We start from the raw sequence: 144,179 nt of genomic DNA, 5'->3' as shown, positions 1-144,179 counted from the left end.
CAGGCCACAGGCACTGGGGAATGTTTGCAGAGGAGACATCAGGTCGTGCCCCCTACTGGGGGCTGGAGATCTATGTCATCACAGCATATGTAAAAACGACATTTCCAACTCTGGGCCAGATCAGTGGCTCCTGCGTTATTGACCCAGACAGTGTCCCCAGGGAAAATTCTACAGCTTTTACAACTGTTCCCTCTGCTATCTTCCCCTAGAACGCCCATGGCTGGCTGCTTCTCCTCATTTAATTCTCAGCCTAAATGTGACTTCCTTAGGAGCCTTGTCTAGCCATCCCATCAGAAGGGGCTCCACCTGCTCCACCCAAGGCACTGTTCATCTCAGCATCGTTCTTTATTTTTTCTTGGTACTCCTCACTGTTTGAAGTTATTTCTTTGTTTATTGTCGACTATGATGTAAGCTCCATGAGAGCAGGACCTAGGCTGTCTTGGTCACTGAGGCATCCCCAGTGCCTGGCATACAGTAGGAACTCGATAGTTACTTGTTTAATGGGTAACTGAAGCAAACTTAAGATCCTAGTGTCCAGTGTATTCATTTTGCAGAAGAGAAAACTGAGGCCTAGAAGAGTTAAGGTGCCCCATGTCACTTTGCTTGTGTAACACACTCTGCTGCCATGAGCTCTTCCCCTAGTAGCTTCTTCTTCCTCAATTCTCAAGGGTCTCTGGAACCACCATATGGTAATGGTTTGCCTTTCTGTTTAGGAAGAAGGACGATTTCCTGTTTCTAAAGAGTTATAGTACCAAAAATATTCAATGTGCATCCTATTAAGCTAAAGGACAGTTTTCTCACTTGGGCTGAAAATGGAAAACACATAGATGTGCATTTAAACATACAGAAGTACATGTTAAAACGGGCTAACGTGTAAGAAACAATTATATAAAATGATATCATCCTGCTGGTGTCAGCTATCCAGGAAAACACCATAACTGGGTTGTTTTTATTACTGTCAGAGGAGATATTTCTCCTCTAGACCTGAAGGAAGAATAAGGGGGCTCATAAAGAATCACTGTGGGGTAGCGGGCTGGATATCTTCCTCACAGAGCGATGTGAGATTAACTCTGAAGAGGCATATAAAGGGTCTAGCACAATACCTGCTCCATCAAGGACAGTTCTGTTATCATCTCTAAAGATGGATTGTTCTAGCTGAGGACTCACTTGTTTCCATGTTTCACTGACTCCCACCGGTTTCTCATATTTATCTCAGGAGATGACAGCAGATGACTCATACCAAGTAGCAAAAGGAGCCAGTGTGCTAGCTCTGGTAAAAGGCTCTGTAGAGTGGTAAGAGGCTAATGATAATTATAATAGCCACTATGTCGTTTATGTTACCTGCTCTCCCTCCCAGGCAATGTGCTAAGGGCTTAGGCGTATGCCTCATGTAATTGGATAAAATTGGAACTTTTTTGTCTTTGCTTAACATGTAAGGAAAGGACCACTCGATCCTATGAGGAAGGAAGTATTTTTATTTGTATTTTAAAAATGAAAAAAAAATAAAAGAAACTTGGAAAGGTCAAGTGTCTTGCCCAAGGTTATGTAGCTGGTAAAAGGACACAGCCAGAATTCTAGCTGTGGCACACGGTCTGAGTGCAAAAGCGACATAAAGTATACAAAGCGATACAGTGATATAGGAGGCTGGAAGTGATGGCTAAGGTAAATTCGAGGCGGTAGGGTTTTGATGACCGGCAGTTGCCCACATCGTCTCTGGCCCCTTGCTTTTGGTAATTGACCATAACACATGTATACTAAGAATCCACGAAGTGTATTATACATTAAGGGAAGTCGTTTTGAGAGAAGATATCTGGAGCAGCATAAATGACTGTCATAATCATGACCATCCAGTGAAATGAAGTTCTAAGTACCAAACATTCTGTGCCCTCAGCACACAATGGCCTTGCACCTAAAAACAGGAATTACATTTTATTTGTCTTTGATCAGAAGACAAAAATGTATGTCATAGCACCAGCTCAGACCTTGCCCATTGCCGGGCACAAAGTAGGCACTAGATTACAAGATACTCCATTTTTACCTTTATTTATCCCAATGCCTATCATAGTGCTTGGCTCAAAGTAGGTGCCTAATGTATATTAGCTATTTGCTATTTTTTGACTAGTAAACACTTATTACTTAATAAAAAACTAACATTTATTGAGGCTCCATACTAAGCATTCCAGGCACTATTACTTCTGACCCTTATACTCATCTAGAAAGGTAAGTATATTTAACACCACCACTTAATAATAGAATTTCCAGAGGTTACATACTTTGTCCAAGGACACAGAACTGTCAACTGGTAAGTGGCAGAGTCAGAAGTTGGAATGAATGGGTTTTCAGAATTGACCAAAGAAGATGAATGTCTGTCACTCTCCAAGTGATCTGCGGGCCACAGTTAGAAGCTTGGCATTCCTCAGAAATCTTATTTCTTAAAAAAATCCATACCTTCTGCTTTCTAGCATGCCCATGGTTAAATCAATCTAAATTAATATTTTAAACTGTTGACCAATTTCATTATTTACCTCACCCTTTCCCCCAAACTTTAGGTTATCTGATGCTTCAGAAAGATGTATAATATTTGTTTTGTGACTTCTCATTTTCCTGGCAGATTATATTGTGTCTCAGGGGTATACATGCTCCAGGTTGAGAAGGAAGCTGGACAAATCTGGTAAGCTTCCTAGAAGGAGTGAGTTGTGAACTGGAATTTAATTGACTGGCAAAGAGAAACCTGGGAACTAAATTTTACAGCTCTTCTTCCCCCATCCCCTATCCCTAAATCCTTTCTTACTTTGACTCTGGTAGAGCAGAGTGGAGACCCAATGCAGAGTTCAGAATATATAATAGGTCCAAAGTGGCAAATAAATTAGTGAGTGACTGGGTGGATGGGTGAAGTCTGGTCAGCGATGGGCATCAGCACCTCCTTGTAAAAGCCAATGGCCTGAGAGAAGCTAAGGGGGACTTTTAGATTCTAAAGGGGCTCCCTTGAGAAGGAAGATACAGCTGCCAAAGTCATGACAGCCTTACCACCTCTATGAATTCTTTCTAGATCTTAGGCTATTATTGATGCTGCTATGATCCCTAAATGTCAGTCAGCATCCTTTGCTACTAGCGCTGAATACTCATGATCAATTGGGAAGATAACTTAGAGGATCCTGGAGGTCTTCTCATCCATTCTTCCAATTTTACAGAAAAGGAAACTGAGGCATAGAGAGGGAAAAATGAATGACCCAAGTTTACATGGTTCAGTGGAACTGTTCATTGCCTGTTCAACAGCCATTTCCTGCTCCTTGTTTCTTTCTAGCAAAACCTCAGTTTTATTTGATATCAGGCAACCATGGTTTCAAAAAAGACCTTATCTACACTCCTCTGTCCCCAGAGAATGAATCTTGATTAGCTTGAGCTAATCTTAATAATTCTATTTTCTCTTCTAGTGACTGATTTGGGAATGGGTATGTGATATAACTCTAACCAATAAAACATGAAGGGAAGCCTGTTGATGGGGCCTTTTGTAAAAGTTTTCTTCCATCTTAAAGAGCAATGATAGTAAAGGCTACAATCGTAGTCTCTATGGCTTTGGAGTTTGTCGAGTGAGGACAGGATGCTTGGAGTCATTGCGATCAAGAACAGTTATGTGGAGGACAAATGCCAACACACTGTGGATGGCTAAGTGTAATGAAATACACTTAGGGAGCAACTAGTAGTGATTGGTAGAAGCTTCTAGAGATGGCCTCCCATGGATAATTTTGAGGGTTCAGTGGGAAAGATTACTGGGATTGATTAATACGTTTGTTTTAGTTGTTCAAAAAATGGATGCTCCTGGGACAAGAATTTGTTATCTGAGCTGTGGTTTCTCTTCCCTTAAAGGTTCAGAAAAAAGCCATCTTCTTGGTCTTTTCCATAATGTCTGGCACTCAAATGTGACAGCCTTCTTACAAGCTGGATGAACCTCCTACCACACTGCAGCCATCTGGGAAGGGAGTGGACAGTGGTGTGATTTCTCACATATCAGAAGCTCAAGGCCATCCATCATCCTGTGCCCAGACTGAAACAGGCCACCGAAGCAGGCCATCTGACCCTGTCTTGCATCAGAAAGATAATTCTTATCATCGTTCCACAAACTGAGCTTGTAAATATAGACAGGATTAGATTGTGATCAGTGCCCTGGACTTGCCAAGGCAATGAGGTTCTAGTGACAGCTCTTTCCCAGGCCAGGCATTGAATATATCTTCCCCACAGTGACAAGAACAGTGTCAGGGAGCACACTGGCAACATGATCCTTCCCAGTGACAAGGGGAGAAACCTCAACTGCTCCACTTCTCAGAGTCTATTCTTGAACCAGGCTCAGGCCCAGACTGAGAATAGAATCCCTGCGTCCTGAACAACTGCCCTATTTGTGGTCTCCAGATAGAACACCATGTGTCACGTACTGACAGGCAAGTGGGGAGCGTGGAGGAGGTAGCAGGACTCCCAGGAATCTCTTGAGAGAATTCTTTGTGTCAGGGAGGGTGTACCTTCTACTTGCCTCCTGGACTGTGGGAAAAGGAGGAATTAGCAGTGGTAGCAGGGAGCAAAGAGACCTCTAGATCCCAGGTGATCAGACAGATTATAAGCCCAGGATACATGTCAATGGTTGTTCACACAAGAACACTAACATAAAACATTGTCAACTAATGATTCCAGAGCAGCTCTTGCTGTCTCTGGCTTCTGGCATTATGCCCTCCCTGAGCAAGGCATGCTTGGGATTCCAAAGTGCGTCTTCAGCCTAATATGCAGCTGGGATGGTCAAGTGTTTAGAGCATTAGACTTAGACTCTGACAGGGTCTCCTCACGCCTATTTGAATCTTACTCATCGTGACAGTTTTAGTCAGCTGCCTGCCATTTCTCCCCTCTCTCCATATACCATGATTTTGTCTAGCTCTTCTGATTAGTGATTGAATTGTGATTAGTCAAAGTCATTCACTGTAATTTTATGCACCAGATACTTACATTTCCAGCATCCCTTACAGTGATGGCTGGTTATGTAGCTATTTTGGCCAGTGCAATCTAAGCAAAAGTCAGCTGAGCGACTTCTTGGAAAGATTTTGCATTTCAAATAACATAATCAGATATGGCTGGCACCACTCTACCTCCTCTTTTTGTCTTAAACATAGATAAAAGATCTAAAGCTGTGGCTGCTGTCTTGAGACACGTGGTACACAAAATTGAAAAGCTATGATGCTGAAGATCTGGATTAGAAAGAGGGAAACACACAGGGACTTTGATGCCATTGTTGAATAGCTGGAGACTGTCTACCCACAGGCTTTTTGTTACAGAGAAAAATAATTCTACTTTTTCAAAAGGTACTGCTTGCTGTGTTTTCTGCTATTTGCAGCTGAGAGCCTTCCTGACGCATTGCCTGCTTTTCCCTAAGCTCTGTACGTGTAGGGACTCTGTCAAACATACTTCCTTTTGATTCACCAGTGCCAAGAACCATGCCTAGAACACAGAAGGGACTTGATGCACAAATAAAACAAATTAATGAGTATCTCGGAGCTTCTCTAAAAGAGCTTTAGCCTTTGGGGGACATCTCTCTCCTGATCCCCAGATAATCCCCATGTTTCTGGCTCAGCAGAGGTGGGAGTTCCCTGAATAGGCAGATGGGTTCATGATACCTAAGCCACTGCAGAAACATGTCTGCTATATAATGTCTTTTAGCTCACAGTTTCATTACTGGGAAAAATAAGACATCGAATCACTCTATAAAAGCTGAAAAAAAAATTTATTTTCATCTTTTTCTAACAGTCTTGGTTAGGGGCGAGTGGACTAGTCTTATGTCAAACTCTGCTCATCAACAAATAGTGATCTAGCAGGAGAGAGACCAGGGAAAATCTCCCACTTGGTGATAGCCAAATCAGGGAATGTTGCTTGATATATTATCCAGACGGAAGAATAATATCTCCTGGAAAGTGAAGTAGTTCTTTAGTGAAGTGGGGAGAAAATATTTTAAGAGTCTCATTAACTATTGACGTAAGAAGAGATTGAACTAAAAAGAAAAAAAGCATCCTGGTTTATTGAATATAATTGGACTCTCGTAGATAATTCAAGCTATGTACGGGTGCAAAACAAAGTATGAATTAGCCTATAATCATCAGGATTTGATAAATATAACTGGAACCAGTAGTATCTTATTTTTCTAGTGTGGTATAGTAGAAGGAAGAATTTTTGGAGTTCACAAACCTAATTGGAATCCAGCTTTCAATGTTTACTAATTTTGGATCAGTTACTCTGTGCCAGTACTCTGTTTCTCTGAGCCCTGATTTCTTTCTTCATAATACTACCAACCTCAAAGCGTTGTTATGAAGATCTAAATAAAATCATACAGGCAAAATATCTGGTGCATATTATTACTACTGCTACTTCCAATACTACTACTACTACTACTACTACTACTACTACTACTACTACCACCATCACTGCTATTACCAGCATCACTACTAACTCCACTATCACTACCATTACTACCACTTACTACCACCACCGCCACCACCATCGTTAGTTATAATAGAAAAGACAAAGCAGACTTCCCTTCACTGTTAGTTCTCTTCTGTTTCCAATGGAGTGTTTTGTTTTTTATTTATTTTTATTTTTAAAAATTAAACAAAAAATTTTTTTAATTTAAGTATAGTTGGTATATAATCTTATATTGGTTATATTAATTTCAGGTGTACAGTATAGTGATTTAACATTTTTATGCTTTAACAATGTGATCACCCACTAATTCTAGTAATCATCTATCACCGTGCAAATTTATCACAATATTATTGACTATATTCCTCTTCTGCTTTTCAGCCATCCCCCACTCCCTCCCTTCTGGTAACCACCCCTTTGGTCTCTGTCTCCATGAGTCTGTTTTTGTTTTGTTTTGTTTTCCTATTTTTTTTTTTTTAGATTCTACATATAAGTGAACCCATATGGTATTTGTCTTCCTCTGCTTGAATTCCTTCACTTAGCATAACATCCTAGATCCATTTGTGTTATCACAAATGGCAAGATTTCATTTTTATTGCTGCATAATATTTCATTGTGAGCATATATGTATATGTTTATGTATACATATGTGTATATATTTATACATATATATCACATCTTTATTCATTCATCTATCAGTGGACACCTAGGTTGCTTCCATATAGATGGAGGTATTATAAATGAAGAAGACAAACCTACCTTTCAATGAACTTGGAGGGAAAAATCATAGAATCAAATTTCTTTTCCTTCTTGAAAACAAATCACCTGCCTTTTAGTTTTAGAAAGACCATCTGGCAGGTGAATTGGCCTCACTGCTTTTAGCCCAAGGAGACAGGAGAAATACTGTCTGCATGTTCTCCCTGCCTGGCTTTGGAGTAGTGCTTTGAATTTCATGGCTTTGCAGGAGGCACGCCACCTCCCTCTGCTGCCTTCCTGTTTACAGGGCTGTGAGTTTTGTTTCTGTCCTACAGGAAAAATTTATGATTTCCTCTCTAGTTTCCCTTCTCCTCTGAGTCCCTAAATGCATGAGGTAGCTCACTTCACACTCTGTAGATGCTGCACGGGTATCATTTAAAGTCTGCTCACATCCACTACTCGTGGTGAGTGTGAGGACAGCATTGTGGCCAATGTGGGACACTGTCCTTTGGGTCCTCTCTCTGCCAGCCAGAGGGGGCTTTCTCCACTGATGAGTACAATGATGATAAAAAAACAGTGCTTCAAGTTCATAAGGAATGCTTTGCCTTTCTTAAAAAATACTTTTTCCTTTTTAAAATTATGATACCCCTGCACGATGGAAAATACAGATAAGCAAAATGAGGAATATAAAACTACTTATAATCAGAATGTACCGGTATTCACAATGTGTATGCTTTCGGTCTTTTTCCTAAGCATATTGATACACTTTGTTTTCAAACTGAAATGTAATCACACTCCATACTATAGTTTTCAGTATATTTTTATTAATCAGTGAGAAATCACCAACAGCCTGTCACATCTTTCAATACTTGTTTTCAGCATTGTTTGTTTCCATGGCCTATAACATTCTGTTACGGAGGTATCACCACTTACTATTTATTATTACTGATTATTATTTAACCAGTTCCTTGTTTGGGGGGCATTTGGGCTGTTTGTAATTTTTTTTCGTTATTACTAACAATGCTGTGGTGATTAACAGCTTTTTCACTTATTCATGATTTTCTCCTCAGGGTCTCTGCCTAGCAGACAATGTGCTGGGAGGGATGTGTATATTTTAAAGGTCTTAAATTTTTATATCACCAAATGGCCTTTCCCAAAAGGCTTTGTCAGTCTGCAGTGTGTGTGGCAGCACCTCAGACTTTCAAGATGCTTTCTCGGCAGATCCTCGTGATAGCCCCGTGTGAGAGGCAGGACAGATATGATTATTCATATTTTAGAAGCTGAGAGAACTCAACTGAAAGAAGTATCCCTAGGTAAGCAAATGAAGTGAATTGCCATAAAGAGACTTGCATGCAATAAAACAATTAAATGCTGAGGGACAGTTAACAAAACAAAACAACTATGGTAGCTTTTGTAGTAATTAGATCTTGGGAACACTTTTCTGTTAAGTGTTTGGCAATAAAACCAATTAGTCAGCATATGGGAGAGAGCTTACCTTTCTGTTTTCTGTCCTCAGAGGAAGATACCAACTCATCCAAGAGTGGTTAAGCGACTTGGCCAAGGTCATACAGTGTATTAGTGGCCAAGTCAGAGCTGGAAGCCAGTTCTTTCGACTTCTGGCCCAGTGCTCTCTGTGACAATGTGCTTTTTCCCAAATAGCTCTCACCATTGACCAAGTCACTCAAACTTTTACAGTTTTCTAGATTAATAATGTGGGGATTTTGTTAAAATGCATGTTCTGATCCAGTTGGTCTGGGGTAGAGCCTGAGTTTCCACATTTCTACCAAGTCCCAGTTGATGCCTCTGGGTCCAGACCATTCTTTGGGTAGAAAGCAACTAGACAATGGCTCAAAGACAAAGTAAATAATCTAGATCAAGATAGGGCTTTTGGAAAATAGTACAGCATTTTAAATGCTAATAACTAGGAAGGGTATTCCAGGTTGTTATGAAAGTCTAAAAATAAAGGTCTTATCCTTCTTCTGACAGAAACACCATGACGTGAGACCAAGTCCACAGGCCAAAGGCAGGCCTAGGGCCCTAGTGGCGAAGTGATGTTCCAGACACACCCATCAACAGCACAATAAGCCTCTTCATTGAGGGGAAGCAACAGCAGGGCCAGTAGCAGCAAGGCGACCAGAATAAAAGCCACTTTGTTTAGCATTCCAGAGGCATTCCCAGTGTCTCCCAGAGTCCTCATTAAGTACCTGGAAAATTACCAAGGGTTTCTCAGATGAGATGAGAGCCTCCTTCCACTGCAATTTGCCAACCATATGACACTTGGATGACAAAAACCCTGCACTTGATGAGGAGAGAAGAGGAAATGGAGCCTGGGCACAGAAACAGAAGGCCCTTGACTTGTGAGATTTCTAAATCACAGGCGTGGCTTGCTCTCTTGCATGTAGAGATGAAAGATGTCAGCGTTGCTGGCAGTTTTGGGAACTGAGCTTTGGGATTGCAATAATGGTTTTCATGGAATAAGAAGTAGGTGAGGGAGGCCTGTTTGGTGCATGGAAGAGTAAAGGGACCAGGGCCAGGCTGGGCCAGGCACTGCGCCAGGGAAGGATTGAGTGCAGGCCGTTTCTTTAGATATGGAACCAGGAAGTGCTGGCATTAAAGCAAGAATAACAGAATCACAGGAAAGGATTAGAGGTTATAGGATCCTGGTATTTTAAAGTCATGTCCCCTGGAGCTATAAAGAAGTCATTTTCAGGGACTGCTATTTGCTGTGAGGTATAAGGAGATGTAGGGCTGGTCCTTCATCCCCATTTCAGCATCACTTGGTGTTAATTTTATACATTGGAATTCTGAACATGATTTATCTCTATAAAGGATTTTATATTTGAAACTCGTTCTTTTCAAACCTCTTCTTTTTACAGCTCAGAAAAGAAAGGTGACTTTTTGAGACTTACAGCTGGCTCCTGACATAACACTGGTGTTCACACCCTCCCATCCCAGGTGTGGTGGCACTCCGGTACTGTAGGTCAACAGGACTTGAAATACCAGGCTGGATTCTTTTCCCTTTGAGCAGCCCATTATTCCCATTATTTTGCTTCATTTCTTTAGTACCAACCTCACCAAAACCCAAAGTAGTGCCCAGATTTACAATATTCCATTTACACCGTGGTCTGGAAAGTGGACTGGCCTAGGCTATGGTGAACAAGGTGACCTGTGTTGTGTGATATGTGTGGGTTTCAGCCAGCCCCCAATAACTTTCCATCTAATTGGAATTCCCAACATGGGTTAAGCCAGAAGTTTTCAAATGAACTCAGGTCCCAGGGCATCTGTGGAACACCATGAATTATTGACTTACTTAATTCCATCATACAAATGAGAAGCAACTTTACCAGCAGAAAAGCTAGCTGTATTATAAGCATACAGTATAATACTGTAATTGCATACCCTGTGTTAGTCGTTAAGACTAGTCACATGTATTCTAGTTCTTCCAGACACATAATGAACATACACTTCTCCATTTCCTTTCATAGACTTGGCCAAATAACATGCTTTAATCAGAGAAATGTGAGTGGAAGCTGTTTAAGTCAATGTATGATTCTCCTCATTCCCCTCCCTGTGCTGCAGTCTTGTACAAATCCACACTGAGATGGAGCCTCTGCTTGCCAGAGTCCTGGGGTTGCTGTTATGAGCTGAGCTCCTCTCCAACCTACATCAAATGTGGTGTGAACAAAAAGTACATCTTTGTTGTTTAAGCCATTCATATTATGGAGTTTTGTCATCATAGCGAAACCTCTCCTATCCTGACTGACACAGACGCTTATCAAAAATAAACCAATAAGCCGTTAAATGGACAATTGCTGATTTGGTCATAACTTTTATGTTAATTTAGGAGTTTATCTCTAACTTTGGAGGTCTAGTACCAAATAGCCACATGATCGGAGAATTCATATTTGAAGAATTTAGAACTGTATGAGGAAAATGATACTAAATTGACAATAATTGCAGATGAGCTTATGAAAACTTACATTCATTAAAGTAGACCATAAAGATAGCACAAATGACAAAGTCATGATATATGAAATTTAATGATATTAAATACCAAAATCAATGATATTTAATGCATGTTAAATTAGTGTCAGTGGCATGTGAACCATTGATTTCCGTTTATCACATTTGTTCAAGAGGACCTCTTCAGGATTACTCTTCTTAACACTAAGATGTTTCTTTCTGAGTCTAGCCCTCTCTTTCAGACTCCATGCCTTTCTAATTTAATGACAAGAAGTGGTTGACATCCATCTCCCTTAGACGTGCCATGGTAACAGAGAACTCAAATAATTTGTATTTTTGAGATTGAAATTATTTTGTACAATCCATATTTAATTTCCCTCTCAAGCTCTCTGGTAGGTACATACTCCTCAGCTCTGCTCATGCTAATGTCATACCAGCTTTTATGTGGCTTTCAAGTAACTTGGTGCCAATTTTGGTTCCAATTTCACATAACTGTATAACTCTAAATAAACGACCCAGCCTCTAAGCCTAATTTCTTACTTGACAAAGAGAGATCTGATTGGCCAACTTGAGTCAGATGTTTACTCTCGATCCAATTAATTGTAGTTGGGAGAGAGTCACATAGCACATAGGGCTGCCTTTTCCTAGCTGTGAGGAATATAAAATCCCAAAGAGAAAGATAAAGTCCACTAAGGGCTTCTTTAGCACAGAGAAACTTCTATACTTAGCAGGAAATGTTCATGGTTACCAAAAAAACTTACAGAAGTAAACTACATATTCTTGAATCCCATGTGAGGATTGGAAGAGGTTATTGTTTCATTTTCTATTTGTTTATTTTATTGACTACTAGCATTACTAGTGAAAAGCAGCAGTGGATGCCAAAAGCATAAGAAAAATTTACTGGAGAACTTGAAATTCAGTAAAATTTTATCTATTGGTTTAATTTTTGTAAATTAGGAATTTTATCTATTGGTTTAATTTTTGTAAATTAGGAAAAGTTTTTTTAAAATATATTTTAGTGACCTAATACTTTAGGTTGGCTTGAGAATATCATAGAAGCATTGATTATAATAAGCAAGAACACTATCTTCCTAAGCCCCAAGTTGTCCTTAATGTAGAAATAAAGCAGAGCTTCTCATTCTTTTCTGTCCATTAGAATCATTAGGGGAACTTAAAACAATGTAATACTCTCACACACTCGCTAGAATAACTGCACAATAAAATTGATGATGCCAAGTGTGGGTGAAGATATGGAACAATTGAAACTCTCAAACAGTTCAGGTGGTATAAATTGGTATGATTCCTTTAGACAATTCTTTCACAGTATCTACTAAAGCTGAAGATAAGCATACTCAATGACACAACAATTCCATTCTTAAATATACACCAAAACGAAATGCATACATATGTTCACCAAAAGATATGTGTTAGAATGTACAGTATTTATAATATCCCCAGACTAGAAACTACCCAGATGTGATGTGTTGATGTGATAGATGCACCAACAGCACGATAGATCATAAACTGTGGTATATTCACACAACAAAATACTAGACTGCAGTGAGAATGAATAAACTATAACCATAGCAAACATTACGGATGAATCTTATAAGCATAATTCTGAGTAAAAGCAATTGGACATAAAAAAGAACATTTTATATATTTCAGTTATAGAAAGTAATCTATGTGCTGGAAATCAGAGTACTGATTACCTTTGGGGAGAGTTTTAGTGCTGGAGACCTGTTTCTTGGTCTGGGTTCATGGGTTTTTGTGAAAATTCATTAACATGTACATTTATAGTTTATTCACTTTTCAGTATGTGTTATACTTTGATAAAAATCTTTAAAAAGATTAGTGATTCCTAGACCTGACTCCAGATAAATTAAACCTTACTCTCTGGGTGTGGAGCCCAAGTATAATACTGTACAAAGCCCTCTAGGAGATTTTTATTTACAGTCAGGGGTGTGAACTACTGGTCAGTGGAATGAACCCTGGCCCAAGAACTGGGGCACCTGGATTTAGATTCTGGCCTTGGGTAAATCATTGCTTTGGGCCTTCATTACCAACTGATTTAGCAGGTGATTCTAAGGTTCTTTTCAACTCTATGCTCCTAGAGTATTAGCATGGCTCTGCTAATCCATTGGATTAGTTGATATAATAGGTCCTGAGGGGGGATATGATGAAAAACAGATTTGGAGTGGAGGTGTGTGCCAGAATTATGCTCCAGCTGTTTACTGGCCCTACACAGTTGTGTGTCTGAGGGTGGGAGGTGTCAGATGAGGGAATTGCAGAAGACATGGGAAGCTACCTTAGTGTCTTTCACAATTTTACTTGTAAGTAGAACTAAGTGGAAATTGATTTTGTTTTTTCAGTTTGACATCATCGTCCCTTTGAAATAGGCTATGAATAAGTCAGGAAATAAAATTTTGAAAAATACTATCACTTGATGAAATCCTGTAGGTCACCTGGTTCAATGGTTTGCAACCATTTAAAAATAAGCTCTCCCTCACTTTTTTTTTCAGATTAAATTTATGCAGAATCAAAATTTATACCCAAATAACAAAAATAAATAGCTTCCTAGGAAGTTAAAGTGTTCATTTTTTTGTGAACAATATTTTATTTTTTGAGAAGTTATATAAGAACAATTTATATAATTTCGCTATGTAATTTTTTAAGCTGGGCAAATTGACGCTCAAAGAAGAGACATGTCTCATCCTAAATCACACATTAATTAATGACAAAGCCAGAGCAATCCTAGTCTCCTGACTCAGTAATTCTTCTTTTCATTCACCAAGCATCTGCTGAGCACGTACAAGTAAGAGCCAAAAACTGTGCCAGGCTTGAGAGATCCAGTGGTGACCAGGTCACAGTGAGTATGGGTTTACTGGACCTTGATCTTGGCCTTGTCACTGGGGTCTAAACTGGAGTCCATCACCTTCGTCTCTGATAATTCCACGGTCAGACAGACTCTGGCTTTCCACAGCCACCCTTGGGATGGCTTCCATGGCACGTGGCACAACCGAACTCTGAAGAGGCTTTCCTCTCTGAAGATGCTTTGAGAGTGGTTCAAATCGAGCTGGCTGCAGGAGGTGTTAATGTGTGGAGTGGCACCACTTCAGTTTGCCCATCACTGAAGGGTGTTACGCAGGCTGGGAACCAATGCCAAGAAATGGCTGAGACTTGAAACGCTGGGCATCAGCTAACCCTCATGGGAGAACTCACATGGACATAGGCAAATGGCTCAGTGGATCTGGCACTGATTCCCTCCAAGCTGCTCATCTTTCTTTAGTTTAAATATTGAGATTCTGAGTAGGATTTTATTCTAATAAAGATTTCTGTGACTAAAACTGTTTGACAACCAAATTCTACTCAAACCTTTCCTGATGACCAGTGAGAATCAGTCTTATTATAATTATTATTTTGTTTCCATGGAAAGCAATTTCACAACCTTTCTAGATAATCTGTGTTAGAAGAGTCTGCCTTATATTAAAATTAAATTCCAATGTGGCAGTTTAATTTGAAATAGCTCTATAATCTTTTAAATGGAAAATGGGGACTAGCCGATGGCCAGACTAGGCCCTGGTCACAGGCAAAGCATATTTTCCATTGCATTAGCTTTCATGCCCCTTTCTGCTGTCCCGACATTGCTCCTTATCCTAGGATCCCACCTTATGCACCCTTTGTGATCCAGGCCCCTTCCTCTCGAGCTCCTCCCTGTTCCTGCCATATTGCAACTTACCAGTCACCTGCCTTATTGCTGCCAAATGTTGCTGGGAGATGTCATTCTCATTTCTGGAAAACCGTAACCACATCATTAGGTTGGGATATAAATATGATCACATCTCAATCTCTTTTTTACAGTTAGTTGCTCTAGCTCCTCTGCTTTTAGCATTAGAAAGTCAGATAGCCTCATTTGAAGTGTATCTCCTTCACAATTAGCCAAAAATTGCGAGTAGCTATCAATACCATTTCCAAACTAGGCCAAGACAGAACTGGAATGCTCTATCATTATAATAGTGTCACAGTTTTGATTATACCAGTCCACCTCTCAACTGTCCATGGATATTTGTCCAATGATGCAGGGAACTCTGAGTGATCACAGCGGGGCAGCACTCTCAGACTCAAGGTCATAGTTCTCAGTTCTCTTATGTGCTCAGCAGATGCTTCCAAAGCATGGTACTGGTCAGGGTGGCTGGAGTCCAAGGGACCCTGTGTCCTGTGGCCTCACCCTGTGATATGCCAACTGCCTTAGCCTTGTATTAAACCCAGGACATGAGCCCAATGCCCCCTTTTTATTGTGGCAATTGCTTCCTGGGGTTTTGATGTTCTTTGCTGCTAAGGGGGCCGTAGTCGGGGCTACTTACTTCTTTGTGTTCCTGTGGGAAGAGAGGTGTGGCTGTGGCCCCTTCCCGCCCAGCAGGCCTCCTTTGCAAATTGCTTCTCATCCTCTGCTGCCCCACTGCCTCAGGGCGCTACACACAAAGTGGAGGGAAGAGGGCAACCTTGGCTAGAACACAGGAAAAACTCCCTGTTTCTTTCTTTCCCAGAAAAAGGTCTCTCAAGTGATTTTTTTTTCTCGTAAATATAAAAGTCTGCTTCAAGGTGACTTGCTGTCTCTACTTCTGGACACAGAAGGGGCTGGCATTGCTTAATTCCACCTCACCAGCCACCGCTTTACAAATGCGCATTAACTCCAGCAGAGACTACAGGCCAGCAGTGACTCAATATGTCACACCCTGGGGCATTCATGTCCTAGTTAAACAACTTGCTATTTCTTAAACATACTCAGAGCTTTCTTGTTTTCAGGCCTGTGCTCTACCTCCTTCATTCTCTCTCTTGTAGAAATGCTTTCTCTTCAATCTTTACCTATAAATGCTGCCCATTCAGAAACCCATTCTTCCACTCGGCCTTTCCTGGATACCTAAATTCTCTTTTCGAGAGACCACTGCCTCTGCTTCTCTCTCTTTCTCACTGCACTTTTGTGGCCTCCCTGGTTTGTGAGTCAGTGACACAGCACAGTGCAGCTACTTGGTCTGAATCCTGGCTCTCTGTGTTTTGCCTATATGGTCTCAGGAAATGTACTTAACCTTCCCGAATCTTATCTGTAAAATGAAGATGATAATTGTTATTGCCTCATGAAGTTATCGTGAAGCTTGAGTTGGATAAATCATGCCTGGTACATAGAAAGTTAGCTATTCATTCAATAAATATTTATTGTGGGCCTGAGGATGTCATGGTAAACAGACCGAGTCCTTGACTTCATGGAGCTTCCATTTTATTGGGGAAGAAACACAATTAACAAACAAATAAATAATAACAACAGTAGCTATCACATGTTAAGCATTTTCTATGTGCTGGTCACTGCTGGAAGTATTTTCGTTATTCTCTTTTGTCCTCCAAAAACCTTCTGTGCTACATAACAATTGTCTGTTGACAGATAGGAAACTGCAACTCAGGGAGTTACTAATTTGCTCAAAATCACACAGCTAAAAAATGGTGAAGCCAGTGGGGGAACCCTGACAATAGGACTTTAAAGCATGCACTTAAGTGTTAGGAAAAAAAATTAAGCCAGGAATGGGGAAAGGCATGAGGGGGACAAGAGAGCATAGGAGGCAAAGGAGATTGGGAAAGAACTCTGAGAAAGTGACATGAGCTGGAGAAGGTCAGGACAAGCAGAGGGAAGGGCAAATACAGAGACTCTGAGGCAGGAATGAGCTAGACTTGTATGGACCAGCAAGAAGACCGGTCCAGTCTGACCTAGTGACTGAGGGGAGGAGGATGCAAGATGAGACTGAGAACCTGTTCATTTTAATTGTTTTAAATGCTATTAGTTTTCAGCCATTATAAATATAGGTCTTGTGTCTCCCATTAGCCCAAGAAGCAGGAACTGTGTTGTTCATGCTGGTATGTGACCACAGGGCCCAGCTCTAGACCTTATTAAATATTAGGCATTTAATATTTTTTTGTTATTGTTGAATTAGAAGTTGAGTCTAATTGAGAAAATCACAAGCTCTGCCAAAAAAGATTGCTGGCTTTGCATCTTGACCTGGCCTCTTACTAACATCTGTGGGCAGCGCTCGCTCTCTCTCTCTCTCTCTCTCTCTCTCTCTCTCTCTCTCTCTCTCTCAATCTGTTCCCTTATTTGTCAAATGCAGAGAGATCAGGTTTCCTTTACAGCATTTCGTTTTTCAGGATTAAGAGAGATAATGTGTACAAAACAGCCAGCGCATAGTAAATATTCAATAATGATTATTTCTTAACCTTTCCCCTTCTACTACTTTGATCTCTTAACCTTAAAATCATCCATCGATCACCCTACCCCTCCAAGAAATTTTTAATTCTCTAAATGCCTTAGAAAGCTGGCCTATCCCCTACCCTAGATAATGTCTTTGGGCAAAAATGACTTCTTCCTCTTGTCAAGACTCCATGGTAGCTTGAGGCATAACCCTGAATCAACATGTCTGGCCAATCCTTGCTCCAGGGGTTCTTTGTTGAGATCAACTTGACAATAAACTAAGATTTCAGAACTGTGCATTGCCTGGAAGCTCTCACAGGCAAGGCCTTACTCTTAGCTTACCAGTTCCGGCTAATTCAGGACCACGATTACATCTGTGGAACCCACCACTGAGAGCCAGGCTGCAGCCAGGACTGAAGTGTACAGTGCAATTGCCTTCTTCCTGCCAAATGGCCCCTTATCAGTGACTCTGTGGTCCCTCCAGGACACAGACAATTCTTACTTTAGCTCTTGGCCAGTTCCTGGATGATAACATTACCTGGGACACCCTCAGATGGGAGGCTACTCCTTTTACTGTTAGTCACTTCAGCACCCAAGGAACTGAGTCCTTCTCCTTCTCTTGCTTGTGACCTAAGAATTAAGACTTGACCTCTTATTCTTCTTTCTCCCTTAAACTTGTTTTGTGGTGAATCATCTGGAGCATATGACCCTTTCAGAGCTAAATCTGACTCCTCTGTGAGAAATTTCAGGGCATATGTAAAATGTAGGCAGGCAATTTACAGGAACACTCCAATGTCTCAGAGACCGGCTTGGCCAGGCTGTATGCATTCCACTCACGCCCAGTCTGGTCAGTGCATTTGCTCAGTGCCAGCTCTTGGTGAAACTGGTCCTTTCTGGCTGGCCAACGATTCTCACTCTTCTGTAGTTACTAGGATCCTTCTCCTGGATTCTACACCCACTGGGAAACCTGTAAGGTTTCTTCCACCTGGGCCCCAGAGCCTGGGGAAATTTATTATCAATGTCTAGCCTCTCACTTTAAACAGCTCCTCCAGAACATTTTTTTCCTTTTGTTTCTCCTTTACTTAAAGAGGAATTTATATTTACAAAACGACTCTCTATTTATTAGGATTATTGTTAAACTCAGCAAAAACAGGGAAGACCCAAATGTTCATTGAATCAGGCCATATGGCAATTGCTATAGAAACATTTGTGGGGTCGAATTAGGTTTTTGAAGAATACACAGGTTACATCCTGTTCAGAAATCCAACTCAGTCCTGAGTGTGTAGGTCTCACAAATAGGATGGTAGATCCTTTTTCACAGTCCTTTCAAATGGAGCAGGTGCTGACAGGCTGGGGGCAGAAAGAGGTAATGATCAAGGGAAGGCGGAAGCTGGGCTGCAGTTTGATAGAAGCTGCAACTTTATTCATCATCCACCAGATTAATTGTAGTAGAGTGAGCAGGACTTCCGATATTACATCTGTGGGTGAAGGGCTTTGGCAACTATCAAACTGACCAACACAGGCCAATACAAAATCCAGTTGCTTGGTAGGTTCTGGAGGTAGATACTGTGGCCCACTTAATTTTGTATCTCCAGTGCCTGGGCCTGGTACATAGTTAACACTCAATAAATGAATAAATCAAGATATGGGCTATATATAAACATGATAGGAATTTTAGAAGAGTGACATTGTTTTAGACTTTCTTAGGATCTTAAAGGATGAGACATGAGATAGCTGTGTAATATGTTACCAAGTAAGGAACGATCTAAAAAAACAACTTAGAGTGGGAAGCTGCCAGCATGCCTCTGAGAAATGGACACAGCTGGTCACCTTGATTCATGAAGAGTCATTCAAAGGGTATCTTTTAGTTAAGCAAATATAAGCAGACGCCTATCGGCCTGGGAGAAATGTGTATAAGGGACTTGTTTTCTTTTGTGGCTTAATGATAGCTGCTTCTCCCCTTGGTTTGCAGCACTCTAAAAAGGTTGGGTCAATTCTCATTATTCGAGGTCCAAGATTCTTCAGGTGGGAAAGGACAGGAGCATAAACTCATTTCGTAGAGTGTGGAACTGAGGGGAATCTGATGGAGGTGACCTGGGGTGGCCACCACCTTTGACTGACTGACAGAAAATCATTCTAAGGTGTCCAAAAGGGGACTTACTGCAAGAGAAAGGGGAGTCTGACTCTATGACTTGGGCTGAAGAGAGGACATGAAGATGGCTCTGGAAGCCATTAGAATCATGCTCTGGGGACATGGTTCAGCAGGTAAGTGTGATTATAGGAATTATAACCTGCAATATAGGGCAAGGGGATAACTCTGGGCAGACAAATACTTTAAAATGGTCTAGGGCAATTCTTCACTTGTGTAGGCAAAAGTGAACAGATTAGATTTTCTATTTGTTTCACTTGTACTTACACAGCCCTTGGAATTCTTGTACAGATTTTAGGGGAAGGTAGAGGGAAATACGACCCTAATAAGAACATATAGGACCTCCTGGGGGTTAATTGAAAAAAAAAAAAGTAGTGACTATATTTGTATTCTAAGCTAATGAAGTAGGTCATGCAAGTTACAGGTTGAGAAGCAAAGGAAGTTTGTCAGGTGGGAGGGACCAAATCAGCAAAGGTGTGGAGGGTGTGGAGATGCAAACAAGTCTGCTGTGTGTTTTGTGATGTGATGAGAAATCTTGTCCTCACAGTAAGAAGGGTCACGTTGTCTAGTGGCCATATACGAGCCAGTGTGGATAAATGAAATTGAATTATGAATGGGTTACTACAGTGACAGGGCAGAAGTATGCACATTATTGCCAGGAGGCCATGACTTTTGGAGAAGGTAAGCCCAATAAGTCATTCTGATGGTGACCTGAGGGATGGGTAGGAGGGACAAAAACCTGGAGCAGGAAGGCCTTTGGTCCAGGGGAAGGCTATCTGATGTCTTGAGAGCAGGAATTGTATTTTTTTCACCTCGGATCCTCAGAAAGTGTTCAATAAAGTTTTGTTGCATTGAATAACAGGTGTTCAATAAAGTTTTACTAGGTGTTCAATAAAGTTTTGTTGCATTGAATAACAGGAATGCTAGTACATGGTGGGAAGTAATCTTACTTCCTGATTGGACGAGCTCACCCACAGTGGAGAGAGTGATCTGCTTTACTCAGTCTACCAATTCAGATATGAATCTCACCCACAAACAACCTCACAGAAACAACAAGAATAATGTTTGACCAAATGTCAGGGCTACCAGAACACATACCAGAAACCTGTGGGAAAATTTCTCCTCGTGAAAAAATAGTCTCTTCCATGTACCAGGTCTGGACGTGAAGCCTGGCACCGCCTTCTCACAATTTGCCTGAAGAGGAAGCCAACCATGAGGATGCCAGAGTAGAAAAACATTAGGAAACATCTCCAAAGCCTGTCCCACCTCACCGAACGTGTTTTGTGAAGTATCACCATTCTTATCATTTATTCCAGCTTTGAGTCAGAGCTTTTGTCACTTGCACCTGTATCTTACCTGGTATAATCATAAAATAAGATTGGGGCTTGGCTTAAACTAAGTTAAGGATTTCTTTATTCCAGGACTTCTCAGTGCAACAGCATTTATTATGTGGATATGCATTACAAATACCCCAAAGTAGGATATGACATGCAGCATTTCCCAGACATGCGCAGCCACGCAAACCTTTGTAGAGAAGAACCCTGTGGGACTGATGTTCCATAGAAATGCTACTCTAGGCAGTGAGAATTTAGAGCAGGTAGATGATAGCCGTAGTGCTTAAACTCTACCCTTTCCTCCTTTAGCCACATTAAGAATTTCGTCTCCTGTAATTATAAAATTTAAGGAAACTCAGAAATAGCTCCCCAGAAAAAGATTGCAAGCCCTGACTTACTCTACCGATTTCTTAGTCTTCTTCCACTTCTCAAATTCTGTGGAGTTTGTATAATTTGGTATGTTTACCTTTGAGCATTGAACAAAATTTCCCTTCTTTTTTTTAGTCACTTGCCAACATCTGCAAATGAAGTTGAGAGATATATCTATATCTGTATCTATATCTATATCTGTATCTATATCTATATCTATATCTATATCTATATCTATATCTATATCTATATCTATATCTATATCTATCTACATATCTATATATCTATATAGACATAGATATATTACATTGCTCAACCATTCTTATTCTGGAATGAATTATTTAAAATAACCAACTGAGTAAATCTCTACTCAGTGGGTCACTGACTATCATTCAAGCTCTGACTACATTTTCTTTCTTTCTTTCTTTCTTTCTTTCTTTCTTTCTTTCTTTCTTTCTTTCTTTCTTTCTTTCTTTCTTTCTTTCTTTCTTTCTTTCTTTCTCTTACTCTCTTTCTTTCTTTTCCTTCCTTCCTTCCTTCCTTCCTTCCTTCCTTCCTTCCTTCCTTCCTTCCTTCCTTCTTTCCTTCCTTCCTTCCGCTCTCTCTGTCTCTCTGTCTCTCTGTCTCTCTCTTTCTTTTCCATCAAGGAAATGGCTTGAGACCACAAAGGGCGGTGTTACAATGTTTTCTCTGCAGTTAGTGATGTGGTAGACAAATGGCATAAAACAGAGGCATCTGTTTCTTCCCAGATGGGAAAAATTGCTTCTGTGGCTTTTCTTGATCTATGTTAAATTCATTATGATTTTCAGACTAAAACTACTTTGGCCTTAAAAAGCAAAAGGGAAAAAGAAGAGAAAAATATGTGGCAGATCTTTGTATTAAGTGACTGTCCCCTTTGAAGACATAAAGAAGTATGTAACCTCAGGCAGACTAATTATTCTCAGTTTCCTCCCCCACACCATGGGCTGCTAACCATGACCCTTGATGTGAACTAAGGATGTAGCGAACAACCAATCTCCTGTGAGGATGAGATAATACATCGCTGTTGTTTTCTGCCCTCAAGTCGTGCTGTGGTGGAGTCACCGCTGAGAACGACCTGGGCTCCAGGACTCTAGGGTGTCTTGTGGTAGGTGGTAATTATCATGAATTGGGGGTCACGGAGAAAAACATTTTTTTCTGTCACAGTCTTTCCTTTGTTAGAAGAAAGGTCTCATGCCTACCCAAAAGCCCAAACCTCAAAGTCCTCTCCTGGGAATTCCTCTTTAATCCTTAGAGGACCACATTGCTCAGTTTGAGTCTCATGTTGATCCAGATTGTCCAACTCAGAAGAAATCCCTTGCTTTTCTAACTGTTTACTGAGGCCAAAACAATATGGGAACTGCTTTAAAAAGCCCAGCGTGGGCCAGACGGGTGGACTTTCATTTCAGGGCAATGATTGTATGTTTTTTTCTGACCAGATAATTATTGGTAACAGGACAGAGAAGAAGCTTGATCATAAATCAACAAAGTGAAATTAAAAATTAACATGTTCCTGTTTGCTCAGCTGTAATCTTTGAATTAGTCAATATCCAGAGACTGTGCCGGTAACCTGTTTTGAGGGTGGCCACAGATTCTGCTTAGAGACCAGCCCAAGTCAACAGTTAAGGCTGAGACCAGTTGGACAAGACTGGGATTAAATACATCTGGGAGATGGATACTCACAAAGTTCTTGGAGATTTCTGGCAGGGGGCTGGCATTTGTGGTGCTGGGGAGTGGTGGGTTTGAGAGTCCTGATCTTTCCATGTGGCATTAATTCCATTTCCATTCTAAGGAGAGCCAAGGTCATCAGGAAACACCTTTTCCCTCTTATCTCTTCTGCCCCATTCTCTCTTCCTAGCCCAAAATGGCTGCCAGTCTGATGGAGGTGTATGGGCAGGAGGCAGGGAGATGGCTGGTCAGTGCTGGCGGGAGATAGAGGCGCAACTGTGAATCTGGGGATGACTCATCCCATTTCCTCTCTTCATCTTTGGGGCTGAAGATACCTGTGAAGAAGAGGATGATGATAGAAAATTTAATTATAGTTTAGTATTCTAAATATATCTGTTCCTAGCACGTAGTAAGCAATCAGTTCCTTTTTGGTGAATGAAGAAAAGGATGAATGAGTGGAGTTGGACTACAGAAGACTGGAAATCAGGAACAGGGATTTTAATTTATATGGGAGAGATAGAGAGATTTTGGAAAAATTTCCACTTATTAAGTTTAACCATTCATGTGTTGTTGAGGTTTTTTAAATAGCACGAGTGTACTACATTTGTAATTAGATGAATTAGTAACACAGAGAAATATTTATGGTACACTTAGTATATCTCACGAACCATCTAGACCCTGGGGATAGAGAGATGAGTAAGTAGTAGATGCTGCACTTAAGGGGCCCACAGTTCAACAAAGGAAGATCAGACAAGCACTCATTTAGCAAGGTAGAAAGGACTCAGGGTTTGCTGAAATATTACCTCCCCTGCTGCCCTGACTTCATTCTTTTAAGTTAAGATGAAAAAGTGCTTGGTGTCACTAAGTATAATTACTGTGCAGCATGGTTCCAAAGCATAGGGAGAGCCCTTCCTTCCTGAAGAGGCAGTGGTGAGGCTTTGTCCTGGCCTAGGAAACCCTGGCCTGGTTCTGTCCTCTAAGATGGCCTCTCTGCCAGCCTGTCTGGTTAAACTCAGCCCCTCCCCTGGCCTTACTAGCTTACTCTCAGTGACCCTCAGCCTTGAGGCTGCAAGGACAGAGTCCCAGGGGAAGAGAGGTGTGAGAGGGAGCTCCTAGCACAGAGGGAGAAGCAAGGCTCACTGATCAAACCCAGTGTTTGTGCTGGAAGGGCCTTAGGAACATCATTGTTAACACCCCTGTTTTATGAAAGATGAAACAGAGGCTCAGAGAGGGTAAAGGCTTGCTCAAGGTCACACAGTGAGTCAATGTCAGGCCTGGAGCTGGAACCTAGATTTCTGGAATCCCTAGGCTTGGGGGTCTGCCCTATTCCAGGACTCCCTTGCTTCTTACTGGGCTGGCTAATTTCCTCTTTCCCCTTCAATCATCATAGCAACCTCCAAATGTGTTTTCCTGGCCCTGAGCTTGGTCAGTGTTCCCAGGCTAAAGATTTTACCTCTGACTTGAAAACCCATATCCTAAAAGATATTTGCACACCGATGTTCATAGCAGCATTATTCACAGTGGCCGGGATATGGAAGCAACCGAAGTGTCCTACGATAGATGATTGGCTAAAGAAGCTGTGGTACATACATACAATGGAATATTACTCAGCCATAAGAAGAGATGAAATACTGCCATTTGCAACAACATAGATGGACCTCAAGATAATCATGCTAAACGAAATAAGCCAGACAGAAAAAGTTGAAAATCACATGATTATCACTTATATGTGGGATATAAACCTAAAAGCAACCGATGAATAGGACAAACAAACAGAGACTCATGGACATGGACAATAGATGGGTGGTTACCAGATGGGAGTGAGTAGGGGGAGGTAGATGGGGTAAAGGGGATCAAATATGTGGTGACAGAAAGGTATCTATGGGATGTGAACACACAGCATAAATATATATATGCCTTGCTGTTAAAGTATACAGCCAAAACTTATTGGATTTTGTTAACCAATTTCACCAATAAATAAATAAATTTATTAATTTTTTAAAAAATTATCTACAAAAAAAAAAAAAAGATTTTACCCCTGGAAGTCTAGGTAGGGGCTGGGGAGATTCAAGAGCAGCCTGTTCAGTGCTGAGCACGGGCCAGGTGGAATGCCTTTAACCACCTATAAGAGTCAAGCCAGTAAGGTCTGGAAGGTGGTTTCGAGGGGAAACCACACAGCGGTAACCTCATGTTTGGCAGGCTGGGGTCAGGCTAGCATGAATAGCCTTGGGAATAGGGTGGTGTAGTATGTATATGTGTTTGGGTGTGTGTAATTATATACACATCTGTGTTAGCATAAGTAGATGTGGATTAAGTATGTGTGTGTGCATGCAGCCATTAAAAAGAATTAGACCCATATGTACTGAGATGAAGGCGTGGCCTAAAAATAGTGTTAAAGATACAAGTTGCAGAAAAATCAAGTTTAGTAATGATCCCATTTTTAGATCTAAAAATCCTCGATGTTTATGTTAGTGTCAGCTCAGAAAAAGATACAGAAAGATACACTCTACATTACTAACATTTATTACATCGAGGGATTGAGATATTACTTTAAAGGATTCTCTGTAGTATTTGCCTTATTACATAAAGTCTGTTACCTTTGTAATTATAAAAATCTTGCATAATACAGAAAAGAAGATAGTGTGTGTCCTTATGTGTGCATGTAAATATGTTCATGTGCATACACATGTACGTATGTGTCTGAATGTTTAGGGTGTGGGAAAGCAAGCCTCAATTTTCTCTTTTGATGAAAATTCCAGATACTGGTCATGTCCCTCAACCCTTGTACTTTGGAAAGAACCCTCAAGGACGTGCACCTTACTTGAAAGTTTTGAAATAAGCAGCACCTGCATTGCAGGTGTGGGCCGTTTCAGGGCTCTCAGCTTAACCAAATGGCTTTGGATAACTTACAAATGGGAGAGGCTGGAGCAGAGGCTGCTACCTTGCAGCCAAGACCATTGGTGGTTTAGAGGCTTCTCTGGGGAAATCACATCCCTTTTTGCACAGTATTTGTGGGGCAACTCGGGTCTGCAAAGAGTCGTGTGCAATAGAAAATAGTTTTTCTGGGAGCACAGCTGCACAAAGGAGAAGGCTTAAAAATCTCAGCCTGTATTGGTCAAATGCCTTCTAAAGCGAGAATCATTTCTCTCTTTCTCCTGAGATCTAGGATTGCCTGGGCGCCAGAATTTATAGAGTTCAATTAAATGGTTACAGCTGGTTTCCGTAATGACCTAGAGTTTTAAATCCCTATCTAGAGCTACAAGAGTCCATTCCTCCTGACTGGAAGTTAGAATGTTGTGGGCAGGTTTACAGTGTGTGTATGTGTGTGCCCATACTTGCACAAACACATATGTAAGGAGAGGCAACCCTAGGAGACATATCAAGACTGATAGAGGGATGTGCTGGCTGTACCTGGCCACCGACCTCTGAGCCAGTGGGACCAACAGCTCCTCAAGGCAAGAGCCTTGTCATGCCCCTGTATCCTCCTCAATAATCAGCACAGGCCTGTCAGATAGCACATCCTCAATAAATACTTGTTGGATGAACAAAAAAACAAAAACAAAACACCTTGGTTGATCCTGCCAGTAGCATGTTTGTCTCAAAGATTAAGCCACGCATGTCTAAGTACTCATGGCTGCTACAATGAAACTGTGAATGGCTCATTAAATCAGTTATGTTTCCACTGGTTGCTCACTCGTGTCCTACTTAGATAACTGGTAATTCTAGAGCTACTACAAGCACCAACATCCCTTGTTGTGGGTACCCATGGCATGTATTTATCAGATCATAACCACTTGGTCCCTATCCAATAGAAGCCAGTTGTCCTAGTGAGCTGATGTCCTTCATGTCCTGAATGCCATTCCATCCCCTCTCCTCCCAAGCTGGTTGGTAGTAGCTTGAGGAGTTTCGAGAGGAAGAGGGACTTTCTGTGTCATTGGACTCTGTCCTTTGAATAGGTTTCTGGGGATGAGGCAGTTGGAGCCAGGCTGTTGGGAGCAGTAGGCAAAGGTGTTTTGATGTCTTCCTGATATTGTCTGTGCTCAGTGAAAGGGTGAGTTTGTCCTCCAAGAATTGGAGGTACGTTGGGTGGGAACTGTGGCTATTTTTTCCCTAGAAGCCAGCAAGAAGAGGAGGAGGAAAAGAGGAGGGCAAGAGGAGAGAGGAAGAGAAAGGGGAAGGGGAGGGTGGGGGTTGGTGGTAAGGATGATGAGACAGAGGAGAGGAGGGAGGGGAAATGAACATTCCCTTAGAAGGATTTACAAAAATCCAGGAGAGATGTTGACAAGCCATTTTCTAACCACCCCAGGGCATATATGTGAGGTTTAATGCAGACGGGTAGTAGCTGTGTGTGTCCTCAAGCCTGCACAAGGGGAAATGCAGGTTTCCTAGCTGGAAAGCCCTAGATCCAGGCCTCTTGATCTCTATCTCCATTAGCTTTGCCTAAACCTGGAGCTCTGGCATTTCTGCTTTCCTCTGAGCTTCTCCAATCTGCCCATCTTCTTAGTTCCAGCTGACTTTCTCTCTTTCAGCCTTCAAAATCGAGGCCTCCGTTTTTTTGTTTGTTTGTTTGTTTGTTTTGGGGGGGAGGGGCAAGGGGATATCTTACTGATTCTCTTTGTTTCCAGTTCCCCCTGTGTACCTCACCAGGACCTTGGCCACACCACTGTCCAAGAGCCTGCATCAGCTGCCTGTAGCAGGCAGGCTGGCCTCTTTCAATTCAAACACCTCACTCTGCTCTCCATCTCTTTTCAGCATCCTCCCACCTGGCCTCATCCTACTTACCGGCCAGGTTTCCTGCTCCTCTCCCATGGAAGCCCTCAGTTGGCGTCCCTGGTGAGCCCTGAACATACAGACTTCATCTCTGCCTCTGTACCTTGCTTTGCTGCAAGTTTTCCCTCCCTCCTGCATTAGTCTACAGCCCATTCATCTCTCAAGTCCTAGTTCAAGTCCTGTTCCCAGTAAGCCTCCTCAGTCATTTCAGCCTACACTGACACCCTGTTCCCCGATTCCCTGATTCCCTGGATATGCTGTTCAGAGCACCCACAGTTTTGCTTCTACTTGTTTTTGTTCCCAGCTACTTGCAGGCCCCTCGAGGACCATGCCTTTTACTTTCTTCTTTCTCTGTCCCAAACCAAGACTGGGATTATTAATGTATTAAAATGTGAAAAGTATGGCCAAAGAAGTTTGGAGGAGGAAGAGTGCTTGAATAGTCTAGGATCTTCCTCCAAGGTCTTCATTAGCCAAATGTCACTCTCTGTGGCTATGCTCACATGCATGGTCATGCTGGGTTTTGCCGACACTGTGGCCAACACTTGGATGTTCAGTTGTATGGAGTCATTTCTGTTTTCTCTGTCTCGCATGGACATAGCTCAAGTGTCTATTCAGAGTGAGTAAACTTCAGAGTGAAAACAGATTTGGGAGCCATCTCTCCTGCTTATTCTGTGGTGTAAGAATCCATTACTGAACTGCCAACCAATTTTAGGGACCAGAAGTTCTGTGCTTCTTAAGGCCATCCATTGAACCTCCAATACTTCTAAATGTGGAACCATGTACCCTTATTTGGGGTGCAAACCTGTCTATGATGGGCGAATCTGCTGTCGTCCTACCGCTGGCATTTGGAATTTTCCCCTATACTGCTCCATGATGTTGTGGTCTCGCTTTCCATAGGATAAAAGGTCAAGAAGTTGAATTTGAATGTGATTATCAGTAAGGTTCCTTACAATTTAGATTTCTGTTCCAATTGTGATACATATTTTTATTACCTTTGTAATGAGTCAGGAATCTCTGGTCACAGTGACAAAAACTCTACAGATGTCTTCACATGTCCATGTGTTTCTAGTAAGTATATCTATCAATCAAGTATTAATATATCTGATAGACGATCTTCTCATTTCACACAGCCATTCCACTCATCTTCCCCACTGACAAATCCCCGATGTGAGCTGCTCCAGGTGATGGATTTAAGATTGTGGTGGCACTCTGTGTTAGGGGTCCCAAGACCACCCCAAGATCCAGTGATTTGCTAGGAAGACTCATAGGACTCAGCATATGATTGTTACTCATGACTAAGATATATTACAGTGAAAACCTACAAAGTTACATCAGCAAAGAGAAATTGTGCATGGAGCAAAGTCCAGTGGAGTCACAGAGGACATGTTTAATTCTTCCAATGAGTTGTGATAAATATATGTGACATTATCTATCAGTGAAGCTCTTTAGAAACTCAGTGCCCAGACTTTTTATTGGGGGCTGGTCACATAGGCATTCTTTGCCTAGCACACAACAGAATTCCAGGCTCCCAAAAGGAAAGCAGGTCTTCAGTATAAACCATATTATTTGCATACATAGTTTCAGCTGCTCTCATAAGTTACAGTTAGCTACTTTTATAAGTACTGGAAATTGTGGGAACCCTCTCAAAATCCAAGTTCCCAGATGCCAGCCAAGGGCCAATCTTATCGATAGGATGTCCTAAAAATAGCAGTTTCAGGCCTGCAAAGTTAACTCTTTTCTGCATACTATCCATTCTTCTTTGACACGTGTTTTGTCAGCCTCCCCTGCAGCTATGAACAGCCACATGACTCAATTCTGGCCAGTAAATTGTAAGAGGAAAGTGTTTTGATAATATTCGGACCTGTGGTAGCCATCTTGTGACAAGTACAAGGACAAAACCCCCATACATCAAAAGTAGCATAGGTACTGGTGAAAGGAAACCAGGTTTTCTGTAATATCTTTAAGCCAATATACCATTCTGGGAACAAAATTTTTCCACACTTCTTTTCTATGAAATAATAAAATACCTTTATTTCTTTAGTAATTGTGAGTTGGATTAAATTGAGTGCAGGTTAAATGTATTCGTGGGTAATGTAACATATATTCTTCTCTGTTATGGGATGAATTGTGTCCCCCCACCCCCCACCCCAATTCATTGATCTCCTAACTTCCAGAGCCCTAGAATGTGCCTGTATTTGGAGATGGGGCCTTTAAAGAGCTGATTAAGTTAAGAATAGTCCATTAAGGTGGGCTCTAATCCAATACAATTGGTGTGTTTGTAAGAAGAGAAAATTTGGGCATGGACATGTATAGAGAGAAGATGACGTGAGGATACATTGAAAAGGAGGATGTTAGCAAACTGAAGAGAGAGGTCTCGAAGAAACCAAGCCTGCTGAGAGCTTGATCTTAGACTGTTAGCCTCCAGAACTATGAGAAAATAAATTTCTGTTAAGATACCCAGTCTGTGGCATTTTGTTATGAGAGCCCTAGCAAACTAATACACTTTACTCATGTGGACGTGCAAACTGTAACTGACAAAAGGAGGAACTTAGAAGTAGATCTGGTGGTCACACAATTCTCAGGCAAGAAAATGATCCACAGGTGACGGGAGATTAACAGAATGCCTTCAGAGGAGAGATGGCTACACTCATTCAATCTCATCTTCCAGAGACTAAAGTTTCGGTATAACTGTGCTAATTATAATGAGATAATAATGAGACATAATAGGTAAATGATTAAAAGAAGTAGGACATCTGGTGACTAGAGGTTGATGGACAAAGGAGAGGAGAGGGGAGGCCCCCATGGGGAGTTCCTGAAGAAGGAACAGAGGCAGAGAGAAGAGAAAGACCCTGTCCTGAGCTATAGATAAGCCAGATTCCTCTTTGTGTCACTAGGTCTTGGACGGACCACAGCAGGTTATGAGTTTTCTCCAGAGACAAGAGCTCTCAGGTCAGAATCAAGGGAAAGTTGTTACTGTTGTATGGCCTATGACTTATTTCCAGGGATTGTGGTCAAACTCATGTGTGATGCGTGGGTTATGTACTTCTAGTAAATATTCCTTTGGTCCTATTGATTTTGGGGCTTTTTGAGAATACTGTGTGGCCCAATTATGAGTGAGTCAAACCCAACTCAGGTTAATTTAAGCAAAAAAGAAGAAGAAGGAGGGGAAGGGGAAGAGGAAGGAAAGAGGAAAAGGGTGAGGAAAGAGAAGGGGAAGGGGAGGGAAAAAATGTATTGGCTTATGTAACTAGAAGATCCAGAGCTGCTGGTGGCTTCAGGTACACTGTATGAAGGGGCTCATCAGGGGCGTTTTTCTTTCTTTACCTCTCTGCTCACCTTGTCTCTCACCTTGTCTCTTCATTCCTCTGACTGGCTCTTCCTACCTGACTGTCAAGAAAGCTGTCAGTTACTCCTGCCAAAAGTTAATTCAATCAAGAGAAAGCAATCGGACAAACTTAATTCAAGAACATTCTACAAAACAACGGGCCTATATTTTAAAAAAATTGCCAATATTATGAAAGACAAAGAAAGGCTAAGGAGCTCTTCATATTAAATGAAATAAAGAGTCTCGTTTTCAATTGAAAACTAAATGCAATGTGCCAACCTGGGTCCTAAACTAGATCTTGGATGGGAAAAAAACTGTTATAAAGAAATGTACGGTATAGAATGATAATAGTATTGTTACCATGCTATACAATGTCAAAATTCCTGAATTTTTTTATATTGTTGTTATGCAGAACAATGTCCTTGTTCTTAAGAGATAAATGCAAAGTATATAGGGATAAAGGATCCGTATGTCTGCAACTTACTCTCAAATACAGTGATATTTATAAGAACAATAATAAAAATACTATAATATCACAGAATAGAACAGAATATGCAAAGAAGGGGAAGACAAAATGTTAATCTAGGTGAGGGGCATATTAAGTTCATTGTACTATTCTTGCTACTTTTCCATAAGTTTAAATATTTTTGAAAATTTACATTTAAAAATTAACAAAAATATGTTGATGGGCAAGCTCGATCTCTCAATGTCCATGTAGCAATCTTATGGAAGAGTCTAACTGATTAGCCTGGTTCACAGGCTCATTTCATTGAGATCAGGAACAGGCACTGTGATTGACAGCCTTACCAGGGACTTTATGAAATAGGGAGGGTTTCCAAGAATCCACGGGAAAGAGCATGCGAGAGTGTGCTGGACATACAGAAATGAAAACCAACACATCTGTGACAACCCTTTCTCAGTCTTCTCTCTTCTCACAGCTCCTCAGTCTTTCGGATCTTCTGCTGGTCTCCCAATGTCCACATGCAGCCTGGCTCCACCTTCCCGAGCCATTCCTCCCTCCAAATGGCCCCAGATAGAGACAAATCCCTCTCAACCAAGAGCTCCACATTTGGGACTTCTGGGGTTCCTCTCTCTTCTCATCATATTGATATGAAATCCATTCTTCTTGGTTCTACTTTCTCTTAGTTCATCGATGAAGAAATCTGTGTTCACGCACCAGTGATACCAAGGGCTGTACACATGTTATCTTACCCTCGGTTTATAGATTCACATTTTGACTGTGCCTTAATCCAGGCAGGATTTTCAAGTGCAAGAGCAGTCCAGGGAGGTAAGTAATTTTGAGTAGGTGGGCCTCTTGCTTCTTTTGCACCCCACTATGTTGGTGGCCTTTGCTTTTATCTCAGGCCAGGGTTTCTGACAGGGGGCTGACTGCTGTCCCTCTCAGTTGGAGGAAGCCAGGGCAGCCCAAAGGAACCAGGCCTACATCACTTCATTTTCCAACAGGCAATTTCGACAATTGATTTGTTCCTAAGCAGTAAAGCAGCGTTAGCAAAAAGTTTGCTGGAACTCAATCAGTGCAGTCTTGGCACGGATACTTCTGCATTCAGCCTTCTTGAGATCAAGGCAGGATTCAGGCAACCCATCTGCTGAAGGCAACACTAGTTCATTCATTCATTTTCCATGTATTTTTTTCACTTATTCATCAGTGAAAAGCTGAGTAGCATAGTGGTTAAGGTAGGGTCACCTGAACATTCTTGAAAGTCAGGCCGTGTTCTGTACAACTCCAGGGGGTGCTATTCACAGGGACCAGGTTAGGGGTATTGCGCTGGGATTGCATCGCCTGGTTTCAAATCTCCAGCCACCTCCACCTGTGTGAACTTGGACTAGATTCTTCATGTCTAAATTCTACATTCTTCATATTTAAGGGTTCGTAGACTATTTGTGGGATGCCATCTGGGTCTGGGGCTTTTCTGTATATGTTTTTTCTTCCTGGATATTTGAAAGACAAATACCAGACACAGTAAATTATTTCACTCATAAATATCTCAGGATATGCCTGGAATAGAAAAGAAGTAAAACCAAAAACCCCAGAAAACAAAAACAACCCACCCATATACAATGCCATTATCACATAAATATAATTAATCTCTAAAGGTCACTGATATCAAGTTTGTATTCAAATTTCTCTATCTCAATTCCTTTTTTTTTTTTTTCTTTGTATCCAAAATGTGTTTGTTAAGATGTTTTCCCATTCATCTTGTTGCAGGGGGCTTATAGGGCTGCTTCTGTCTGAGGGGGCATCCTTTTGTAAGCTTTTCCTCCTGTGGGCTGGTGCAGACAGTGGAGCAGCCAACACACAAAACCACTCTTTGTGAATAGCTACAGGTGTGATGGATAGCATCTAGGCATTTCACTCCCATCATGTAGGAATCTAGGCTCTGCATGAGGCACCTTTTCTGGAGAGGGATGAAGGGTTGGAGAGCCTTTGTGAGAGGTACGTTCTTGTAGGGAATTTATCACTGCCGGAAAGCTCAATTGCTTTTCATGGGTGGTTTTCAAATCAAAATCCTAAGTCCTCAAATAGTATTTGTTTAATATTCTACCTGACCTGTGGTATCTGATTGCAGATGCCTCAAACCCCCTTCCCACACACTATGGAAAATTCTGGTATCCTGTGCCTTTCTCTGGATAATACTCATGGTCACTTCTTGTTTCAATTTCCTCTTTTTCTAACGTCACAACATCCGCTTCTTAAGGCTACTAGCTTTTCTTCTTAAGTGCCCACCCACACATGGAACACAGCCCATATCCCTTATTTCCTCAAAATGCTACTTGCACGTAGCATTCAGGGGATTCAGAGGAAATTGGAAGCAGAGGTGGTATGGATGGAGAACTCGTTAAACTGTAGCACCACAGCACAAAAACCACATGCTGGTTCTTAAATGTCCCTCTATTACCCATCACTTGAGACTTCTCACTGGTCTTTCCTTTTCCCAGAATCCTGGCCTCTTGACATTTGCTGGGCCCCCTCGCCACTCCCATTGCAGTAATCTCTCCCAATTCCTGTGCTTCCTCGGCCCTTTTCTTGAGGTTGTTTATGGAGACCTCAACTTCTTACATTGTTAGGCCAGGAACCTAGTTCTCTTGGTCTAACTCCCCTGCTTCTGGACCACCTCTTACTACAATGCAAAGGGCCATCAGAGTGTCTTGTTAAAGTCAGAATTCCTCACTTCCCAACCCCTATTTCTATATCCTCTACGACCTCTAGCACTATACTAGTTTGGGTCAGCACAATTGTTCTCCTCGACTATCACAGTAGCCTTTTTCCTAGCCTATCTAACATTGTTCTTGGCCCTCTCCAACTCATACTTTATATTAAAGCCAGAGTGATTTTTCCAAGGCACTAATATATGATAGCCTTGCTGCCCTTTTAAAAATACACCAGTGGTGTTCCATTATGCTTCAGACAACATCCAAAATCCTCAACGTGCTCACAGGCTCTACCTGAGTCCATTCTTGCCCACGCCTCACCCTTACCTCATGCTGTCTCCATCCACTGGTTTTCCTTCAGTTACTCAAACACCTCCAGTTCTCCCTAGTGGCCAGACCTTGGTCATGCATTTTCCTCTACCAGCTCTGCTCTCCTCCCTTCTTTCATCTGGCTACATCCTACTCATCCATTGAGTGTCCTCTTAGAGAGAACTTTTCTGGCCTCTGCTTGCACCCTGCACTTTCCTCTTTCTTTGTAGTACCTATTACTCTTACAATCGTTTGTCTAATGTCTGCTGTCCTTGCTAGCGTGTGGGTCATGTAAAGGCAAGGACCACGACTGCCTTGTTCATTACTCCATCTTCAACTCCTGATGTAGTGTCTCACACAAATACTCAATGAATATTTATAAGCGCAATCGAACATCTAAGAGGATGCTACCGGTGCATGGACACAGGTAATAATGAAAAAAATCCCAGTAACTCAGAAGTGAAATCATGACTCTTTTAAGGAAATTAACAATGCTATATTACACTCACCTCCAGGTGCCAGGATTCTGACATTTCAAAGGGGGAAAAATCAGGCGGTGGTGGGGGGAAGGGGAAAGTGCATCTAAAACCCAGCTGGTGCTTACAGAAACACTGCTTTGCAATATTCTTTCTTCACCCAAGAGGGAATTTTTTTCAAGCTACATTTCTAGAATTATACAGTTGCATGTGTAATGCCTCAGCTCCTGCTGATAAAGTGATTTATGCAGAGAACTGGCTGCCTTCCAAGAGGAAGAGTGGGCTCCTGAGATGCCTCTGAAAAAGATGAAAGAATTTCCAAAATAGCAGCTTAATGTTATACCACATACAGAATTTTCAAATTCACAGCTGCTTAGATAACCATTTCCGGCTTCAAGCCATTCGACTTACTGTCTGTGGCTTCAAGCACCCAGAGCTTTATTTATCTCCTGGTTACCAAGGGGTTTCTCTGCATTTTCCAGCCCCCAGTCACTCCTTCCTGTTAAGTATTTTCAGTTGTGTGATACTAGCATTTGACTAAGTAGAAGCTTCATGGAGGTGGTACCACATCTGTGCTTTGTCCCTTTGATCCTGCAAATAGCTGAATCTTAATATGTATCGTTGAATAAATGAGTCCCCAATCAAAAAGTTGAACACCAGTCAAAAAAGCAATAGGAGATCACCTGTAGATATAAAAGACAATATTTATACCAACTTAAACCCTCATCTTAAATGTGCTCACTCATGCCCATAGTTTATACCCTCTCCCTATTCCAGTTACTATTGCTGCATAACAAACTACCCCAAAATGCAGTGGCTCAGAACAACAGCTGTTTTTATTTTGCTCATAGATTCTCTGGGTCAGAATTTTAGACAGGGCACAGAGGAGATACCTTGTCTCTGCTCCATGAGATCTGGACTTTAGCTGAAAAGACTCAAAGGCTGGGGTGACTTGACAGGTAGGGGTTGTAATACTCCGGAGGCTACCTTCACTCACTTGTCCGGAGCCTTGGCTGCTATGACTTGAAGACCAGGACTGCTAACCAGAGGACTACATATGCCTCTCCACGTGGCTTGGGCTTCCTCAAAGCATGGCAGTATCAGGGTAGCTGGATTTCTGACATGGCCATGAATATTAGAGTGAGCATGGACCTCAGAAGTTGCATCACTTTTTATAACTCAGCTCTAGAAGTCACAGTGTTACTTCCTGCCATACTCTATTGGTCAAAGCAGTCACGAGGCCACTGAAATTCAAGGGAAAGGAAAATCAACTCCGTCTCCTGATAGGGGTGTAGCAATGTTGAATTATAAGAGAGAGAATGTGGGACAGAAGTTATTTTTGCAGCCATCTTTGAAAAATACCATTTGGCATACTCCTTCAAGGCATCCAATTCCAGGCATCAGGTATTGAAAGAAGAATCTGAAGCCAAGGTAATTTCATGTTTATATGAATCTTTCTTGGAGTTTTTTTGTTTTTTTTTTCAAGAAGAGGTCCTTGCTTTTTATCTTCTTAATCATAATTGATTTTTGGCTTAAGAAATTATTATTTTAGATGCAAATAGACAGGCAAGATGGAACCAGCATATACCACCTACGTTATTTATCAAGACATTAATAAGTGTTTTTTGGGGAAAAGGACATAACATTTGAGAAAAGTTTTGTAAATAATTTTCCTCTTAGAAACTAATGTGCATTATTATAATCAAGACCGACACGTTCTACAATAAAGACAATTTTTAAAGTTTATTTAATTTTGGCACCTGTTAACTGGTCAACAAAATGTTAGAATTCTGTTCCCAGCTCCATACTGACCATCTCATGACCCTGAGTGAATTGCTTCCCTTTTTTGGGCCTCAACTTCTTTAATTTGGAAAACGAGAGAATAGAGAAGATTATCCCCTTTCCAGATCACTGACCCAAAGCAACAACAATATAGGATAATTAGAGCAACTGCTAAAGATCCATTTACTCTTAAATTGCTGGGACATCCTTGCCCCACTGATCTCATGGGATTATTGTGAGAATTGAGTATGACAGCGTGTGGCAAATGCTGGAAAGACATTATTTACTATTGTGTTACTATAACAGCTCAGAGGCAAGATCAAAGTCCAATGTGACTGGTCTGTAGAGCAACTGAATTGAGTGGGTGGACTATTAATGAAACTATTGATTACTTGGAGTTGAACTTGTAAATAGTCTATCAGGAAGAAAGTTTCAGACAAACAGTTTTGAAGTCATGGGATGGAGGTGAGGCTAACAGGTAGGGTGTTGAAATCAGTTGAGCAAACAGAAATTTCTGTAAAGCCCATCTGACATTGGCAGAATGGTCTCTTGATGAAAGGACTCATCAGAAGCCAATGGTTGTATCTACTCTCTGAGGTCCCCAAGAGACCCTCACCCATGCCCCCTCCTCTAATAGGCCATTTGGGTTTGGGGCCAGTGAGTGACATGTACCAAGTGGCCCAGGCTGAATGAGCCCATAAGCTGTGATAGCAGCCCTGATTATTAAGTGCTAGGCCCTGAACTAATTTTCTTCTAAGCTAGTTTCATTTAGTTCTACCAACAGCCCTCTGAATTGGGTCCTATTTTCATTCCCATTTTATAGGTAAGGACACTGAAGTTCAGGAAGGCACATACTTTGTCAGCATTCAAACCCAGTTTTTCTGACTCCACAGCCCATGTCCTAAACTCTACTGTAGGCCTTGGCCTCAGAGAACTTACACTGTTTCCTCCTCCACAGAAATAAAAATAATGCCTATTAAGCGTCCACAAGGGGGCAAACACCAAATACATGATCTTTAATAAGTCTTCAATAGTTCTGTGAGGTGGGTATTATCCCCATGTTGCTGTAGAGACCAGGGTCAGAGATGTTAACATGTAAAAGTCACACAGCAGGAAGTGGAAGATTTACACCTACTCTGCCTGACCCAAGAGTCCTCACTCATCATTGTCGCTGATCTACTCTCTTGGAAATTATCTTTCCCTTCTTGGGATTCTGCGGCTCTTTGATAATTCTTTCCTATAGCACACGGTACCACGGACACTGGGGGCCTCGTACACATGGATCCCATCTCTCTGCCAGGTGAAGAGCTTTGCCAGGGTGGGGTTGGGGTCTTATTTCATCTCTGTGTTTTCTGTGCCCACATGCCAGAGGAGCAGATAAGGCAGCCCAGAGCTGGACTCTAGAGAAACTTGGGTGTAGAGTCCTTGGGTAGTGTTGGGGGCTGAGACTAGCAGGAAGGATCCTGAGATCTTATAGGTGGAGGGTAGTGAACTGAAACAAAGGTCTCATTAGTGGAAAGTAGAGTGAAGATCTTAGTGCTTTGGGGATTAACTGCCTAGACAAGGATTCAGGGAGGACCAGGGAGGTTAGCGAGGGGACTAAGAGGTATAAGAGGCTCTGATAGCTGATGACAACCAATAATCAAGTCTCATACTTTACAGACACCCATCACTCCGACATTCTTGTTTGAATTACCCTTTCAGAGATATGAGAAAGATGACCGTGTTGCCTCCCAACCCCTGCCTTGTCACTCCCCCTCTCTGACCACACAGTTTCCTCAGTGCTGTGCAGTAGCTCGGTTAGAGGCATCAGGCACAGAGAGCAGAGGCAGAAGGGGAATCTCCATCCCCATCACGTGCCTCAACTCTGGGCCACCCGGCTCTGAGGTGCCAAACTCTTTCAAAGCTGTCGAGGGATAGTCATGAGGCAACCACATGACTTGCTGCAAGTTGACATGCCTGTCAGAGATCCAAAAATTTTTGAGAAGAGGAAGAGTGGCTTGATAAATGCCCAGCTGCCTGGGGATCCAGTGCAGAGCACTGCGTGTGCCTGCCAGGTGTGTGACAGTGTAGGACAGTTGGTCTCCTCCTCCCCCTGGGTTCCTCCAGCAGCTGTGCCCTGAGGGCGCTGGTTTGGATGGGTGCCTGTTTCTACTTAAGAGTGTTGGAATTTCTGAGGTTCTGCAAAGAGGCCTTGCTGGAATTGCAAGACAGAGGCCAAGTGGTCAGAGCCCTGTATCCATCACACCAAAGCAGCAGCTTCTTTCTTAGCTGATTTCTGTACTTGGCTGCAAGGCTTCTTCCTCCCCGTGCTGTCTAGGTCTCTGCAGCAAGGGGAGAAACGCTCTTTTAAACTCCCTTCCCTCTGCTGATGAGCCCATGTGTGTGTGCGTACAAATGTGCATGCATGCACACACACATGTACTTATGCATGCACACACACATGCATGCACGAGACTGGGGAGCGTCCTCTTAGCTGTTGACTGCACCTTCACAGCAATGTCTTAAAAGTTCAGACAATAGAAGGGCATGAAGAGGTGGGTACACAGCCTCTTCTCATTCTTCCTCTCATCCTCCTCCTTGCCTTTCTACTCTCCTCCACCTCCTCCCCTGCTCTTGGCTTCTACCCTGGCCCCTGGCCCATTTTAGCTCCATCCGTAGCTCACTCCCCTACACAGGGAAATCTTTAAGCCTTAGTAAGGGAAGGGAGATGTTGGGATGAGTCGCTCCACTCCGGGGTGTGGAGGAGGGAGGAAGATTGCCAAGGTGGTTGGGCCCCTGGGATCGCCTGCCTTTTCTTGCTTCCTAGCACACCCTGTGTACTGAAACTGAAAATCTGATGCGCAAAAGCAGACACTCTCCTGAGATGACTCCCAGAGCTCTGGGGGCCCTAACATCTTTCATCTGCTTTGTGATCTTGCATACAAAGCCTCTGGTGGTATGATTGTGTTTTTTCATTGGTGGTCTCTGCGTTCTGACCCAGCTTAGAAGGTTTCTCATTCTGTTGGCTGTGTCCTCCTTTGCAGCCAGGCTATAATATTGGCCATAGTTAAAGAGGCGAGAAGGAAGAAGGCTTTGAACAAATCAATCTTTAGTGGTGCAAAAATCACTTCACCATTGTCCCCAAGCATTTGAACATAGGAACTCAGAAAGAACAAAATGCCTGCTTTGGAAGGCAGAGCTTCCCGAGATCTGATCTCGGATCCGTCCTACAGTCCTGCCATGCCAAATAGGATTCTCAGTTGTGGACCTGGGCCTGGGGAACTCTCTACTTATCAAACACAGGCTTATATGTAGTGTGTGTCAAGGTGGGGTGGGGAGCGGCACCTTTCCTAAAGCCCTCTCTGTGCTCTTGGGTGGGTTAGGACCACCTCTCTGGCACAGAGAACAGCAGATTATCTTCTGCTACTGGTGAGTCCTTGAAAGTTGGGACTACTGGGGCATGGACCTACAGTAGAGGTCTGTGGCCTGTTAGGTAGGGGCCGCACAGCAGGAGGTGAGTGGTGGACAAACGAAGGAAAGCTTCACGTGTATTTGTAGCTGCTCCCATGCACTAGCATCACCGCCTCAGCTCTACCTCAGATCATCAGACATTAGATTCTCATAGGAGCACTGGTCCCCGGTGCCAGAAAGGTTGGGGAGCACTGCTCTAGATGGCTCTGGAGGAGATGCTTCAGTTGTCAAAGAATGCTGATTTGGGGTAGATGCTCCGGTTCTGACTCATTTCACCCAGAGAACAAAGCATGTCTTTCCAGCTTTCCAGGGAATGGAGCAGTGCAGTGGCTGGATCCACATGGTATGGCACTGGGAGGTGAGGTCCTTGGAGCTGAAGCTCGGTGACTTCCAGGGGTCGGGCTTTGCTTACAGGGGGTGACACCCTGGAGGTGTCACACAGAAGCAGCTCTGCCCTGCACATCGATTCTGTGTGTCCACATTATCCTCAAGGACATGCCCTGCCTGGTTGGGAGAAGGTGTGGTGGCCTCACCAACACCAGGAAAGAGTTTGGTGAGAAAACGCCAGACAGCAGCATTTCCAGGCTGGTTACCAGCTGCGCTGCCTTTATGCCTAGACTCCTGCTCCCTGGTGAGCCCTGGAGAAAATGCTGCTGTATCCTGGGGCCTCCTGTCCCGACCTTCTGGGTAGGTCTTAGGCTTTTCTGCATGTGACTCTGCCAGTTCACCTGATGCTTGGTAGGTGATGTAAACACTCCCAGTGATTTTTGGAAGCTGTTCCAGTTTGTCTGCACTGATATTCTCATTGGCCGGAACAATTTTGGGGTCCACGAGTCATATCAGGTTTAGTTCACTGCAGAGAATGGCCTGGTTGTGCAACCACATTTAAGGCCAAAGGCTACCTAAGAAATCTGCAAGACCGCAGAGCTAACGCAGGTGGTGCTGCTTTGCATCAGGAAAAGCCCAGCGCCTCCACCCCCAAACCTTCGATCCATTTGTGACACTTGTATCTCTGTACTAACTGGGTGACAAATGCTCCCAGTTACTCCCTGTGGTCACTAGTGCCCCAGCCCAAGGTAAAGTGGGACAGGAGCGAAGCCATTACTGCACACCTTGGCTCTGCCAGCTCTCCGGAGCCCAGATTGGAACCGCAGGAATGACTGCATTTAATAGTTGACCAGGGGTGATCAAGTGGCAAGAACATGGCTCAGGAGTTTCACAGACCTGGCTTGAGTCGCAGTGCTGCCGCTTATCAGCTAGTGAGGTAGCACTGGGCCCCAGGGGGTTTGCTTCCAGTGACCTCAGGGTCCTTCCCCTCGAGGAAGCTCTAGGATTCTGCTCTGAAAACGGGAACTGGCCTATTTTCCCTGGGTGTACTGAGTGTTGTCCAAAGAAAATAAACCCTAGTTACTAATTACCTGACCTACATTTCTTGTGATTGCACTGGCAGGGGGCAGATCTAAGATTTCTGAGAAGAAATGGGAAAGGAGGGCATAGGAAGTCCTCAGAGGTGACCTCTAAGAATCACACTGGGCAGAATCCTGAAGTTTTGGTTGATGCTATTCTCCAGATAAAGCTATATTTTGGAAGAGCCCCTTAGTCTTTAAACACAAGGAAGTATGTCCTATTTTTTATGGTTATAAATATGAGTTTATTATATATCATTATATATAATACTTAATATATAATATATAAAATATAACATAGTATAATTATATATGATATATAATATGTAAAATGATAATTATATGTAAAATATATAACATGTATATGTACAATCAAACATCACAGAAATTATGATTTAGAAAGTGAGAATCTAGAATCCTGTTGCTACCTCCTCCCTGCTGCCTGCAGTTGCCAGGAAAACACTGTTAATAGTTTACTTTATATTCCTGTGGGTATTTTCTGTGTAGGAACAAACAAATCTATCTTTTTTATGGAAATGGGATCACACTAAACATGCTGCTCTGAAGGTTGCTTTGCATACTTAACCATGTATTTTGGACATCTGTCCATGTCAGCACATGGCCATCTATTTCATGCATTTCAACAAGAAGTCTTCATGCATTGGGAAAACTAGAAGAGGGAGGAAAGCATGAAGTCTACGAGTTTGTTTTCTTTGATTTTCAATATCATTTCTGCTGTATTTAGGAAGAAAAAAATCTAAAATTAGTTTTCATGTACTTCAGATACAAATTTTTAAAAAAATCACAGGTGTGATAGTTGGGTTGTTGTGGGAAATCAGTGAATAAATGGAAAAGACTCACTGCCATCTTGACCGTTCCTTATTATTATGCCCATCTTGTCTTCATTAAACTGTCTGAACAAGTGGAAAACTGTGGTAGGCAGAATAGTGGCCCCAAATATGTCCATGTCTTAATCCTGGGAACCTGTGAATACGTTACCTTACATGGCAAGAGGGATTTTGCAGATGCGATTAAATTAAGGATCTCGAAATGGGCAGATTATCCTGGATTATCTAGATGAGCCTGGTGTAATCACAGGGGCTCTTATAAATGCAAGAGGGAGGAAGGCAGAGTGAAATTAGATGCTGCAGCCCTGACTTTGAAGATTAAGGAAATGGATCATGAGCCAAGAAATATGGGCAGCATCTAGAAGCTAGAAAAGGCAAGGAAGCAGATTCTCCGGTAGAGCCTCCATAAGGAATGCAGCCGATCTGATGCCTTGATTTTAGTTTAGTAAGATCCATTTCACACTTGTGACCTCCATAACTATAAGATAACAAATTAGTATTCTTTTAAGCCTCTTAAGTTTGTGGTCATTTGTCACAGTAGCAATAAACAGTACACCGTCATTCATATGTCTTGCTTGCATACTGAGATGCTATTTGGTCTCCTTGGATCCAAACACAGTGTCTAAAATTATGACACATCTATGGCTCCAGATGTATAGGAGCTAACCCAGTATTCCATATAACGTGGCCCTTGGGTAAGCCAGATTCAGCTTGTGGAAGTCATTTGAGGTTATCAAAATCAAAAAGAAAAATGACGGAGGAGAGCCTATTGGCCTCCAGGAGGATATGCATAGGCCATGAAGGTCCACAGACCCAAGGTTTAGAAGGCTACCAGAGAGGTAGATGGACTTGACATTTTCATCCCATTTAATGGTTGCATCACAGAGTATCTGTGAGGTCATTTGCCCACGGTCACAGAATGGGCTAGGACCTGAGCAAGGCTGAGATAAGTCTCTTACCCTTGGTTCCGTGATGGCTCCTCTATTCCTTAAAGGGAACATCAGGTTTTGGGCACCACCAAGGGGCAGCAGGAGAGGGAGGGTGGGCCCAGATTTTTTCCATCCAGCCAGGTTTGTGACCCTCTTGCCCCTCACCCACCTCAGTGGGCAGTCTGCCATGTTCCCTGCTCAGGGAGGGGGGATGGTACCCAATCCTGGTTCCCTGTGGTTCCAGGAGCTAAGCCAAGCAGCCTCCCTAGCTAGTCAGGACTTGTGTTTGGTTTGAATTTCCCAATGCTTTCCAGAGGAGAGATTGGTGGCTGTGTCTTTAGCTGTGACGTGCACAGAGAGTTTCCCAACTTTTCTTTTGACCACTGGAACCTCGGAAGTGACAGTCGAAAGAGAAAAGTAGGTCACTTGCTAAAAAGTGAGGGATTCTTTTCTAGGTCTCTGGAAATTTCTGTCTTGGACCTGGAAAATGATTATAGATCCTCAGCACCTCAGAGGTCAAGGCTGATGGGCCCATGTGTAAACAAGGGCAGTTGTGTAACTCTCCCTTTTACTCTGGGCACTGATGAGCTGGGATCCTGTTGGGGATTGTTCATGCTCTCCAAGTAGCCTGATTCAGCAGTAAAAGCTTGAGACACAAGCCACATTGTCTAGGCATCTCCCGTCCAGGCATCGATCGACATTATTGCTAGGGTGAGGTGCCTGTGCCCATCAGGCTGCTCCCGTCAGGGTTCTAGAAGATGGGAGAAAACACACGTGGCTAAATGGAGATCAGACCATCTGCTATGCCCTATAACTCGCAAGCACAGGCTCCTTTGTAAAATCGGTTTGGAGAATACTGTTAGCTGTCACCACACTCTTCTTTAACCCTCTTCTTAGGCACAGAGCTGGACTACATTTTTCAGATTCCCTTACAGTTAGGTGTGGTCAGGTGTGGTAGACCTGTAGGTGTGCCTCCAGACCCCCCTTCAAGGAAGGTTTTGCTGCCCAAGGGCAGCAGGAAGTGCAGTCAGTAGACAGTTTCTGGCTGTCAGCTCCTTCAGGATTGTCCTCGGTTGCAAAAAGCTGCCCCACCCAGTGTCACACCCTTCCAGGTATGACTGCCTTCCATCTGACTGCCTGAGGCAGGACAGAGAAGGCTGGCTGTTTTGACCAAATAGAGGAAGACCGACAGGCAATATTTGCTCCACTGGGTTGGCCATTGCTCTGTCAGAACTGTGGTACAGCTTGACTTCTCCCTCGCCAGATTCTGTTTCCTCTGTCTTTCTTTCCACAGATAATGATTCCTAATAAATTTCATGTACCGTCAAACTTTATGTCAGCCTCTACTCCCTGAGAATCCAATCTGCGACTCTGCGACTGAATTCTCTCCAATGTAGTGTGAGCAGAAGCAGTATGTACTGTTTTCAAGCCTGGCCGGTGAAAACCTTCTGGGTAATTCATCATTCTTTCTCCTTCAGCCTGCTGGATACAGATGACAGTGATGCCCTAGGGGATGGAGGACCCATAAGATGGAAGGAGCTCAGGTATCATGATGGGGAGAGCTGCCCTGCTGAATGAACATCCTACCAGAACTGTTAAGTGAGTTAGAAATGAACTTCTATTATACAAAGCCACTGAGTTTGGGGCATCTATTTTTTACTTCAGTTTAGTCTTTGCTGACTTATCTCCCTTCTGCACTTACTTCTCTAGAGACAAATGGAAGAGCTAGAGAATAGTGGGTCTTTGCGGGAATGGCCATTGACCAGGGGGAACCAGTGCTCATGTGCTCACTATGCCTAGACTCAAGCAGAGATTCCTAGAGACCTAGAGAGAAGAACAAGGTCTGGGGGAGCTTCTCTGTGCATAGATGTATACTTCAGTGAAACATGGCTTGATGCTACCAGTCAAAAAGCAGCTGCCTTCCCTTGAGGGCAGCAGTAAGAGAGGGGAGGGAGAGCAAGTTCTCATTCTAACACTCCCTGAGTGGAGAGGTGAATCAAGGGCCTTTTATTGTGGGTCAAGGTTGGTATATAGGAAGAAGAGAATGATTCCTCCAACAAATGGAGTCATTCAGTTGTTTCAGCAATTCATAGATAGCTAGCTAGGTGGGTAGATAGATGATAGGTGGATAGGTAAGCAGGTAGGTGACATACTGAAGTCTTGACAGCCAGAGTGCAAGCAGGTTTGTGTGAGTTAGGACAATAGGCTACTAATTAACCATGAAACTAATTACCCATGTAGTCTCTTGTCTACTCCACTGATTTGATGAGTGTTTCACCTGCCCAGTCAAATCAACAAGTCAGGTAGGAATTTATCTGAATTCACTGACCTAGTACTGTGATAGGTGCTAGGTGGGGAGATAGGAAATGCCTCTGTTCTCAAGCTGTTGATATGTACGCATTGAACCACACACAAGACTGAAAATACTAAATGCCACCTGAGAAAAGAAGACAGGTGAATGGGTGTGAAAAAGAGGGAGCTTTGCCTTACAGCTAGTTTTTTGTTTTTTGTTTTGTCTGGAGGTGGGTGGTGATAATTTGGGGCAAGGTTAGGCTGGGGAGATAAAATTCTGGTCTAGGGAGGTTGTGGAGGGCAGGGAACCTGAGCTGGATTGGGATAGAGCTGAGGAAGGAGTTGGGTCATTGATGAGAAGCAAGGGGTACCCTTTTAGAGGCACTATGCTAAGCGGGGTGGGGACTGAGCAGAGTGTGTTCTGGAGACTTTTGGAAGCTGGTATTGGGGAATGTGCAAAACAAGAGTGGGAAACATGCTAGGCTTTGGACTTGGAAGGTGGTAAGAAAAGCACCAGATATATCTTAAACAACTTGATAGATAGCCAGCACATGATAAGAACAGAATTGTATAGATTATCTGTTGGGACCTTAGTATAAATGGGGGAAGAGTAAGTCTACAGTCAAGGAGGCTGATTAGCTATGAAGGATTGAGCATATAAACCAAAGAAGAAAGTAGGAATGGAGTAGGAAGAAGGGTCAAATCTGAGAAGCAACGTAAATATGAAGCTTGCTGACATGAGTTGAAGAGAACGAAAAGTCAGAGTGTGACCAGTGTTTACAAGCCAGGCAAATCAGGAGAGTAAGATTGCCAATGACAGAAATAAGCAAGTAAGGAAGGCATGGTGAATCTTATAAGGAGAGGTGGTCTATATACACATGGTAACACAGCACAGGATTGTGCACCTTGAGAAACCCTATCGAAATAATTCTATATTTTTCCTATTGTAGTTTGTGTGTTTGTGTACACATAGAAAAAGTCTAATCAGGCTGCAGAAAAACCTGGCAACTTAACCCAGTGGTGACAAATGCTCCTATTATATGCATACCCATGTGTTTCAGAATCTTAATATCTAGATGGCACGTAATATCTAGATGGCATGAATATCTAGATGTAATATCTAGATGGCACGAAAATGTTGAATTGTGTAATTGTCATGAAAATCCTGAAAATATTTTCTTGATATGGTACACATTTTAATGCTTCATAAAATAAGTATTCAGAATCATATCTGCTTCTTATGTTTGTAAAGAATAAGCAAGTGATATATGGAGCCGAAGATCAGCCTCCAGTTTAAATAGGCACTCAATAAACAAGTGTTAAATTAACAAAATAATAAATATCGGTGCAGATAATTTATGGAGAACAATGCCCTTAAAAGTTTTATACATTGGATGGGGTACAAAGAACGAAGGGGCATGCTTGCACAGGCTCTGCTGAAATGGAAGAGGCCATTTACTACTATAAACTTTTATAACTTTTGAACAACATATATCTATAAAAATCTTAAAATATAAATGTCCAAGATTGAAATGAAGAGAAATCATCAGTTAAGAAATAGAGAAGAAATGGAAAGCTAAAAGTAGTAAGCAGGATTAAGGACTCATGAGAGTGATGAACCCTCTAAATGGATTTTAATACCCATGAGTTCAACAGACACACCTTAGGCCTATTCAAGGTGAGAAGCCCAAACTGATCTCATTTCATTAAGCCTACCATTTAAAAGGATTGCTATGTCTATGAAAAGAGGATAGAAAAGCGCTGCTCATAAGACTCAACCTGTGCCACTGGACGTGAGGGGGTCCAAATTCACACAAGTAGAAAAAGAACCCTACTCCAAGAAATTAACATAAAAATTGGTGTGGGAAACTTATAGGACCTCGGTTGAGAACAACATGAAACTATTCTGGTAGGGCACTTACAGTATTCAGGATACAAAATTATATAAATAAAAAGAAAAACACAAAGTTGCAAATACATAAGAAAAATCACTACAAGAGCCAGTAGATGAACATACCAAGAACTACTGCTTCAGGAACTGAAGAGAGTCGAACAACCTAAAAGAACTGTCAAACAATATGCCGAAAATTATTAAAGAAATAAAACCATATGAAAGGACAGTATGAAGAAAGAGCCGTGGACTTGAAAATGAGACTTTCTAGAAATAAAAAATACAGCCATTGAACTTGAAAAAAAAAAAAACACCTCATTGAGTTGGTTGAACAACAAATTAGACATACAGAGAGATGGAATGGTCAAATGAGATGGTCCAACATATATTTAACAGGAGAGATTAGAGGAAAGAGGGAAGAGCAATATTCAAAGAGAAAAATGGCTAAAGAATTTTCTAGGCTTGAAAAATATGAATTCAAGAACCATAACAAATCTTAAGTGAAATAATAAAATGTGCAATATACACATTGTCTTTGATGTTCTGCAGTTTTATGAGAAAAGAAATATCTTAAAGTCGCCAGAGAAAAAGAGATGATCTGCTGAGGAATGACAATTACACTGACAGTTAACTTCATATCAACAATGAAATCTAAAGATAGTGGGATAAATATATTAACAGTCCTAAAGGTAGCCATTAACATAGTAATGCATGTTTAATGAATCTTTTGTGAATAAAGGTTAAATCATCTTTAGACAAATGAAAAAGAATTTACTACTGACAAACCCTCTTCAAAAGAGCTTCTAATAGATATAATTTAGGAGCAAGAAAACTGATCCCAGAGGTAGGTGTGAAGGACAACAGAAGGGGAAATGGTATGCAAAGAAACTGAATATGTGGTTAAATCTAAACAAACATTAACTACATAAAACAATGTTTTATGGACTACATTAAAATTTGAAAATACTTATTATTAAAGAAAAAATGCCATACACTAGATCTTTGTAATTCATGAGCTATAATAATAATAATAATTGTACTGATATCAAATACAATGTTTATTATGAGTCTGGCATAAATATAAGTACTGATTTATATGCATATACATATGTTAAGTGTTTATATGTTTTATGTATAAGTCTGTATACATCATGTACACATAAAATGTATACTTATTTAACTAAAATGTTACATATATTTATTTGATATATACATAAGTATACATATATACACTTACATATACATACACCTAGGCTTATTTAACGACTCTATGAGCTGTGTATTATTATTTTATTTTACAGATGGGTAAATTGAGGTGAGGAGATGTTAGTCATTTATTCAAAATCATATAGTCATTGGAAGATCTGGGATTCATACAGAAGTTATGTTTCTTCTGTTAACAGAAGATCAATATCCAGACTAAAGAAATAACTCCTAAAAACCAATGAGGAAAAAAATAACAGAAAAATTTGGCAAAGAATATTAAACTGGCCACTCACAGAAGAAATGTGAATGGCCTGTAAATGTACAAAAAGGTGCTCAACATCATTAACAATTATGGAAATATAAATTAAAAAACACTGGTCAGATTAACAAAAAAGTTCAGCTAAAACCCTATGTTGAGGAGAATGTGGAGGAAAGACGACTCTTACAATGTGAGAGAAAATAATGCTGGAACTACCACTTTGAAGAGTAAAATGACGATGTGCATTGTGATTCAGCCATTCCACATCCGGGCTGTAACCTAGGCGGCCTCGTGCATGCACGTTCCGCACGGGCAAGGGAGCTCATCACAGCCTGGTCCACACTAAACGTTAGTCTGGGAGGATGGACCAACAAATGTGGTGTATTCATTTAATAGAATTCTATTCTGCCATTAAAATTAGTGAATTATATGTATAATTAGGGATACATCGAGAAAAGACTATTGAGTGTGAAAAGTGTAAAGATAGGTAGAGTATGATATTAGGTATACAGTTATAACAATATATATTAGTGTTTACAGAGAGACAAACCAACTTCAGTTTAATGAGGGAAAAGAGAGTATATTGGGATTGGAGAAGTGCACAAAAAGGGGCTCCAACTCCATCTGTAATTTTTCGTTCAAAAAGAAAATGTGGCAGAATGTTAATATTTGTTATATCTAAGAGTGGGAACGTGGTTTTATTGTTAATCTCTGAAAATTTCCCCTAGATTTGAAATATTTCATTACAAATAAATTTTATTTTTGAATTATAAAATTGCATCTTGTTACACATCTGTAATATAGTATTAAAAACCCTTGCCTAATGAGAAATCTATAAGGATAAATTCTAAAGCACTTTCTAGAACAAGAAATATTCGAATACAATTTTAATGCCTCAGAAGTACTTTGTGTTCTTCAATATGTGGTTGCACCCAATGTTTGATAGATAGTCAATAACCTCCAGAGGGCTTCAGAAACAGTGGTTGTAAGATGGTGTCATAGTAGCACCATGATTCCTCTTGCACCCCATATTGCTTACTCTACACCAGAAACCGCGTAAGTGGTTTACACATACTCATTTCACGCTCCTTACAACCCTCTATATGAGAGAGGTAGATCATTTCCACTTTACAAATTATTTTCACTTGATAAGTGAGGCACAGGGAGATTAAGTAACTTGCCCAAGGAAACAAAGCTAGTGAATAGTAAACCCAAAACCAGGCGGTCTGGCTTCAAAGCCCCCCATTCGTGACCACCACACTGGACTAAAGGCTGTGTGGCCATCTGGGTGAATGGATCTGGTGTGCCGCCCTGTGAATACCAATCCTAGACTTTCTTCCATCCAGCTACTTCTCTTCTTCCATTAGTCCTATCACCCATTACATTCTTACAATCTTTCTTAAGCACAGGAAATGTGGGCAAGGAAAAAAGGCCCAACTGACAGTTTTAGGGAGAAATACTTAAGATCTGAAGTTGTCTATCTGTGGCCAATGCAATATACTTAGTTCATTTCTGGATGGTCTCCAGACATTGGATATACATTGTTTCATATTGAAAATAATGCTGAATAGGTTGGTTATACTTGGTGTCAATAACAACACACAACTTTTGAAGCTATAAGTATTAGCAATTTTCCTAAGCACTAGTTTAAGAGAGTGTAATGAAGAGGCCAGCTTGCATATTAAGGTATTTTAAATTTATGGTTTTAATTAAATGCCTTATGTTCAGAAAATAAACTGAAACCCGACTGATTGTATAGCTTTAATATTTGAAAAATTTTATCCAGAAATTAACAATTTAATACAATACAGATTTGTACAAAAAACAGGGACTGTTAAAAACTCCTGATCATACAGACAAAAATATGATTAAGCAAAGATTAAAAAAGGACAGGACATTTTGTAAATACTGATAAATACTTTGTAATGCTTTAATTTACTGTGGCAATACAAAAATCAAGAATTCATTAACAGGTTATATAAAAAAAGCAACTACATGAATTTTCTAGCTGTTTAAATCAATGAAATATAACAGTAGTGTTTTTTTTAAAAAAATGAGGTATTATTACACTGTAAACCAAAAACAGAGCATAAATAAATAAAGGCAATGTGCTTAAGTGATAGATGATTATAAATTTCAACTTAATAACAGACAACAAAAATTTTCCAGTTATTTATGGACTTTGTCATTTAAAAATCTGGCTTGCTTGGTACTTTTAAAAGCGACATAACTATCGATATACAAGCACATCATTAAACATGCAGACCAAGCCAATACAATTTTTCCATCTCTACCAAATAAAAACTTTACATTTTATTTAAAACACTTAAATCTGGTTTCTTATACATGATTCTTTTGTGCTTATTAGTTAGTAGTAACCTACATTAAACATCTTACTTTCTAGTTCAAGCAGTGTAAGAGAGAAGCAGTTTTATTTGCATACTGATTAAAAACAGAGCAAACAAAATGAAACCAACATGATTTTAACTCTCTTAGGCGTTCCAAGATTTTTAAGAAGAAAATCCTTTAAATAGTATATCCAAATAGAAAAGCAGAGCCACTTCTGTCTCAAAGATGATAGTAAATCAAGTAGGAACTCTTTTTCCTTAAAGATTCACAGGCTGGCTTCAGAACTGCAGGAAAACAAGCTCATTAGTTCCTTCACCCTGAAAGAATTCTGCTGGTTGGGTGCAGGAAGCATAGCAATGAGAAAATAGTGTAGCTCAGAAAAAATTGCGGGAAAGTATTATTTGCATGTGAACCATATGCTGGTACTAAATGCTGGCTTCATTATTATTGCAAATATATCTTCAGAATTTTCTGAAGGAAAACAATCAAAGTACAATAGAGAAGTCTTGATTTGGAAATATTTCTAACATGCTAATAAAACTGCTTCATTTGCTGTAAATTAAACAGAAAACCATTTACTGTCTGACTTAAAATGCAGTTTCTTTTTACATGCTACTTTATTAGAAACTCCAAAAAGAGTACTTTTGAATTTACTATATTCAGAATCCAGTGAAAAGCAAACATTTTGATCAAAATGTTGAACTTGATTTTTACACCAAGCTATGTCATTTTGACACAAAAGTTATTATTGTTTTCACTTTTGTCAAATATCTTATCCTAACCTTTTCTAAAAATTAGTGTTTCAGTACAATTGGTGATCAAAAAATATTAGAAATAAGCCTTGTACATCAATCAAAGTATATATAAAAACAGTTCTTTTGTGCTTGTAATTGACTTAGTTTATCAATGATTAGTTATCTGATTCCCCTTCTAATATCGCGACCCTTAAGAAGAAATGATCATTTTACAAATATTAGAGTACTCAAAATAACTAGTTTACTGCCAATGTGCATGCAGACTAACAATACTTAAAAGAATATAACCTTGAATCCAATTAGTTTGAAAATAGTTACACTCTTGTACAATCATCTTTATTGATTTGTAAAACTGTATACACATCTAAAACCCTGAATTTACTTTGTAAAAATAAATCTTTAGCAATAAATGGCACTATCAAAATCCCATTATTCTCAAGCTATTATGTAGATATTTACATGCTTTTCAGCAACAGTTGAAAATCTTAGAGGACCAAAGCCAGTATAACAAAAAAAAAAAAAAAAAGAAAAAAAGAAAAAAAAACAACCTGTAAACTGCATTTGCAATTATAGTGTTGTTTACCTTTATATGAAAATATGGCTACATGCCTTACATTAATGATAATGTAGCTATCTGTGTTGCTACCCTGCGCTAGCAGCACATAATGTCACCACGTTCCACTATGTCATCACTGCATTCTTTACTACACATTGCTTTCCCCGTGGAATACCTGTGACAAACTACTCATGGAGAATGATGAAGTGCTATTAAAAAGAGGGACTGAACCCACACCCGTCTCTGCCATCCGGTCTTTTCCCCACTCAAGCTATGTCTGTGTTTTTAGAAAATCATATGCCTCCACTAAACGTACTTCATATTTGATTTTTAAAAATCAGTATTTTAAAGTTGGTGAGCTTTGTCAAGATGTTTTGAGACAAAAACATGAAAAGGTTAAAGGCACAAGAAGAGGGAAGTGAATGCTACATATAAAATATATTTCAAGTCTTCTAGGTTACTCAAGTCCAAAACCTTCTGAATTCGAAATTCCAATGATCAATTTCTGTTTCAGGTCCTTTTTGCTCTTGTAGGGGGGAAGGCAAAGTTGATTGAAGCAGGTATGGGCCACAGGCAACCTAGGGGAAACACTTTTTTAAGATACTAAGCCTTAAAACACACACAGAATGTCTGCTAATCAACTTTCAAAGTATCAGGACATACACATTAAATCTAGTTTACTGTCCCCCCCTCATTCTTTGAACAAATACTTATGAAGTATCTACTATGTATGTGTCAGGCACCCTTCTAGACACGGGGCTGGGTTTATAGACAAGACAGCCAATGTCTCTGCTCTCATTAAATTTTCATTATGGAGGCATTATTTTTGGAGTCAGACAAATCTGAATTTGAATGTTGTCTCCCTCACTTACGAGCTGTGGGACCTTGTTCAAGTTGCTTGATGTCTCCAAATCTGTTTCCAAATTACCATGATAAGGGTAAACTAGCCAACTGGGTTGTTGAAAAGATTAAAAGAGCTATCTACATAAAACATGTAGCAGAATAGCAGATAATATGACTGTTGTTATTACTTCAGTCTTGATTGTCAAAAAATAATAAAGAGAACATTTCTGAGACACTTGCAACAGTCATCCTCTGAATCTTTTTGATAAGTTCCCCCAACCCTCTACATGATGACACTGTTATCTTTAAGATTTCTATAGATTGCTTAGACCCTTTCCTCAGTCTTTATGAACCCCGCACCATCAGAATAGCTGTCGGTGGTAGCGGTGGGAAAGGAAAGGATAAATTCCAGTACAAAAATGAACAAATACATAAGTATATGAAGTATATCTACTTCATAAGGCATATGGGTGTATTAGAACATATGGGGCAGGGGCAAAAATGATTATAATCAAAGTAGTGTCTACTCAAATAAGCTTTAGAAATTACAAGGTGATTGGGAAAAGAAGTAGATCAGCATTAATCCATCAACATTATTAGAAAATAATTTAAACCCATCATCATCATCATTTTCATATGCAAACAGCACTAGATAAAAAAAAGAGGATTAGTACCAGAGGTACATTTCTAGTACTGGAGGACTTCTAGTACTAATAGCCAAAAAACCTGCCTTAGCATTTTTGATAAAAAATACCTTTAAATAAAAATGCAGGTAAGACAATATACTACTAAAAACAGGGCAGACTCTAAAAAAAAACTACAAAACAGTTGACTTAGCAAAGCAAAAAGTTCATGGAAAGGATTGTCAGTTAGTACTGGTATAAAAGTTAATAGAGGACCTTAATCCACAGTCTCTCTCATTTCAAGGCCACATTTACTTGCAAGATTTTTCATGAAGATGACTTCGGATCGAAAGAAGCCTGTAATTCTAAACATATTATTAGTAACAAAACTTATAGATTTAAAAAAAATCCCAATCTGGAAATTTACCAATTAGTAGAAGTTTCATTCTTTGAGATTTTAAAGTTCAAATCAGCCATTCCTCCTACAGGTACTCTGTCACTTCCTGTAGTAAAATGTAGCAACTTCTTTTGAAGATCAAGAGGAAATCCAAGCACAACATCCCAAAAGTATCTAGAGAACACCAAAGGAAATTTATATAAAATGCCCTGATGAAAATCCTGCAGCTCAAAGTAAATAATGTAAGCTCTAAGGAAAAAATCTTCCCTAAACATATATAATACCCTTACTTTTAAGGAAGAAAAGTTTCTATATATTAATTAGATTTTCGAGTAACATTATTATAAAAATAACATTTTTATAAAATTTTCAAAGTAGCCTAACAGTGGATAAGACAAAAGCCATTTTTATCTTATATAAGTTTTCTTATTTTTTCAACACAGTGCTATTAAACCAAAAGAACCAAAGTCTTTTAAGAAAGTAAAATCTCTACTTTTGTAGAAACTTATTTATATCACTTCCAAGGGGGTTGCTAAGTGATTTCATATTTCATATTCTCACATTACTTTCTAGAAATAAAATAAGGCAGTATGGAACTCTACAATATTTCAGCTGATTTAACTTGATTCAGAGATTGTTAAGTTAGACAAATAAGCGAATCACATTCTCTTTCATTCTCTTCTGCAACCTCAGTACCAGAAGTATAAAGAGCCCACCTTATAGTCAAGTCAGTTTTCGCATAGCCATCATACTGAGTACTTCTTTGCAGTGCATGCATATCCAGTTCAGGACTTCCACAGACCAGAATTTCAACTTCTTCCGGACGAAGCAGCTACCAGTAATTATTTATCAAAAATGATAAAAAGTGATGATTGAAAAAAAAGTGAAACTGGAACTATTTCCACTGATTCTAGCTACCAAAACCATTATTTCTCATAGTAAATCAAACCATTTTGTTTAAGAAAAATCGCCACTTCTATTTTCATACTGGGGTAAGATATTTTTGCTTCCCAAAGTTTATAAATCTTGTCAAACTATCAGGTTCCCCCTTTTGCAAATGTAGCAGTTTGTCAGAAAAACAAGCAGGTGACTAAGCATGAATCCAAAATACAACTCTTCCCCAAAACCCAGCTCGAAACTCTTGGTTACTCCAGCATCTGCTGATCTGCCTGCCTCCTTCCAGTATCCCTTCTAATAACACACAGGATGTGTGCACTGTAGAGTTTGGGTTAGTCTGTCTTGGGTCGTTTACTGGTTTATTCACCTACATAGATTGTCTCCCACCCAAAGAGATTAAAACTGAAAAACAGAAACCATGTTACGCCATTTAATTCTTATTTTTCCTCCCTCCATCTCCACAACTACCAGTGCGTCACAAACAAAACTCAATTAGAGCGCAATGCAGCGCTCCGTGTTCAAAGGTACTTTCAACAACAAAATGTGACAAAGGTCACTCTAAAACAAGCTCTCTCCTATGAAAAATAATTCAAATGAAAGACCTTGCCCTAAATCTTCATAAAATTGAGGTGGAGATATATTTGGTGTATGACAGTGCATGCCCTGGGTAGCTGAGGCAAAGAGCACACGTTCTTGGAAAAACTGCTTTTATCTTATGATGTGTTCAACATGGTATTTTAAAAAGTAGTTGACCCATATTAACATGGCTAAGAAAAATCAAACCAGAGTTCATCCTGACTCGGGAGACAGACTACTTCCTGTGGGTAAAAGGCAACTCAGAATTGCTGAGGGACCCTTGAAGCAGTTATGAGTATGTTCTTTAGTCAATAAGGAGTTGTGGCTTTTGCCCTGGAGCTTATGTGTTAGCTCTGTTTTCTGTGCTTTGTCCTTCAGTATTAAGACCTTGAACCCATGGGCTCTCTTCATCTGCTCTGCACGGGGAAACTTTTTAAAGCCCTAAAAGACATAGTATAAGACATAACACAAGGGGAGAAAAATGGAGTTGACTAGTTTTTTTTCCATTTAGAGAGCTAAGGCTGAAATGGGAGAACTATTTTTATTTCTAACTCTACCTTTAAAAAATAGAAAACATTTTCTATTTTAAAAGCTTATCTACTAAAATATTGAAGGAATTATTTGTCATATTACAAAACCTAACTGAAAGCATAATGTAAAGTTTTAAACTCACCATAAGGGCATTTGAAGCACAGACACTATGAAATCCATAATAAAATGCAGCAAACTGCTTATAGATGGATTTGTTGAGAAGAAAGTCAATATAAAGCTGTACATATTCTGAAAAAACAATTTTACATCTCTTACATTGTAAAAGTAAATGGTATACACTAATGCATTTTAAGTAAAAAATGGTGTCTAACTTACCTTTCCTATTTTGATTGGTAACTGGAATTTTATCGCCACCTGGCTTTAAATTATAGGACTTAATTATTCCAAATTCTTCTTGAAAAACCTGATGGGAGATTCCAACACAAGGTATTAATTGATATGGCTGATATCATAACAGGCTTCAATGTAGAGGTTTGTGAAATTTTAAAAGAATATTTTCCCCTCCCTTTTAAATACACGAACTACAGAAAGACTAAGCTCTTGTGATATTTGTATTAATAACAATGTGTCATGAAAGCATTATGAAGTAAATATGGCTTTAACTTAATCTTTTGTTATGAATACAGCTTAATACTTTACCAATGTTCACAAAACTTGTGTGGCCATTTAGGTCATACTCAGACCTTTTGGAGCTATGTGGATTACTATAATAGTCAGCTCCCAATTATTGTTAGGGGAGTGGGAATGGGAATTTTGGTCCGCTACATTAGTTTCTGCCCCTAACTTCTTATATTGAAGCTACAGAAGAGGCTTATTTTTAGAAGTGTAAAGCTCTGAGGAAGTAATAGTCAAGGGAATATGCCGGTTGCCTAGCAAAGTAGGAAGGAAGTACTCTTACTGTTGGTGAATTTCTTGAAGCACTTTTGTGACTGCTCATTTACATGTGTCTGCTTCACTGTCTCTATTTTACCAGGTTAAGATAGGAGATGGTATGCATTGATTAATCCTGTTCATTTTTTCTAATAATGGGTGTTTAATAAGAAATGGCATTTTTCATATATGAAACATGTGGTTAACAGGAAGCTATTCGTGTTAACAGTACCTGGAATGTTGAAAAGAAATCTTCTTCAACATTGCCTTCATATGCCAGGAGTTCACTTAATCCATGGGCCAACTCCTGTAAAAAGAAATCTATTATCTGTGTTTTTAAACCAAACAGTATTACCTAAAAGATTAGCAGATCTACTATAGCTCACTTACACATGGGATAGAGCAGACACTCTTTCAGATTTTAAAATAAAGATAATATTTGAGATGTATTTTCCAGGACTTGAAATGCTTGTTAATGATTTTTACTATCTACCCTTTCATTGGAAAAGGTCATATAGGAGGAAAAAATCTAGTTCCAGCCAAAGAGGCATAACTCTGGGGTCTATTCTTGTGCAACAAGCTAAGAGCATAGTTTCCATCATAACATACTGCTATCTGCAACATTACTATTTATAAATTTGTAATAGTTCTCACTCTCAATTTATGTTCTTAAAAAATCTACCATTTCAGGATACATCTTTTAAATATGAAAACACAGAGTTCATGCATGTTAATTGAGCTCTATATTTCAGTTACAGTGCTTTCCTCTCCTAAGAGGCGGAGAACTCTGGAAAAAATGTTCTCCTGTATTACGGTATAATTCGTGTTATCCATGAGCAAAGATTTACAAATAGAAAAATAACCAAATATTTAAAAAACTTTTCAGGTTTTATGAAAAATTAGTTTTATTTTAAATTATTAAAAAGATAAATTTATGGTTAAATTAATCTTATATACTGTCATACAGAATAGATTTTCCATTCCATTAAAATCAGAAAATTTTATATAAATATAGATGGGCACAGATTTGATATGATTGTTATCATTTGTTTCAATTAATAAAAATTATGGGTGCTGAAAATGATCATTGGAAGATTTGTGATTTTTATTAAGAACTCAAGGGACTACTAGGTGACTCCAAAGGAAAGAATTTACCATCTTCTTTCCAAGGTTAAATTTTTAATGACAAAATACAAGGTAAATAGGTCATGATGTTATATACTCCAATCTGCTTTTTCAGGACTGTAGGCCTTTTATTTCCAGTCTTTCTATTTCAAACTCCAATTTTTGATGAGAATTATCTTCATACTGTCAACCTTAGACTCTTAACTATAATATGCTATCTCTAAAATAATTACCTATAGTTAAACTTTTTTTTTAACTGTGTTAACCTGTAATTAAAGAGTATGTGAAGAAACAGGGTAGTGTTTTTACAGTTTGAAACTCTGGTCTTATTCATAAAGCATATTTGAGAGTGACTTAAACAGAAGGAAAAGAGATATTCCAGTTGCTGATTCAAGGTTATACTTGCCTCTCTACTTTCAACTAAACCCTGAAGTGTAATTTTCATGACTGTTGAGAAAATTTCTTCTTATTGTTGCTGGACAATTCTGATGCTTTGTTACAGATCGCCTCTCAGAGAAGGAGTAGAGTATTCATTAACATGATTACAGAAAACTATTGTATTTATTTACAACATATTGAATGCTCTATTGTCGAATATTTTGCTTACTCTCTTTTGGTCCTATACTCACAGATACTGTCTTTAAATTAAGAAATATATCCACTTTCTCTTTGCTTTCTTGTTTACTCTTCTTGAAAATAGTGTAAAAATATAAATAGTAAAGAATTGAATTAAAAAGCAGTTAAAAAACTTTTTTAGGATATATTTTTACCATATACTAAAGGGAAATTAGTGCCAATTTTGATACTATTAATAAATGAATAATCTATTTACAAAGTGTTTTTTAAAAATTACCCACATTCTACTACTCTAACGTAGCAGCAGTTTTCCTGTTTCCTTTCAATCTTTATTGATGCACGCATAGAAACTTAGTTTTTTCAACAGTTGATCTCATATGTACAATCTGGATTCATCATTAAAGAGCTAATATAATATGAAATCGGTTCGATCAGCTCCACAATATAAAATACCATATTGGCATAGTCAGTCATAAAATATCCATTATTAACTTCGAAAAAGCTGGATCTAAATGAGTCAAATTCAAATATCTTTAATCATAAAATTAAACAATTTATTGAAAAAATATAATAAAATTTATTGGTAAAAATTTTGGTAAAAACTAAGGGTGACAAAAATATAAAATGAGAAGATAACTCAGAGATGAGTCTACCTCCTTTATTTCACAGGTAAGAAAATTAAGTGAATCATTCAGGGCCATAGCTAGTATGTTGCAGATACAAAACTAGTAAAGGCCTTTCTTTCAGTTTCTCAGTCAGAGCCTGCTCTATTAACTTTTGCAAATTGTCATCCTATTTTCCTATCGGGGCTTATAAAATTTGTGCTCTTAATCTGAAAGAACCCAAACGAACTTCAAAAGTGTGTCTGATATCAATACCCTGGGGAATATGAAGAGTGGAAAGGTTTCTCAGCGTTCACAGGAAGGCGCCAACCATACATCAAAATCATTTGACCATTAAAACAGAGATATTTAGATACTTAATGAGCAATAGATAATGTCCACATCTAGGTATTTGCTAAAATATTACCAGGAATTCTCTGCTGACCAATAGTTATCAAAACTCAGCTGAGAAAATATAACATTGTCCGGAAGATGCATGTAATATACATATATCTACTAAGTTTTAACCTTGACTTAAATTTGATGATCAGACATCTAATTTTTGAAATGAGGAATGTCCTAAAAGGCAGTCCTGTGATATTTATGTTGTATTGATCTTGGAGCTGTTGTTACAGACACTGTTAATGATTTTGCACAGTTATCTTAATAAGGATCCATACAAGTAATCACGTACTAAGGGCTTTCTTATGCCATATAATACCCCCCAATATATGTTTTATTATCCTATTGATCACATAAGGAAACTGGAACTCAGAAAGGTTAAACTTATTCGAGTTCACAGAGCTAATCAGTGGCTGAGGCCAGATTAAAATCTCTGCTTTTCTACTTCAAAGCCTGTTCTACTATGCTATTAGAGCTGAGTAGTGCTGCAGAGTGGGTGATATATCTATATGAAAAAAAGGAGAAAGTTAGATAAAAAAGGAGATGTGTTACAAAAGTAGAGAGAAACCATATTTTAAAATATTAGCATCAGGAGAAGGCAGACTGTACAGGTAGAAGATATTAACATTAAGGAATAAGATGCTAGTAACTTTATACTTACAGGCATAATTTGACATAAGTCCTCAGTGGTAATGCTGCAGATGCCTACTGGTGTATTTTGATCACTAGGAACGATGGGAGGGCTCAACAATTTCTTGTAACAGCAGGGGGGGAAACGAATATCCAAGGTAATGCTGTTATAAACAGCTAGTCCCATAAGCTATGCATACTAAATGTTAAGCATTAACATAAAATCCATGACAACAAATGAGTTTTGAATTATGCATCAGTCTATTTTTTGCATACTTCTTTCAGATCTAACACTGACTTTCTAATTAATCTCACAGACTTCCTTTCCTTTCATTTATTTCCCTTTTATTTTACATAATATAATTCCTTGATTACCAAAAGTCGTGTAAAAAGGAAGGGTTCAGTTGATAGTATTTAATAAGTTCCTTAAAAAAGTTTAAGATCAACAAGTAGCAGTTTCAAAAATTTCTATAATTTCACATATAAAAATACTTTCTAAATTTAAACAAAGATGATGATTTTATAAATAGCAGCAATTTATTCCATAGGATTCACCGTAGAACACATGACTGATTTTGGTAATCATTTTAATTATTTTAAAATTAAATACAGACTATGTAAAGAAAAGAGAGCTGAACTGAATAAAAATGGATACACACACACACACACAGACATAGGCACTGTTGATAAGCTAACAGGACAATTGCTCTCTTACAGTAATACTTGAAAGGCCTTTATTGGAGTTTACTCAAAAGTGTTAAAGTTAAAAAGTTACAGATATTATACATACAAACTTTGCACAGTTGTATTTTATCAAGAGGGGTTTTAGATCAAATTTCATAATATTTTCACTGTCAAATAAAGATTATTATATTAAGTTATTAAGGAAGTCATTAATTTTATAGGCACAATAGAAAATCCAAACATTTGGGCTGGACAAATTACTGCAAACAATTTTTAAGAATTGGAAAACAGCCAGTATTTCAATTTGCTACGACAGACTGAAAATTAATAATTTAGGGGATATGCTATTTTATAGGTAACCATATCAACAGAGACTGAACAGTATATTTAAGGGATACATACTGACAAGAAGCTCTAATATACTTATATAACTGTGATAATAGCACTGATGACAGTAACCATAATACTACTGTAATTTCACTTATGAGCATCTACAATAGTGACAAGTTCTAAGCACTTTCTATTAATTTTTCTTAAAAATTATAACCGAAGGCAGGTTTTTAATAGATGAGGAAGCAGTAGGCTCATAGGATTTGCTACAAGAAACTTTCATACACAGAGTACAATGTTTCATTTCACACTAAATTAACTTGCTCTGGTCAAAGCAGGAATGGGGATGAGGGAATTCTTCTGGAGTCACTGAGGCATCATGTGGTGCACAGCGCAGAATTTGAAAACTCTGCGCTACGTGATCACAATCTACTATCCCCTCATATTTTTCCTATATATTATCATGCTTTTGGGGCATCGATCTTATTTTCTACAGTTTTTTTCTTTTTTATGAGGTAAATACATATTAACAATGAGATGTTTTAGATTTACAGCAGGTCCTTAAATAAAGTCTTAAAGTCTGAGAACTTACTGTAATCATTTAATTTGAAATATGCAACATATGTAAATATGCTTAATATGCTCTTTTACGTAATGACTGAATAGAAATTAATGTCTATTGCAACAGAAAGCAATTAGCAAATTCATTATTTTATGTATAACATAATCCTAAAAATGTGACAGCTAAGTAAGATTTAATACTTCAATACCAATATCAGAAAGTCAAAATATCACTCAAATCTAAGCCGTGATAAGAATGTGAAGTATGACATACATATATTATGAAATCCAAACAGCTCATAGTGTAGTGAGATGTATCAATGATTCAGATTTTCAATGAAGTTAAAACATTCAACAAATGATTACCATAAATAATACAATAAAAACAGAAGTCTAAGAATTGTTAAGCATTCTATATTATGCAATTTGGCATTATGGTCCCTTAGACATGAAAATATACATGAAATTTTAAGTTGTTTATTATCTCAATGTGTAGTTTTCTCCCTATAACCTTTTATTTCATCCAGTCTCCCATTTTTCATATACGTTCCTCAAGATTTAATCCAACAAATGGAACAAAGATACATATTCAAAGCCCTCCATAAGATGGGCTCTTAACTTTCCTTTGATGGTATCATAATTCCCAGCGTGCCCTCTGCGTCAACCAGATGGACCTACGCATTGCACTATAACAGGTCCAGCTCAGCGCAGTCTTTTTTTCTAGTCATTCTCCCACTCTTTCTACAGCCCTGTGTTAATCAGAAATGAATGGCTCAATTTTCAAATCTCTCTACTTCCTATGGGAAGACTACACTGAATCTTTTCCTTCTTAGAACTCCTTACCTCAATGTCAAATGGTCATTTGCCTCTGAGAACAGACTACCTTGTATTGGTAGTTGTCTGCTCATCTAAATGGTTAGCTTTTTAAAGGTGGATATTTTTTCCCTCTTTTAACCTATGTATCTTCAGTGCTTGCTCATTTATTTACTTTTTCCTCCCTTCTTCCACAGACAATCATACTTCTTAGAATTAAAAAAGCTAATATAGAAGGTATCTGTCCAATCTTCTACCCAATGCAGGAATGCCCTCTCCAGTACACCTGCTAGAAATCCGAGGATGGCACAGAGATTAATTTTAAAAATACTATAAAATAATGCCATATGCTTTAAATATTTCAATTCCATTAATTTTTAAATTTTTATGAATATCTTGGGATTCAAGGGGCATTTTGAAGACCTAGATTTAATTTCCACAATTTTAGTTTAGCAAACTGAGTGAAATAAATACAAAGAACAGGAAGATAGTTCATTATGAATGGAAAAGATACTTAAAAAAAAAAGTCTTGATTTTCTGATGAATTAGATAATATTTGAAATAGAAAATAAGCATTTTTATTTTGAGATAAGGTTCTCAGAGAAAAATATAAAAAATTCAGTCACTCCTTTCAATTAATTAAATCTGCTACCATTACACAACTGTGATATCACAAATAATAAAGATTATTGAAAATCTATTAGTAAATTTAGCAAGAATGTTTGAAAAAAATGCTTACTGAGAACCGTTTTCCAAAATTCAGATAAAGTTTAAAAAAATCTCTAATCTACTAGCACCTCCTAGTGGAAAGTTTAAAGGATACAATTCCAACCAATCGGAATTCAGAATAGTTATCACATTTAAAGCTGCTAAACCAATGGCAGTGTGAATCCTTGTGATATGTAAACATGCCTAAAAAAAAAGAAACAATTTCATTAATATGATTGATTTAAAAATCAGAGTGGTAAAAATATACGTGATAGTTCCTCTGTTAGAAGCAAAATAATAACAGTTCTGTTACACACCATCTTTCATGTTAAAATATATCAACTGTATGTAAAGAGAGCATGGATTTTAATGTTCATTAGTATCCTGAACAAAGGGTAGAAACATGGGGTAAAAACAGGGAAACTAAATGAATTAGCTGTTTTCTTTTATAAAAACTATAGTTTTATAATTTACAAATTATGATCAAAATTAATCTTGAGGATTATCTGGAGATTTCAATTTATCCATGTCATCTCTATTTACCAGTACCAGAAAAATTTTATACACACACACACACACACACACACACACACACACACACACACAAAATAAAGAAAAATAAGAAAAACACTTACAACTCTCCTCTGAAGAAAAACACTTAACAGATACTAAGGATTATATAGGAGTTTTCTTTAAATAAAACCAAATTTAAATTTCCAAGGTTTATTTTTATCTAAAAATATTAATGAGTTCTTATTCATTAAAATGGCTCATAATTTAACAAAAGAGGATTCAAATATTAGTGTAGAACAAACTATAGTTTTGCTTTTTAATTTCAAATGTTCTTTTTTTCAATCCATGCATTTGGATTATCCAGAAAATATGTGGATGCTCCCTTGCAAATGTACAGTCTCTATACATTTTGTGTAAGATTCCTAATAAGATAATGAACATTTCAATCATCCTTTTGGTCAAACAAGTTTTAAAATGTAAATAGCAGTCCTTAAAAAATTATTCAAGATTTATGATTGACAAAAATTTGCAAAACCATAGGGTAGCTTAAAAATAAGAGCAACTACTTGAAGCTAACAATTATGAAAAAAATACTGCTTATAAAAATTAAATACTCACCATAATCTGGATGAAAAATTTGGCGAATTAGAAGAAGGAACCATTCCTTAGTCAAACCACCCATATCCAAACCAGCTTCCCCTACAAATGTAACTTTCAATTTCTTTTTCAAGTCTGCTCTTTTCCGGGTTAACTATTTGAAGAAATTATAAAGTAGAGAAGAACAAAGGGCGTTAAAAAGGAAATTAACTTTTAAATTCTGGGAAATGTGTTAGGCAGTCTATATCTTATTTACAATGTCACAAAACTCCATCCATCCACCCATCCATGCACCCATCCAATAAATCTACCAGACACTGTGTGAACTAGAAATTATTATGTTGTATAGATATAAACATAATTAGAGAGGTCAGATACCTTGCCCAAGGTTACTGCCTCTCTGTGTTATTGCCTCCAAGATTTTAATTTAGCAGATTACAATATAAAATAGCTCATTTTCTTTTCTTTAACTTGCCTTCAACATTGAACTTTAAAAAAATTACACAATAAAATCAACCATTACCTAAATATAGCTGAAGAGTTGTACATGCATGAAGCTCAATAATACATGTACATACAATTAAAGTACATCTGACCCTAAGTAGACCCAATATACCCTGTAGATCAGACCCCTAATTTTATAGATGAGTAATCTGAGGCTTGGCAAAGTGAAGATGACTCATAACAAAACCAATTAGTAACAAAGAGGGGTCTAGAATCTAGTTTATATATTCATAAAGTTACTCATGTAAGTTCTATATAAAATCCTTTTGCTGAGGAATTAAACCATTAAAAAACATAAAAGTGAACATAAGCCTTAACTGTGAATACAACTGTTTTTAATTATATCAAAACATAAGGAAGCACACTTACTGACATACAGAAATAAAAGACAGCTTATAAAGATTTTAGAATTGTAGAAATTATTTAAAGCTCTAATCAATTAATACCATTTGGAATAAATGATTTATACCTCATCAAGAGAATCGCTAACCAGATGTGTCCTCCTTACTTTCATATTTAGAAATAGCATATTCATATCAGGTCTCTGTCTTCGAGATACTTTATCCACCAGACTTTGCTAATTAAAATAGAAAGCACATATTTTCACATAAACTATAATTTCCTTTAAAACATTTAAACACTTTAGTAAAAAAATCAGTGATATTCTTTTCTATGCCATCTCTCATATAAATAATTTCATAAACTCAATTATACAATTTTGATTTATGAAAGTGCCTTTTATTACTTCATTTTAGAACAATGGTAACCAAAGGAGGACCAAAAATAATTTACCTTCTATAGTAAAGAACGTTGCATTATAGTTTCCATGTATGTCATCTCTTAAATAGCAAGGTTTTCTATTTAATAACTACATATAGTGGGAATTATTGAAACAAAGTATATTCTGATGATGATAAACTTGCTTATGCTTTTTTAGATACTGAATTTACTCTAAAAGCACAGTTAGTCTACTTTTATATGAAGTAGTTTGTCAATATCAGAAATAACAACATTCATATCCTTTGTCCCAATAATTCCACTTCTAGGAATTTTATACAGTGAGATGTTCATCACAGCATTACCTATGAAAATGAAACTAGTGGGGTGGCTCCATAGTGTAGTGGTTAGCACATCTGCTTTACATGCCCCAGGTGGAGCCACAGACTATACCCTGGGTGCACCAGGCCCCGGTGCACACTACGAGCACGTGGGAGGGGACACCCCACCTTCGGAGATCCAGTTCTTAAGGGGAAAAGGCAACATCCATAGGTCGGAGGTTGAGGGGTGGAGGGATGGGAGGGGGGCGGGAATTAAAGAGGGGGAAAAAAAATTAAACTAGAAATATCCTAAACATGTTTCTATCTAATGCAATATAATACAACTATCAAAAATGAGGGTCATAAAAACTATGTACATAACATAAAAAATGTTTAAGAAGAAGGAACAACTGAAAAAAACAGAGAACAAAACTGCACTCTGTTGCCTTTTAAAGATAATATAGATAAAAAATAATTAAAAGAACATTTACCAAAATGCTAACAATAGTTATGTTTGGGTGAGGAAAATATGAATGATTTAAAAACATCTGTTTTTCAAGTTTTTTTCCCCCAAAATATAAGCAATGAGTATGTAAAAACTAACACATGAAAAAATATAATGAATATATAATATCATTTATCATGTAAAGTCTACATGCTTGCATATTTATCTAAATTTGTTCGGACTACGTCATCTTTGGTAGCAAAGAAAACTAATTGTGCAGATTAAAGACTAACATTTCAGGCACTTTATATACATGTGGCAATTTGCTTAAGTTGCTTTATATAAAAATATAAAATTTTAATATCCCAAATTTATATAATAAGGCTACTTTTGTGATTTTGTAGATTACTATAATAAAACACTAATTCAGAGCCCTTTTCATCTCTCTAATATCCAATTCCAAAGGCTTCCAATAGTTTTTTCTTCTCAGGGTCCTCCCTTTCATGCTCAAAAAGATCTACCTTTCTGGGATAGTATTCTGTGTCGTGGAGCTGTTTTCCTATCCTTTACCATTTTTTGTTCCTAATTTAGTTCCTGGGAAGCTGTCACACTGGAATTATTCAACACAAAAATTTATACTAGGATGCTAACGGAAGACAAGGCTTAGTGGCTAGCCCTCTCATTAGGGATTCATATTTAATAGAAAGTACCTCAAATGAAAGAAATAACCCAACAATGGCAGAATTTTAGACATAGTCTAATGAAGTTATTTTAGATTGGAGAATCTTTTTTGCAACTTCACATTATACTGTATAAGCTCTCGCTCACATTAACTACCTGTAAGTCTGTCCTTGTGTCAAAATAGTTATTGGTCATTAATTCCAAGTTATATTGCAGTTTACAAATCAAAATGTTAGGAAACACTTGTAAGAACTGATAATGCTAATTGATTCTTCAATCTCCACTCATTTGTGTCTATGCTCTGTGGAAGACTTAGCCTGTGAGACAATCTACAGTTGCCACTCCCCTTCTTTAAATTTGAAGAAAAGTTCCATAAAAGAAGATATTTGATATCTTAAAGTATGAGTGACACAGAAGAAAACTTCTCAGAGGAGCTCAGATAAACTTCTAGCTCTTTAGATTTTTTTTTTTTTTTTTTTTACAAATATTAAAAATCATAGCCTGAGGCAAAAAAAAAAGTAGTAATAAGGCACATGAAATCGCATAACTGTAACTAATAAAAAAAAAAGTAAAAAAGACTGCTATAGAGACTAATCTTTGAGCCAATATCTACCCAAGATTAAGCAATAATTCTGGTGTTTAAATATACCTGTTTTAATGTACTTTTCAGGGGGTTAGTGTGGCTATGGAACTCCCTTGTTACACATAGGCAATAAAATTTCTTCTCATATTCCCATATTCAGTGTAAGCTGACTCTGGGAAGACACCAGTCACTCAGATCATTTTGTCTCACTCCGTGATAGAAAAAATACCTTCTGGGAAGTAAATTACTGAAGAACAAACAATTCTTATTTTTATGCTATTTTGAAGTGTTATAATTTATGCATTAGGATTCTTTTTATATTCTTGGACAAGACATGAAAATAATTTCTTTTTACTCTATGAGTCTCTTTATTTTAAGAACACTACAGCCAACCTTCCCTCTAATTTTTAAAGTTGTGAGTAATCACGTAACAAAATCAGATACTCAGATTATATGAGCATTTAAATGTATAGTCTAGAGCTCTAATTTATAAAAAAGCTCACTTAATTTGATATCTATTAGATAAAGTACATAATTTCATTGTGCTGTGCTGAAATACAAGTGGTAGGGAACGGTAAGGACAGGCCCAGGGATAAACTGCATCTTGCTCTATAATTTTGCCTAAAGCCAGCCTGACTGCTACCAGGTTCTATGGGCCTCCATGCATTTTGGTTGCCTGAGAATCAATAAAATATTTTTCACCTTTGGACATATTTCCCAGTTTTTCAAGATTATACTTTTTGTTATGTCTTCTAATTTTGTAGTTGTTCTATTTGATTTTCATGAAACCTGGAAAACATTTCAGTGGTTTGAGTGGTTTGCTTATAAGGATGAACACTCCTTCCCCTTACTGCAGTGTAGAAAGGGTGAGCAATGTTGTGCTAGTTATCCTAGAGCTGTGATATGGCATTTACTAAATGATGTCCAACATGTTCCCAGAACTTTGGATCCATGGGAGGCATTTAATCTTCCTGCTATATTTACAACATAATAAAAAGTTGATGAGAGTTATCTTTTTCCTGTATCATAAACAGATTTAAACACTTTTGGAGGGAATGTAATATGAATTTTAACATTTCCTATTGTGCTACAACAATTCATAAGACATTAAATTATTTACTATATTGATTCTAGTCAGCATAAATATGTTTAAGTAGCTGGCTTACCCTTGCGATGCTTATCATCTGTTGTTCTGAATCTCTCTGAATGATGATTTTTTTTGCAGCTATAGAAATAACAAATGGGTACTGGCAGAAGGAAAACCTGTTCAACAAATAAAAACAGAAAAAGTAAAATGGGGTAATTTAAGCAAAATTATACTAAGGGAATCTAAGGTACCCCATCTAACAATATAAAACATTACTTCTATATTGTGTTTTACCATTTACAAAAGCTCTTACATGCATCATTTCTTTTACTCCCCACAGCCCTGTGAAGTACTAATCAATATTAGATGTGCAGTGCCTTTAGATGTTCTGAAATATATGTAAATAAATCACTTATATTATTTATACAAATAATTTCCATTTATGTATAGTCACCTGTATATCACTTGTGAAAAATATGGCCAATAACAGAACTAGGAGGCAGAAGTGTTGATGAGGGAAGATTAAGACAGAAAGCTCAAGTATAGAAATCAACATAAGAATCCATTTATATGGATAGTTCTGATGATTAAGCTTCAGAAATGAGGAAATCTAGCAATAACTATCACAGTAAAAAAGCAAAGTAATATATTTAAGACCAATAAAATAAAAACCACAAAAAAGTATGGCTGTTACCACTGTCCTTAATGGTGTAATAATATGAAATGATATGTATTTGTAAAGATACAACATTATGATCAAAGGTTATAAAAATATCTTCTTTCCTGGGTCAGAGCTCATTCTGTGTTACATAAAAAAGCCACAAACTACACAGAGAGAAGTACATTGGCAGCAATGACACTTCAGGAGTTAGACTTCTATCAGAAGTGGCTGTGATGAATCCAACAGTTATAGTTGGAATCCATCTGAGCATAGTCAAGTAAAGCATCTGTGACCACTGGGTGCCATGAAGGCAGAATGAGGAAAAAGGAGGTCGTGCTAGTGTGAAATGAAAATGAAATAGCTTTCCCCTTGGATCAAAACTGTTAAAATACACAAACACGCGTGCGCGCGCGCGCGCACAAACACACACACACACACACACACAGAGTTGTTCAGTACTAATGTATAATAATTTTGAATCACTAAGTGCTAAGTAAAAATTTAGAAATGAAAAGAAGTATAATGAGCTTAGGATAAGTGCAATGAACTTAATAGGATAAAGATTGGTTATTATGTACTTTAAAAGTGTATCTCAACCTTTCTTTAGTCATGGCATATAGAAAAATGATACTATGTGTATGACACACTCAATATATGAGGCTGCTCATGGCCAAAGGTGACTTTCCCTAGGGCTCCAGGTTCCCTTCTAGGTCCAGATTGGCTTCCCAAGGGCTGAAGGGATCATAGGATCAGAACTCTGTAACTCATTCTTGGTACACCAGTGCTATGGCACCATGGTTACAGGTGCTCTGTATTAAGAGATGTCACTGAACTATGCACAGTAATTCTTGGAGTTGTTTTGTTGTTTTGTCTAAACATTATAATTATATTAAAGTGGGAGAAAAAAGTGTCTATGTATAATAAACTTTCCCAAGAAAATATACATAGACAGAACAAGGTCCTCAGAAGTGGAATTCTTCAATTCTGAGGGTTTGGATATGGACTGATATGTTCAGAAGGCAATTCTTTATTTTAGGCCAATTCTGGTAGAAAGGATCTCAGAAGCTTGAACCAATTTATGAACTAATCTGGGGTTTTGAGGCTACTTATATCTACATCATATCTCTTAGTCAGTCTCCTTTAGAATAAAGGTACTCTCCAGGATATCTCATGGTCTGGGAATAAATTATGTTTGGGATAGTCTTGCTGGTTTAATCTAAATTGTAGGTGTGGAGATAAGGTATAGCGTATTAAAGAATTTGGTCAGGTGTTTTGAAAATCTATTATACTACTATTATAATAAATCATTTTTGGTGAAGTTCTTTCTCTTTAACATCCATTCTTTTAAATACCATATGTAAAGGTCAACTACTTTTTCTACAGAGTAAGAGACAAAAGGAGTGAATGTATGTGTGTATGTGTACATATGTGTGATCACTGTGTTAAATCAGGCACTGGCAAACTATGGCCCATGGGACAAATATGGCCTGCCACCTGTGTTTGTAAATAAAGTTTTTTGGGATGTAGGACCACTCATTCATTTACATATTGTCTAAGGCTGTTTTTGTGCTACAATAGAGCAGAGGTTGTATAGCCCAAGGAGCCAAAAATATTTACTATTTAGTACTTTATAGAGAAAAATTTTGTTGACCCCTGTGCTGGACAACAGCATATAGAACAAGAAGTTAATAAGAAACGGCATATTAAGATAGAACCTTTCCTTTCTTAAAAAGATGCTATTAATCAAACCCAAACCAAATTAACGTGTATAAATTCAAAATGTAACAGAAAAAGAAAATGCTTTAAGACATACAATGATATTTCAAGTCTAACAATCTAAACTATGTAAGTTTATATGTAAAAGTATGCGTATATTTAAATTTATATATAAACTTCAAGTCCACTCATTATTTTGAATAGTATTTCATTTATGTGAATAATCAAATGAGCTTCTGATAGTACCTGTGAGAGTTTCCAAAGCTCTGCCAGGTGTGGTATTCTTCCATGAGATCAATGTGATCCAATGTAGAGTTATAGAAATCAGTATAAGGAATAAGGGGAGGGTGAGCCAAACTGTTTGCAGTATCTGTAAAGATAAATTCTAACATAATGATCTCTTCCAACATGTGCAAGATTCACTCTAACAGTAAGAACATTTTAATGTCCACCAGGTAGCCTTTATCTAGAAATTCCTATTTTAAGCAACTGTAGCTCCAAATGGAAAAGTTTTACAATTGTGGTCACAGTGCAGCATCAATTTGTTTTTTCAAAAAAAACTTGTGATGGTGATTACAACGGTACAGTAAAGGGAGTATGCAGATGGCGTCTACTCATACTATTCCCACATCAGTGTGTTTTCTCCTTGGGGTCCTTGTGGAAATCATGGAAGTTCTTATTTTCTTAGGAATCACTACTGAGCAGGACATGTGCAGTTCAGCCATAACACAGAATACTGCCCACATAAAGCGTTTTCATGGTTATTAATTTAACTGTGAACTCCATTATCAAAACAGAAGATAAAATAAATTACAACTCTACTTCTAAGGAATATTTTAAATGTAAGAATGCCTCTACAGTACTTTGAGATACTTATGGAAATATTTAACAAAAGAGAAGTAAAGATGATAGAATAAAACCTACTAAGTAGAGCCAACACTTTAGATGCTGATGGGATCCACCAGGAACACTTTGTTATAGGTGGAAATTCTTCAGGCTTTGCAGGAAACAGGCGTAAAGAAATAAATTGCAGCAATCTTTCTACCAATTGTTTGAACCTCTTCTGGGATAATCTGGTAAAGATTTTGAAATAATTCCAATCAAAATTCAAATTTTCTATTTTGGTAATATGTTTGTTAGATATTAAAATGCATTCTATATGCATAAACTTTTAGAACATTTTCCAAAATTCTATTTCTTAAATTGCCAAACATTTAAAAAGATAGAAAATCTTATTGGAATATTGTTTCTTAATTGAATAAGAAATAATAAAATTACTATAAAGTTTGTTATTAAACATTTCATTTTTAAGGCTTTCAACATTCAGTCAATCTTATTATTCATAGACACAGTATTTGCAAATTCACCTACTTGCTCTTTAATTTAATTGTAACCCCCAAATCAACAATTGCAGTGCTTTCACGGTCATTTGTGGACATGGAAAGAGTGGCAAAAAATTTGAGTTGCCTGATGTGCACATTCCCAGCTGAGGTCTAAAAAGGCAACACTCTCTTGTTGTAGCTGTCATATTGTAAACTAGTGGCCTTTATGCAGTCTTTATAGTGTCATGTTTTTCATATTTTTGTGCATTTTGTTAGTGATTTTTCCGTTTTAAAATGGCCCCCAAATATGTTAAAGTTCTGTATAGTCTTCCTAAGTACAAGAAGGATGTCCTATGCCCTACGGAAGATATGCTTCTGTTAGATAAAATTTGTCCAGATATGAGTTATAGTGCTATTGGCTATAGGTTCAATGTTTATAAATTAACAATTTATATTAAATAAATGTCTTTAAATAGAAATACAGATAAAGCAAGGTTATGTATTGATTGGTTGATGAAAATGTGACCTAAAGCTCACAGTAGCCTAACCTGTATTTTCTGTAGGAGCAATAAATAGTTTAGTATTCACTAATTCAGTGTGTGCAGAAATTTTACAGAATATAACTATTATGAATAATGAGAATAGACTGTATTTAAAATTAAAATTAATTTTGAAGATATTGTGCCTCTAACTTTTACCAATCATGGAGAAAAGTAATACAACTATAGTTCTATGAAAAAAGTATGGTACTTTTATAAATTAAAATTGATGACTAACCTGTTTTACAATGATGTTTTTAGGGAAAGAAATTTTTAGGGAAAGAAAGTAAATAATAGTGAAATTTATTGACATACAGATAGGAAATAAAAATACACAAATTAAAACAGCAATGACTGAGCAAATCCAGCCACCATCTTTGAGATACATGAAAAACCAATGATAGGAAGGTGCTGTATAAAAAGCAAAAGCAGTGGATAGGAATCTCAACAATAGCTTGCGTAAGCAAAATGGTTACTTACATTAAAAAGGCTTTTAATTATCCTCTATGTAGTACTAAAGCATATAATTACCTTTCGAAGCACTGTGAAGTATAAGTATCATTTCTAAACTTAAAATTATAAATTTATAAAGTTCTTAATATCATAGAATTATTTACTTTTTAAACCAGTGAACTAGGAAATGATGGTCAGCTTCCACTAAGGTAGCTATCTGTCGAAGCAAGTGAGCATAGATGACATATGTAGACGTGTTATTAAACTGCGGATTCTGAAAAAGATATTAAAGATAACTGTTAAAATTTTGTTAACATGTAAAAGGAAAGACACTAAGCTTAATGAGCTATGTGATAAATTCAGGAAACTAAATTTGAGATTACGAAATACGAAGTGAAATCCTTTAAAACAATAATCTAATTACTGAATTAATAGAGACTTAGATTCCGCTATTGTATAATGGAAACAGCATGTCATAGGCTTTGGAATTAAGGCAGACCTGGTTTTGCATACGTAGAACTTACTGCTGACTAATGTATAGCACTCACCTAAAAAGGTGAGCTTCATGTTGTCATTTCTAGCTTTTACTATCTCTACATATATATTTTCTTTTTTTTCTAGTTTTGCCTTTCTCCTCCTCCATATTTCCCCCCTTTATATCTCTCAACTACTTCTTGTCTATTTTTCCCTTTCCTTCTCACTTTTCTTTTTCCTCTCTTTCCTTTCCTCTATCCATACCCTGCATATTTCTTTTTGTTGGACCACAGTATGAACTAAATACTAAGTTGTATTTAGTATAATTTTTTCTTTAAATGAGATAATATACACAAACACCTTTTGTAAATTATAAACAATGACACAAATGTAGTAATGTTAGCTATGGCCATCAAATAATTCTTTCTTAAATAATAATAAAAATTAAAAATCACTTTTTATTTGTCAGGACCTTAACTTATTTTTCATATATTTGAATCTGTATCTCTCAAAAAGAAAAAGCTCATCTTTGCTTTAGCAACTATAAACAACCACTTTGATTTTTCCATTAGAATTCTAACTTAAGTATTTATTGAGGATACACAGAGAAGTCGTAAACCTACTATCTGGGAAATAAAAGAAAGTTTTAGAGCCTGTTAATACCAGTTAAATGAAAGAAGGATGATTGGAGGAGGAGGTACTTCCATTTTGTTTGTTCCTGTATACTAACTATAGCAGGAAGACAAGAAGTAGTTCAAATTTTAATCCTGGAGATAATTTAGCTTCCCATTATTTATTTGTGATAGCTTTAATTCTCAGGTTATGATTAATCTAAAAAGTATCAATAATGTTGCTCAAAATAATTCTTAATATTTGATATAACTTCATTTACACATGCATTGATTGAGCTCTAAATTAGACAGCTTCAGCTAAATTTTTTCTTTCTTACCTGTAAAAGTATAAAATATGCTCTGAGATCATCTTTTGATCGTGGGCTGAAAAAGAAGCATAATCAATTAGAGATGTTTAGTCTTACAGTATCTAATAAAAAATGATCGGTAAATGTTTGTGAGAATTGAGTTGATAAAACCCAGAAACTTCATTTAAGTTAGCATGTATTGTTATTGAGACAGTAAATATCCACAATATGTTGAGACTATAGGTTCCTCTGTGTTTACACTATGCTGGTTCTGAAGATACCTGAAAACTGAATTAGGCTGTAACATTTTATGAAGTAAATATGACCAACTCTGCAAACAGTTCAGAGTCTGAAAAATAACTAACAATTTTAGAATACTTATGTTTTTGTTTTAATAAAGGATGACTGATATCTCAAAAATATTTATGCATTGAAAAAAATATACTTGTGTTTATAGTTCTGTTTCTGAAGTGCAAATTGAGCCACACTTTAAATATACAGTATATTTCTAATTAAAAGAATCATATTTTGAATACCTGTGAAAAGTAACTAATTTTTGTTTTTTCCATGTTAATCTGGATTTTCACATTATCAAATTTGACCAAAGTTTTGTTATTCCAAAAGTTGATGATTGTTTCTTTCTCTCCCTCTCAAGATCTGCTGAACACTCACAAAAACCTATAAGTAATTTCTTGAATTAAAAATGTTCACCTATATAACCAGATGCAATTCATGATCCTCGATTGGATACTGGATTAAAAAACAAAACCCATACATTAAATAACACTCTGGAGACAACTTGGGAAATTTAAATGTAGACTGCATTTTAGAGAGTATTATTAAATGAATATTAAATTTGTTTGGTGTGATATGGTATTACGGTTATGCAGAAAAATGTTAGCAGGAAATACATCTGAAGTAATTAAGGGTGAAATGTCTTCCATTTACTTAAAAAAATTACACACACATGCAGAGGATGAGAAAGCAAAAGCAAATGGGCAAACGTTAATCACTGGTGAAGGGTGAATAAATTTTCATTTTTTAACATTTCAGCTAAATGTTGGGAAAAAAATGGTTTACCTCCAAGTATTTTTTTTTAATATCCTTTAAGAAAATAAAATGACCAAATAATTATTTACTTTTTTGGAATCATTAACAAAATAAATATGAAAACATAAATCATTGCCTAGATATACTGGATGACCTTTACAAATGTAAAGCCACATAATCTGAAATATAAATATGTGACATGCAGATTTTGATTTGAAATAAATATGTATACACATGTATATATAAAAATTTTAATCAGTACTATATCTTTGTGGAAGAATAATTGCAATTTAACAATGATTTATTGGGGCTCAAATTAAATCTAAACTATTTTTGTCTATAATCTACATAATTGTCAGACCATTTTTTTCAACAGGACTACTGTTTTGTTTTATAAATTATATTTGGAAATATTTTAAAATGTTCAAGCAATTCTTAAATATTAAAGTCCTGCTTTTTTCCATTTTTTAGCTGTACCATTACAATTTCCAATTTTCTATCTTATGCACTAGTATTTCAGTACAGTATACAGTTCTTGGTATAGAAATTATGGTTAAGATCACAGGTTCTTTTGCCACACTGCCTGGGTTCTAGTCCTGACTTAGACATTTACTGGAATATCTACAGGCATTTGAGAAAACTAATTTAGAGACACTAAGTCTCCATTTACTAAGTCTCTAAATTAGTTTTCTCAAATGTAAAAGGCAAATAATCATATTACCTATTTCATAGGATTATAGTTACAGATTTAATGAGAAATACATGTAAAATTGATAAAAAGGTGCCTAGCCCATAATAGTCAATAGACTAGACCTTGTTATGATAAATTCAAAATACAACAAAATTTTTCAATAAAGACCACATGCTCCTTTGATACATAAGTCAAATCAAATTATTTTAATTTCCCTTGGGCACACTTTTGAAGAGCAGAGGTTAGAAAGCTTTGTGGGTTTATCTTGTAAAGGGAACTGAGATCCTAGTAGTTACAGACCACTCAACTTTCTCATTCTCTTAAGTCTCTTTACACCAAATTTTTCTCTTTATTTTTAATGAAGTATTATGTGTTCAACCAGAAATATAAAATCAAAAGAAAATGCAAATTTATTATTGGAATGATAAATTGGGAAAAATATTTTTTAAGTTAAAAATCACATGAAAATATACATTACGATTTCAATTGTTTTAAAAAGATGATTAGATACATCAAAATTACAACTAAATTACAGAACTACCATCATTGAGAACTGCCTGAAGTTTAGCTGAACAGAAGTCATATAACTAAGGATATACAGAAGAAGCCACATTGAGACTGTATGTCAACTATAATTAAGTAAAAATTTATTAAAAAAATACGACTAGACAAAAACTGCAAAATGTTAACTTTTTTAATACTATTATGGCTTCTTAAAATTTTCTATACTCTGAATTTCTTTTAAAATCAGAACAATGTTGTTAAAATATATAGGGTATGTTCAACATTATATTTAAGAATTCTAGTTCGATAATATTTTTAAATTGGGCTTAACATAAACATTTGAATTATAATTTAATGATACTGATTTGGCCTTACTAGAAGCTATTATTTAAATTACAATGCTAATATACTTTTTAATATATAATTTAAATCATATCTACTTTTAAAAGTACATTTTTGTGTGTCCTACATATTCACGGTTCAAAACATTATCAGTTACATTGCCTATCGTTCCTTATATGATTCAATATTTAGTTCCAAGAAAAAAAATTTCAGTAGCTAAATTTATACTTTCTTTTATTAGAAACAAACAAACAAACAAAAAACACTTGCTCTGGCTATCAGGAAGTCCAAGGCTAAATTTAATGCCCATATTATTTCATCTTAGGTTACTGACGTAACTACCCATGCTATATTTGTATAGCACATATATCTGTACACAACAAATTTTATGTACAATTTTAAAGGATTCAGAGAGCCTCTGAAGCCCATCAATGGATCCCCCCTGATGTCACAAATCTCAAGTTAAAAAGCTTTGTTAGAAATGGTTAGTAACTTCTTTCTCATCTGTTTTTATTACAACAACTAAAGTCTATTCTGAGAGTAAAATACATACATATATATTAAAGATATATGGGAAGTGTAAATTAACCATTTATATCAACTAACTATATATTAGTTACAATTACCCTTTCCATTCTCGTAACAGGCTGTTAATGATTCCCTTTAATACTGTCTTCTGAATGTCTTGAGGCTGTAGGCAAAAGAAAATCATAAGTTAATTAGGATTAGCTACTCAGATGACTTTTAAAATATTGTTTATCCCTTCACCTATTGAAGACATCTGGGTCACTTTCAATTTGTGGCAGTTTTGAGTAAGGCTGCTATGAAATTTGTGTACCGGCTTTTGTGTGGACATGTTTTCAGATCATTTGGGTAGGACTGCTGGCTCATACTGCAAACTTGTGTTTAACTTTGTAAGAAAATAAAAATACAACTTTTCAAAATTTTATGGGATATAGCAAAAGCAGTACTTAAAAGGAAGAATAGCAGCGAATGACTATACTAGACAAAAAAGAAAGATCTCAAATCAATAGTTTAAGCTTTCAACTTAGGAAATTAAAACAAAATAGCAAATAAAATCCAAAGTAAGCAGAGGAAAAAATATAATAAAAGAGCAGAAATCAACAAAATTGAAAAGAGGGAATTAACAGAGAAAATCAATGAAACCAAATGCTGGTTTTTAGAAAAGATCAATTAAGTTGATAAACCTCTAGCCAGGTTAACCAACAAAGGAAGAGAAAAAACACTAATTACTAATATCAAAAATGAAAGGGGGATCATGAGTACTGATCCCATGGTCATCAAAAGGATAACAAAGAACTATTATGAACAGCTCTATGCCCACAATTTGAAAACCTAGATAAAATGGACTAATACTTGGGGAGATACACTCTCCCAAAACTCACACAAATAGATAATTTGAATAGGCTTATATCTATTAAAGAAACTGAATCTATAATAATAGCCTACCAAAGCACATGCACCAACCAGGCCTAGAAGATTTTACTGGTGAATTCTACTGAAAATTTAAGAAAGGATGGATACTAATTCTTTACAATTTCTTCCAAAAAATAGAAGCAGAGAGAATTTCCTAACTCATTCTGAGGTCAGCATTATCCTAATACCAAACCAAGGATATTACAAGAAAAAGAAATTACAGATGGATATCTTTCCTGAACACAAATGTAAAAATCTTCAATAAAGTAATAACAAATCGAATCCAACAATTTATAAAAAGAATTGTATACCATGACCAAGTGGAATTTATTCCAGGTATGCAAAGCTGGCTCAACATTTGAAAATCAATTAATGTAATTCTTCATATCAACAGGCTAAAGAAGAAAAACCATATGATCATATCAACAGATACAAAAGCATTTGACAAAATCTAACACCCATTCAAGACAAAACAAACAAACAAACAAACAAACAAACAAACAAACAAAAACATCTCAACCTAGGAAGAGGGGAATTTCTTCAACTTGATAATGAACATCCACAAAAAACACACAGCCAACATCATTTTAATGATGAAAAACTAGATGTTCCAGGTTCATCTTCTACTTTTCCCTGTCTCAGTCTTGGCATTAGCCATTTCTTTAGGGAGCTCCGATTCCTTTTTAGTGAGGTATGGCATTTAGTAACTATGTGTGCTAAAGTGTTCATTACTACTGAATGTTATTGCTTGGAGGCCCTTTCAGTGAACAGGGTTAGGAAACACACACACACACACACACACACGCGCGCGCACGCGCATCCATATCTATTAAAATCTGAGTTCATTATGATGCCTTAATACTAAAAAGTAAGAAAAATTGAAGATTTGTTTACAGATTTTAAAAAAATCTTTAGAGTGAAAATGTTTAATGTACTATGTATATAAGTTACTTGGCTTAGTTTTTTTTTTTTTTCTTTTTAAAAATGTTATTAGTTTCAAGTATAATTGACTTAGTTTTTTTTTAAATTATGGTTATGGTATTCATTCGAAATATAGGTAGGTTGTTTTCTTCTGTTTCTATTATAAGAGAGTTCTTCCAGCACATTGTAGATTTTTAATTCTTTAGTGTCTATAAAACATTAACATCATTCCAAGTCAGAAGTCAGAGATGTGTCCTAGGAGTGGAACTTTTGAGGCTCAGTGTATGCATGTGCTTAGTGTTAGTAATAATACCAGGTAGTTTTGCAGAGTAGTTGTGCTGGCTTATACTTACTTAATCAAGCTCTGGAAGGTTTAACAGCTCCATAGTATTACAATTCTTGGTAAGGTACTTAAATTTATTTTTACTAATTTTGAATGGATATGTAATGCTATCTCCATTTCTCTGATGACAAATATTATTAAGTACCCTTTCATATATTTAATGGTGAAGTACTGAAATTAGGAATAAGCAAAGACGTCTGCTATTATTTACTTTATTCAAAACTGTACAAGAGATTTTAGCCGGTGAAATAAGACAAATATAACTATATATATATATACATACATACCTAACATACATACGTAAAAGGATTAGATAGAAAACTCTCACTTATTCATAAATGACATGATTGTCTATACGGAAAATCCAAATAAATCTGATGTGCTATTAGAATGAATGAATTTAGCAAGGTAAATAAAGATAAAATATATGAAAGTATTTCCATATATTAATAACAATTAGAAAATGAAATTATGATAACATAAAAAAAATGAAGTGCCTAAAAACAAGTGTAACAAGACATGTGTCAGATCTTTACCCAGAAAACTACAAAGCATGACCAAGAGAATTAAAGATCTAAGTAATTGGAGGGATAGTCCATGCTCATGGATTGAAAGGGTGTCAATTCTTCACAAACTGACCTATAGCATAGTTCCTGTATCAGGAGCATCTACATATCCTGGGAACTTGCTGGAAACAGTAATTCTTGTGCACTACCCCAGGCCTAGTGAATCTGAGACTGTATTTTAAGAAGCCCTTCCTGTGATTTTGATACATGCTAAAGTTTGAGAACCACTCAGTAGATTCAGTGCAATGTCAATACAATCAAATAATTTAACTTCCTTTTGCTGAGAAAGTGAAGCATAATTTTACTTTAGCAAGCCTTCCTAAACAAGAACTGGACATAAATGTATTTTCTGCTTAATTCTCATTTAGTTAAAAAAATAAAAGCAATCTAACTTTCTTAGAATTCCAACTAAATTTACTATAAAATTATATCAGGGTTTTTAATATAATTGTTACAAAATGATTTTTATAGTATTTGTGTGATTTTTACAATATCTGTGTAGCTGCTTTTGAAATACAGAAGAGACAAAGAATTATACTATCTGCATTTGTTCATAAATAGTACTTACAGTATTAAGTAAGGCATCATATACAGCATTCACAAATTTAGCATTAATCCCAGAATCTTCAATGGTATTAAATGAGGTGGTGGCATCTTTCTGCAAATTCAGTTAAAGAATTAAGTGTATATGATATTTTAAGGACTGTTTTTAGTAATATTTGAACCGTATCTGTTCCTTCATAATTTCTAATATTTTTCAGTATGATGATAAAAAAAAAGAACTTTTGGAGAAAAATTGCTAAAAATAAAAATAAATGCAGAAGAATTACCTTAATAACATTCTTTCGAAAACTGAAAAACTAGAGTCAGACATTAACATTTAGTACAAATAAAAATAATCTTAAGATATCACTTCAATATTTATTTCTGATACATATAATTTCAGAAGTTAATACATATATATTTTTAAACAGTTGCTTAAGTCAATGTTGGGTAAAAGAAAAAGAGGTAAATTTGTATCTTTTTAATGAAAATTTAAAACTAAAAGTGAAAAATGGGTTTTATGTATTATTACCTTAAATGCAGCATTTAGTTCTGGGAAAGAATCAAATGTTGTTAGATAAAAATCATATACTGCTTTCCAATCTCCTGATGACTTAACTTTTTCTACATCTTCCCTAAAATGAAAACATACATTAAGTATAATAGAAAGCAATATTATTCCAATAAAATAGCATTACTTCTTTACAAATAAATGTCACCGAATATGCGATTTGAAATACTGAAGCCGAATACAGAAATATGTTTTGATTAATGTAAATATAGTTTATAGATTTATAATTCTTAATTAGATTAAAATATTAATCCAGCTTCAACTTTCCTATTTATTTGCTTTTTTTTAAAAGTTCATTCTTGATATGCTCCTTACAATTAACACTCTCTTTCAGTTTACAGCCAAACTTGAGATTTTGTTTACATTCTCTGCCTCTACTTTCTCATTATCCCTTAGTCCTTCAAATATTTGGATTCTTGTTTAGTAGTGACATAGCTTTTATAGTTCATATGTCACATAGTAGATTAAAAAAAGGAAATATTCTATTATCACCACCTTTATCGCCTACTTTGCCTGTTTCAATTCATATTAATTTTTTTTTTTTTTTTTTTTTTTTTTTGCTGCAACATTACCTGTTATTTATACATTTGTTTTCACCTTCAATTTGAGACATCTAGTCTTTTGTGTGTTCACTCTTGGCCAATTCCTCATGACCCACAAGTGCAATATCTCACACAAAAATATTTAAATTATGTAAAGTACTGACATGCAGATGACTACATGTCTACATATAATTGTGAGCTGAAACTTACTGAAAGTCTTTCATAGTTTTGGGCTGGATAGGAAGGACAGGTTCTGGAAGAAGTGGGGCTTTCATTTCAGATGATAATGCATCTGTAGAGACACGCTGTTTTTGTCTAACATCAAGACAAACTGGTGGTAGGTCTCTCACTGTGAAGTATAAAAAAACATTGAGTGTGATTAATCATAACATTTTTCCAAGTTATAAAAGTCTAGGCTCATTCAAAATGAACAGAAAACAAATGAATTATTTTGTATTGTGAAGGGTGCTTATGGGACTTTTCCCCTCATGCCCAACTTCACCCACAACTGATATTAGGCTGTATCTTACATTTAAAGTTACCTATATATGTAATATAGAATTTCTTTCCCCTGCTCTTTCCCCAAAAGTTGTCTTTCAGAAAATATTTCAGTTAAGATTCAATATTATTAATGTTTATTATCTCTTTGAATATATGCGAATCATTTATTTGCATTCTCAGAAATTCTTTATTGGAGTTTTAGTACTTTCTTATCAATTTGAATGAAATTTTTATGTATTTTTGTCATAAATATTTGCCAGTTCATTGTCTTTTTATTGTATTTTATAACCTTTTCATTGTAAAATAAAATGAACACACAAAAATCTCATAAAACAAATGCATGGCTTAATGAATTATAAGGCAAACACCTTTGAAACCACTAACTAGAGTGTCACCAGCCTCTGATGCTCTGACTACCCATATGTTAGACTCTACCTATTTCAATTTTAGTCAGTTTCCTCAAATTCTTTTTATCATTCATTTCTTTTTAAATTTTAAACTTTTCCTTTTTCATCTTCTGATTTTCTCAAGGCAAAATGATATGTTTGTTACTTTTGTTTCTATTAAATTTTTTTTACGTATTTCTAATTCCTTTATAGTCACCTCATTTGTTTTTACAATTCTGATTTGTTCTTCCAAGTGTCATTTCATTTTCTTAATGAATTTCAGCTCATCTTGAGATAGGATTTCATCTATTTTTGTGGGTACATGTTTCTGATGTGCTTTCATTATTTGAGTAGCAGTTATTCTTTTTTATTACAATGAAATTTTGTAACTGAAAATTACAAAATTATAAAATTTGATTGTTTCTTTTCTATTGTCAATATTATTTGAAATGAATTTTCCCAAACTTTAGAAGGCGCACCTCCCTTTTTTTTTTGTTTTTATGTGAGACTCAGATATATGATAGCTTGTTTTCTGAGATTTATTCAGGTATCCTCTTTCCTTAATCTTACTGTCCCAGTGCTGCTCCAATTAATCAAATTTAATCTTAATATGGGCCCCTGACCAGGAAGGGAGCCCTAGTCAGTCAGTTTTGAGAATTCACAGGGGCTCTCTATTCAGTTCAGATCTGATCACAGGCCTTCTGCATTAATCTGTGTTTAGAAAGACACCTCCCAGTTTCAACCTTTGTTCTCAGACTGGCCACCTGAGCTCTCCAATGAGTACCTGTTGCTTATTTTGAAGCTCTCCAGTTCTCAGCTCCATCAACAGCCTGGATGCTCCCTTCTGCTTACACCTGCCCAGAGGCTAACACCATGGAGAACTTAAGGTTTGGGGGATTTTTCCTGCTTATCGTTTTAGACTATTTATATTTGGGCTTAAGTCTGTCGTTTTATTTGTTGTTTCTATTTGTTTTCTCATTTTTCCTGCCTTCCTCTGGGTTCCTTGAACATTTTTTAGAATTCTATTTTGATTTATCTGCAGTGTTTCTGAAAAGTTGTTCCAAATGTTACATTACACGCATAACTTATCATAGTCTTACCAGTTGAAGTCATGTCCCCTTTTATATCTCTTTACCCTTCTCTGCTTATAGTTATCTTAAGTATTTTCTTAGAACAGTACCAGTGTTATGTTGTTTCCGTCAACTATAATTTAGAAAACACAAAATAGGAAAGTTTATTGTATTTATCTATTTTTTGATTATCATGTTTTTTTCTTTTTTGATGTTTCAAGTTTCCTTTTATTTCCTTTCTGTTTAGAGAACCTCCTAATGCATTCTTCTCCAGTACAGTAGGTCTACTAGTAACGAATTCTCTAGAGATTAGTTTTTTTCATCTGAGAATGTCTTGATTTCCTCTCCATGTCTGAAAAATATTTTTGTCAGGTATAGGATTCTGGGTTGGCAGTTCTTTCAGCCAGTTCCTTCTGGCCTTCATGGTTACTGATGATAAATCTGCTATTATTTGAATGGCTTTTCCCTTACATAGGTTAGGTATCATGTTTCTCTGGCTGCTGTTCAACATTTTTTTTTTTCATCTTTAGTTTTCAGAGATTTAATTATGGTATGTCCTGATGTGGATTTCTTTGGTTTTATCCTGTATGGAGTTTGCTCAGTGTCTTGAGCCTATAGGTTTATGTCTCTTGGACAAATGTAGGAAGTTTTCAGTCATTTCTTTTGAGTATTTTTTCAGCCTACCTTCTTTTTCTTCACCTTCTAAGACTCCAATGAAAAGAATGTAACATCTTTTGTTATAGTTCCACAGGTTTCTGAATGGTTCATTTTTTTCTACTGCTCAGATAGGGTAATTTCTATTGTTTTAAATTCCAGCTCATTAATTCCCATCCTATCCATTCTGTTGTTGAGCCCATTCACTAAGCATTTTACTTTGGTTATATTTTCTTAAGTATTAATACTTCCAAACCAATAGATTAGTATTTTATAGATTGTGAATTGTACAATAATGGAATGTACATATATAGAATTTCAATTTCCTCTCAAGTAATCAGGAGATATTCTCAACAAAGCAAACACAGCTATGTCAACCAGCACAGCAGCAACATAACTATAAGGTCTTCCGTCCTTTCTTATCCATTCTCCCAATCAAGCAGCTATCCTTGAGCCTATCACTGACTTCAGTAGACTAAGATTTATTTCATTAGTGTTAGGGTATATTTTAAAGTAAACTTTCACATTAGAAGATACTACAGAGATGTCAATTTTTTATACTCGACATCAGTGGTTTTCAAAATTTTGTATTAGAATTTCCTGGAGAGCTTGTTAAAATGCAAGTTATTAGGCCCTCTCAAAAGTTTGTGATTCAGTAGATCTGGGGTGGGGCCCCTCAATTTGCATTTCTAACATGTTCCCAGATGCTGCTGATGCTGCTAATCTGGGGATCATACTAAGAAATACTGTTCATCGGTTTTAGGAGAGAGCAATGATGCCAACAATAGAAAACATTACTGAATTTCTTTAATTCAGTTCTAAAATTGATTTTTATTACCTTTTATTAAATATGGAAATACTCAATTCCTAGTAATGTGTACTGTAAGCACAAATTGGACAGAGGTTCTATTTATTAGCAAGTAAAATTAGATATCTCAACAAATGACTTATGAATTATGTTCGGAAATCTTTATTAATGGGAAAGAAACAGACGATAGTCTCCTCTTTCCAACATCAGTCTTGTTACTATTATCTTTTGAGGTTCCTCTACAGTTTCTCTTCCTCTTCACCAGGCTTACCCTTTCCTATCTCTTCCCACACACCCTTCCCAACCTGGCTATAAACACCCACTATTAGATACAGATTCATTCAAATATAAATTAACTTATTCACTCACAGAGCATATACCCACATTTTTATACCCACTCATTTTTATTAATACCATGCTGAGGTAGGATAAAAGTGAAATGTAATTAGGAAGAGAACTAGATTTCAGCGAAGTCTGAGTCTGACGATATTCTTATATGAGAAAAATAGTAATGCCAAGGCCAAGAGGTTTATAGGATGAGGTTAGAACCAGAGACCCAGATGGGATTTATTTTTAGTTCAGACGGTAACTTGGAATGAAGAGTAACGCAAAATGTTAACGTACTATGTTAATGGAACTTGAGTTAGAAAGAAAGGCAGAATCCTTTGCTCACATTAGTGAATGAAAGCCAAACTACAGGATGTGACATTCTGGTATTAAGAAAGGAAGAATAACAGCTCACAGCTGCTGCCATGTTCCTGAATATCAAGGCATTGTTTCTAGACAGGCTTTCAGCCTGTTCTCACAGATGGTTATTAAAATCTAATTCAAAAGAGAAAATCAATAACTGTGGTGATGAGAGATTAATTAAATCTCAAACTGATATTATAAATATAACAGGCTAATTTTTGTTCTATCATATGCAGCTTTTTCTGCAATATAGAATATTTTAATACACTGAAAAAAAGCCAAAAAATATTTATCAGTGAAAACCTGTCATTTAGGTTTCATTCAGCCAATACTTGGGAACACTCTGTGCTAAAATAAGCAGCAATCATTTCCCCTTTCTTTTAATAAAGTGTTGCCAATTTTAGCCGGTTGCTTAGAAACATTAGGGAAAACACTTGAAGCCACTGCAAGAAGAGTAAGAGTTATGGTACTGGCTGGCAGTATATTTTAAAAAATGTAAAGATCATAATACGACTATGTATAAGGGTGAGATTATTAGGCAAATTTTGCTAGCTCATTATTTTTAAGATGCTATCACAGGCTGACTGGTTGAAAACTAGTAATATGTAGATTTCCGTAACTGTAGCCACAAAAATAACGAAGACTGACATTTTAAATTGGCCACATGATTAGGAGACTGATGAATGTTCCTGGCCAGCCAGCAGGGATAACACAGCATCAGTGGTAAACGAGTCTCTCTGTAGGTTGGGTGTTCAGTATGAGGAATCTAGGCCTCTCTTTCTTATCCCACTCCTGCAGGAGAGGAAATGCTGATATAAAAGGTTTGTTGCTGGTGATGCACTGGTGCAAAATGCTATACCTTAAATTTCATCTCAAATAATTTGTAGTTAAATAAGTAATAAATAATGGGAAAGGACCAGCCATGGAAGTAAGGGACTAGGTCCTACTGCTGCTACTAACTTTCATAACCTTAGACAAGTCATCGAAACTCCGTAGGCCTCAGTTTTGACATTATAAAATGAGAGAGATGGCTAACTCAGTCAATTGTTCCCAAGGTTCCAGAGAATTTAAAGGGTCCCTTCCGGGAATGGTGCTGTGTGGATTTGTTTACTCAGAGCAACAGAGTTTTTCTCTGCTTAATGTGGTGACGCTCTAAGAAAAATTTTGTTTTTCAAAAAGCGTTTTACTATAAAGACAAAAAATAATAAAATTAGGTTTGAAAACCACTGGTTTAATAATTTCTAACTTTCTATCATCTCTACAACTGATTTTAGCTACAACTTCCTGCCCTACAACAGGGTATAAGAAAAAGTTCTGAAGAGTCCAAGACCTGATTCTCTTTCTGAAAGTGCATTTTACTTCTATATGATGTGATGGTTTTAAAATATGTCCATAAATTCTTTGATATTCGTCTCATCAAAAGATGGAGTCTAATTCTTCTCCTTTTGAATGTGGGCCAGACATAGTAGCTTCCTGTTAAAAAAAAAAAGGTAGCAGAAGTGATGCTACATGACGAGGTTACAAAGGGCAATAAAATTTCTTATTGGCTGTTTCTTTTCCGATGCTTGCTCTTCCAATCACCATGATGTGAGGAAGCCAAGCAGCCAATGAAAAGGCTAGGTGTGTTTCAGCTAAAGCCCAACTAACGTCCAAGCCTATACCAGCATGTGAGTGCATAAGCGTTTCAAGCAATTTCCACATGGAAGACAGAAACCAAAACAAATAGACAAATGTAACTTGAAAGAATGAGAAATCATGCAAGGAAAAAAAAAGTATCACTAATTTATTCAGAAATATAAAAGATAGGACAACCAGGAAATAAGAGGGTGCTCTAAAAAAGAAATATTCAGAGGGAAAAAATTCTTATTAATTAAAAGCATAATAGCAGAAATAAAATACTAGAAGGGTTTTGAAGAAACTCTTTAAAAAATGGAGCAAAAGGATAAGAAATGGAAAATAGAAGCGAAAAAAAAAAAAACTAGAAGTTCGGAAAGTCTGGCTTTTGAATAATAAGAGATCCAGAAGGAAAAAGTGGAAAAGTAGATGGGAAGAAATCATGAATACAAAATTTCTAGAAAATTCCTATCAAATACATAGCACAGGAATGAAAATAGACCCATACCAAGGTATAGCACTGTGCAATTTCAGAACCCCAAGACAAAGAGCTAGTTCTGCAAGCTTCTAGAAAGCGAGGCGAGAGAGAGAGAGAGAGAGAGAATTATATATTATATAAAGGACCAGGATCATAATGGCCTAAGATGAGAAATGTACTCTGCACAAACTAGAACAGAGTAGCCTAAGAGTAATTCAGATGTCTGTTATCACGAAGATACTACCATTGTACTCATCTTTTTAAACTGAACATAGAATGATTAGGTGAGCCCAGATTGTTATCTTTACTTTGGCTTGTCTAGAAAGTGGGCAACGAAGTCCCTGCTTTCCATTTTTAGCTCTGCTATCTGAATTAGCTGAGGATAACTCAGTTCACTTTACTGCTTTAACCTAGGAGAGGCCATATTTTTGCCAGATTTCTGATACATAGTTCAAATGACAGCTCTGTTAGATGTCCCAATAGTTGTCCTTTGATTCCCAGGACTCACTCATGACCTTGCCCACTGACTTCCCTGGAGTACGCAGTCTTGGGGAAACTGGAGCCTGATTTGATTCAGAGACTCTGTTCAGATTATCATCTCCTGGGAATCTTCACCTAACAGTGACAACATCGTACCTCATTCATCCAGGTTTGTGCATGCTATTCACGTTTTCAAAACTGAGCAGTATTTGTTCATGGAAGTGTACAAAGTAACAAAACTATTTTTTTAGTAAGTTAAATTTATTGGGGTGACATTGGTTAGTAACATAAGTTTCAAGTGTACAATTCTGTAATACATAATCTCTATATTGGATTGTGTGCTCATTACCCAAAGTTTCCTTCTGTCACCATATATTTGACCCCTTTTACCCTCTTCATCCTTCCCCCACCCATTCTCCTTCTGGTAAAAAAAAAACAAACAAACAAACAAACAAAAAAAACCTATTTTTTAAAAATCAAGGGAATAGTTACCTCTGGACAGAAAGGCAGGGCAGTGATATTGGGGTGGGCTTACTGGAGCTGGCAATGCTCTTTTTCTTACTTTGAGTGGTAAATTCCTGAGTTTTCATTTTATTATTATTGTTAAAACCATATACAAATGTTGTTTTCATTCTTCCATATGTGTGTCATGTTTCAAATTTTTAAAAATTTGTATATCCAGTTACTCATGGGTTAAGACTAATGGAAAATCCTGCCCCATTTCAACTCCTTCCCCCACAACCTAGCTGCTCAGCTCACATTTACTGAATTTCATAAGGCATGGAACTGAGTACTTTTAAATGCTATTTTTCATTTATCCTTACAATCTTATGAGGTAGCTTCTTATCTTATTTTACAGATGGGAAAACAAGCACAGAGAGGTTAAATAACTCTTCCAGAATCACACAGCTGGGAAGTTACAGAGCCAGATTCAAACTTGCCCGTGTAAATTACAAAGCCCATGTTATTTCCACTATTGAATAATGTGAAACCTTCTACCACGTAGAAAAACAAAACTGAATCCTAAATTTACATGGAAGTAGGAGCTAGTACATTATGAAATGTTAAAACTTAACAAAGATCAAACGAAATCAATATGTTGAAAAATTAACCCTTTAAATCCTAAAACTTCATGTAAAAGATATTTTATAACTCATAATGCCCCATTTCCTTATTCTATAAATGAGTAATTGAAGGGCTCATGAGAGCTAGTTTATTCTCTAAGGTCACAGTGACAGTACTGGTAGTAGTTAATGCAAAGACTCAGTTCTTATTTACTGTGTGTGTACCGGGCAGGTAATAAAAGAGCTACATTTTGAAGGATCCCTCTGTCAGTTTAGTACTTTGGCACTGCTTTTGATTACTTCAGTAGTGGCAAGCAACTGAAACAGGGAGAGTGCAAAGTGAATGAGTCATAACAGGTGGTGTTTACATCATTGTCTATAGGATGACTTTTCTGAATATTTGGAAATAAATAATCAAGGTGGGAGAGAGAAAGGAAGAAGGAAGGGGGTAAACTCTGACTCATAAGCCATTAGCCTTCAGAACCAAATAAAGCAGTTATATTCATTGGTTTTTAGAGATGTATTTTTTACTAAGCTAAATAGTGTGTGTGTTTGTAAAACTGAAACAAAAGCATAAATAAAATGTTCTTGTATGGGTCTAGTTAGAAAAACATTCAAAAGTCCTTTTCACAGAAGATTATTTCTAATGGAATAGATACCTTACATTGGGCATATCTTAGATAATTTATTATACCCCCTTGAGATCAGTTTGACATTTCAATAGGGCAAACTGGCCAGAAACCCAGAAAAAATCCCTCCCATACATTTCCTAAGCCAGTAAATCATTTACTGCAAAAAGACTCCATATACCATGGGCACTGGTTCCTGGAGATACACCGACGAACTAGAAACTCAAGATTATAAATGCATTTGCTCTCAGACCCAACAATCCCACTTTTAGGAATATACCATACATACCTGCATATGAACAAAATGACATATGTATGGAGTTATTCATTGTGGCATTGTTTACAACAGCAAAGGACTGAACACAACTCATTTCTTTTAATAGTATCTTATTAAATAAGTTAGTTATAGTATACCAATCAATGGAATATGGTTGTAAAAAAAGAATAAGGAAGTTCCTTACATATTGATAACATAGTCAGGACACAGTAACTAAAAAAACAAGGTGCTCGACAATGTATATTTACCTTTTCTTCTAAAAAGAGGTAGAAAATTAGAGTATATTTGTTTTCATTTGCATAAAGAAACACAGGAGAGAATACAAAAGACAATAGGTAAGAGGTGAAAATGAGACATCTGAAACATACTTATTTTTATAATTTTGATTTTTGAAACACATTAATGCATTACTTATTCAAAAAAATAACTTTAATATAAAAAAATAAAAAAGATGGCCCTTTCCCTCTCCAAAATAAAAGCTTAAGGAGCTTACACATCAGTGAAGAGACAGGTAAGTAAACAAATACATGCAGCAAGATACTGAAAGTTCGTGATAGATACATCTCTCCCACAGGCATAGTTAAAAGCCAAGTGCAAAGCACTCACTCAGACCTAGGGAAGGATCTTGGAGATTTAGTCCAAAAATCAGTTCATCCTGCAAGGAAACCTGGAAATGGGATTGTTTGAGGCCTTGGAGATAGTTTTAAGGTAGACATCCTTAAGTGGCTACTGGAAGTCTTTTTCTCTCCCCAGATGGCAAGTCCTGTGCTGGGTTTCTGATAGCTTGTTTCCCTGTCTGTCTCTCAAGTTGCTCTTGGAGAGACTGCGAAAACTCTGTGGCACCTCACCTGTGAGTCCATTACAGGACCCCACACACAGATCCAATCACTGCTGGAGGTAAAGACCACTGTGTTCTCCCCTTGGTTATTTCAGACTACAAAGATCATGGGATGCTTCTTTCCAGGGTGTGTAAAATGACACCATTCATTATGTCACAGTGGGGCTCTTCTAGAGTGAACTCACGAAATGGGCTGACCTAGAAGAGGAACAGGGCCCCTGAGGTAAAATATCAGAGTTCATGTCTACCCTTTTCTGAATTACCGGGTCTGCAAACAAATTTTAAAGGTTTGGGGAGAAATTGCTTCGTTTCTTTTCAAGATGTTCTGTGCTGTTTAAAGATGTTTAATAAGTCTGAAAGGAGTATAATCACTTTAGAAAGGAGGCTACAAAAGAGTAAGAGAGAATGTAGTGCTAGCCCCCTCTGCCATTACTTATTATGTATATTGTTTCTTTGAAGATGTATCATCTCTAGCAGCTGTTATAGTAGGTAAAACTCCTACACTTCTCTGATCTTGAAAAGGACAGCCAACTCTACAGGCAAACCGAGTCACATGGTCCACAGGGAGGAAAGGCATCCCTCAGCTGTTAGGTAAGCCCACGCTGGGCTTTTGCAGCTTCTCTAATACCACTCGAAGATCAGATGGAGAGACAAGCTGTTAGAGAATACCCAGCATAGGTCCTGCTACCAGAGAAGAGGGAGTAAATGTACTAACTGCCAGGAATGATGCATCATTGAGGAAACAATTTAACTGGCAAGTAACAGAGGTTTCCCAAAAGATCAAAGAATTATAAATGTGCTGACATTTCGAAGACTTAATCTAACTTGCCATTCAATAAAAGAATTCTTCCTGCAGCAGCCCTGCCAGAAACTCCACGTCACACCTGAATTCAGGTTGCATGCAGACAGAACAGCGAGAAGCCAGCACTAGGAGTTTCGATAAGATAAAGGAAGTCTAAGAAGTCTAGTCCTCTAAAGTGCTGTGTACAAATACTCCAACTTCAGGTTGGGGATGAGTCCAGAATCCACAAACTGGCACAGAGGAGAGGGAAACAGACAAGTGGTGGGAGCTCATAAGTAGACCAAAGTCAGAGTCAATATATCAACCCAAGGAGGCAGGCAGGTTGTGGGCATACATGCTGGCAAGCTGGATTCAGAGATCATGATATTAGTATAGACAGGATAGATTATAGGACTTGGTGTGGAATCAATGGTCTGTTGTGGGCTGAACTATGTCCACCAAAAAGTTCTGCTGAGGTACAAAACACCAGGACCTGTGAATGTGGCCTTAACGGGAAATAGGGTCTTTGTAGACATAATCAATTTAAGATAAAGTCAAACTAGATTAGGGCGGGTCCTAATGCAGTGACTGGTGTCCTTATAAGGAGAGAGAAATTTGGACACAAAAAGACCTACAGGGGAGAATGCCCTGTAGTGAGGCGTCTTAAAGCCAAGGAACAGCACAGGCTGCTGGCAACTACCAGAATATAGGAGAGAGGCGTGGAATAGATTCTCCCTCAAAACCTTCAAAAGAAACCAGTCCTGCCAATACTTGGATTTTGGACTTCTGGCTTCCGGAACTATGAGAGAATAAATTTCTGTTGCTTGAGCAACGAAGTTGCTATTGAATTCAAGGCAAGAAGTGTTTCCTACTTCCATTTCCTTCTCTTCCCTCTGTTTCATAGTCTGAGCAAGAAGTGCCCTTCTCTCCTTGCTGGAGCCAACATCTCAGCCCCTGTGTGCGTATTCTTCCTTAATCCCATCCTCACACCACTTATTGATTCTATCTCTTCATTTTATTTCTATGTTCCTACTGCAACTTTAGTTTCCCCCTCTATTATTTTTCTCTTAACCATAATACTCTGAGAATCCACTGTTCTATTTTTTCTATCAGTTCAAGATATTCTAAAGGCAAGTATACATTGCTCCGACATCCTCAAAACTAATTTGCCTTTAACTTCTTACAATATGAATTCTCCTACTAAACTATCCTACTAAACTGTTCTTGTAAGTCACTAATGAACACATTAACCAACAAATCCTTGTCTTTGTCTCAGTGCTTACTCGTCTTGTCCTCTCTTGCCCTGACACTATTAACCAGACCTTCTTTAAAAATTTTTATTTTTCCTTGATTTCCAAGTCATAGAACCACCTGATTCTAACTCCTTCAGGTCTCACTTCTTTTCTTTCACCCATACACCATTTAAAGAAGGCGTTATTCAAAACTACTTTTCGTTCTCCTCCCTTTTCTGTCTCTGCCATTCACTAGATCTATAAATTAACTCGGGACCAGTCACGTAAAACTCTTTGTGGCTTATGTTTCCTAACCTCAAAAATGGGAAAATAATTTCTACCTCAGGTTCATTTTCTTTATTTCTATAATGCTATCACACAATTATAGATTTGTTTGTTTTGTTGTGGGTTGGGGGATTGTGACATATGATGACTGGTGCTTCCCTGGGGTAAGACTGAAGTGATGGAATAAGTGTGTGTTTATGTATGTGTAAGTAATGGAAGAAAGAAGTTATCAGAAACAAAGTTGACAAATGAGATAATGTAAATATTAAGTTCTGTTCTGGTGTGAGGAACATTTAAACCTTTGCAGGTTTGTTTTGTCTTGTTACAGAGCAAGGGGTACCTAAAATTATGCGAGTAGTATATGTTTCCTGTGATAAAACAATGTAGAGTTGTATACAGAAATAGAACATATTAATAATATACACCCAATCCTACTTTCCTGAAGAAATCATTAATAGATTGGTGGGCATCCTTCCACATCTCCTATATGCTCAAAGAAATAAAAAAGATTTGCTTACACTTAAAAAATTGGAGTCATAGCCTACCTATTAATGTGTAACTTGTGTTTTTCATTTCACAATATATATTAGACATTTCTCCTAGACACTTTATATACATATCACATTTTTCTTAATAGAGGCATAGTATATACAATATGGATTACCATAATTTAGTTAACCAATTCATTACATTGCCTTAAATACCTCTATTTTAAATGATGCACATTCTTTCCATATGTCTTTGTATCTATGTTATACTATTTCCTTAGAATAAGTTCCTAGAAATGGAATTACTGGGTCAGTGAGTACACGGACACTTAAAAATATAATTATATGTCAATAATGTGCCATCCAGAAAGGCTGTATCAATTCCCAAGACCCATAAAAGTACCAATTTTCACACTCTTTAGACAACACTACAGATATAAATTCTTTCATTCTCTGCAACTGATCGGACAATGTTAACTCCTTGTTTTAATTTGTACTTCTTTAAATACTAGTGAGATCGAGCGTCTTTTCACATGTGTATTAACTGTTAATATTTCCTTTTCCGATTGGTCTGTTCATACCCTTTACTTTTTTATTCTACTTAAATGTTAATTTAATGGATTTATTAATGATCTTATGAGTCAAGGATACATTTTTCACTGAGATGTACTTTATGACTTTTTAAAATTCCTATAGAAATTGTCAATTTTCTTATGTATTCAAACTTACAAATTTTTTGTTTTTTGGTTTGGGGCACTGTTGTCATTCCAAGAATTTTATTATAAAAATTATCTCCTGAGTTTTCTTCTAGTACTTTTATAGTTTTTATTATTTACTTATTTATTTAGGCAAGGCAACCCTTGGTTGACCTTATAGATTGCAAGGACCTTGTCAGCTTACAATCCCTTATTTTTTATTTTTCATGCCTATAGTACCTGGTCTTTCTAGGTGGTCTCCCATCCAAGTACTAACCAAGCTTGACCCTGCTTAGCTTCCACAATCAGACGGGTTCGGACTTGTTCAGGGTGGCATGGCCGTAGATTATAGCTTTTTAAAAAATCTAAAGTTATTATTTTCAACAGGTTAGCCAGTTGACCTAATTCAATTTTTTGAATAATTTAATACCATTTGTATTCAATATTTTTTGACTAATCTATTGGCTGTCTTGGTGGCAATGCTACCATTAATTCCTCTTTATATAATATATGGTGCCATGAGAAATGAGCTCCCTCATTTTTTTTTTCTTGCATCCTCTCAGGCATTTATTCCTATAGACCAAATACAGCATCATATTCTTACGTTTCTCCAAAAAAACTGTTGAAAATTTTATTAAATGTAGAGAGGAAGTTGGATATACCTGACATCTCTAATATTTATGTTAAGTTTTTCCATTCAAACCATCTTTTAGTCTTTTGATTAAGTTTTATCATTTTCTTCATATAAATTCTGCTCATTTTCTTTTAGGTTTATTTCTAAATATTTAATATATTTTCTATCAAATCTTCTAATTAATTACTGTTCAAATAAAGGAAACCTAGTAAATCTTCTTATATTTGCATTATGTTTGGCTCCCTAAACAAACTTTCTTATTATTCATAAGCTTCGTATTTCATCTTCTTACTCTAGGTAAAATTCACCAAAAGGTAATGATTTTGCTTCTTCCCATAAATACTTATACAGCCTATTTCTTTTTCTTATTGTTTAAATTAACAGACCTACCAGAACAATGCTGGATAATTAAGTCTACTTTTTTAATAGTGTGAAAGTATACTTTCAGTCAAGATATACAGACTATGTGCTTTTTTTTTTTTTTTTTCTTTACCATTCTTGATGTTAGGGAAAACAAGATGTGTAGGTGAACCTCTGTTTTCAGTGGCTTCTTTCTTCTGGCTAACAGTTGAAATAAAACTGCTGAAAGTGGAAATTTGGCCTTTGGATCCTCTGTCCAAACCCTAAAAATAGAAAAGTTAACATTGCAGCATAATTCCCGCTAGTTATATTTAAATTATTTTACTGCAGAAATCATAAACATTTATAATAGAGATTTTAATTTGTGATAGATATATGGCAGATAAAACATGCATATAACTTTGACTTACCTTTTCTAGGACCAAACTGTTTTAGGTATAAAATGATAAGTCATATCATCGAACTGCTTATAAATTAATAAAGTTTGGAAATGGAGATAATAAGAGTAGCTTCCTCACAGGGTTAGTGTGGGTTTTAATTGAGATAATGTGTATAAAATAATTAACACAGCTCCTTGTACAAAGTACATGTTCTATCCATGTTAACTGTTATTTTAACTCTGTATTTAGATACAGAGTTTTTCTGACTTCTGCAAACATTTCCAATAGTTAACATGAATATGATACTTCGCAGGTTGATTCACTGAAGGTTTTATTCTCTTTTGATGCAACTGTGAAAGTTCAGGTAAAAAGATGAACCCTTCAGAGTTCACTTCTTTCTAAGCACTGTGGTTCTCCTTTGTATGGACCAGGATTTTAAAAAAATAGTGCCGAGCACTTAGGGATCCTTAGTTGCAGAAAACAGAGCAGCAGTCTTCCCATTGCATATAATCTATTTATTAACACACTTTCCACAAATTAACGATAAAATTCATGAGGTGTAATTAATCTGTTTTTATAATTATATATAAAATCACATTATATTACCAGTGTGGTATTCAGCTGCATAGTTACCTTAGGGCTTATTCTCAGCTTTCAGCTCTTTCCAGCTTACACCATGCTACAACTTCCAAATGCGTAATAGAATACAGTAATTTACTTCTTAATGTTCACTTCTTTAAATGAGAATTTCTTTTTCATCTCCTCTTTCCTCATTCATCAGCCTGATTTCAATCTTCCTTTTTAGAATGAGTTTATATACCTACCACGTAGCAAAAACATTTCTCCTCACCAAACATTTAGCCTCCCACATTACCCATTCTCTTACAGACAGATGGAGCCATCTGGTTAAAAAGTAATTCTAACAGGCCACAAGTAGAAATGACTTTTGTGAACCAGGAAGTACTAATGCATTTAAGGTGTTAAGGTGGGCAAATCTCCAGCTCCTCTCTTCCTCCACCGAGACAACCATGGGTGTTACAAATTGAGCTGTTAGAGCATTCATTAGCTTGGGTCCCTGAGCCACTCTGACCAACATTAAATTATACCATTATCAATAAATAAACTTTTACAGTTTTTCAACACTGAAACTTGGGGCTACTTTGTAAATGCAGCATAAGCTAGTCTATCATAACTTCTCTGCAAAGTTTTCTCTGGTAATCACCATTTCCACAAAAAATCATTCTTATTTATGCTTGTAATTTAAATTATTCCACTGAAATTTTACTTGTTCTCCCAATGGTCCTTCATATTGGACTAGAAATTCCTTATTCATCATAGAGCTTGGCATCCACTGAATTTTATGCATAGATCCTGCACTTTTGAGTAAACTTATTAAATTTTTCTTTTAAAAAGACTAGTAAAGTTAACTTGTTTTTGCTCATTTCTTGTTTTAGGCCCAGTGAACTGAGTTAATATTTCTGTGTTGGAATTAGCCTACACTACCTAGACTATAAAAGTTAAACATATTGCCTAACTAAAATAAAGTAATCTCCTAATAGATTTTAGTTATCAAACTCACATTTCAGAATCACAGACAAGATGTAGAGTCTCGTACAAAAACTACAGCACAAAGGATGCTCAATAAATTATTTCTGTGCTAACAACATACTCCAAGTCATTTATTGAGTATTTGCTAAATGCCTAGTACTCTGATAGGTGCCTTAATACAACATTCTGTGACAAATTTAATTGCACCCTATTTTAAGAATGAGGAAATTGAAGTACCATGCCCAAGTCCACAGAGCTGGTAAGTGGGAATTCCAACTCTAGTCTGAATGACCCTGAAATCTGTACTCTTTTGAACAACTAAATCTCAAAGTCCCTTACTATAGTAACTATTAAGCATTAAAGGTTTATTATGTGATAGTAGGTATGTTATACATATCTACCTGTTTTCACAGCAACCCTTTGTGGCTGATATTCTCTCTTCTACTTTTATAGATACATACTGAATGAAATTTAATAGCTTCAGGAGCAACTCGCCTAACTAGAGGAAATTAACATAAGCAGAAAAATGAAGTGTACTTCAGGGAAACCTCTGATGTCCTAGCAATCTAGGAAAGACTCGATATTTTATTTTCCTCCCCCTTCTTCTAGTCCTTCTTAATAAAAGGAGGTCCCAAAGAGCATTGCTTAGTTCACTTGTGGAATCTTCAAATAATAAAAAAAAACAACAAGTAACTGATTCAATCAACAAAGCCATTTAACAACCAGTTCTAATTTCTAGTAAATTTATAATGTAGATTCCCAAGGACAGAGAAAATTGGAGAAAGTGATAAATGAAACAGTAAGATGCAGCACTTTTCTATGAAACAGTCTTAGTAAATAACATAATTTGCGTAATCTTGGTAAAGGAATAAATAAAATCAAATAGGAAAATAAAATAGAAATAAACTACACATTTGAATAAGCAAGTCATTCCTTGCCATAAATATCAGGATACTTAAGTAAGAATTTTATTGACTCTTGGGGCTAAGTTTGCTTATTTGTATGTTTTACTCTATCAGAACATCTTAAATTATAGTGAGAACAAATGTCAAATTTGATGCACTATATATTCGATTTACACATAATGATTAACAAAAGTAACTGATTTGTAAAATGAGGTCAATGAATGGCCCCTCAGTATAGAGCTTTGTTTAACTCAGCTATAAATATCTATAACTTAATATATCAAGAGCCTTTTTTCATTGGTAAATGTCACGATGTTATCTAAGACTGAGCAATAACAGGATTTAGGGAACAATGTAGTTGGAATATAGAATCAGAAACAACAAATGACCCAATGAGATAAGACCGGAAAGGCAGGCAGGGACCATACCACGAAGCCTTCATGCTACAGCAAGGGCCCTCAACTAGAACTGGGACACACAGCAGGAGGTGAGCAGTGAACCAGCAAAGCTTTGTCTTTATTTGCAGCCGCTGCCCAGCGTTAGCATCACTGCCTCAGCACCACCTCAGATCATCAGGCGTTAGACTCTCATAGGAGTGTGAACTCAAGTGTGAACCGCACATGTGAATCTAATGCCTAATGATCTGAGATGGAGCTGAGGCGGTGATGCTAGCATTGGGAAGCAGCTGCAAATACAAGTTAACATTAGCAGAGAGGTCTGACAGCACAGAGGCTATAATAAATCAATTGCTTGCAGACTCATATCAAAACCCTATCAGTGAGTGGCCAGGAACAATTAAGCTGAATCTGGTGGCAGGCTTTATAGTGGCAATTGAGTTGATTTACTTCAATTGTACAGCTGTATCTGGTGACATCTGATTCTGCATTGTGATGAGTTGTATAATTATTTCATTATATATTATAATGTAATAATAATAGAAATAAAGTATATAATAAATGTAATGTGTTTGAATCTATCTGAAACTATCCCTCTCTGCCCTGCCCAGTCCGTGGAAAAATTTTCTTCCATGAAACCGGTCTCTGGTGCCAAAAACATTGGGGACTGCTGCTACAGAGTATAGATTTTATCTTGGAAGGGGAGAGAGAAAAATCACTGATGACTTATAAGCAGGGAGTGACATGATCTTATCTGTACCTTAGAAAAATCACTCTGGCAGCAGTATAGGAATAGACTGAAGTAGAGTAATATAAGAAGCTAACCCTGGGCTATTGGAGGACATGAGGTCTGAAGTGGGACAGTAAAAATAGGGAATGAAAAAGAATGGCGGCCTGGGCCAAAGCAATGGCAAAATGGTTACAGCTAGTTCAGGTCTGAATGTGAAACATAATGAAAATCAGAAACCCCTTACGTTACAAATGCATGAAATGAACAAACTAAAATGCCTTATTTCAAATTTCAGGAGAACAGACATATTCTAACATCTCATCATAAAGAAGAGAGTATATGATTTAAGAATATATGAAAACTTGAAGCCTAGACTGGTTTATATAAATATGTGATTTGTGAGTGATTAAAAGAGGAACTAATGCTCACCAGGCAAAAGCATGCTTCTCATACCAAAATAATGATTTTCTTTTCTAATCGATAAGGGTTATCATTATGCTGCTGTTATGCAGCAATTATTATGCAAAACTAATATAAGGCCAGAACCATGGGAAATGTTGGCATATAATATGAGCTAACAAAGAGATTAAGAATGAATGGACAAAGAAATGAGATATCCAAGAAGGTGATGTGCTAAAACTAAGGATAAAAAAGTCCACAATATTAAATGATGAAAGAGTAGATAGGTCTAAAATGTGCCAGTGAGAATCAGCAACTGTGAAATCATGGGGACAGTGGAGGCAACAGATTCAGGAGAATGGTGGTGGTAGAAACTATTATGAAATGGACTGATGAATGGGAACTTAGAAAATGAAAGCCATGAGCAGAGATTGCTGTGTCCAGAAGCTTCACAGAAGTGGAGAAAGGCCAGTGGCTGGAAGGGGACAAAGGTTTGAGGGAGGGTACACTGAGCATATTATCTTGGCTGCCAAATCCAGTGCTCACTTCCACGGTCCCCACAGCATTACTGCTATTCTTTGTACAGGAATGGCCATGACTGGAGCAAAGATAGGCACTCAACTTATGGGCGGCCATCTGTAGGCTGCGTGGCTAATAGGTGGCCTGATATCAAACACATTGATGCTTCCCAGCATGTCATTCAGAGGAGGTCTTTCCAGATTTTAGATGGAGGAATAAGGAAAAGAGTGACTAACCAAAAGTGAGAGAAGAGCAGATGCACAAGCAGCCAGTTTTTGTTCTTATTTGCTTTCTGGTTCTGGTTCTAATCTACATGCATCATTTCAGTAAATTCTCCTTTTCCAAAAGGAGGCAAAAATGGCCTGATTTTCTGTTCCTTGTAATCGAAATAGCTCAAACAACATGAAATAAGATCCTTGATCTAGTCAGTCTCTTGTTTGTAAGATGACTGTGCTCTTGATACTTTATACTTGAGATGGCATGAAATTACTCAAGGACAATTTCATAGGTTGACAGTGCACTACAGATTCATGAAAAAAAAAATGCCAAAAGAGCAGTTACCCTATACTAGCTTCTACAAGAAAAATCTTACACATAACCTAATACTTTAATGAGGAAAAATGGGGCAGCATGCTGTACAATGGTAAACTGATTAAAAATTAGAGAGTCAAATCAAGAAGCTGTTGGGTATTAATATGCCATCAAACTTCAGAGTAAATTAACGGTCAGAGAACATTACAAGTCTTCTAAGAATTGGATCTACCACAGTTATTACATCTGGTTTCCTGTGAGTTTTGACAGTGCTATCTATGAGTCCCACAGAAGAAGAACACCAAAGATGAAGTCCTGGAATGTGGCCAGACTACAAACAGTGGGCTGGATGTGCTGAAGGACAGATAGTAGCAGATACCCAACCAGCTGTTATGGACTGAAGATAAGTACAAACAGGGAACATAGAGGGGAAAAAAACACTTTAAGAATTCATTGAGGGAAAAAACGCAAAATATTTAAATCTGGTATAATAAATAGTAGACCTGATTCTCTAGGTAGAGGCTAACCACGAGTTTAATAAACAGCGGAAAAATTTTACGTAGTAATTACATAACTAAGCAAAGATATTTCACAAGTACCTAACATGGATCTCAGTGGTCTTTTTGATTATATAAGCACATAGATTATATGTAAGATTATAATATAAAATTATTGCAAAAAATTTAGACAAATACTTATTGAGTACCTGTTCTGCTCCTATTAACATCATGAAATCCTGTCAATCTTATTTAAAATTTTATTTTAATACAACTAAATACCTGTTTTCAACCTTCACTGAGGAACAGACTACATTGGAGTTAAAGTTCTGATTTCTTTACCATATTTTTCTATCAGATGCCAATAGAAAGACATTCATGGTTTTCCATGATAGTTTTTGTATTGAACACCAAGTTCCATTATATCCAAAATTCTGGTAAAACTTACTTTGCTCATCTTCTATCCCCAGAAACTGCCTTAAAAGATAAAACATTTTTGTTCACATTCTTAAACAATCTGTGATAAAAGAATAATTGCTGGCTGTTTTATCATGAAACACTTTTAAAAGCCATAATATCTTAATATGTTTGAGTCCCTGAGTTAAAATATTTTAAATTGAACTTCTATGTTTACAAAATTCATTATTCACAACATTTTAAACTAATTTTGCAAACAAAGTTAAATGCTTGCATTTTAAACTATGTCAAGTGAAAATCAATGTCGCATTCTAGCTATCTATTTAGATAGGTCAGACTGGCAGAAGTTTTATTTACTGAAGAGACAGCATACGACAAATGCATAGTTTGATGGACTGGCCTTTGGTTAGGTTGGCTGTGAATGCAGGTGATTCAGTCACCAGGGTATATTCAATTATATTCAGCATCTTATATTTAAGAAGAGATGTATATAATGTATTTTAGAAAATGCTCTCTTCAAGAAATGAGTGGACATTCTAAAACATCCAGTAACACTTGGTTAGTTGGAAAATTCACTTACATAGAATAGCTGTCATTGATAATGCCAAATAAAGAGGATTAATAGTAACAGTACAAAGGAAATTCAACATGCATACATTGGGGTAGTTATTCTTAAACTTTCTGGTCTCGGGACTTCTTGACACTATTAAAGATTGTTGTGTGCACGTACTAATTCTTTTAAAATAACAATAAACCCATTTATGGAAAAATAACTATTTTCCCAAACAAGAAAGTGAGAAGAATGACACTGTTTTACATTTTGCAAATCTATTTTTTAATATCTGGATTCTTGTACCTGCTTCTGCATTCAGTTTTTTGCAGTATCATGTCTCATGAAGCCTTTAGAAAATTACACTGTAAACTCATAAAAGAATATCGGGAACAAGACAAGACAAATAACACCTTGGTATCACTGTAACAGTAGTTTTGACATCATAGTCCTCCAAAAGGATGTGAAAGACCACACTTTGAGAATGGCCACAATAGGGATAAATGGTAATTAGAACTAAGAGTGAATTTAAGAAATCTTGGGAGAACGAGAAGATACTATTTACATAGGCAGTCTAATACGGCCATTTGCCACATGTGGCTAGCAAGCATTTCAAACATGCTAGTCCAAACTGAGATATCTAGTAGATGTAAAGTATACGATTTTCAAAGACTTAGTATGGTAAAGAAGTAAAATATCTCATTAAGTATGTACATTGATTAAATGTTGAAATGGTAATAAGTTTCTGGATATGTAGCATTAAAGCAAAATATTAGAATTAATTTTACTTTACTTTTATTCCTTTTAATGTGGCTATTAGAAAATTTTAAATTACATATGCAGTTCACATTATATTCCAACTGGACAGAGCTGATCTAGATAGATTTTCCTAAAATAGATCCAACCCAACATACAATCTTAGGAAAAAAAAAGAACAGAATTATAATTCTGATTCATAGTTTCCCTGCATCATTTTAGAAGAAGGGATTTGTGGAAAGGTAACAAATTTAAATACAGTAAAAATACTCTATAGGTGAAGAATAAAAGATGCTTGAATGAAAAAAAAACTGAGTTTCTTGCTTTGATAATTTCTGATATGTATGTAGGGACAGTGGCAATTTGAACACTTTTGGCCACATCTGAAATTTGTTTTTCAAATCCAAAGATGAATATTTTGGTAATAGATTGAGCACTTCAGTCTCAATGAGTTCAGAGACTACCTATGATGCATAGAAAAACTACTTTATAAAAGAGTGAGTGGCTTCCTGAGATACTGAGCAAAGGTTATTGTGTCAAAATATTGGTGGGAAAAAAATCCCTTTATGTGTTTTAAGTTAAAATAAAAGGCATCTAAGATACTCTGCTTTACACTCTTAAAAATTATTATGTGTATGCATTATATTTTTAAACAAACTGATCTAAACTACCAGTTATGGCCACATCAGATAGGAGGCCTCAAACTTTTGAGAGTCTACAAAGGAAACTATTTTAGGCCCTGTTACTGAGAAAAGATATTTTGTTTTTCTTTCTTGCATGTTTTTTCACAGTTCCCTTGTAGGATGCTGGGTTATAAAATCAGAAGTGTTAACTTTGTTCTACATTCTTCTATTATGATGTGAAAAGTTAGCCACTTTCAAGGTGAGAACTTCCCTCCCAAACTAAACACCAGCCCAATGGAACTGCTTTCTTTAGGTGGTATAAACCACATCTTTCAAAGGAGACTAGGAAAAAAGATGTGGATTATAAAATAAAATCGTGACACCAAAAAAAATCAAAATATAATCAATCTTACACATAGAAGATTAACACGACTTAATATAAAAGAAATGTTGGTCCTGGAGCTCAGAAATTTCAGGACTTATTGGGAAGGCAAGATGGCATAAGAGATTTTATTCATTTAATTTACAACACAGGAAAAAAAGAAATTGCTTCAGTAGGTTATTATGCAGTAAAATACTACCTTTAAAATGTACACTTTGCTGCAGTTACAATTCCTCAACCAATTTCTTGTTCTTTAATAAGAACATCTGGATCAAAACCAAGTAAATTTGAAATACGGCTTTCTTTTATGACTTGGCTTAAACTTCAGACTGACTATTCAATTCAACTGAATTAGTAAAATTTCAGTAATTTCTATTTTCAAGGGGCATATTGATTTATTACAATCATTCCCCGAAAAATGTTTTTTGACCGCATACGAAGTGTCACCAAGTTACAAATATCGACTTAGGAACAACTAGTTATTCATATAAAGCTTAGGAGTCTAACATTTTTGCAGCAAGAAGGGATCCTTTACCCATAGACTAAACTATACTAGGAAAAGAAAACCAGGAGAAAAAGAAGGGAAATATATGTATATATGTATTTTTATGTATGGTATATTTTGCCTAAAACACCTTAGCCACTGTAGCTTTCATTCTTTGCCATCTCACCTCTTGCTGAGAACATAATGGATGAAGGGCACAAGATTTTCTATAAGATTGTTCCAAACACCTAGATAGTCAGGGTTTATGTAAGTTCACACACGCATATGTTTATTTGCAATGATGGTGGCTGGATTGTCTTTTTATGTAAATATTTTTCTCGGAAAGAATTCATCTGGAAACTAAAATCTTTTCTCTTTACCAATCTTTCTCTTTCATTCCTGTTATCTAGCCAGGTTCCACATCATGTGTATTCTTCCATCCCTTTCACCTTATCACCTAGTCACCACCCTGGTGGATGCACTGACCATCTCAGGGATGAACTTCAAAGCTCCTTCCTTTGCACCCTTCCATCTCCTTCCTCTGGTCTAACTACCTCTAATCACCACCAATTGTTTCATTATGTTGTTCCTCTATTTCAGAAACTCCAATGGCTTCCCACTAATCACAGAAAAAAATGTCCAAATTTCTTTGCCTAGTAATCTGGCTCCAGCCCCCATGTAATCTTACTCACCTCCCACACATTCCCCAGCATGCTTCCATTGGGCTTGCTTTATTACTCCCTAATTCTTCCTTTCGAGCCTTGTTCATGTTGTTTTCCCCACTGGATTGCTTTTCCCACTTTCTTTTGCCCATCCAAGTCCTATCATCCTTCAATGGCCAGCCAGCTTAAATAATACCTTTACTTCAAGGCCTTTCTACACAGTTCTGCACACATTGATTTCTTTTCTCTGATCTCCTAGAGTGCACATTGTTTCTATGGCTCATTGTACCCTTTACACACTGCTTTGCTTTGTGATGTCTTCATATGTTAGCCCTGCCTACACTGAGGCAGGAACCTTTTCAAAACAAACAAACAAAAAACCTTGTCTCTATGTTTTCTGTAACATCTAGCCCAAAGCTAAACATAATAGATGTTCAATAACTGGTAGTTACATTTTGGCACAGCAGCTCCACAAGCTCATTTGTACACACCTGACATAATGTATACAAACTTCATTCTTGTTATTGACTTCCTATCAGATCCTCTCCACATACCTTATGCTTTCCCTCAAATTCTTCCCCTCACCTTCTACCTACTTGACAAGTCCCCTGTCCTTCACTGTGGGCAAACCTCCCACCAAGGCCTTCCCCATCTACTGGTGAACTCAGTAATCACTCCAGGTCTCTTGACTTGTTTTCCCCCTGAGATACCAAGCACATACTTTCTTGACTCAGGCTTTTCACTCCTATAACTCAGAATTCCAGCTCTAGAATGTCTAACAAATACACGAGCATGCGTGCGCGCGCGCGCGCACACACACACACACACACACTCAAGAAGTTCCTCATCTTCCCTGTGGCTCTTCTAACTCTTGCTGAAAAATCTGAGAAAAAGTCTTTTTCCCTTCTGTCATGATTCAGAACATGAGTGCTAATGACAAACCTGTCCATTCACAAAGCCAAAAATTCTGAATGTCATTTAAAAAGTCATAAAAAAAAAAAAATATGCTACTAACCCAGAAAGACCTTGGAAGGCACCAGAAATTGCCTTCAATATCTCAAGTTTTCTATTCCTCCTATCCTCTTCTAATTTAACTTATGTCTTTTCAAGGCTTAAGTCAGGATTAAAAAAAAGAAGAAAAGAAACTTCTTGAACTATCTTCTTCTGTTTGACTAGTAGAACAAGTCCGTAACCCTTTATTCACACTTCCAAAATCCTACATACTCTTAAAGCTGAAAAGTTTTTGTAACTCATTTGATGATAAAACATGGCCCTGACCTAACTTTGACAATCCAAACTGATCTGAAATGATATTAAGCTACTTATAGTCTGACTTCATTTCATTTAGCGTGAACACACATTCACTTCACTGACTTGATTACAGGGGAACTGGCCAAGGTCCCACTGTGGATATTACATATATATACTGAATTACCTTTCTAAAATCTGAAAAACTGAATTCCAATGTCTCAAGAGTTTCAGATAACAGTCTGTAGACCTGTGTCCACAATGTATTAATATCTCCAAGTTTGTATTCCAAACCTTCCATTTTTCAGTTACACTGAGATAAATGTTTTTGGGAGGGTGCTTACTTGAGGACCTAAATCCATTCATAGAACTGTTTTTGTAAGCATATGCATTCATTGAACTCTTCAAACACTAGCTTATTTGCAAGTTAAGAACTTCCTAGATCAGCTCTGAAAGCCTAGGGTACCAACAGAAGGAACTGGTTCTGCTAGCAGATGGGTAACAAATTCCTTCAAAGCACTTCCCTGAGTAATTCGTAAACGTAATTCCAATTTACCAATCGTAGCTACATTTTTAAATATGTCATTTTATTACTGTCCACACGTAGCTGTACCGATTTAACACGACGAACTTGCTCTAACAATTTCCAGTTATCACATTCCTTAGTTTTGAAAAACCTACAGATTGAAAACATTATTTCCAATACTTTTTTAAAGACGAGTTATTTTAGTAAGTTCTTAGTCACTTAAGAGGGAGGTTTTAAGAAATGAATTGCAAGTAAGAATTAAAAAAATGTATCACGCTCTCTAAACTTTTACTGTTTTGTCACTCACAGCTGCATGACAACTGACGTACCAAAGAAATGTACCAAAGAAAACTCTTGAAAAGTATTTAAACATTATGTCAAATAAAAATCACAAAAATCAGAGGTGACTTTTTTGTGTGTGCTCCAAAGTAACCAGAGTCATATCCACCAGTAAAAATAGGGAAGGGGGGCCTGTACCATTACATCATCTGGCAATATGTAGTTTGAAGCCTGAGAGTGCTCTCCAAATAATCCTTTAAAAAAATCCCTGTCAAGCTTAGATAACTTGAGTTAAAATAAAAAGGTTTAAAAAGCCTCCCCACCTTACGTCACATGTCTGAACCATATGAAAAAATAAAACCATCACTGAGGCATCTACCTCCCACTACCCTGACAGCAACTGGAAGGTCACAATTAAGTGGAAATTCGCCGCACAGCCCGTTCGGTCTTAAGAGGGAAGGGAAAGAAAAGCGAAGAAAAGGGTATAATCTTGGCGCCCCAAAGGTAGGCGGGCAGCTTAGTGGAAAACCCAGTCCCGCCTGCCTGACACCTTACCCCTATCCAACAGATAATGTCGACTCCAAATGCTGGTCATTTCCTTAGAGAAAGTGGGGCCCCCCAAACCCAGAAAATAACCGAAAACAGCCGGCGGACCCGGCCACCCCATTTCCCGAGGGTGGAAGGTGCAGCTGGCGAAGTGTTCGCGGCTGTCCACGAGGCATAATTCTTTCATTTCGGCCGCAGGAAGGACGGTCAGGGCGCATCTCCCCGGGCGGCCCGTGGGGTCCCCAGAGGACGCCGGCCCCAGGGCACCCCTCGCCCTCCCCCCGATGGCCGCCGTCGGGGCGCCCGCGGCCCCCGCCCGGCACCTACCGCAGTGGCGCCGGCGCCCGCCAACCCGATCGGCGGCAGCTTCTCGCGCTCCGGCTCCCTCCCTTTCCTCTCCTCGGGCGCGGCCGCCGCCACCGCCGGCGGCGCGGCGGGCGACGGCACCCGACCCGCCTCACTCATGTCCGGCCGGGCGGCGGGATGGCGAGGCGGCGGCGGCGGCGGCCGGGCTGCGGCTGGGGCTGGCGCTGCTGCGGCCGCGAGAGGGCTCTGGGCCGCCGTCTCCGCCGCCGCCGCGCCGCCCCCGCCGCGCCCCGGGCCCGCGCGCGAGCCCGGAGGCCCCGCCCCGCGCCGCCCCCGCGCCCGCCGCGCTCGCCCGGCCCTCGCCGCGGCCGCCCCCACCCGCGCGCCTCGGCCCCGACCCCGGCCCCGCCGCTGGCCCCGCCGGTCGTGGGTCTGCGGCGCCCGCCCAGCCACCCGCGCCGACGCGAGGGCCCGCGGAGGAGGCGCCGCCGCCGACCGCGGCCGCCATGTTTGAGGGTCCTGCGCCGGGGGTCCGGACTCGGGGGCGAAGGGCGAGGCCGAGGGGCGCCTGCAGGGCGGGGCGAGCGTGGCCGCCACCCCCGCGACCGCTGGGCTTGGGGCGCCGGGACCCGCTGGATCTGGGCTGGGGGTCGTTTCCTCCGCAGCGCCCGCCCGTCTGTGGCGGGCCCGTCCCCCGTCCCTTGTCCCAGGATGCCGGCGGGAGGATGCCTCCCGCCGGCGCATCCTCGGGAGACAGCCTTTCCTTTCTTAGTCGACGGGCCTTTCTAGGTGCCCCGAGGGCCCCCACCTTCAAAGGAAAAGCTGGGGTTGTGGGGGGCGGCGGGGAGTGAGACGACGTGGGCTCCACCTTCCCCTCCGGCCAGGCCACACTTTCCATTCCTGTTCCTGTCCTCCCCACTTTGCCAAATCCGCCTCTCGCCGTTCCCACGCGCCTACATCTCGCTCTCTCCCTGCCTGGTTTTGCTGCCTCCCATCCCTTGTTCCTTTCCTTTTATAAGTTACAGATGGACAGACCCAAACTCTGCTGCATAATCCTTAATGTCAGATCATTAATATGGATAAGAATTTTGAAACCGGAGGAAAGTTTTTAATCGTGATATTAAGACAACTCCCTCCGCCCCCCCCCCGCACCCCGCCACCACCACCACCTCTACCGCAAAGCCGCCAAGACAATTTCGTATCGCCCCCTCTTTTTCCTTTTACTCAGTCTACTGGACCGGCGGAGACACCTGCTGATCTAAGAAGGGAAAGAGTAAGGGAATGCGCCGTATCTCCTATTAAAAACGGACTTTCTAGACATTGAAATCTTCAGATTTTTAGTTTGTGGCTTTGTTATTTCACTCGAGGCTAGGTGAATTTTCAGATCAAGGATACCTAGATCCAAATATGAGAACCAAAAAAGAAAAAAAAAAACCCATCTGAAACAAATTCAAGTATGATGTTCAGATTATCTGTTGTTTTACATAATTCAGTTATTAGCATAACTAAGTAGTTACAGTACATCATAGGATAAGGTTGCATGTTTTTCAAACCCAAAATCTGTAACAAGCAGATCTGAAGCAAACAATGTAATGAATGTAATAATACTCAAGATTACCTCCTAAATTATAAATTCTGATTTCAGGCTTTCTAGTTTTAATATAGTTACTGTCATCACGCATTTAAATGTTAATTAGCAAAAGGTCTGGAGTAAGTGCCATACAGTCAGCATTTCAGTGCTAATTATTTAGCCTTGGAGGGAAATGAGGTATTCAGATATTAACTTTAAAGCGTTCTCTTCCTTCCCGTTTTTCTTGACTTCTTTTTCAGGATTTTCTTTCCATCTTAATCCTCTGAAGTACTCGTCCTATATAAAGGAACATACAATTATTTCGTACTTTTAGCAGGTCAGTATGCTGATCTTTTGGTACAGCAAATACGTTCTATAAACGGAAGCCTTTGTTTTACCTACAATTCAAGATATTCTGTACTGCCAGGCTAGGTTGATAGAATAAATATGGGGGGGGGGCGGTGTGTGGAGTATCATCTTTCCTATTTTCAACTAGATTTAGTAATTTGTGATAGAAATGCTTGGATGAGAAACCACTTGAATTACATGCCTTATGCTTTCTCTTCATGCGTGAGACTAAATAAAAGTGTCTGTACATGACTAGTACAAAATGCTTAAATATTGGCAAAACAAAGCAAGTCAGAAATATAAACTTCTGCTACTGCATCAGAATAGATAATTCATTTCTAAACAAATCCACTAATCACTTGCGAGTTATGTAATAAAAATGTAAGTAATTCATTGATGAACTTTCTTCTATTTCCTATTAAATATATTGTTCTCAGTGTACCACCCTATTCCTCTTTTATGCACAGTCACTGCAGGATGGGTTTTGGGAAGGGAGACTGCTGGAAAGCTGCAGAGTGGTGGCTCCAAGGGAACTAGTAGGCTTGAGAGACACATTTCCAACTGCCACCAACGTGCTTCTGGGAGCCCAGATGGGAGAGAAAGGGTTGTGGAGCAAAGACAGAGAGTTCTGTACAAAGGTGTAGAGAAGATACTTCTCAGCTATGCCAAGTATCAGCAAGAAGTGTAACAGTAATGGCATCCAAGCATAAACTCTAGCCTAGGAAAAACTGGGAGTGAAGCAAGAGAACCATTTCACCTTCATAAGTCCAGATGGAAAACCTGGGCTCATTAATTATACCTATAGGGAACTGGAGTTTGCAGGGAGGTGGATGGGAAGGTTAGAGAACTGGTTATTTTCATGGAAGAAGAAAAGGAAGGACCAAATTACAAGGTAATGGAAGGTTTAAATTATATATGGCATTATATTATACACAATAACACTAATCTAGTGAAGTAAGTTTTCACAGGTTATTAAGAGTGGTTTATAACTAATACCTTAATTATAGAAGGAATAGCTATAATATAGTGAATTCATTTTTGAAAGAAAACATTTTCACATTTCAGTTAAGTGTCCTAAAATAGTAAGTTTGGGGAAATAAACTTATTTAGCTATGTCGACATTGTTAAAAACATTGTTAGAACTCCTACTTATGTTTAATGACTGGTTTATTAAAATTACTATTAAAATATCTTTATTACATTAACAATGTCATTACAGAAAAAGAAAATATGGATTAGCAAAGTGAAAGTAAACTCTGGATCCTACCCAATGTCAGATAATTACTAAGACCTTGGTTCATATCTTTATAAAATCATCCATTCATCCATATCTATCTATCTATCTACGCGCGCGCGTGCACACACACACACACACACACACACACACACAAATGTTTCTTGATTTGTTTTTATAAAGAGAACACTGACCTGCTATTTGAATCTGCAACTCATTCTTTAGAATACCTGCAGTAGTGTGGAAAATGTATCTTTAGAGGATGATTTTTTTTTAATTGCACAATATTATGTAGAGCTAAGACTGCAGAATAGATGATCATCAAGCTTTAGTTTTTGAATCAGACATTTCTTGAATCTGTTCTTTCTCCCTGGATTCCCTTGGCTATTGACCTAGTGAAGATTCTCAAATCTATAACCCATATTATTTACATAGCTTGCCAACTGGTCTTGCTTTTGGTGTTTGACCTGCTCCCGTTGCTACTGGAATGACCTTTTTAAAATACATAACTTCTTGTCAGTCTTTTGCTTAAAAATATTTCAATGATCTATCAAAGCAAAACTCTGAAACTCCTAGTATAGCAATCACTTGAATTCTTTACAAAAAAATATTTTTTCTAAAATCCTAATTAGAATCAGTTCTTTCTGCTACCAGAGCATGTTGTGCATACTTAAATTTGTACACCTACTACATTACATCTTAGTTATTTGTTAACCTGATTGGTCATGACACAGAGAGAGAGGAAGGGCCATTTCTAATTACTCCTTGAATCCACATGTATAGCACACTATCTGGCATGTGCTGTTGAGGAGGCACTCGGTAAGCTCAGAATAAATAAGATGTTTACTTGATGTGGCTTGTAAGGGCCTCTGAAAACAGTTTCCAAGAGTAATTGCAAAAATGCTACAAGTACTGGGCTGTAATCATTCAGGTGATTGGTCTGGTTTTTGCTACCTTTGTCATGCCCAAAACGAGACTATAATGTGTGGATATGGTGCTACAATCATGTAACTGTGAGTCTTGCAAGCATGAGGATAAATGTCAAAACACTTATAAAAGTGTAGTGAAAAGATAATGAAAAATGGGACATTCCCGAAATTGTGGAACTGATTATATACAGTAATACTAATCTAGTGACATAATACTAACACCAGCTTGGACTGCCTATATCTAGTTTTGTTATTTTGTGAGATAGGTTCCTATCTTATTTAAATTCATGTTTTTTCTGTCATTTGCAGCTAACCCCCCCCCCCAAAAACACACACATACGTTCACCCCCACACACATACACACATTTACAAACGTGAAAACTAGTAAATTGGTTGAATTTCTACTGGTTTAACCTGTTATTTCAGTAGTAAAGATACAACCCCAATTGAGTAAAATGTGCCATCTTAATTCTTAATTCTAAGATTAGTAGCTCAGAAACAAAGTTTGTAAAAGCATGAACTTATTCAGAGTTAGAAAAGATGTCTCTTTATTTCAACTCAAGGCTTTTGAGAGAGTAAAATTAGGAGCTGTGAAAATTCGCTTTTAATTCTGGTTCTTCTAATTTTTAACTATGTGGCCCTGACAAAACCACTCTGTCCTTGAGATAGTTCCTTATCCTTGTATGGATGTTGTGAAACAAAATGGGAAAACATAAAAAAATCCTTTGTGAATTATGAAGCATTTTAATAAATCTAACGAGCACTTACTAGGTACCAGACTGCACTAAGCACTTGCCATTCTTCTCAGGAACCTACTTTCAATATTGGTGTAGAGTAGTCCCTACTCTATACCAATATCCTCATTTTACAGGTGGGGAAATTAAGGGATCATGTCTAGTAAACTGTACAGATTCATCTATTTACTCCCTACAAAGCACAGAATAGTTGCTCCAAAATGTTTATAACAGGAATAGATGTGCATTTTATTCCTTTTGAGATTCTGTAATTGTATACCATTTTGGATGTTGTAAGCTCATAGATTTGGTCACAAAGTACTGCTACTTATTGAAGGCCTACCCAGCACTTCCTTATTGCTTGACATCCTGATGGAACATTTTCTACTAGAGATACAGAAATAATCATCCTTGATTAAAGTGATAATACAAGTTAATAACCTGTGGTTAATAATTTCTGTTGCCTCCAGAGGTTTTTGAAGACAGATGTGGAAGATCCCCAGCCTTTAGCAACCTCCTGGCACATAGGGTCGACAAATATTGAATGGATGAATGTTAAATGCTTCACAGGGACTCTGTTTTGGGGAATTTGCAAAAAGTAATATGTGACAATCATGTTTTGATCAGGAGAGAGAGCAACAGAAGTCATTCTGGAAATATTTTAGTAAATCTTGTGTTATTGAAAATATCAGATATTGGAGTTTATTTTTAAAGGGCAGACAAACAAGAAATTGGGATTCCCAGTATCACTATTTAGGCAGAGGCATTAGCACTAATGGGATGAACTCCTATGGTGAATCTCTCAAAACAAAGAAGGTGCATAAAACCTTCCTGGGGCGACTCTTTCTATCATATTTTTATTCATAAGGTGGAAGTTAAGAAGTTCCATGACTAGCTTTATAAACATATCTTTTATGATTATACCTCTTTTGGAAAACCTGTTTCTAAGGACAAATCTGGATTCTTAGTCATGGGACTATTATGTTGTTAGATTCTTTTGTCTGTTGCTGCCGATGAGACTCTAGTCTGTAAGCCCAGAAAATGCAGGATGAATGTCATTGATCTCAGCTATCGCCCATTGTAGATACTGTGTCACTGAAAGTTTTAATTTTAGAAGGCTTTCCTGAACATCTTTCTCTGGTTCATAATAATAATTCAGTCACCGATTAACCAACATTATTGATCACTTACTATATATACAGTAGGTAACAGATTGAACTGGGTGCTTAGGACACAAGAATTATAAAAGTATCCCCAAGAAGTTTACAGTGTAGTGAAATGGTTTTCAAACTTTCATGTGCAGCAGACTCCATTGGTAGCTTATTGAAATGGAGGCTTTCAGACTTCACTCAGAGATTAGAGCTGTCAAGTTACAAAATCACCAGATGGGGATGTGGGAAGGGTAGGCCTTCATATTGTGTTCTGTGAGAATGGTACTCTCTGGAATATGAGTGTACCACCTGTGTGACCGTAGAGTCTGGGAAGTATAGTGGGCATTGTGGTGTCTTCCCAATATCTATTTCCCCTTTTGTTGAATACACACCCCCTATCCCCACTGAATGTTCTGGGGAGACCATGTTCATATACTTGGCCCAAAATTCCACTTTTAGGAATTCTAAATGCAGAAAATATTTTATACAGTGAGATGTTCATCACAGCATTACCCTTGGGGAAACTTTAGAAATAACTTAAATATGTATCTATCTAGTGGAATGTAATACAACTATCAAAAATGAGGGCAAATAACTTCCTCATCAGACTGTGTCTAAAATTCTACCATTGTTGGGCTATTTCTTTGGTTTGAAGCACTTTTCTATTAAATATGAATTCCTGATTAGAGGTGTAGCCATGAAACCTTGTTTTCCAATAGCATCCTAGTATAAATTTTTGTGTTGAATATTTCCAGTGTGACAGCTTCCCAGGAGCTAGATTAGGAACAGAAGATAGGAAAGGGTAGGGAAACAGCTCCACGACACAGAATACTATCCCAGAAAGGAGATCTTTTTGAGCATGAAAGGGAGGACCCTGAGAAGAAAAAACTATTGGAAGCTTTGGAATTGGATATTAGAGAGTTGGAAAGGGCTCTGAATTAGTGTTTTATTATAGTAATCTACAAAATCATGAAAGTAGCCTTATTATATAAATTTGGGATATTAAAATTTTATATTTTTATATAAAGCTACTAAAGCAAATTGCTACATGTTTTTAAAGTGTCTGAAACAATCTTCAGTCCTTCTAGCACATTGCTAAGATTGCACTTTTAGCTTAAAAAAAAATTTTTTTTTTAAATTACAGTTGACATTTGATATTGTATTAGTTTCAGGTATACAGCATAATGGTTAGACATTCATATAACTTACGAAGTGATCCCCCTGACAAGTCTAGTACCCACCTGATATCATACATAGTCATTACAATATTATGGACTATAGTCCATTGCTGTACCTTACATTTTTGTGACTATTTCGTAACTGCCAATTTGTACTCCTTAATCCCTTTACCTTTTTCACCCAGCCCCTCAAGCCCCCTCCTATCTGGCAACTATCAGTTTGTTCTCTGTATCTGTGAATTTGTTTCTGTTTTGTTTGCTTATGTTGTTTCTTAGATTCCACATATAAGGAAAATCATATGGTATTTGTCTTCTCTCTGACTTATTTCGCTTAGCATAATACCCTCTAGGTCCATACATGTTGTTGCAAATGGTAAAATTTTATAATTTTTTTTTTGTAGCTGAGTAATATTTCATTGTATATATGTCCCACCTCTTCTTTATCCATGCATCCATTGATAGATACCCAGGTTGCCTCCATATCTTGGCTATTGTACATAATTCTGCAATGAGCGTAGAGGTGCATATATCTATTCTAGTGTTTTGGATTTCTCCAGATACATAAGAGTTTCTGGGTCATATGGTAGTTCTACTTTTAATATTTTGAGGAAAATCTGTACAGTTTTCCATAGTGGCTGCACCAATTTGTCTCACCAATAGAACACCAGGGTTCCCTTTTCTCCAATTCCTCCCCAACACTTGTTGTTTGTTGACTTATTAATGATAGCCATTCTGATAGGTGTAAGGTGATACCTAATTGTGGTTTTAATTTGCATTTCTCTGAAAATTAGTGATGTTGAGCATCTTTTCACATGTCTATTGGCCATCTGTATGTTCTCTTTGGAGAAATATCTATTCAGGTCCTTGCTCATTTTTTAATCAGATTGTGTGTGTGTGTGTGTGTGTGTGTGTGTGTGTGTGTGTGTGTTGAATTGTATGAGCTGGATATTATCCCCTTACCAGATGTGTCACTGGTGAATTATCTTCTCTCATTCACTAGGTTTCCTTTTCATTTTGTTGATGTTTTCCTTTATTTGATATAGTCCCCCTAGTTGATTTTTTTCTTTTGTTTCCCTTGCACAAGGGAAGACATTCAAAAAAATATTACTAAGAGTGATTTCAAGGAGTTTACTGCCTATCTTTTTATCTAGAAGTTTATGGTTTTGGTTCTAACATTTAAGCCTTTTATCCATTTTGAGTTTATTCTGGTATGAAGGGTAAGAAAATGGTCTAATTTAATTTTTTTGCATGTATCTGCCCAGTTTTCCCAACATCGAAGAGACTGTCTCTACGCCATTGTATATTATTGCTTCCTTTGTCATAGATTAATTGACCATATAGGCGTGGGTTTATTTCTGGGTTCTCTGTTCGGTCCAGGAATCCTCATTTTAAACAAGCAACTCCATGTGCGTCTGAAATAGGTGGCAATAGGCCTAGTCTAACATGTTTGGATAGATAACATTTGGGGGAAGTAGAGGTGTTTTGCCTCATAAATTAGTTTGGAAAACGCCTAAGGAAAATAAGTAGGTTAGTTTTTTAAAAGTTTAATTAAATCATGTTGCATTTTGAAGCTTTGAGTCATTTTTTCATGATACATCTGCCAAAGATAAATGCTCTTGAAACTTAAAATCATACATTTCTTTTTTATTATCATGAGAAATGATTTCATTGCAACCACAATGACCATTGTTATGCCTCTTACATGCTGAAGTGGAGAAAATGGATTTTAAGTAATCACTTCTTAGTGAAAGTTGAACTGTCACCTCAAATGGTCAATAGATCAGAAAATTTAAAGAAAACTAAAAATTTCTGTGTTCTTCAATTCCATAAAAGTAAAAATGTTGCATAAAATTGTGTTATTTTGCCCTTTCAGATATCTGCTTCAATCTATAATTCTGTTGATGAAATAGTGAAATACTAAAATTTAATGAATGGCAGATAAAAATGGCCAAAATAAAATTGTATTGTTTATTAACCCATATCTCAGAGGATCAGTCATAGAAACATTTCAGTAAATGACAACTTATTATTCTTTTTACTTGAAGGTGCTCATTGTATCTGTGATAAACCTTTTACTTTCCTAAAAAGAATGTTTTCTCAGGAAAGAAAATGAAGGAAAAGGTACCAAACCAATCTTTAAAAAGTTTCTGTAAAATTCCAACATGCACTTTTAAAAGACATCCATTTGATTAAATAAAGTAATCTTATATGATTCTAAAAACTTGATCTGTGGCATTGTGTCTGAAATCTTCCTGTATGGCAACAGAAGTCTATAAAAGACTGATTGCTTGAGGTAGGAATTCCATTAGTCAGTAGGGTAGGCAGAATTTATTTATTTATTTCTTTTTTTAAAATGCCAGTTTATTTATTATTTTTTTCATACTATATATACATAATTTTTTAAAACATTTTTTTTTTTTTTATTTTCCCCTTCCCCTTCCCGCCTCCCTCTGGTAACCACTAGTCCATTATCCATGTTCATGCATTTCTGTTTGTCCTGTTCATTTGTCGCTTTTAGCTTTATATCCCACATATGTGATATCATGTGATTTTCAACCTTTTCTGTTTGGCTTATTTCACTTAGCATGGTTGTTTCAAGGTTGTTGCAAATGGCAGTATTTCATCTCTTCTTATGGCTAATATTCCATCGTATTTATGTACCACAGCTTCTTTAGCCAGTCATCTATTGTAGGACACTTCGGTTGCTCCCATGTCCTGGACACTGTGAATAATGCTGCTATGAACATCAGTGTGCAAATATCTTTTTGAATATGAGTTTTCAAGTCTTTGGAGGTAATACCCAGTAGAGGAATTGCTGGGTCATACGGTAGGGCAATTCTTAGTTTTTTGAGGAACCTCCATACTGTTTTCCATAATGGCCGTACCAATTTGCAGTCCCATCAGCAGTGTATGAGAGTTCCTATTTCTCCACATCCTCTTCAACATTTGTTATTACTTGTCCTGTTGATTATAGCCATTCTAACAGGTGTGAGATGGTATCTCATTGTGGTTTTGCATTTCCCTAATAGCTAGCAATGGTGAGCATCTTTTCATATATTTGTTGGCTATTTGTATGTCCTCTAGGGAGAAGTGGTCCTCTGCCCATTTTTTGATTGGATTGTTTGTTTTTGTGTTATTATTGAGTCATATGAGTTCTTTGTATATTTTGGATATTAGGCCCTTATTGGAGGTGTTGCTTGCAAGTATATTTCCCCATTTGGATGATTGTGTCTTTACTTTGTCGACAGTTTCTTTTGCTGAGCAGAAACTTTTTAGTTTGATGTAATCCCATTCATTTATTTTTGCTGTTACTTCCCTTGCCTTTGAGGTCAAATTCATAAAATCCTCTTTAAGCCCAAGGTCCATGATGTTAGTTCCTATGTTTTCTTCTATGCATTTTATTGTTTCGGGTTTTATATTCTGGTCCTTAATCCATTTTGGGTTAATTTTGGTGTGTGGTGATAGACAACAGTCTAGTTTCATTCTTTTGCAGGTGGCTTTCCAGTTTTCCCAGCACTACTTATTGAAGAGACTTTTCTTTCTCCACTGTATATTTTTGGCATTTTTTTCAAAAATTATTTGACCACATAAATATGGGTTTATTTCTGGACTCTTGATTCTGTTCCACTGGTCTGTGTGTCTATTTTTCTGCCAGTGCCATGTCGTTTTGATTACTGTTGCTTTGTAGTATAATTTGAAGTTGTGCAGAGTGATGCCTCCAGCCTCATTCTTTTTTCTCAGGATGGCTTTGGCAATTCGGGGTCTTTTGTGCTTCCATACAAATCTGATGATTTTTTTGTTCTATTTCTTTAAAAAATGCCGATGAGATTTTGATGGGGATTGCATTAAATCTGTATAATGCTTTAGGTAATAAGGTCATTTTAACTATGTTGCTTCTTCCAATCCAAGAACATGGAATATCTTTCCATTTCTTTATTTCTTCTTCAGTTTCTTTTAATAGGTTCTTATAGTTTTCATTATGTAGGTCCGTCACATGTTTCATTAGATTTATTCCTAGGTGTTTTATTTTAGTTGTTGCAATTGCAAAAGGAATTATTTTTTTCTACTTTTTCTGACACTTCGTTATTAGAGTATAGAAACACTATGGATTTTTGAACATTGATTTTGTATCCAGAAACTTTACTGTATTTGCTTATTGTTTCTAGTAGTATTCTTGTGGAGTCTTTAGGGTTTTCTATACAGAGAATCACATCCTCTTCAAATAGTGACAGTTTGACTTCTTTGTTTCCTATTTGGATGGCTTTTATATCTTTCTCTCACCTAATTTAGGCAGAATTTCTGAAATGGTCCCTAAAGATGTCTCACCCTAATACCCAGCCCCTATGAATGTGATGAGAGCTCACTCTGTGAGTTTGTTATGTGGCACAGCTGACCTTCAGCTAGGGTGATTATCCAGGTGGATCTTGTCTAGTCACGTGGGCCCTAAAAAATGGAGTGCTTTCTCTGGCTGGCAGCAGAAGTCGGGGAGATTCACAGGGTGAGAACTTCAAATGCCATTGCTGGTTTTGACAGTGGAGGAGGCCATGAGAAGGAAATGTGAATGGCCTTAGGAGCTGAGGGAGGGTCCCTGGTGACTGCCAGCCAGGAAACAGACCTCAGCCCTACAACTGCAAGGAACTTGATTCTGCCAACAGCTTGAATAAGCTCATATGTAGGTTCAGCCAGAATTTCCAGGTGCTTCTATTCCACAGGTTAACAGTGCGAAACCATAGACTATTTCAAACTTTAAAAAGCCTACATTAAGTCGTATATTTGTTATCAAATACTGCTACACAGTTTTACTTGATCCTGAGAACCATCAAGTTTCTGCTTTCAGCCCCACTAGAACTTAAGTCCCACTCGAGCAGGTACACTGTCTCTTTTGTTCAGCATTACCCCCAATACTAAGAACAGACCTGATACCCGGTAGGCACTTAATAAACATTTATTGAAAAAAATAAATAGTTTGGGTTAGAATTATTTCAAGTCAGTCTTATAACAACGATTAGTTAACTGTTGCCAATTATTTATGTTTTGAATTTAATAGAGATAATAATAAACTTATTTATATGTATAAATGCAGCTAGATAGGCCAAATCATTCAGAGCATATGTTCCTTGGGCAAAGGAAGTAATAAAAGGGACATTAGCTATTAGTTTAAAAAAAAATTTAAAATTTTTTTTTTCACACCCCACCGCTAAAAATACAGATGAGGAAACTAGTTAGGTTAAATAAGTAGAGGCACACGTTGTTTTATTGTGCTTTGTTTTATTGTGTTTCACAGGTTTTGCATTTTTTACAAATTGAAGGCAATACCCTCCACCAGCAAAAAAGATTACAACTCACTTTTTTGTGATACTACTTTATTATGGTGGGCTGGAACCCAACTTACAACATCTCTAAGGTGTGCCTATATGTAACTGTTACCTAAATTGTGGCACTAGCTGTAAATGTTTATGACAGGAAATTTTTTAATCAGAGAAGAATCTATCCAGGTTGAAAACTGATAAGTGCTACTGCTAAATCAGCTATGTGAAGAGAAAGTGGAAACAAACTAAAAAAAGCAGGCTTCGAATTCACAGTTATTGGAACACAAACTCAATTCCACTCAGTTTAATTAAACAAAATTTACTGAACACCTGCTATATGTCAGATATTAATAGATACTCTTTGGATGATGAGGATGAACAAACATGCCTTGGCTCTGCAGGAGTTCCCGCCTAGGAGGGGAGCAAAGGCATGCACCCACGTCAATCTAACATGAAGTGGAATATGAACCTGGTAGAGAGTTTGCTTGTAGCTGGGAGGGCAGGGAGATGTTTCATGGAGGAGGTATCTCTAAGTGGAGTTTTGTCAAATGTTGATTTACATTTCACAGAAGAGATGTCTCATCAGAAATCTTGAATTCTTGTTCCATCAATGGCCTGAAATCTAAATGGAAAGAAAACCAGCTGTAGAATTTCTATGCCTCAGAAACAGATATGCAGAAACTTTTTAGATGGAAATTTGCACTTGATTTGCTTGTATTCTCTCAGCACTCACCCCACAAATGTTTATTCTCTTGTCCCTCAGTATTTTCTTAAATGCCAGGATGCTTCACCCTGGGATTAATGTGCAGGGTCAAGCATTTTAAAATGTGAAAATACACAGCGCTAACACTGAGATAGCTGCTTCATGTCTGAGGGGGAATAAGGAGCATCTCATTCCATTTGTGGTTCAGTGGTTTCTTCCCTCCAGGCCCAGGAATTAACCTATAGGCTCCTTGGTACTCTGGAACTCAGTCTCTTTTTCAAGTGTTCTTTTTACATTTGTGGAAGTTTCTCTCAAATACAGAATTGATTAAAAGGCATGGCAAAAACATATAAAGAACATCTAAGATACTTTTTTTTAAAGCTACTTATTCAGCAGGAGCTGCATGAGTGGTTTGGTAATCTTGGTTACATTGCCCTCTAGTGGTGAAATGAGGGTAGAAAGTGCAATAAACATTTCTTTTCCGGTAGCCTTACTCAACATTCATTGAGCATCTATTGGGTGCTTAGCATTGAGGTAGGCTCTGAGATGTTAAGGCATAGTTCCTACTCTTGTTGATTTCTTGATCTACCAGCAGAGGTGTTTAACCACAGCACAGTGGAAAAAGGAACTACAGCAGAAGTACGTGCAAAGATCTGTGAGTACACAGAGGAGAAAGTCAACAGTTCTTCCTAAGTGAGTCTGCAAGGGCTTTTCAAACACATTACACCTGATGAGCACTTTGGACCATGCATAGGAGTTTTCCAGGGGTATGTGTGTATGTGATTTTTGCCTCACGAGTGAGGGGGTAGCCTGAGTAAAGGAAGCTAGTTTTTTATTAAAGTGTACACATATTCAGGTGACAGATAAGTGCCTTTCATGTGAGATGCAGACGTGCTTAGCCTGATGTTATAATCTTGCTTCACCATATATATCCACAAAACACTTTAGGAGCTTACTATAGGTTGTGTATTAGAAAGTTAGGGAAAAACTAATCAAATAGGCATTTACGTCATAGTCAAAATTTTGCTGCACCTTGATAATATATAATATTATCTATAATGTAATTTATGTAATAATATAGAAATGATTGTTTCTTAATAATAATCAGATTACTGTTATAACATACACTATGGTTCTTATCTTCTCTTTCCTAGATGTATAATGCTGATTTTATTCTATCTTTTTTAAGATTCCTATACTCCTTAATTTATGGGGGAAAAAATCAGAGCTTGAAAAATACACTTCGCAGACTCCAGTGGATTCGCCTACTCACTTGGTGAGTAAATATCTTTTCCTTTGCTGTGCAGACAGCACTTTCCTGGCATCTGGGCATCCAGTCCACATTTGTGCAGAGTCCTGAGCCATTCCCAGCTCAGTCCCCATTGTGCTGCATGCCTGGGCAATTTCTCCTGGTGTCCTCCCATCCCTGCCTTTTTCAGGTCTGTGGAATGGGGCAGAAGTGGAGGTGTAAACAGGGTAATTGCCTGTGACCCAAGCTTCTTTCCTTTTGCAAAAGCAGCATCCTGTAAAGAAGCAAACCTGGGTTCTGGAGGCAGACAGATGGGGATCAAATCCTGGCTCTGCCAATTACTGGCTGTGTGATACTGGCAAGTGTCTTGGTCTCTCTAAGCTCCAGTTTTCTCATCAGTAAAATGGAGATATTAATATCCATCTCAGGATTTCTAGAGAGATTAATAAGATTATATAAAATGTGCCTGACCCAGAGAAAGTGACCAGTAAATATCTATTCCCTTCCAACTCCCTCATTTATTGTAACAAGCATCAGCTTTTCCAAACTTCCACTTAAGTATCAGTACAATAGAACATTTTTATGTATATTCCATTTTGCAAAACTACCTAACAACCAGAAAGGGACTTACTCTCAATCTCACGTGTCTCATCTCATGGCTTCTCACTGAATCCTGTGACGGAGGACATTTTAACATCTCTTCTCATCATTTACTGGTAAATAAAATGCTGTGATTAAAACACTCAATCGCCGCCCTTCAGAAGCCCACAGTCAGGTGGGAGGAGGCAGATGAGTAAACCAGCCACAGTTCTGCTTACTAGGAGCTATGCTGTAGGTGGAGGGGGCTAGAGGAGTGTGGAGGGAGGGCAGTTCATTCAAGCTGGTCTTTGGGGTGAAGTGGGTGGGTAAACTGAATTAGGAAGGATAAGTAAGTTTCTTTTGTGGAAAATGAGAGGAAATATGCATGGGAGTTCGGGCAGGGGAAGTGGGAAGGTGAGGGAGAGGGAGAGTGGAGGAGACTTTTCCAGAAAGAAGAAACATTATTGAGGCTTGAAGACAGTCCATATCTGTGATCAAATGAATCTTGCAGGTCATTATATTTTGGTCATTTATTTATGTGTATGGTGGGAGAAATGGTGAGAAATGAATGGGTTTTGTAGCCCAGGTAACTGAAGCTTCTTAGAAGAACTATTACCACTATCTTAAATAACTTAGCCATGTTCTAGTTAAAGCTGAATCAAAATTATTAGTTAATTCAATAGTATCTCTAATCCTGATCAGTGTCGCAATAATTTTTCATGGAGTCATGGTACTAATGCTATTTCATACGAACAGATGTTCCTGTGATGTATATTTCCTTGAAGAAATTCATACATTTTCTAGACTACAAAAACTGTCTTAAAAAGTGGGAAAGTTTCTTAGCTAACAATATGACTTATTTATTCATCCTGTCTTTGCCCATTCCATCCACGCAACCCAGCTACTCAGCAGATGTACTCATCTTGAATTCATTCCTGCCTTTGCTTAGCTGAAAAGGAAGCTCTCAAAAATCAGACTGCCTCATAGAATGACGAGGTCGCAGAGCACATGCAGCAGCATGACAAGCAGGCTTCCGGGCCACGGTGCTGATGGAGGTGTGCTGCATGATAGATGGCGGACTTTTTTCTCTCTCTGACTTGAGCGAGCATGACTTCATTTCTCTAGCCTCCATTCCTGGCATGAACAACCAAACGTTTGTATTTTTAGAGTCCCTTTTTTGGGGGTGAACGTTTGGTGTGTAGAACTTTTCCTCCAAAGATAATTTAAGCACTAAAAAAGTACCAAATTATTTCAAATCATGGCAAGTTTCAAAATATGAGTGGGTGACTTAGGAAGGATCTATTCTCAAGAAATAACAATGGTGTCAGTACGATCAAGGAGACTTGGAAAAGAATTTACATACTATGCACACGCACACAGACACACACACACTGTCACACATACCCCTTTAGTTCATAGAAATTGAAATTGATTTAACACATTGAGATTATGTTACTTGGGTTTCTTTTAAATGCCAAGGAAAAAATTTACTCTGGCCTTAGAGACAAACATTTCTAACCCACAGAAAAGAGGGCCGAGAGTTTGGGCTTACCAAATGTTGTAGCAGAATTACTATTGCAAATGCAACCCATCCCCAGTCCACTACCCGCTTCTCTGTCCTTCAGCTTTCCTACATGGAACACCAAAATCAATAAGGCAATTAAGGTAGAGATTCAGGGTATATAGCAGTCATTTTGAGTGGTTTCAGAATATACATTTTCAAGGGCAAAATGAAACACCCCAGACGAAGTAACTGCACATTTGCGCAAGTAATTGCTCATATTTGCTTACATTCCTCATTCTTTTTAATTTCTCTTCCTACCTCCTTGGTAACAGGTAAAGAGCAGACTTGAAGTGACTGCTCTATTTCTAAGTGTTTCACAGAGTCCAAAGCAAAACAAGAACTCAGTAGTTCATGCGCTTACATGAGGGAAGTTAACCTACTGATCCATTCTGGTTTAACTTGAGGAATTTTCATTTCTAAAAGGCAGGAGAAAGTATGTTATCTTTTAAAATTCGAGAATTTGCATCTCTTTGGCCTTGATTCCTAACATATGTAATAGTAAAATAAAAATTATCCATAACCTCACAGCATGATCATCACTAACACACATCACACGTATGTCCTTTATTTATGTATAACGTGTGTGTGTTCTATGTGTATGTAAGACATATGCCAACTTACCCTCATTGGGGTTGTGGGGGCATGAAGAGGCAGTCACCAGGTCAAGGCTGCAAATTTTCCAAGGTGCTACATGTCTGGGCATGTGGCTGGGGTCGAGCATCCCTGGATGTTCCCCATCCAAAAGTTCCTGCGGCTTTGCAGTAGGATCGAGAAGCAGCAAGTGGGAGCACGCTGGAACTAGAGAGAGCTGCCTTTCCCTCCGCCATTGTCCCTCCAGCTATAAGGCTTAACACTGTGCTTGCCACAAAGGAAGAATGCTTATAGGGTCCATCTACATTATCAAAGTGCAGGTAATAAAGAGTGTATTTGGGACTGAGCGGCAATAAATTGAAAACTGGCCAACCACCCAGGCAGAGGGAAGGGAGGAAACGTGCCTGGACAGCCACTTCTAATGATTTGAGGAGGGTCAACTTCAAACAGAAGCAGCCCCCCATACTTCGGTTTTCCAGAGTGGAGTGAGTGAGTCCTTGTGAGCTCTCAGCCCCTTGTCACCTGTCTTGGGAAGTTCAATTTGACTGAAGTGTCTCTCTCCTCTAACTCCCATTTGTTCAACTCCTTACCAAGCATTCAAAAACTTTCAACAAGACCAAAAATGAACAAAAAAATGACTCTGCAGTGGTTGTGTTCTGAGGGGCTCAGGCGGGAGCCCCTTTCCCTCATAGGGTTGATCAGGCACCACTCTAGTCACAGTGGAGACCCTCAGAGCCACTTGGCCATCCTTCGCCTCCTGGTCAGTTGTTTATCAAGTTCCCCCAGCTGCTCTTTCCCGGCTTCCCTACTTTTGCATTTCCCTTCACTCTCTGGACAGGTGACGTGGGCACCTATTTTATCAAGATTTCAGACCCCCTGATTTGAGCTCCTTAGATCTCTCTTTCCTCTGCCTCAAATGTTCTTTTTCTTTATATCTCTGAGGAACAAAAATACTTTTTACAGAGCCTGCCACAGCCCTGCTGAGTGGACAGGATCTTGCCCTCTGCCTGTAGTTGATCATAACCTGACTCAAAGCCAGACCATTCATTTGCTAGGACTGGCCAGTCCACATCTCCCTTTGAAAGATCAAATAAGCACAACGATTGCAACTTATGCCTCTATACAGACTTGGACCACCAACTGCCGTGGAGTTAGGGTTGGGAATGGAAGCCTAGGCCATGCGCTGGGGAAGCGGAGCAGGAGGAGGAGACAAAGCAAGTAAGCAGAGACCAGAAAAAGACCGTGACCACAAAGTGCACAACGTAGAGGGAATGGTTCCAAGTCACTCTAGTCCCTATGAGGCTGTACCTCCAAACTTGGGGCCTGGAAAATTCCCCTGAATCCTGTCAATAATCCCCGGTTTTTACTCATGCTAATTTTAATGGGTGTCTGTTTCATGTTAACTTTCCATTTTGCCTCTTTCTAGGCCAAGGTTTCTTAGCCTTGCCACTACTGATATTCTAGGCAAGGTAATTTGTTGTTGGGGGAGGGGCGGAGGCAGGCAGGTTGTCAGGTGTTTTGTAGTTTATTTGGCAGCATCTCTGGCCTCTCCCCACTAGATGCCGGTAGTACCCCCTGTCATGACAATGAGAAATGTCTACAGACAGTGCTAAATGTCCCCCGAGGGGTGAAATCACCCCCAGTTGCAAATGCCTGTTCTAGGCCAGTCTCCGCTTAGGCTCTCAATGCTGATATTTCTCTTCTGTCTTAAGACATGCCACATCCGTGCCTTTCCTTTGACTTATAAACTTTCTCCAGTATCCCCTATCTTTCCGTGGCCTACTTTTTCTCCGCAGGTACTCACCTCCTTGCCTCCTTCCCTTTAAGTTTGAACTGGACTTGCTGCCCTTAGCTTACAATCCTTAACCTCAACCAGTCTGATTTCCCCTGTAGGAACCTCTAAGATTTAAACTATTTTCCCAAAGGTTACCAATGGCCTCATTCTATATTAAATGCAATGTACTCATGGGGCTTTACCTTTCTCCCGTCTCTGCCATTCCTGTCTATTCACCTTCGCTCTTAGATTAAACTGAAACGGGGATGGCAGAGAAGCAAACACTTTGACATCTACACTCTGAAAATTTATAGCTTCTTGGTATAGCAAAACGTATCCACAAAACAATAGGACAAGCACCAAAGAAAAATTTAATAAAATTCTAAATTGAATATAATTGAAGATCAAATAAAAGAAAAATGAGAGGACAAGTTAACAAATATTACTTAAGCAATTATGACATGCTCAGCCCCATTTTTGATGTTATACGGAATAGAGAAAAAAACGTTTGCTTTTAAGAAGTTTAAATTCTAATTAAAAATCCAATGATTATACATATGAAAGAATGATTGAAAAGATAGCATATAATGGATTCATATTTCAATGTATAGATAGATATTGCACAAAGTTGAGAGAGGGCTAGCATCAGATTACCTCGTGTGTATATGCTGTTTTGACCATTCTTAGAGGACAGCCACATAAGAATGACCATTTACTGAGTGTGTACAATGCCTGCTCTGTATAGAGAATGTGACATTATTTGCTTTATTCTACATAGGTTGAATATTGAAAGAGACTTTTCCTGAGGTATTGGGCTTTTAGGTAAGGTTTCTAAATCTGAGAACGATAAGTGTTCAGTAGACTCACATTTTTAATTGGAGTCATTAGACACATCCTGCAAGACTGAGAGGGTGCCAAACAGATCTGTCATCTCTCGCTGCTATTACCCATCTATAGCCTTTGTAAAGAGAAGCCTGGAAGAGAGAAATGATTGAAAATAGCATTGAGGCAGAAGAGTTACTGACTTCTTGACCTAGTGGTAAGTTCTGTGCTCCACCTTCCCCTAAGCTAGATGAAATGGGATCCAAAAATGATTAGGATGCTGCAACAAGAGAAGAATGGCACCTCTTTCCTCAGCTGGCTGCTGGCTCTGCTGCAGACACTGAGCTGCTTTTTGCTTGCAGATTCTGAAGCCTAGAGCTGGGCTCGAGCTGCCCACAATGGCAGGGGAGGAGAGAGTGTGTGGAGGCGACAGCTGCATGCCTGGTATTGATATGGCAAGGATAGACAAGATTTTCCTGGACCAATTTGATGTTGAGGAAGATAACTGGGCTCAACCCATCTTATTGGGCCCCCTCTAAAAAGGTCTTCTTCCAAGAGGAGGCTATGTGGCGTGCACTGCTGGGTGCAGGATCAAGAGGTCGGCTGAAGAACGCAATGCCTCGTTTAGGGAACTGTGCAGCGCAAAGGTCTTTGAGGGGCCTCCAAAGAATCCACACATCTGCACCCCGCAAAAGAGCCAGGCTTTAGGCTTCTGTTATGATAGAGGGCATCAATAGCTAAGAGAGCACCGGCTAAGAAGAAAGACTTGGCCACTTTTCTTTCTCCCTCCTCCTGCCCTGACTCTGAAAGACCCAGCAACAGGCAAATGAGGAGTGGAAGAACAAGAAAGAATGAAGGATAGACGACAGCAGGTCCTTGGTCCCTGAGTCATGACTCAAACCTGAGTTGTTGAGGAGGGGGAAGAGTGGGAGCAGGAGAAGCTTTTAATTACAGTTGACATTCAATATTATATTAGTTTCGGGTGTACAGCATAGTGGTTAAACATTTGTATAATTTAAGAAGTGATCCCCCTGATAAGTCTTCGTACCCACCTGGCACCATATATATTTATTACAATATTATTGATTATAGTCCCTAAGCTGTGCTTTATATCCCTTTGACTGTTTCGTAATTGCTAATTTGTGCTTCTTGATCCCCAAGGGAAGCTTTAGGTTTGTATTTGTACTGGACTAGACTTTTTAGAATTTGGAAGTGAGATTTGGTCTAATAATCCAAAGTTTCCAGAAACCTATTGTTCAAGGACCAGGAAGAGGGAGTTGATATAACATAGTAGAAGGCAGGAGCTAAAGGAAAATAAAACAATTTCTGTTTATCTCTCAGTATGTTCAGGTTGTTAACAAATTGTGTGAAAGCACAAAGCCCTGCGAAGTATGATTATTTTCTAATAACACTGAAGTTTAGTTACCTCCCTAAGGTCATATGGCTGGAGAGTGGAAGTCTCAGAGCTGAATCTTAGAACCTGTGATTCATGCCCAGTGCCATCTCACCATACCCCGGCCACTCACTTGAAACAAAGCAGGGTTTGAGGTTGGCATTTTTAAAAAAGATAGAATTTCAAAGAGAGTACAGGTGAGGGCACTGCAGGCAGGTATGCGTGTGAAATCTTGGCACTCTGGCTCAAGATGGACTTGAATGAGAAAAGTCTGTGCTTGGAAGTAAGGTCGGTTAAGGTGGAGCTAGAAAGTTGACATCTGGGAAAGGGCCCTGGAATGATGGCTGTAGAAGGAGTCTGAGCGAGCAAGTGAGATGATGAAAGTCATGAAGATCACTTTAGTGGAGGTAAAAGAAGACAACACAAATGAGATCTTCTGAGTAGCCAGGGTGTCAGAGAATTAGAATTAGAACGATGAGAATGATGATAGTGGCAACAGAAATTGGCAGGACAGGATGAAAGATTTGATGGAATAAAGGAGAGGCTTAAATAGCAGGTTACTAAAGCAACGAAGCTGTTTGGGGCTGTCCTTAATCTGTTGAAGTAAAGAGCTTGAAGGGCGGCCTGTCAGTCATGGCCTCTATTAAGAATTGGGGACTGCCTGGGAAGGAAGATTGGTCTAATCTCTTTTAGCCTTCCTTCTGTTCTTTTGCTTGAATGGCGATGCAGTTGAATGCAAATACATGTGGTTTTAGGCAATTCATAGGGGTGTTACCCAGGAAAGCTGGCTGGCTGCCAAGTCACAGCACAGGATGACATTCACTGGAGTGAACTGAACACAGTGAAGGGGCTGGCTTTAACCTTGTTGGTAGATAAGATTTTCCTCCCCCTTACCCCTTCCCTGGGGCATGGCACGTAGCCAGCTCTTCTTTGCAGTCAGGAATGCACTAAGCAAGGGTAACAGAAAGGGGTCTTTTGTCTTTCCAGAGCTTCCGCCACCAGCAGAGACTGGGAACTCTGTGGCTCCATCTTGTGTGTGTGTGGGGGGGGGGGCGGGGTGGTGGTGGTGGAGGGGAATGATATAACAGAACTGCAGATGGATTGGAATGATTGACAACGCAGACGAAGAGCCGAAGAGGGAAAAGATGAGATCAGGGAGTGAGGAGCAGAGGTGTTTGAAAGACAAGAGGTGGTAGGGAACAAGAAGCACTAGGAAAAGGGGGAGAGGGGTTCTTCAAGGCCCTGGGAGAGGGGTGACAGTGTGGGTGGCCCTGGGAGTTGAGAACAAAGGCTGGGCGGGGGCAGAGCTCTGAGCAGGGTAGATGCTGTTGGGATGGCAGCAGATGGTTTGAGCAGGAAGTTACTGTTCCAGTGTGTGAGACCGATCGCAGTAAGACTGAGTCTCTGTAACGGCTGGAAACGGGTTCCATCCGCACATGAGTGAAGCTCTGCTTCTCAGGAGGAGCTCGTAGTAGGCAAAGCCACAGAAATGACAATGTAAGTGAGCACCAATGTATCGATTTACAGTGAGGAAGACATCTGTGGACAGAACAGAGTGTTCATGTCAGCAGATCAGTAGGCTCTCTCCCTGCAGCCAAATGACAAGGGAAGGCAGTTATGGCCAGAAGGCTGTAGATGAGCCCACAACCAGAACAAAGGTAGTTTGCTACGTAAAATTCGCGACAGGGTGCAGCTGACAGAGACTGCTTAGATGACCCCAGCAACCAGCAACTTCAGATACTTTATTTTTCCCCTTTTTATCATAGAGGCCACTGTTGCTCAAAGTCTGGTCTGAAAATACTTGTATCCTAATTCACTGAGGAATTTAAATATTCAGGTCCCCAGGTGTCATCCCAGACTTACCAGAATCAAAATCTCAGGGGTGGGGCCATGGAATCTGCATTTTAAGTAAATGCTCCATACGATCTGTGCCGTCTAAATGTGGTTTTAGGCTGACTATTCACTTTCATTTTGGTCTTCCTTTAAGTGAAGTACATTCAGTTGATTAGTTTTGCCTAATTCAACTCACTTATTTTTGCCCAATTCAACTCATGGATGTCTAGGAAGCCAACTGCTCACTCCTCCTCCCCTCTGGGTTCTAATCCATTAAACAATCCATTTAAGAAGTCAAATGGGGATCTAAGTGTTGGTTTTATCTAGTAATTTCTGGTCAGGCTTCGGCTGACAAATGGGCTGGGCCTTCCAGCTCTTTATTAGCACTTAGACTTGGGAGCTCTTATAGGCCTGAAAGTGGAGAACGGCAGGGAGCCCTGACAAGGAGAGTCAGGGTGCGCTCAGCTACAGAACCAGAGGACTGGGGGAGAGAGGCCGAGCTATGCCGGTAGATAGGTGAGACCCGCGGAGTCTCTCCTCACTAGGGCTGGTGCTGACAGAAAAGTTCTCCTCTAGAATCACATTGGAATTCTGCTTCCCTGGGCTACTCTAAATGGGACGCCACCTACCTTCTCCATGAATTTGGGACCTCATCTATCCATCCTGGTTTTTAGCTTAGCTCTTGCCTCCAGCTTAGTTTCTCCCATTTTCTTCAGTGAGGACTTTTGCTTCTTGTCTGTCTCTAAGGAAATTTACCCAGGCTCCTACCCCTCAGCCAGCTCTCCAGGCAGATCACCAATAATGGGGGAAGTTGGGGAGGAAGTCAAGTGCAGGCTAGACCTCATTCTCAGTCACCAATTCTTATACTTCCTCTGAAATGGCCTTGCCAATGGGAAAGAGTTAAGAGTGATTCTTGATTGAAGGGAAGGGGTCCTACTTGCTAGATTCTCTTAAAAGCTGTCCGTGCTTTAACACAGTATCGATGGTGAGCCTAGAGGAAGTCAGAGATGGTTTCACAGAGGATCTGTCTCTTCACAGTGGAGAAGGAGCAGAGCGGCCCAGTGTGTTTGTGCAGATTATATGGCAGCCATGGGAACTTACTGGTCAGAAGGGAAAAAGGGTGCAGGGTGCCTTAAACAGAGGCCATTTGGGGGGAGCTACATGGACTTGAATACAGCTAGAGCAAGGGGACAAGTGGTGTTAGAGAAGCCACATTCTGATGGACCTGCCATTAGGCCAAGCCAAAAGTTTGAACTTTACCCCACAGTCAGTAGTCTCCAAAGTGGGCTCTGTCTGCTCCTCCCTGGGGATGTGCAAGGCAGCTACTAGGGTATGAAAAGAAAATCTAGACATAATTATACTCATTAAAAATAATATATTGAGGTATTTTGTAGTATATTTTTAATCTAAATAATTAGAAAGAAAATGTTTCTAAATTATAATGTATGGCTTAACCTTGACCAATGTGTCACAAAGTGGCTGTCCAATGTGTCACATATAGAGCAGGAAGTATATTGATTGAAGAGTGGGAATGGGAGCTTTGTAATTCGGAGTATGTCGTTAGTGCCTTGTGTCTTTGTTTCTTTTCAGCATATAGAATATGTTTAAATTTATATTGCTTGGTTAAATTGGACTTAGAAGTTGTATTTTGACTAAACCGACTTTATAAAATGGACATATGACTTAATTAAGAGCGTTTTGCGAAGAAACTACAGGTTACTAAGAAGATCTTCGCAAACAGGCTGAGATATAGAAAGACAGCTTATAGCAAGTGGCTTTTACCCATATGAAAAGATGACCAGCCTAACTCACAGTAATGAATGCAAATTAAAACAACACGGCGATATTATTTCCCACATTTCTTACCTATCAGATTTCCAAAAATTCAAGTTCGACTCGATATTCTATTGGTAAGACTGGGGAAATTAGATTGCAGGGGGGACTGCAAAAATGGAACTGCTCTTTTGGAGAGGATTTGGTACTAGTTAGCAAAATCACCGAAGTCTGAAATATTTTGTCAAACCCGATAGCAAAAAAGCTTTCGAAGATTACTGGGGTCATATCAAAAGGCTGCAAGACTCGATTTAAACAGGCTCCCACTGGCCGAAGATGGGACAAATCAAGCATTAAGAAGACTAACAAGTGCAATGGATTAAAACATCAAATATATTTAAATGCATCAGTTCATAATGATACAAATAATCTTTGTTTACCTTTGGAGGATGATAGGCAAACAATCATTATTTTGAAAACTCACAGAGAAAACACATTAGGCATTTATCTTTTCTTTCTATATAATTTTTACCTCATAGAAAAGAAATAGTTGAAGTTAAGAAGTATTAACTTTATAGAAGTATTTAATTTACTAAATGAAGAAGGCATGATAGAATTAGAATATAACTCTGAAAAAAGATTACCTTTATACATGTATTCCAGCTAATAAATGAAGAATGATAGAATTAAACTAAGACTATATCCCTAATGAATTAATGGATTTTTGCAGTGATTATCCAGGGCTGCTAGCATCACAGAATGTACTCCTGATAGAATTACACAACATCTATGAAGTAGTTTTGCAAAAATAAAAATAAAAGTAAAAATAAAAAAAAAATAATTGAACCTAAATTTGATCAAATCTCTACATACAATTATCAATTCATGGGAAATACAAGAGACTGAGGAATAAATGACATCTGATCCTTAAGGAAAATCCAGTTAGTGGTAAACTCTACAGCAGGGTTCCCCAACCCCCCAGCTGCAGACCTATACCCATCTATTGCCTGTTAGGAACCAGGCCTCACAGCAGGAGGTGAGTGGTGGGCCAGCAAGCAAAGCTGCATCTGTGTTTGCAGCTGTTCCCCAGAGCTAGCATCACTGCTTCAGCTCCACCTCAGATCATCAGGCGTTAGATGCTCATAGAAGCACCAGTCCCTGGTGCCCAAATGGTTGGGGACTCCTGCCATAGAGGACAATTGACTCTATTTGTTTAACATATAAATTGTAGGGAGGGAGGTGGGGTGGAGAGAAGGTGGGAGGAAGAGAGCACACATGTGCAAGCTATAAATTGAAAGAGACTTAAGACACATATAACCAGTCACAATGTATGGCCCTTATATTTCTGATGCGAATAAACACAAAAAAACAAGAGGTTTGAAATGATCCCAAAAGTTTGAGGCCAGATTGTATATTCATGATATTAAGGAGTTATTATTATGTTTTCATTTAAGGTAATGAAATTGTATTGTATGTGTATGTGTGTATATATATATATACGTACACACACACACATACATACATACACATACATATACTGAAATAATTATAGATAAAATAATATGATGCCTGGGATTCATTTCAGAATAATTCAGGGTCAGGGAGGTCACTGTTAAAAGTGGGTAGGAATATAGATGAGATGAGATTAGCTGTGAGTTGTTAATTGTTGATACTGAGTGAAGGGTAAATCAAGGCTCATTATGCAATCCTCTCTATCTTTGTATATGATTGAATTTTTCTATAACAAAAATAGATTTTTAGAAATAAAACAGACTGAAGATAATACTAATAATGCAAATATGAAAAACAAGAAAATAGAGCTGACACATTACTCCTTGTGTGAGCCTTTTGTCAGCCTTCCACTGAGATGAAAACAGTGATAGTCTAATTAGAGCTGACATAAAGTTTTGGGAAATCTGTTACCAAGATTATTTGAAATATAAACGTTTAAAGATGAACCTCGATCTAACCACATATTGTGTCTTAAGACATTAGCCACTGTTCAAAGATCAAAGCCACTGTTTCCTATATTTTGTCTGGATTTTAAATTGTTTGACTTATAAAACAGGTAAAATATATGAAAGAGTGGCTTTCAGATGTTGGACGATAGGCAGAATAGAACAATGATCCTCAAAAGAAGGGAAATGATGTGAGCCCTACAATTATGGTGGCTTATTGCTTAGAGACAGTTTCTAGGCCCAAGCACAGGGAGGGCAATCCCAAACAGCTTGGCAGGCACTCTGTGTTCAGGAGACAGTTGAGAATTCAGAGAGGCCAAGATAGCTAGAAGCCACAGGGCAAAGTGTAGGAGAGGAGAAGTGTCACAGAGACAGAGTGCTACAAATCTGCAGAGGGGTCATCTGGCTCTTCAACTGAAAGAAACTACAGGTTACTAAGTAATAAACTGATTGGCACATGTGTGTAAGGAAGCTACTTGAGGCCACCAGAAAGGAGTAGGGAAAACAACTCTTGGACATCCCATAGGGCTTGAAACCAGAGCAAAAAATCTCTTAAAACATGGGCATCAGGTAGAGAGTTCAGAAGAATATTGTGTCAGTAATGGAGCAAAATTGTCCTAGACCTGGTACTACTGACAGTTTGGGCTAAATAATTCTTTGTTGTGAGGGGCTGTCCTGTGCATTATAGGAAGTTTAGCAGCATTCTTAGCCTCTACCTGCTAGAAGCTAGTAGTACTCTCATTCTTCTAGTTGTGACAACTAAAAGTGTCTCCATACATTTACAAGTGTCCCCTTTCCCTTAGGGTCAAAATTGTTCCTGGTTGAGATTAGTTTCTGAGATCAAAGGCTGCTCTGGTCCTGCCTAATGAGGCTTAAAAGCAAGTTACTTTTAAAAGGGTTAAACTGTTCCAAGGTACTCCACTGAATTCCAGAATGAAGTTTAGGGACATTGAAAAGAATACAAACAATCTAGCCTGCCATATATAAAATTCACCATGTCTAGCATCTAACCAAAAAATTCCAGACATGCAAAGAAATAGGAGACAATGAAGAGGAAAACCAGTTAGAAACACACTCAGAAATAATACAGATGATAGAACTAAGAGAGAAGGATGTTGAAATAACTATGATTAATATATTCCATATGTTCAAATATGTACAGGGAAACATGAGAAGTTTTAGGGGAGATGTAGAATATATAAAAAAGACCCATACTGAACTTCTAGAGATGGAAAATATAATGTCTAAGATGAAAAATACACCAAATGGGATTAACAGTAGATTAGATATTTCAGAAGAAAAAAAATTAGTGAACTTGAAAACAGCATGAAAATTATTCCATTAAAATACTGAAGAGTACTGAAGAGTTACTTTATATTTTAAGCAACTCTAAGTGGCTGAATATATACATAATTAGAGTTTTAAAAGGAAAAGGAGGGGCAAAATTTTGAATAAACAATAGCTGAAAATTTTCCAAATTTGATGCAAGCTATATATCTACAGATTCAAGGATCTCAATGAACTACAAGCAGATGAAAGTTGAAGAATACTACACCAAAGCACATTTGAATCAAATCAATTAAAAAGAACTAGAGTAAAAATACAAATTACATACAGAGGAACAAAGATAAGAATGACAGCAGACTTCTTGTTGGAAGCAATGCAAGTAAAAAAAGAAAAAAGAAAAAAGATGGTGGGACGACATCTTAAAAAGAAAACTGTCAACTTAGAATTCTGTACATACCCAGCAAGAATATCTTTCAAAAATGAAAGCAACAAAAAGATTTTCTCAAGCACATAAAAGCTGATAAAATTCACCACTGGCAGGCCAGCACTACAAGAAATTTCAAGGACATCTTTAAGGTAGTAGGAAAATGAAACCACATAGAAATCTGGATCTATACAAAAGAATGAAGAATGCTGGAAATGATAAGTATGTCAGCTGATACAAAAGACTTCCTTATTTTAAAAGGACCAGGATATTATTTTAGTGAGAGTAAATTTTTTTCCTAAAATCAATAAATAACATAGCATTATTTTATTTCACCTTTATCTCATCCTTTAAACATTTGTTTTTATATATGTTTTATTATGTATCACTATATTAGGGCAGTGTGCATGTATAGTATTAATTAAATAATAAAATATATCACAAATATTATATATTATTGATGAGTTGCATGCTCATTTATTTTTTCAGAGAAGGATTGAATAATATTAAAATTTTTGAAATGACTGCTATGGCTTATAAAGCCCAATTGGAGTATTTTGAATAGTGATATAGTGTTTTATAATTTGTTTTGGCTCTTAGAAAAATCACTAGGGTTGGCAAAATGGACAATTACTTGAAGCAATGAGGACCCTGGAATGAGATTAAATTGCCAAATGTGAGCTCTCAAAATGTGAGGTTGTTCAGAGGACCTTAAGCCAGCTATATAATATGCGTTTTTGGTGCCCGAATTATAACAAAATATTTTATGGATTCAGAAACTGAGGCCTACTGAGATGAAGATTTTTACCTGAAATCACGCAGCAGTTAACTGGATTGTATTTGGCAGGCATTCAGTTTATGAACTGGAGTGTGAGGGTACCGACACACACAAATTTCAAGTTACGGGATTACGAGTAGTTGTGACATCCTCAGGGCTCCTTGTCAGCTGTGCAGAAGTTTGTTCACTAGATGGCAACCTAGACAACAGCACCAACAGCTCCCATGGTTTCTCCAGTTTTGATTATCCATTTAAGGCAACCTAATGTTATTCACTCTTTGTTATCATAAAGAAATTTTCTAAAAACTTACTCGGCTGTGACAGAATTAAGTAAACCTGATATTCAGGGATTGAGAATAAACAGAAAGAAAAAAACTATGAACACATTTAGGAAGGATTGCTGATTTGTCTACTACATTAGTATCCCTTCCCCCAATAAATTAAACTGCTTAACATTCCGATGTACTCACCAGAAGTCATAGAAGGTTCCAGTTTCTCCATTTAGCACAGTTACAGCTGCTTACCTTGAACTAATCTGCTTACCACTAAGGGAGTCATTCAGGTCAGTTCTACCTCATAAACATCTAATAAGTCTCTAGTTTCCTCACCATCTCTACTGCTGCTTCCCTGGTCCAAGTCTTGCCACGTTCTACTGGGCTCTTACAGTAGCCTTCTAATTTAATTTCCTGCTTTCGCTCTCAGCTCATTTCAAATTCGTTTTCCACACTATAGTTGGAGAAGTCTTTTGAACACACGAATCTGGTTGTGTTATTCCCTGCTTAAAATGCTTACTGGGAATTTGTGGATTATTCACCACTCTTTTGAAAAACATAGAGAGTTCTTAGATAAATTAATGTCACCATTGATTTATCAACTAGTATTAATTGGAATGAAACTGAATTAGAAGCATGGGATTCCTCCTTCTACTTCACAGACACAAGCATTCAACAATAGGGAAGAGTGGTGCAGAGAGAGAGAGGAAAGGAGAGGGAGAGAGAACCTAACACAGGAGCGACTTCCCAGGGTTGTCAGATTCACCTAATATTCCTTCTTTTCCCTCCTTCTACAGAGATAATGTTTCCAATAACGTAAGACGGCTAGGAGCACTTATATTGGAGATGTGAATTTGATAGTGGCAAGGGACTGAATTTGAAAGAACTGTTTCCGGAAAGGAAGAAAATATAGAGGGTTACAGAGAATTCTGGAATAAACTTCCCTCCTCATGGAAAGATAATCAGGCAAAAAGACCAAAAGACATTTCCTAAGGACTGTAAATTTATATCAAGTAAAAGGCACATACATCCAGAGTGTTATGTAGGAAGTACCCTCTAAGTCATGAGTGAAGAAAAGGATTTTGATGGTAATTAGCCAAACGGTAAAAAGAAACAAGGAAAAACTACACACTCTGTTTATGGACAAATGCCAGGAGTCAAAATAACTCTCCTTTTTTTAAGGATGAGTAAACTTAAAATAACAAAAGAGATCAAAGATGAGAAGATAAAATATCAAAATGCAAAAGGAGCTAACCTAATGATGGACGGAAAAGTACTTGGATAAAATATGTCTAAAGGAAGTGAAAATATAAGCACAAGACAAAAAAAAATAATAAGAAGAATCAACACTAAAGAATTAACACTGTAGGAAATAAAATCTATTCAGTAGACTCTAGAGAACCAGTGTCAAAACTCTTCCAGGATACAGAGGAAAAGGACTTAAAGAAGAATATGATAAAGAAAATGTTGGATATGGAAGATAGAGAAGAAAGATCTAAAAATACACAAAAAAATGTCTAGAACTAGTGGAACTGAAGAAACAATTTCAAACATGTGACCTTAAACCTAAAAAAGATTGGAGTTTGAAAATGAAAGTGATTCATAGTGGTACAAAGGGAAATGTTTTTGTAAAGTGACCCAGACCTTTATAAGTCTTGGTGAATACTTTTTTATTGAAATTTTTATTGAGATATTATAAATTCACATATAGTTATGATGAAACAGAGAGAGAGCCCATGTAGTCTTTACCTAGATTTTCCTTATGGTAATATTTTGCAAAATTGTAGCATAAAATCATAACCAGTGTATTGACTCTCAGATTAATTAGAATCTGTAGGTAGTGCATTTATTAGAGGTAGTTCTAAAATAAAAATTTTAAAAAGAGGTTAAAAGAAGCATGCAGATTTTATATAAATTTCTGTTCTCCTTGTAACTGAGTTTAGTACCCACAGCTCCCCATTCTATGAATAGCATCACCAGCTGATGTGCTAGCCGTCTCCCCACAAAGCTTACTGAGAAATGTCATTTCAGCAGAACTGACACTCCCACCTTCCCATCCCCTTTCCCCCAACAAAGAGAGATTTAAGGTAGAGGAGGGAGATTAGAAGGTTTACTTTTAGGAGTGTCCAGAGTTTGTAAAGGTGGGGGTACTAGATTATTTCCTCTTCTCAAAGGCAAAGAAGAGAAGCCCAAAATAGGATTATTTGTAAAGTTTGAGATTTTTTTTCTTTCTATATGAAAGGGAGACTAATATCTTATTCTCCAGTTGAAAGTCGAAATAACTACAGTGACTGCTGAGCTGCCCCACAGTGAAGAAAGAGCCAAACAGGGAGGGAGCAAGAGGCTTCATTTGGGAGGCCTTTCCTTGAGTTGCCAAGAATTCAGAATAAATATCCATTCAGTCCCAGCTTTGGGGTGGAAGACTAGGTGAGGCTGTGAGCTATAGTTTGCTAGAGATTGCATAGCATGAGTCAAAGAGGAACATACATTAGAAGAATGTCACATGGGTTCCATCTGGGGCCTGGGGAAGATGCATTTGAATCCACAAGGGCTCGCTTGTGCTAGTGGAGGCTCTTGGAATTGAAACTTATTAGTGGGCAGCCACCCACACCCACGAAGTCTGTAGATAATGAGCTGGCTCAGCCATCATGACAAGCAATAGTCAACTGCCTTGTCATAAATGCTTGGCCTTTGCTCACAAAGAGAATAAAATTTCAGCTAACAAATCAAAAGTCTCTAACTTCCCTTGCACCATCACATCAGAGAAAGTCTATTTCCCTTTACCAGCTGAAGGACAGTCACATGAATGAGGAAGAGGACAAGAGAGCATAACATGCATTTCGCTGCTCCCCCCTTAGTCCTTCACTCTCATGGACTCTTTCTCATGGAGCTACTGCAAACACAACTCTCGCCTGTGATTGGAAGAGGGGGAAAGATTAATATTTTGACTGGTGGACTTCAGCAATCTAACACAGGGATCCCCAACTCCCGGGCTAGAGACTGGTACCAGTCTGTGGCCTGTAAGGACCCGGCTGCACAGCAGGAGGTGAGCAGCTGGCAAGCCAGCAAAGCTTCAGCTGCATTTGCAGCCATTCCCCAGCACTAGCATCACCACCTCAGATCATTAGCCATTAGGTTCTTATAGGAGCACCGGTCCCTGGTGCCAAAAAGTTTGGGGACCAGCGATCTATAAGATCAGACTGATGTATTATAAATGGTTTATTCAGTTCAACTGATAACAATTATTTAAATAATAAAACTATTCCAAGTTTATACCCACAATGAGTCAATATGCCTCAGTCAAAATGGTTAGAGTCATTGTAATAACAATGTGGACTTCAAGAGAAAATGTTAAATGGTTAAAAAAAAAAAAAAGAGAGAGATACTTTTGATCAAGTGTAGTTTGCTCGCTGAGGATATAAACATGGGCCCTTATGAACCAAATGTTGTTCAGTAAAGATTTACAATAAAAATATGAAAGAATAAAGGAGAAATGTACAAAACCACTGTCAATGTGCAGTCTTTAATATATAATGAAACAACTAGAACTTGGTGAATTTACTTGCCCAGTCCCATAGTAAGAGCATTGCTGAGTCAAACCTAGAACCCAGATCTACTGGCTCTACTGGTCTGTGTTCCTTGCACTTCAACAAACTGACTCCCTGACATGTATACATGTACACAAATCTACAAAAGAAAACATGTCCATATGTCTAAAACTAACACTTAGAGGATTTGTTGTAGTTGTTGTTGTTAATTGTATATATAGGATGGATCTCAAAAACTGTGAGAGAGAAAGTTTCTTGTGACTGTTTAGGGGAATTGTTGTTTCTATAGGCAACATTACTTTGGAAGACTGAAATAATTTAATAATATTTGGCTTTCACGAGTAAGTTTTCATTCCTCAAAGCAAGAGCAAATACATAGCCAAGCAGCAAACAAAGATGATAAAGACAATCTTATTGAAAGTGCCTGGCATATGGCAACTGCATGCTCCCTTCCTTTCTAAATAACTAAGGTCATAAATAAAACTCGAAAGGGAAAACTCATTTACTCTAATCTCCAGATTTTTGGAATAACTAGTCTGGCAATCTGCTACAGGCCAGGTGCTGATAGACACACTGTCTCTTCTGCTGTATTCTGAAAATGCCAAAAGAACAAACAGCTCTGAGTGTAACAAAAAATGTTCATGTTTGAACAAAGTTTTCTCTTTGTAGCTGTCTTTACCTAGATAGAATTAGCAATTGGAGATCCTATAAAAATTATATAAACTTCAATAAAAGGAAGGAAGGAAGGAAGAAAGAAAGGAAGGAAGAAAGGAAGGAAGGAAGGGAGAAAAATGTGAAAAAAGAATCTCATTTAGTATATAAGACCCTGGAACATATCAGAAATGATCATTGAAAGCTTATAAATAGCATGAAGTGGGATGAAATATGAATCATATAGTCACCTCGTTATTTTATTGATAATCATAGATTAAATCATAGTTCTTTGGCCTTTATTTGGAGTTTTACTTCCTGGAAAAGAACACAGGAGAAATTATGACACTCATGCTTTAACAGAAAGGAAGAATTCTCCAACCTAAGTTTTGTCTTTTATCCTACCATTACACCTATAACCTATGAGTCAGGTTTCTCTTTATGTTACCAGAATGGTGGTAGAGTAGGGATTGAATTTGCTGAGCGTGGGGAAGATTTAGTGCTACTAGCTATAAAATTATATTAACATCTGGTTCTTGTTCAGTGTTCATGACTTAATCTTAGTAGTGAAGTTAATAATCTTACAGAGCAGCAAAACATCCTTGTCCCTCATGGGTCTGAAAACTTCCTGTCTGTAGATGTGTATAAATTCAACACTTTGATTGAACACTTCCTTAGTCTACTTTTTCTGTTACAATATTACCATATACACTGATATATGCCATGTAGCTAACTGCCAATGTTCCACTACTCCACCACATGGCCTTGATGGTGCACTCATTGATTGTCCTATAAAGTATTATTAACAAGGAAACAAAATTAGATGACACTAAATGTATTATAAGCACAAGTAGATTGCCATGTCGAATACTTAGAACGACTGAACTCAAATATATAAACTATATCTGTCTGTCTGTCTGTTTATTGTTACCAGTGACCTAAATATATTTATATTGTCTAGAAATTTATAAGAACAAAGCATTGAATCCTA

At 37.8% G+C, this 144,179-nt stretch overlaps 1 protein-coding gene and 1 long non-coding RNA gene across 2 annotated transcripts in view; one reads left to right on the top strand and one right to left on the bottom strand.

Annotated features, from left to right (window-relative positions):
* The window catches only part of LOC118604029, a 7,374-nt gene extending 856 nt beyond the window's left edge, over positions 1 to 6,518 (top strand). Inside the window, exons 2-3 of the long non-coding RNA XR_004951640.1 lie at positions 2,612 to 2,671; positions 3,868 to 6,518. This is a non-coding gene — a long non-coding RNA (uncharacterized LOC118604029). The remainder of the gene's footprint in view (positions 1 to 2,611; positions 2,672 to 3,867) is intronic.
* Positions 6,519 to 50,747: 44,229 nt separating this feature from the next.
* HECTD2 (HECT domain E3 ubiquitin protein ligase 2) lies at positions 50,748 to 109,740 on the bottom strand. Its single transcript, XM_016151281.2, has 21 exons — positions 109,558 to 109,740; positions 96,987 to 97,116; positions 83,100 to 83,238; positions 82,309 to 82,411; positions 81,802 to 81,891; positions 78,593 to 78,657; positions 75,410 to 75,455; positions 74,151 to 74,260; positions 72,597 to 72,745; positions 71,919 to 72,042; positions 69,375 to 69,471; positions 65,932 to 66,039; positions 64,980 to 65,112; positions 63,964 to 64,052; positions 60,784 to 60,942; positions 57,650 to 57,724; positions 56,863 to 56,950; positions 56,669 to 56,775; positions 55,239 to 55,354; positions 54,553 to 54,696; positions 50,748 to 53,237 (listed from the first exon to the last, which is right to left on the bottom strand). Exons 1-21 carry the CDS (start codon positions 109,693 to 109,695, stop codon positions 53,117 to 53,119), a joined length of 2,331 nt encoding a protein of 776 aa, XP_016006767.2. The 5' UTR covers positions 109,696 to 109,740; the 3' UTR covers positions 50,748 to 53,116.
* Positions 109,741 to 144,179: the final 34,439 nt, after the last annotated feature.

Source organism: Rousettus aegyptiacus, unplaced genomic scaffold, assembly GCF_014176215.1.
Source record: "Rousettus aegyptiacus isolate mRouAeg1 unplaced genomic scaffold, mRouAeg1.p scaffold_m13_p_6, whole genome shotgun sequence".
NCBI lineage: Eukaryota > Metazoa > Chordata > Mammalia > Chiroptera > Pteropodidae > Rousettus > Rousettus aegyptiacus.
The sequence above is the reverse complement of the archived record's forward strand: the minus strand, read 5'-3'. Positions and strand labels throughout refer to the sequence as shown.

What these genes read in the sequence shown, in the direction of transcription:
- HECTD2 (XM_016151281.2), bottom strand. Translation starts at nt 109,695, where the DNA reads ATGAGTGAGGCGGGTCGGGTGCCGTCGCCCGCCGCGCCGCCGGCGGTG. An exon ending in AGCTTTGGAAACTCTCACAG is followed by an intron (nt 69,472 to 71,918) that starts GTACTATCAGAA and finishes TTTGTTGAACAG; the next exon opens with GTTTTCCTTCTGCCAGTACC. An exon ending in AGATGATAAGCATCGCAAGG is followed by an intron (nt 66,040 to 69,374) that starts GTAAGCCAGCTA and finishes TATTTTAATTAG; the next exon opens with CAAAGTCTGGTGGATAAAGT.